The sequence below is a fragment of the Porites lutea genome, chromosome 5 (assembly GCF_958299795.1).
Source record: "Porites lutea chromosome 5, jaPorLute2.1, whole genome shotgun sequence".
In the NCBI taxonomy this organism is placed as follows: domain Eukaryota; kingdom Metazoa; phylum Cnidaria; class Anthozoa; order Scleractinia; family Poritidae; genus Porites; species Porites lutea.
Window position 1 is genome coordinate 22073778 of NC_133205.1, and position 141448 is coordinate 22215225.

The window sequence follows — 141448 nt, forward strand, 5'->3', positions numbered from 1 at the left end:
TGCACAGTACAGCAACTTTCATAGGTTATACTTTTAAGCGCCTTCCACATTTAACGAACTAGCTGAACTGTAAATGTTAAATTGAACCGCTGTTTTGGCATCGCGGCTTCTGATTTTGGTTAAAGTACACCAGCGTCGCATTTCCCGTTGAAACCTTATGAGTTGACGGCTTGACAGTGAATAAATGTATCTTAGACCAGGACACCTCAAATCGACTGAGATTTTGTGGGAAACCTAGGCATGTCCAAAAAATTCGTTGGGACGAAATAAGGGCTAATGCTCGAAATTTTTTTCGGTGGAGTTTAATAATTGTCTTTATCAACCGATTTGATAGGAAAAAAATTGTCTCGCTCCACCACATTGTCTTTTTCAACTGAATTGATAGGTGTTAATTTTAAAATCTGAGTATTCAATTTCTTAAAAGGCTTTCAGTTGATCAGAAAACTCATTAACTGTTTGTAGTCCTCTTTACAAGCATAGTTTAAATTACAGCAATGTAAAACATGATTTTTTTTGTACTACAGAGGTTAATTTTCGCAGCAGGACTACAGCTTGTTCCCCGGCCGGGAAATAATAAAGCCATCGACAGTTATCAAGTAAAAGTTGCGATGAATGAGAAAACCTGCTTATCAACCTGTTTAAGATATTACATGGTGCCAATAACAAGTCTCTCCGCTTGACGTGATTGGTCAATGATCACCGGCGTACGGGTCAACAGGTTTTTACGTAAGATTGCCATATCATTGACTGCACACTGGTGAACTGATCGCCTAAGAACAAAGGATATTTCATTTTTCTTGCTAGCGACGTCTCTAGATTTTAAAATATCTCAGATTTATTGATTTGTTTCACTGGACTACACGTATATATTATAAAGAAGGTAAGATAGGGCTGTAAAGATATATTTGGTTCTAGCTGGCTATTTTAGACTAAAAATCACGGGCTGACTTTAATTGTTTTAATTTCATTGTTCTTGAAACCGAAGCGGCTTAAAAATCTATATAAATTTAAAGAACAATCAGTCTTTGATATAAATCTAAGTTTTGAAATCGTTTCTCACTTTTGATCGTACGGAGCAAAAATTACTTTTATCGAAAAAAAGTAAAAGAACTAATTCGTTTTAGAAGTTTAAGTTTCCAAAGCTTCTAACTTTGCAAAACAATATTCAGTTAATTTCCTCTAAAATACTAGCGAGGAAATTAAACTAAGACGATAATTCTTTTTCCTCGAAACTAGATAAGATGGACTCCCTAGAATAAAGTTAGTATTAAAGTTAGACCATCAGTAAAGAGATCATAAGTCATATCAATCCAAAGAAAAAACATAAATGTAAAATAATCAATAGTCTTTCAATCACCACTTCAGTCAAATCTTTTTTACCGTTCAGTAACCCGTTAGACTGAATTTATGCTATCAGGGATGCTATTGTCATTTTTTTAATGGAACAGCGCCAAGATAAAATATTCTAATAACAGTGTTAATGAAATTTGTAACTGGGTTGCATATGAGTTGATTCAAGAATCAGTATTCATTTTTGGCAGACAGTTATAAAGTTTGGTGCGCATTTTGTTGGCTTTGACACAGAGTCTATATACTTATAAGCAAGAATGACTGCCTTACAAATCGTTTCTTTTCCATATATCCTGTTCTTTTTCTTTCCCAGAGCAGGTAACTTAATCAAATGAATAATAAGTATTGAAAGTTCGAACAAAACAATGTCAAGTCCCTTAATTTAATTGCCAGTCATTTCAGAGTAAAGGAAATAAACAAAGCAGCTGTATGATCTTAGTAGTCAATGGGTTTTTGAATCAATGGTCCTGCTTCAGACGCAGTGTTCCAAGAAATTTGCTTTTCACGATTGGTCAAAGGAATAAGCGTTGCATAGTTTCGTTCCGTTATGCACGGCCAGCGTAAAGAAACACCCTTGAAAAATCATTATACGTTTCGAATGATAAGTTTGTTGTGTGAGAAAATCGCTTTGTGTGGAAAATTGCTTTATCAAACAATGCATTTAATACAACGGATTCAACATGAGTTAATAAACCCTTCTACAGTCGTCTATTCTTCGTAGTACGAAGGCTATAATTACAGATGTGTGTAGGAAATTATCATCCGGCTCGAAGGACCATGTAGAGGGAGCGAGTGTTATCGTTAGGCCTTTTTTTGTCGAGGTAGCTGTTATTTCATTTACTATTTTGGAACTGGTGCCTAAAGATGGAAAGTGATTTTAGCCTTTCCCATAAGAAGAGATTCTGGAACCTCCCAGGTTTCAATGATTCAGTTCCACGGTCATGGCGTGTATACAACTGCCTCCTCCTCTCAAACGGTCGTCCATCTGAGGACTCAAAATTCATGGCTAAATTTAATTTCATGGCTCCATACGTGTTCAACGGAGGCTACAAATTTGTGTGTCGCACCAAGGTTTGTTGAATGAAGTTGCGAATCATTTACAGCTATGCAAATACACTAACTACAGGGTTCAAAGGTTCAAATTTGTATGTTACTGCTCTTTAATTTTCTTAGGTTAAGATTTTTTACTTTCAAGTATCACCGTGCCGTTGTTGTATATAAATGTTACAATTTTCGAAAAACATTTAAAAATTTAAATTTTAGTGTTATATGTTAAGTGGTTTAAGATGATTTAACTTAATAGAAATGTCATAGACGCTCACAGTGGGCATAAGTAGTGCAAGGTCTTATAAAGAGTACATGTTAATAGCACTTTCTACTTATATAACTCGCCATAAGACAGAATAAACTCTGCGTTGGTCTTTTCGGATAGCTATGAGGTCGAATCCTTTCTATGCATATTGCATATATATGAAATTAAACTGCTCAGACACGTTTTTCTGTCAACTGTTTAAGGGAATAAAATTTAATGCCCTGTGATGTCATTCCTTTAAAAGAATCTCTCTAATTTCAACAGGTTTATAAACAGAGCCACCATGGCGTTAGCCATCAAAGTAATCGAGCAGATTAATGAGCAGCTTATGTGCGCCATTTGCCTCGAACGCCTGACGTCGCCGTTGTTTCTGCAATGCCTTCACACTTTTTGCTCTCAGTGTTTGCACAGAATCGTTAATAATGACCCCACGCCCATAATCACCTGCCCGACGTGCCGCGCCGAGACCCAACTCCCAGAAAAAGGCGTTGATTACCTGATGCCCAATTTTTTTGTCAGTCAAATGTTGGACTTGGTGCAACAGAAATCTGAAGAGCTGAAAAAAGAAATTCGGGAGAACAGAAAATGCACAGCCTGTGACAACACAAAAACGGCTGATATCGCAACGTCGAGATGCATAGACTGCAGCAGGGATCTGTGCACTAGCTGCGTTGCAGAACATAAGCGTGCCCACGCCACGGTCGACCACAGAATCATCGCAACCAGCGAAGACGACGATACTCAGGAGTCGCAGGAGCTGGATAAGTACTGCTTGTCGTTTTGCAAGTACCACACAAGAAATGTGATCAAGTATTTTTGTAACACTTGTGACGATGCAATCTGCAGAGTCTGCACCATTCTCGAGCATAGGGAACACCAATTTGTGTACCCTAGAGAGGCACTACCTGCCAGACGAGGAGCTATCGCAGACTTGCTTGAACAAGTTAAGTCACGCATGCCTCAGTTGAGGAAAACGCTGACCGAAGTCCGGGAAATGTCAAAGAGGCTGACAGAATGCAAGGAAGCCATTACCAAAGAAATATGTGAAAATACGCAAGCAAAAATAGAGGCGTTGCGAGAGGGTCAGAAAAACCTGTTACAGAAACTTGATGACATCCACACAGCCAAGCAGAAAGTTCTCTGCTTGCAAAAGGATAGCATCGAGCTTGAGCTAGGGAAACTATCTGGTTGTTGTGAGTTTGCTGATAACGTTATGAAGTTTGGCAACGAGGTTGAAATTCTTCAGATGAAAGGACGTTTAGAGATCCTGAACGATGTAAAGGTCAACTTTGAGCCAGAGGAAGACGACACGATCCAATACGTTCACGATCCAGCAACGGCGACGGATGTTTCCAAGTTACTCGGTAACATTCGATCAAGCAGCACCTTTGCCTCGATTTCATTCGCGAGTGGAGATGGCATTCATACTGCGCGTGTCAAGATGGAGACGACGTTTAAGCTGACCACCAAGGATCGACATGGCCAGAGGCAACAAGGAGGAGATAGAGTTACTGTGGACATAACACAGCCTGATGGAACACATCTTCCAGCCTCAGTCAAGGACGAGGGTATGTTTATGAATCCAGATATTGACTTTCATCAAGGTTATCAAGGGTATCACAACTCCAACATAAGGAGAATTATCGTAATCGTTCTAATTATTAAAAAATAGTAAAAAATACTTCAAGATAAAAGACGAAAAGCAGAAAGGTTATAGGTAACCTGGGTTTTCCAAAGCTAGCAAATAAAATCAGCCTTACTCGCAGTAAAATTTAGGTAGATTCTCTTCGCGATTGAACTGTGGAGGCCAGGAAAACTGGCGGTCATGTTGCTTGCGATCAAAACACAAATTACAACATCGAGTACTTTATCGAGTAAAAAGTACAGCACTAATTTTGCGTTAGATGGATCCCGCTCAGTCGGCATGGGCCAGGATGTGTCGCTCTCCTTCTCTAAGGTCGTGTCCTGTTCTAGTTCAAATGGAAGGTCACGACAGAGCAAGCGGGCTATGACATCATATCACGTGAGTAAGTGAGCAAACCCCAAACATAGAAAAATCAAAATAGAAACACGGGGCAAAATATTTAACTTGAATAACTTGTATGCAATTTCGTAACAAAATTTATGGTTTCCTGCCTTTCTCTATCTAGGGGACGGGACATATATTGTGTCTTACATGCCAGAGGTGAATGGCAAACATGAAGTGGCTGTTGCCATTCAGGATAAGCCAATCATGGGCAGCCCCTTCACTGTGGTCGTTATTAACCGGCGCGAATACTCTGATGTTGGTGCGACGCTTCTTCGGTTTGGCCAGTATGGCAGCAAGAAGCGCGAGTTCAAATCCCCGTTCGGGGTTGCAGTAGACCACGAGAGTTACATCTACGTTGCCGACAGTTACAACCACCGCATTCAGGTCTTTGGTCCTAGGGGAGAGTACGTTACCCAGTTTGGTTCGCACGGAGAGCGCAAAGGCGAGTTCAATTGCCCGACAGATGTTGCCATCGACAGCAAAGGAAGGATTATTGTCTGTGATAATGGGAATAATCGAATTCAAGTCCTTAATCGCAACGGCGGATTCATTGGAAAATTTGGCCGTGAAGGTACTGCCAATGGCTTTTTCAAGTCTCCCTGGGGGGTGGCAACTTCCAAGAAGAATGACATTCTTGTCGCCGACATGGAAAATCATCGAGTTCAGGTTTTCTCACCGGAAGGGAAGTTTGTGTCAAAGTTTGGTTCTTACGGTTGTGGTTCTGAGAACTTCAACTCCCCGTGTTATCTCCTAGTTAATCCTGAAAATGAACACATTTTCGTATCCGACTCAAAAAATCACCGCATTCAAGAGTTCGATAAGAATGGGAAATTTCTGCGACAGATTGGGAGCCAAGGATCAGGGGAGGGGCAATTTTCGCATCCACGTGGGTTGGCTGTCGATATCGTTGGCAATCTTGTGATAGCCGATATGGGAAATCACCGCTTTCAGATCTTGACCGCGAAAGGTAGATTCATTAAGGAAGCTGGGTCCGAGGGAAGTGGAGATGGACAGTTGTCCTTCCCAGAAAGCGTTGCGATTATGCCCAATAGCGGCTATATTGTTGTGTCTGATCTTAGCAATAATCGATTGCAAGTCTTTTAAAAGTTTGAACAATGTAGACTTATATGAGTTCTGCTTTTCGATGACAAGGATGATGTCCCAACGTTGCCTTTATTTGTAAAAACCTGTATCCAGGACTTTCTCAGCGTCCAGTTTTGCACTCACGTTCCAGCTATACTAAGACCTTCTTTAGCTTGGCAGCCCCCCACCCCTCCCCAAATTATACCTGCTGCAGACTACGACAGTGTAGATTAATCACTTTGGACTTCGAGAAATTTGCTCAATAGGCGACGAACAATAAAGCCTTTATCTTTGCCAAGCAAGTCCCAATGTGGATCTTCATGTAACCCTTCCACAGCGTTGGTCTTAGAGTCTCACAAGCCAAAGATTTTTGTTGGATGTTACAAAAGTCTGAGCGAAGCTGCGAAAAGAATATTCCATAATCCCGAAACATTTTAAAATATCATGCAAAAAAGGCCTTTTCCGACTACAACACTATCTTTCGATGTCTTTTTACAGGGGTAGAGCTGAAGCCTTGTTGATCAGGTTGGTCCATGAATAACGTTGTGGAATAACCACCACGGTTGTTAGTGAACATTGCATCAAAGACCATTCAGGCGCATACGAAGTGTGTTAGTGAATATATATCTTAACCGTCAGAACAGTACAACAATTGTACTTTCCCAGCCAAAACACACCATCCTATACATTAAGTATTAGTAATTAAAAAGATACCTATTTCAGTGATTTTGTTTAGGATGGACTGATTAGCTTAAAAGAAATCTTGCTGTAAATGGCTATTCAATTAAAAGTATTGCTGAATCAATTTGTGTATTTGTCTTTTAATTTCTTCTATCCCCCCCCAACCCTGAATTAGACTACTGGACCACCGCACACCTACTCTAGCTTCTTTTGTCCCAACGTTAACAATCAGAACAATCACTTCTCACTTAAGGTAAAATGTCGGTTACGGGGAGGGGTAGTTAGGTGGGCAGTTTTTCTGAATCTTCAGCTGATCCATAAACATTGGTGCCTAAGCCTTTTGGTCGGAACCTCGTTTCCAGGGTTCTCTCCTACCCGTCAGTAAGAGAGTACCCTGGGAACGAGGTTGCTAGCTTTCGCTGGCAGCAAATAGGTACTTCCGACAACTTTGATCTGCACACACTAACAACATGGTGTTGAGCTCGTAAGATTGCAAGTGAGTGCGCTAAATTGCTTGGCAGTTTGATTAGTTAATTAGCTAAGGGGAAGGGCAGATTAGAAGCCTTGAATGGCTCAACCAACAGACCTGGCGCTTATCTAACAGAAGTGGCGGATTCAGGGAAGGAGCCCGGGGGGCCCGCCCCCCTTATTTTTAGACCAAACTGAGGCCCGAAGGGCCGAAAAAATATTTTTTTGGAGACCGCCCCCCCCCCCTTATCTAAGGGTCTGGATGACCACCCCCCCCCCCCCCCCCCCTCTTATCTCAAGGTCTGGATCCGGCACTGAACAGGCAAGATTGCAAATATTTTCAACTGATTTCGCTCTAGACTAAATCAAAGACCGACCGATAGACTAATACATACATCGCAATAGAGCTATCTTACACCCTTGCTTCAGCAGCACCATTGCTTATGCAGCCCACCCGTTCGCGTCGTACGTGCCAGCGATAACCCACCTGTACCTTTTTTTTTTTTTTTAAATACGATATTTTTTCTAAGTCTAGATTACTGGAACTAAATTCATAGTGTTCCAAGTTTAGTTGAAGAACCATAGAGGAAATTTCATTGGAAATTAATACGATTGGTTTTGAGATAAATTTTTTTTGTTGAAAGGCAAGATATTGGAAACCCATCTTATTTCCCATTCTCGTCCCCACAGCCCGTCGTTTCTTGGGTTCCCCAAAGCACCCGCATTCGTACAATGAAAGACAAAGGTTGGCTCCTGGTTCTTTTGCATGAACATTGTCTGCAGGGTGATGAAACCCGTTAAATGGTTCCCTTATTTAATGCTTCTTACCGTCCTAGTCTGTTAAACGTTCCTCATTATAATCTCTTGCAATTGACAATATTTACTTTGGATGTTCCATGTTTGAACTGTTAGGTTACGCGCCACTACAAGATTTCCGTATCACCCCTTTTTTGGTTAAAGTCTCTTCTAAGAGAACCCAAATGATTAAAGAAAAAAAAAAATCAAAATTTCATTATTCAGTGCACTAGAAAATAAAAAAACACATTTGAAACTATTATGCTCCATTTGAATATATAATCTCATCCAAAGTCTAAACCCTTAGAACCACATACGCACATAAAGAAGGTCTGTGTGATTGATTCTTTGGAATAAAGTAAATTAACGATTTACTTAATTAAGAATGACTTCTCCAACTGAGGCAAAACAAATCAGCTGTCGTGCGTTCGGCTCATCCTAATTAGAGATTTGTTTAATTGCGTTCTCAGTTATTTGCTTACACTGGTCTTTCTGGTGGCGGTTGCTAATGAAGGTAAATAAAGTGATATTGTTACAAAAATAATTACGGGTCTTGCGGGCAGGTCCATATCATCTATAAGATATTACACCACGCAAATATCTGCCTACGCAACGGTTTTTGCCACTTCTTATTGCACTAACAAAGGAAATTGTTTTGTTCAACGGGAAAAACATAGCGTAAAAAATGAAGACCTTGTTGGCCTTAGTGGTATTTCTTGCAGCTGTGGCGGAAAGCTTGGAAACCGGCGGTGGACAAAACGTCAACGAACTCACGGATGCTACCTTTAACAGTTTTCTCTCCGTTTCTAAACTGGCCATCGTGGATTTTTATGCTCCATGGTAGGTTATCAGCGTCACGAAAAGTTTATCCTAGAGCACTTTTGAAACAGCTTTTCTAGGTCCTAATGCCAACAGCTCAGTGTTGAGTTATAAGAGGAGATCCTCATTTTGGGCCAGATGCTTGCTCAGTCGGTAGAATTGATTGTCAAATTCAGTACATGTCAATCGAGTTTTCCCGCAAGTCGAACGGTGTCCATCTGATCAGATCTTGTTCGTTTGCCAATACTATACTTTCAACCCCAACCTCTTTCCAAAACTTTGCTTTACTTCTCTAAGTCAACGTCGCTAACTGAGTCTGATCGACTCTTGTCAAGACGAACAGTCTCCGTCGGATCCGATCAAGTCAGTTTGCCATTTTTTTCAATCCCCTCATCTACTTTTTTAAATAACTTCCCTTGGTGCTAATTTCGACGCAGCGGGGAAGGGGGGGGGGGGGGGGTATACTCCTGGGAATTCTTGGTGGGAGTGTGACGCCCGTTCTCAAAATCCTGACCCTTTTTTATTTCAGACCAAAAAATGTCATTTTTCACACCCGTTTTCAGACCTGGTCTTTAGGCAGAAATTATTTCGTCATTACTTAAATTAGAGCGCAAACAAAATAATTCTTTATATGCATTTCCAATTCGCATATTTGGTTCCTATTCATTTGGAATTGAAACGATAATTTCGTTCATATGCTCCCGTAGTTCTCTCGAAAACCATACCCGATTCCAGACCAAAATAGGCAAAGTGTATACCCGTTTTCAGACCAGAAAGGCCCAAAACCCATACCCTTTGGGGCGGCACATACCTATACGGCTTATAAAATGGAGTACCCCCTGGGTGATTCGAGAATTTACGTTATTCCTCCGCTTTAGAGAAATTTTCCTGGTATTTGCAGTTTTGGATAACAATGGCTGACATTAGAGAGTAGAAGTTTTCTTTTAAATTCTTTGCACGCAGGTGTCCACACTGTCAAAAATTTGCTCCCATCTACAAAGGAGTTGCCAAGAAAGCGCAATCATTAAGGCTGGACGTGTTCTTCGCCAAGGTACAGAGCCATAATAAAGAGAATTAAAAATGGATGACAAGTAATGGATGCACCTTTCTCAAAACAAAACTATCATAACATAAATTGTTCCCATCTTTAAGATTCACGAATCATTCTACAGTAACACAGTGTCCTGACATTGCTGATCCCAGAACGGCTAGCTGTTATATGCAGGAGGGCGGGTTAAAAATGAACACCCAGTAAATGCCTTGCACTCCACGGGTCCGGCTCGTGAGCTCAATGGAGAGAGAGTCATTTCAGTTCTGGTCATTTCGTGAGTTAGTGATCCCACTCCCTTCTCTTATTATGTTGTAGCATGCGCATTGGAAGGGGGGAGCCGGGGGGGGGGGGAGGGGGGTGAGGGAGTCTTGCCTGGCAAGGGCACAAATGAGCTAAATGAGGTGGGCGTGTGAAGATAAGCGTGAGCTTCCCAGCTTACTTGCGCTCCCCTTCGTTATTGCTCCTAACAAAACCGTGGGTACCTCTTAGGAGAGCCTCTAATTTTTGTAGTAATGTATTTCATATTTTGTTTCCTTGTTTTGAATCATTACGCTAAAGGATTTGACAATATTGTTTTGCAGTAAGAAAGACTGGAAAGAACATGGATTTTAATTTGAAACGGTTCCCAGCCCACTTATTCCTCGGTCACGTGCGCTTCTGTCTCACACGGTCACCATGACAACAAAGACGTCGCTATAAAGTTGACTTTTTATTTTACAATCGTTTCTTCTTTTTTCTGCCACCGACAGGTGAATTGTGCTGCAACAGGAAAAAGTGTCTGTAAAACGCTGAACGTTAGGTTTTTGCCAACGGTAAGGGTGTTTCATGATGGAAAACCTCTGGGGGATTACAACGGTGAAATGAAAGAAGGTAGTTTTTTCCCTTGTGTTATGTTGACTGTGTTATAGGCGATTTTGGTAGACAATTACCCAGCCGCTATTTATGTGTTTTTGGGGGCGAGAGAAGACTGGGGTTAACTTGAGGAGCGCGGGGACTCATGTCCCTTCCCATGAGTCCCGGCGAACCTCAACCTAACACCAATCTTCTCTCACCCCAAAAACGAATAAATAGCCACTGGGTACTGGTCTGCAATTTCGGTCAGTGTTATGATCTTGATTGTGGAGCTCCAATTGGTTGACTCGATTGGTTTTCTCGGTGTCAAGTTTCAGAGTGGTAGGCCCGCAGGACCAACACTCAAGTTTTAAAAATAACTAAGCAGAAGGTGCGGCTTTTGTTTCACATCTGCACATCATTGGAGCTTTTTCTATTGTTCTTGGCAGGTCTTAAGAGCCCCATTTCACATAAACTTTCACATAGCCTGGAAACAGACTCCTAAGTGGGGGAAAGGGCGAAAGATGGGGCGAGTGCATTGACGGAGGATGCTCTTACCCATTCCATCGCTTCCTCTCGTCCATTTTTACCTCGCCGTCTTCTCGCGATTTTTAACTCCCTTTTCCCAAAACGGAGAGCCTGTTGACAGGCTCCTGAAGAGTGGGCGATTATGCTCTATTAGTTGCAGTAATTAAAAACGTTTAGAATAACGTATAAGATATAGTTTAAAAGGTTGGCATGCGCTGTAGGGGTCAGAGCAGTTCCAAGTATGGGGAGTCGGGACATCTTGCAATAAAACTACCCAACATTTTATGTTACAGGCGCTCTGCTAGAGTTTCTTCAAAAGGCCTCCAGTTCACCAAATGAACTGAAGTTGACGATGTCTGATGCCATCAACAACAAGATTCCATCTGATGTTACACCTTGGAACCCTGAAAAAGCTAAACATAATTAACTGAGCTGGAGTTCCCAAACAGATCTTTATGCTTTAGACGGTTATGCTTACGTACAGGAAACGATTTCAATCGATGCAGTGCAAGGAAAATTTTGCTATACCGTTTCTTATTAATCTGCCTCTACAGAATAATATTTTTGTCAAGTTTTGCCTGAAATAATGGCTTAAATAGTTTCAAAGTGATATGTATAATGAACTGGCTGTGTCAAAACAGCCTTTGAATTCATGTAACACATTACAAGCGTACCATTCTTTAGTTCCCTGAAAAATATGTAAATACTTTCCTTTCAACGGTTACCAAAAGCACATCAGATAGCTTGTACTATGTTTCTGAAATGACGTCTTTGATATATGGATTGCTACAGTAATCTCAATCTAGGATAGTAACCGATATATTTTTTTGAAGTAAGATTTTGTTTTTGTCCAGCGAGAATTGTACCTTCTTACTGACACAAGATATTTTTTTGTTGCAATCTTTAAATAAAGTTGTGTCAAGAATCGTAACTTGTGTAGTCTAGTTTCTAGTCTTAGCTACACCGTCATTGCTATGAGAAAAGGTAAACCGGATGTTTGACGGTTTAGGTAAATCACTGGTAAGCACAAATCAGGACTGATAAATTTCGTCTCGCCACGTTTACCATTTTCACAGATCAGTTCCACTTACCGAAAAACGACCGCGAAAGCCAGAAACTTCTTCAAAGATGGCTTTGAAGAAATGAAACATGAATTTCTATTTGGCATATTCCGTCCGAAAAAAGGGGAAAACCTTTTCAGATGTTCCGTTGCTCCCGGAGATTTTCCATTAAACGACACGAAAAGTCGTGTTTCATTAGTTACTTTCCAACTGGATTTTCCGGAAACTTTTTGTTAATGGTGAACAACCTATTTCTGATATTTAGTGTCTGATTTGCAATGAATAGACCAGAGAAGAAACCTCAATTAAAATATCAACGGTGGGCTCGGACCCGGCTTCAGCTAAGCGGGAGGGTGGGGTGGGCGCTCTCCAGTGTCGTCACTAGACCTTTTGATCATGAATAAAGTGTAATTAAAATAGTTTTAACAGAATCAGTGGTGCTGTGTCGGTGGATGGGTGGGTGTATGGGGTGAAGCCAAAACGAGTTGTTTACGAATCTGGGGCCCGTTTCTCGAAAGTCCCGGTAACTTTACGGGCCCGAAATCAAATATTCAAATCGATATATAAAGAATAAGACCGCGGGTCCTGGCTAGCAAACTACTCCATTTTGTTTCATTAACTGACAGTTTTATCGTGTTAGTAGACTGCAAAACAGTCCGTATTTTTGCGTATTCAAGTACGCGCGAGCAGTCAAACAAAAGGTCTGGAATGAGGCTGAAAACAGAGAGCGAGACTGGGGAGAGACTCTTACGCCACGCTTTACCGATTTCTTTACTGATTTTGAGAAAAAAACCGACTGTTTTGCAGTCTATCGTGTTAGATGCAAAACTATTGAAACCTCGATCTTAATTGTAAACGGAGACAGCTTACCGGGCCCGTTAATTATCGGGACTTTCGAGAAACGGGCCCCAGGACTGTAGTAAATTCCGGGAAGCTACTCGCCTACCCCTCTCCCTAACACAACACTTTACCCAATAACACATACCACTATGGAGTAGTGGAGGGATTTGCAGTTGTGTTATAACTGCCTCCTTGGGTTCGCACTCACCCAACGGCATTCTAGAAGAAAGAAGTATTGACCCTCTATTCATAACTCTTTTTCACTATGAATACCTTTTTCTAACTTAGCAAAGTGGAAGATTTAGTCTACCATGTCTATCTCAAATTTTTATCAGTGATTATACTGAGCTCTTCCCTAATGTTGTATCATGACGGGAAAGTGCATTCTAGCCTGCTTGACGTTTGGGCATTAATAAAAAAAGCAGGACTTTTGAAACGCAGATTAATTATTAGCACTAATATCTATTCATTCACAATTGCTAGACTGAGCCCTGCTTTCAAGGCAAGTGAGAACACCATTGCTATTGCTGTTCCTGTTATGATAGACTTTCACCTCATGTTCATAAAATGTCATAATTTCTTTTTGGAGAAAGAAAAAAATAAATAGTGTTTTTGTTGTTTAGTTTTTTTGGATGTTTTCGTAGCCTGCGTGGCAGTCGTTAAAGCACTGAACTCTGTACGCAATGCAGACCTATCTTTTGCGCGGGGAATGGTAACCAGAAGAGCTGGTCGCACGTAAAATCCAAAATGGCGTCGTCCTTGGTCAAACAAGAGTTGCCACCTAAAGGTGGTTACCCTGCTATAGAATACACCAGAAACCTGCCGAAAAGAGGTCCGTCTGGATTAATGATATTTGTTGGTGGTGCTGCTGTGATGGCGTTTGGTTTTTATCACGTTATCAAGGGAAATAGGCGACGCTGGTGAGTTAGTATAGGTTGCTCGATCAAATATAAGATTCCAAGGCTTGGTAAATATTAGGTGATCTTATATTGGTTTTTGCCTTTACTAGAGCTTTGTATGAGGGTCTAATTGTATTAAGTAAAGTTTTCGTTTCAGAGTTAAGCATTTTGTACTTTTTTAAGTTGAAAGTTGCGTGTTATTGAACTGTTGAATTGAAACAGTTGATATGAACGATCGTGTTACTAAATGCTAAAATGGTACTAGCTGTAGTTAGTTTGGTTGTCTAAATCAGCCAGACAACATGGTGTTTATTTCATAATTCTCACTTTTCAGTGAACTCATGACAGAAAAAATGAATGCAAGAATTGGAATACTTCCACTTCTACAAGCTGAACATGATAGAAAGTATGTATTTTTACTTGTGTATCCTGTAAAGCTCGTCAGATTGACTAAAGTGTTGCTGGACTCAACACCTTTGGAGATACCAGCCACTGGAGATCTAAATCTGGAGATTGTCTCTTTTGCAGTACTTGCTCCCCCAGTACTGCTCTTCTACTTTGTCTACCGGACACAGATGAAGTAAAAAGAAATACCTCTGTGTTTCTGTTTAGGGTTTGATCTGTTTGATGTTGTTTCATGGTCTTTCTTCTTCTTTTTTTTTTACGTCATATGTGTCCAGTACATGAGATAAATGCTCAAATCTGCCCCCTCCCCCCGAAATGGTGAACCTTACGTGACACTGGGAGATTTGAGCCATATCCCGGAGAGTTGGCATATACATGTATGTAACTTAGGACTGGTTCAGATGCCAAATTTTCCATGGGCTGAGGCTTATGCCTTAAATTATTTGGTAATCTGGAATGGCTAACAAATTCTTCCCAGTTGGCTCTGCTGCGATGATCATTTTTGAATGGCTTTGAATCAGATGCTAAACTTTTCATGCAGAGCCTAATGCATAAGTTATTTTTAAAAACATATTTGGTTCATTTAAATTGAAATATTTTTACATAGCCCTAAATTTGATTTGGGTTTGGCTCATGGAAAGTTTGGTTTCTAAACTGTCTTAGGAAAGAATGTGGTACTGTGTAATTATCACCTACCGTATATATGTAAGTAAGTAAGTTTACCCTTAATTTGAAGATTATATATCAACCGGTGAAGTAATCTTGCAAATTCATTTTGTGCATAAACATGCAGGTTGTTTTCTAGTTGTGCTGATTGATTACTTTGTAGCTTGTGAGAACAAAGCATGAATTAAAAGGATTGTGAGTTTAAAGATGTAGCTATAATGTTTTTAAATATAAAATTTTTGTTACCAGATGTTTGCGAGCACTAAAAGAAAATGAAGAACTTGAAGCACAAATTATGAAAGACGTGCCAGGGTGGAAGGTTGGAGAGAGTGTTTACCACACAGACAAGTGGGTTTCACCTATTGCTGTACAAGTTAATAAGCTTTAACCAGAGTAAAGGATCGGAGCTAGCAGATGCAGAATAAACGCTGTGGATGTGCTATTGATGAGTGAGAAATTTATAGTTTTTGCATGTTGTAGACAGTTTAACCCACAACTTATAAAAAGTATTTGTGGGCTGAAGTTTTTTAAGTGTAACAGCAGATGTATGTTTGCATTTGAAGAGCGAGGAAAACAACCTAAGAAATCATGTTTTCATGCTAATTTCTCAAGCATTGTAATTTGTGTTATTAATGTCTTTGTACAATTAATTGAAGCTCTTCGTTGTAATAAAGGGAATAAAGAAAAGAATTGGCACCTGTGTGACAAACATTATTAAACAAAATAATAATCCTTTCCTTCTGAAATGGTGGGAGAAATGGAGGATGAAAATTAAATTAACTTTACTTCAAATGAAGGGTTTCAATTGCATTTTTGGTACATGTACCTCTGTACAGGGTTGAAGTATCAGTTAGTGGTTATCATGAATATTATCTGTGGGATTTTAGCCAATCAGAAATCTAGAAATATTTTGAATGAATGACAAAGCATCTTCTGGGGTAAGGGAGGAGTTTAATAGTACCCAACAAGTGTTTACAAAATAAGGATTTCTTTATTTAAAGTCTAAGAATTCTACCAGCATGCATGGTCTACTTTGCAATATATTATTGGTTTCATTTGTAATTACAGATTCAAGCTTCCTAGATAAAAGATGATAATAATGTCTAAAATGTTTGAGCAATAGAGCTAAGGAAAAGTGTTTAGTCACTGCTGTTTACGGCAATGATTATCACTCATATTCTACAATTTTTCTTTCGGTCATGTTTTCATCAGACTGGTGTCTTTGATTTAGTCTGACAGAGAAAATCCATTTACTGGTATTATATTATGGTACATTATTATTACACATATTACGGTATTTACTTCAAGGGAACTTAAAACTGACAGTGACCTGTATTCACAAAACACTTAAACATATGTTGTCAAAGTTCCCAGAGGAACTGAACTACGCTGCAAGCTTCCAGCATCAATACTTCTTCTTGAGGTTTTCTTTGGTGTGTAAGTTCTTTGATGTGTCGTGCTAAACTCTCTTTCATCAGGGATTGGCGGTTTTATGTGTGACTTTTTGAGCTAAAAAAGACAACAACATCGTGTTAGAAATGCATAAATTATTATGGATAAGTTAAGTTTATTTAATAAAGCAAAAAAACAAACAAACAAACAAACAGAATTAAGGATATGTTCACACGACACTGGACAAATTTTCGACTGCTTGTGTTTAGGTGTTCTTTTCATGTGAACGACCTTAACCGTACAAAAATTTAGATGCCCAGCCATTCAAAGTTCTGTGAGAACAGAGAGAAAATTAATAGTGAAAGGTCCCTTGTGAACGAAAAGCCCAGTTAAATTTTTCAGCTGGTCAAAAATTTGTCCGTTGCCATGTAAATGTAAGGTAGGTTACATGTTGTTTTCGATTTGGATTTCAAGAACTGGACCATATACGTACATTTTCTACTGCTAAGGGGTGTGGAATAAGTTTTGGAACACCGGCATGTGAAGGAAAATCACTCCAGCTTGTTGGCATGTTGACAGGCTGTCCACCTAATGAAATGAGAGAAATTAATCTACAGTTAAAACTGTTAATTTCCAATTCCTAGCACACATATTCAACAACGCTGGATTTTGCTTGAGAACAAACATACCGGCATTATAATATGTTTGAAGAAATGAATAATGACAAATTTTATTCTGCCCTTGATTTACAATTTCATAGAATTTGTTACCTTTTCAAGCTTACCGGACGTTTCGTACCCACGGACGTTTCGTACCCAGACGATTCGTACCCAAAGTTGAGATGATTCGTACCCAACGCTAAGATGATTCGTACCCAAAGCTTAGATGATTTGTACCCATGTAAAAACCAAGTCTTTATTTTGTAAACAGTGTGTTTTCATAGTTTAAGTTAAGGCTTTCACTAAAACAGAACTAACCACAAGACAGGACGTACTGGTGGAGACTCTGGGACGAAACAAATGTGTTTGTTTACGTCCGAATTTGCTACATGTCTGAACGTGGACTAATCAAAGACTATATACAACTTTGTAAAGTTTATGATTCGACAAGTTCAAACATCGACATATAAATTGGACCCAGCCGTGAAAAAAAATTGGACCCAGCCGTGAAAAGTGGGAACAAGCTAATTTTGTGTAAGTATCATGTCCTTTTCACTTGTATGTTAATGAAAGTCTCACCTCCTCTAGTATCAGCGCCGCTCACGCGTCACGAGTCTACGCAAAGAAAGTGAGCGGTGGTTATAATTTGATCTAACTCACGCGTAGGTAACGAGTCCTTCTGATTTATATAAATGTTTTTAATTTAGATTGTTTTAAGAGAGATATGATTAAAAATGTTTTATTATCAGTTGGGTACGAATCATCTCAACTTTGGGTACGAATCGTCTGGGTACGAAACGTCCGGATTCCCCTTTTCAATATTCGTGTACTTACTGTAATAATCCAGTGGAATACTGCTGTGTGTAGTCATACCAGGAGCTTTATTGTAAGGAACTGATACTGCCGTGAAGTCAGACTTCATTGATGTATCATAAAACCTTGCCCCGCTAGCGGCTCCTAGGTCCACATGGGATTCAGTTCTCAGATGGGAGCCATCAACTATTTTGTTTCTAAGTCCTCTTGGAGGCTGTTTGGGATTCAGTAAATTACATTGTAGCATATCAGTATATTTGGATAAAGAGGGACGTTTTTTTCTTTTGTCAGTTTTCCGTGATCCTCTTACCTGTTGTTCTTTGACTAGTTTTTTGTTAAAATCATATTCCTAATATTCCAAAAAAGGTATAAGAAACTGCTAGAGTGCAACTGGCATACAGTGGTATTGTTCAGTTTCTCTCGATCTGTGTCATTATTCAGTTCCTTGCATGAAAACAACTTATGTTTTAGCCTTCTTTGTGCTAAATAATTTTATTGTGGCATTTTGTGACCATATTTCTAAAAAAATAGTTAGATTTAGATTTAATTGTCTTACATTTCCAAAGAAAATATCATTTGTAGTTCTGCTAATTCTCTCAAGGGCTCTTGCAGGATCCATGTCTCCCTCTGGAAAGCTGCTTTTTCCCATATCTAGGTTGGCACTTATATCCTTATCTAAATCAAACACAAGTGGAGAATTGTTGTCAGCTACAAAGATTTCATAAATGGTAAGCAATTCACTCTGATTGGAGGAGGGCACACACTGAAACAGCCAGCTAATGGATTACAATATTGGACAGGTTACTGAGACAACACAAGTAACAAAACCCTTTTTAAAATATTAAAATACCTGTCATAAAGCGTGATGGATAAGACTCAGCTGCAGTGGTCTGAAGATATCCAGGAACCCGTCTGTCACCAAGTTGGAAGGTGGTTCGCCGTAGTCTGTTGACAGCTTCTTCTCGGTCAAAAGCTGTAAAATCTTTAAAGCCAGGTTTGCGGAATGAATCCTGTTGTGTTGATGTGGAATAGTTGCATTTTTCCTGATCTCCTTGGGGAATGCTTGATCCTCTATCCTGTAAAACAAAATTTTAGATAATTTTAATGCACAAAAATATGCCTTGTAGCATTAATTTATTTTACCATTACTTCTACAAAAAAACAACTCCTGTCATAGATAATAATAATTTATTATTATAGTAATTGCCTACCAAAGCAAATAGTGCATACACTGAATGATGAGATCAACAAAGGAAAAAAGTGCAAATCTTAATAATAAAATGAGATCTGCCACTGCATCCACACCAAATACGTAGAGTATAATGTAAACTGCAGCATTCAGCCTACAAAATTCTCTCAGCCATGGATGAAAGGGGGTAAATTTTCTGAGTTGAAAGGACTTTTTTAAACAACAGTGATACACACCCTCAAGGATGGATCCATAAGGTGTTGTCTTTTCAGATATCTTCCGACAAACTCAGACTTGGTTGTTGTTGTAAACTGTCCCAGATGATGTGTTCTTGAATCACCAGTGATAGTAGGTGGCCCAGTGTGTTTGTCAAAAGGAGGTAAAATATCTCTTTTACCTAGCTGTTCTCCCAGGAACTTGCTTCGATAGTCTGAGTGTGGCCAAAGCTCTTTTTCCTTATCTCCTTTGATGTTCAAATAATGGAATGTTGTGATTAGATGTATGTAATTAATTATCGCGGTATACAACAGTTGCCACCCAGAAACTATTGAGGGAAGAGGTACAAGCTTGAGAAAATGACTTCTCTGTTGAAAATTTTCCAAGTGTTTGTGAAAAATTCAAATGAGATGACAAATTTCTAGGATTGTTTGGGGCAGACAATAAAATTATAAGCATTGACTGGTTAATAAAATTGCTGCCTTTGTATGCTATCAACTACTTATAAACTACATGTCCAGCTGTAACAACTTTGTGCCAACAGCTTGTACCCATTAATTCCCTCCTGAAGTTTAAGGAGTGGTGAATTAAATTAGGGGAACTTGCAGTATAATAAACATAATAATAGTATAATATTTGAGTAATGTAAAGTTTGGAAAAGATAACAGCCCTTGTTGGGCTCATTATGTTAACTTGCAGTGTGTAGTTTTACATTGTTTGTACAGTTGAACCTGTTTTTGGGTAGAGAATGTGGACACCTCTGTTTCAGATAGTTCTCGTGGTCTCAAAGACATCAAAATAATATCATGCAACAGAATTGCTATAAGAGCTATAGTTTTTCTTTTGTGGCACAAAGGAGAGCTTGGTGATGAACTTTCTCTGGAGATTACCCATGACCAAAAATAAATATAGGGAAAACAAACCCCCAGCCATCTTGACAATCTCAAGAGATACCCTGTTTACTTTGACGAATTTAGGAGATCAATGGCAAATAAGACTCAGTGGCTAGATAGGGTGGTGTCAATCTTCAGAGCAGTGGGCCAATGATGATGGTGATGATGATGATGATGATGACTAGTAAAAAACAGGGGATGGGGCCACGTAAAAATCTGTTACCCTTTAACCTCATCTACTCTTAGCTGCAACCCCAATGTTAATATTGTTGATTGCACTGCAAAAAGGTCATGGCTTTAGGTATGCAGGGTTGTCACTAAGATTTTGAGTTGCCAGGTAAATACCAAAAAAGTAGGCAGGAAATCAAATAGCTAAAGGTTTCTTTTGGCTCTATTTTTCTTCTATTTTCCTTTGAAAGTAACCAGGGGCCATGTTCGTAGTAGCTGGGGAAATCCCTTATCCCACCTCTTAATACCGGGCCGGGGTATAAATTCTTGAAGGGATACTTAAGGGAAGAGTTGTAAAGTACAGTGTATAGCATACTTGTTGTAGTCATGAGGAGGGGGATGACAGTGTGTTCGGGCATTATTGACCAAGCGTGAAGTTAAGATGGCTGGATATTGGCCAAGTTCTTTTTGTGTACTTATTGACTGAGATGAAAAGGAGCCCAATGTTCAGCCATCTTGACCAAATCAGCTAGGTTCAAATGTCAATAAAGGATTTATTATGAGGCCAAAAAAGAGAACTTTTCTTGTGGGACCAACGCAGGTAATCCCAAGCAGGGTGCCCTCTCTGGTAGCCAATCAGAAAGCAGGATTCACTTGATTCAGCCATATAATTATTATATTTATGAAACTCATGCCAATACACTTATTTGAAACTCAATACTCATTACTATTTCTACCAACCCACCCTGTGGAATGTAACTTCGCATCCAGTCACTTTTTCCTGTTGCAGCAGGGTTCCTGGCCTCCTTAAGAGGTCGAGCAGGATAATATTCCTTGTGTGTTGTCTGGAATGATTTCAACTGGCTGTCAGAATCCATCTTGAAATTTGTCTTTGTCAAGGCATAAGTGGAATTTTCTTGATCCCACTCTCCAAGTGACTTCTCAACAAAGTGTCCCCGAGTCATGGAACACTTGTCATTGTAGCGACCATCTTTGTGCATGATTACTGCTGGAGAAGGAGAAGGAATGCGCTCTCTTTTTGTCAGAGGGAGGGGTGGGTAATCTTTCTTAAATGTACTTTTGTACACATGTGGGTCTTTATGTGGTGCCCAGCGATCTTCGTGGCTGATTGTAAAATGAGAAGCTGCAAGGAACTCAGGACCTGTCTTCTGAGCAGGAATCTTATTTATCAATTCTGCCATGATTTGATGTTTTTGATTGAATCTAGCAACAAAATATGAAAATTATTTTCACACAAATATACAACTCATAACATCTAATCAACAAATTTATCCAGTATTACCACAAAATCTGAACCGAGATAAACTTTAATTTAATAAGCATAATCAAAGCTAATGAACCTTTTAGCTTATATTAATAAAATGGCTGCATTTAATAGCAATTTTCCTCTCCCAAATAAACCAGCTTCACTGCAGAATTCTTGGGCGCAAGAGGTTTTACAACTGCAGAAAAAAGAAATAAGTCTCCCTATGATCTAAGCTTTTAAAACAACTACAGACTAAAACCCGAAATGTCGTCTTGTCTTGCATACTCATGCATGATGCTTATTGACACTTAGAGTCCTCATAACAAGTATGCGAAAAGATAATTTAATTTATCGTTTTAAGTTAAAACTTACCTTTCTAAAGAAAACAACAAAAAAGAAAGCCCTTAAACTCTTGTTCAGAACTTTTAAACTCAATACCCTGATCAAAATTCAAGCTGCAAATGTGTTGCAGTATTTTGTTCGAATTCTTTTATGCAAGTTGCTATAGCAACACTTCTTAGCCTCGAAATGATGTGACGATGGTGGGATAAAAAGGCGCGCGAATATTTGATCGCAGCGAAGCCATTTTAACTCCCTGCGGTTAGATTGGGTCGTTTATGCTCATTGAAGGAAGGAAAATGGTACGAACGAAAGCCGATGGCGCTGCAAGAAAAGGTAGGTGTAATCGTCCAATTCAACAGACTGAAATCTAAGGCAATAGCGGAAATTTTTAATCCCTCACTGCATCTTATCATGTCCACCAGTGCACTTGTTTCTATGCCGAGCCTATTTGAATCATTTACAAACGAAGTAAAGCTCTTGTAAAGCTTTTGATATAGGCTTAAGTATAGCACAAGTATATCTTTAATACAAAGCCTTCCAATTTCTCATGGCGTCCTTTTTAAAGTCGAAAACGCGCTTTAAATACCTAGTATATAAAAACATGCGATCATGCTCAAAAGCTGCAAAATTTATAAGAACTAAGTATTAAATGCTGTGGCAACCATCTAAGCTTATATGCATAAGCTTAACTTTGATAGGAATAATTTTCTTCTGGAAATTATCAAAATAAAAGGTCAAGCTCAAACCCTCATGAATATGCAATGGTATGTGTTGTAGTTCAAAGGATGAAATGTTTATAAGGGACTTTATGTATGGAATCTAGGGTGTAATTTTCAACAGCAGTTAAAGGGTACGGGGTGGGTACGTTATTCTGTGTGATGGCAAAAGGGAGGAATTTTTACTTTTGGGTTTTAATCCCAATGGATATCTTTGATTTAAACACTCAAAAACTACTCCAAAAAACTAAAAATGTCTGCGAGAAATATTTTTCAAATTGTTTTATGAATGGGGTTATAGTGGCAGCTATTTTGAAACTCTATGGGTGCGTTCCTTTGGGATAATCAGATCACTTAGATCATGGTAGATCAAATGAACCGATGAATCCACTATGGACAAGGATTCATCGGTTCATTTGATCAACTATGATCCAAGTGATCTGGGATCACTAATCCAGATCGGGATCATCCCAAAGGAACGCACCCTATAATTCAATTCAGGAATCACAGGGCTGCTAACATTAACCGTGAAGAATTCTCATGCCTGGTCAAACCTTTGTAGTTTCTTCCACGTCTCTTGCTTTGTAACATTACATTACCAGACATTCCTCATAACACTTATACCCCCTTAAAGATAGTTGTTATTGCTCCATATCCTCATGCTTGACACTGTTGTCTGTTATAGCTGTTGGCGCAAAGGCCCCTCGTAAACAAGTAGGTGGATCATCTTCAGCTGTGAATAGCTTTGGCTCACCAACCAGTTCAGGTTCAAGCAGAAACAAGTATGCAGGAGGCAACCCTGTCAAATGGTGGCCTTCTCCTAAGTGGCAGAAAGGTACAAAAGCCAAAGATACCTCAGACGGGGAAAGGCGGCAACCTGTCTGGGGGGGGGGGGGGGAGGGGTGGGGGAAGAGGAAAAATCTCTTTCTCTAAGAGACATAGATTTATAGGGAGAAGGCATAATTTCAGGATAAAGGGAGTGTTTCAGGGTGTTAAAGTTGCAATCTGGAGGTTGTCCTCCAACATGTTCAACACTCCCTTTGAACACTAGCTGGGGCCAGTTGTTCGAGGGCTGATTAGTGCTTAAGGGGTTTCTTTTTTTGGTGTTCAAAAGCATTTTCTCGGATAATTTTCTCTGTTATCTTTAGAGTTTCCAATCATCAACTTGTAGACAAAAAGAATTAAAACTGAAATGCTTTTTAAACTTTCAAATCTGAATTCAAATCTCACACTAACCCTGGGTTATCTTAACCCAGCTTTGAACAACTCGGCCCTGGAGTTTAACTCCCTGGCCACTATTGTGCAGTATCCATGTAAACAGCCAAATGGTTCTGTATTTTTCATAGTTGACCTACACTGTATGCAATGTAGCAATCTGTAAAGATGATTAGGTCATATGTGAGTGGTCACTTAATTTTTTTGATAGTTAGCAGAGTGCAGCAAATGTGTAATTCAGGGAGTACCAAGCAGTCGTCTCAGGCATTCACTAGAATTCTTGTGGCTTTCATGTTGCCTGCTGTGTCACATTTGCTACAATCTCCACTAATTTTGAATTTAAAAAATAACAAAAGAAAATACCATAGATTAACAATAATACATCTATTTTGCATTAGTAGTCAATAAGTGTGATCATGTCTTACTGACTTTGCAGGTATTGGTGAATTCTTTCCCAAGGAAACCACTAGCAGTGAAGTTTCACCTGAAAAACCAGGCCCATCCGTAGCAAGTGCACACCCAGGTGTGTCTTCTGAGGAACAGGAAATTGAAGGGATTGAAAAACTTAGAGAGGACTGAAGAGTATGCACTGTTATGATACTGTAAAATTTCCCTTTCTACCATAGCCATTGATGAATTATTTATTACAACTTAATGTAACTTTTGGTGTCTAGTGTACAGCTCTCAGCACTCCCTGTTGTTGTCCTTAGTTAGGCTTAGCTAAACTATTTCGTCTAGAAGCACTGGTTTAAGTATACTAACCTTTAGTCTCAGATTAATTTAATACCTTATTGTTATTTTTCACCATGTTGCTTAAAGATAATTAACCCAAATTGGGAAGGACAGATGAAGTATACATTGCCTACATACATCTACTTCAATTATTATTAAAAGTTTGGATAATTTTTTAATGCTTACAATTAAAATAAAGTAAGAGTTTAATCAGCACTTTGCTTTATTAGTCTTAATTTGGTAATATATTGTTATTAAGAACAGCATTGCAATGGTTACAAAACAAATTCTACTTTTCACAATAGTGTTTATTTAATAAATAGAACATTACATGACCACTTGGAGATACAAAATTTACCTGCTTGTGCTGAAAAATATCATACATGCACTTGATTACTGCATACTTTCGTCGAAAATATTTTTCAACACACGCGCAGAAATTTTGTATCTCCATGTGGCCATGTAATATCCTCTATCTATGTTAAGAATAATTTATTATTAGACCAACTGACAGAGAACTGAGGAGGATAGTGGTGTTCTTAGACGTATAACCTCTCTCCAAATTTATTTTTATTTTTGAAGCAAATGATGCCTCTGCAGAGAGACAACAAAGGCTGCAAGACTTGGCCATTTTACTTCACCCCGAACCAAAAGCATATTAACTTGAAAAAGTCGCAGTCGACTCCTGATAACTTGAACCCTCACTAACTTGTACCAAACTCAATTTCCGCTGGATTTCCTTCATGCATTTTACACTGCAATTTTACCCTCAGCAACTTGACCCCTCAATAACTCAAAGTAATTTTTGTTTCTCTTCAGATCATTTCTATATAATTCTACCTGCCATAACTTGAACCATGTTTTAATTAAGCATGTGACAAGTCCAAAAAAAGAAAAAAAGCAGTTTACTGAAGTCGCAAACGTTGGAACAACAAAACAAGAAAGATCAATCAACAAGAGAATTCTTCGTGTCAATTCTTTGTTTTAACTTTTGGTCACTCCAGTTCAAATTCAGTGTCCATCTCAGTATATCAATCAAGCTTTGTTGCTTAATTCCTTTTTCAAAAGTTTAATCTATATCTCTTGCTGCCCCCCTGAAGTGAAGTGTGCATTATACTTGCATTCCCTACCCGTCCATTAGTTTATTTTCTTATTCCCGGTTATTTGCTTCGAACTCCCGCTAACTTGCACTTTTTTGATTTCTCTAGAACATTTGAGTTATCCGGAGTAGACTGTATAATGCTTCTGTTCATACATAATGATAAAAGTGCACCTCCACAATAAAAAGGCACTCACACGGCCAAAGATTGACCTAATATATTGCTACTAATTTTGATGGGGCTCAAAAAAGTTTTTTGCAAAAATTAGTGTTCAACCTTGCAGATATCCCTACAAGATAGGAATCTACTTGAAATTATTCACCCCATTCAGTCCAGTCATGGGTGCATTTTGTTATGCAATTCAAGATACCAGGGTGGTTCATTCTGGTGATCTCTTTAGTGTAAGGTTGTATTTTAACAGATCCTGCCTATTTTAAGTTTTGTTTTTTGATACAGCTATGCTTAGTGAACAGAGAGCCCTACTACCAAATCTGAAATGACGTATTTGTCATCATGTGAAAGAAAAAACATTACCGTTGAACCTTGTACGCAAATGTCAACACAGGTGGCTGTTGTGAAGAGAAATGGATGTATATCCACTTTGGTAATCACTTTGGTCAAGTAAACAAAACAAGGATAACAGTATCATAAAAGGCAGATTGCTCATTTGGGGCAATGAATGCGATGATGAGTTCATGAATGACACCATGGTGCAACCATTCAAATCACAGTTCTATGGGTGTAGTAGTTATTTCTTTCTAGCATGGAACTTAAACAACATCCATCCCTTGGGTGACTTGACTTCTTTAAACATCAAAAAAAAATTGCATCATACTGCTTACCGGGAATATGTTGAGGAAAAGCAACATAACGAAACAAAAATAAGTTCACAGACGAATTTTTTAATAATAATTAATCATTCTAAAGAATACAAAGATTTATGGGCTTTCTTTAAACATTTTAACGATAAGGAAAATATTTTTCCCCTAGGCTGTACAAACCAGATTAACTCTACGCAAATTGACACTAACAATAATGGGGGTGAATTTCTGTACATTCAATTTATTACAAATCAGTGGAAATAACAGACTAAAAATGAATGGCTAACTCGTGATGGGCGAGAATTGAAATTACGTTAATTGACTTCAGGAGAAAAATAAATCAATGTGACAGGAATTTCTGACAAAAAGGAATCAACAGCCAAAAGAGGAAAGCTGTATTCTGTTTGTAGTGACCATGAACTGTTTTTAGAATTTAATGTTATGCCAGATAAGACTTAACAAGAAAGAAAAATGAATACTATTGCAAGTGAAAACTTACAATCAAAGATAAACCACAGGACTTCACAGTAAACTCCTAACCTCCAGAATCAAACAGAACAATTATTAAGTTAATGACAAGGAGACAGACAGGAATTTTAGCTGAGGTTTACAAAAAAAAGACTGGTCACACTGCAATGTTATTGTTCTGTCAAGTAACTACCAATTTCAGAAATTACTTGATTACAACTTACATGCACCAGTCTACAGCATCTAGTCTGCCTGCAAAAATAGCCACATCTCCTGGCTCCTCACTCAAGGGATGTTTGCCAGGAGGGACGTTTGTGCCTCAGCAACAGAAATTCCATACTGATGATGTAAATCAATGTCTACATAATAAATCCTATAGTCATGGGGTTCCAAATGTAAATTTGTTCGATTTTCTGTTTCTCCTAGATGATTATGGTAAAGTTTTGAGTTCGGCTGCGAACAAGCTCCAGCCAAACTCAAATGCTTCTGCTAAAGAAGAATATATTCCACGAATATTGACTGTTATAAAGTAAATTTATTGCGTTTACATTTGACCTTTGTGACCGTTTATCTTTTGCACGTCGTTAGTACACAATAGCTAAAACAATACAACTACTCTGCTGACCAATCAGAGCTCATGACCAGATTCTAGACAGATTTAATGTCATCAGTAGGGAATTTCTCTCACTGAGGTACAGACATCCCTCCTCGTGTCCCTAGTGGCGAGGAGCAAGGAGAGATGGCTGTTTTCACAGGCTAACATCTACAAAGCAAAACAGAAACAAGCTTTACATCGCAAATTTATTTTGCAAGCAGTTAAGGGATCTGGGCATGTTAATATTAACAAACATAATTCATGTATTTCAGGGTGTTGCAAAATAATTATTGTCAATAAATATTTCTAGAACCAAGCTTATGGTTAAATCTTTAGAAAGTCTCACTCTAAGTTTGCAAATCTTACATAGCAGTAATTACCTTTTTAACAAATTGGTGACAGGGGTAGAAATGTCAATAATAATGATCTGAAACTTCAAATGCATGTGAAGGAAAGACAAGAAATAATATTCAATCTGTCTCCTCACTACTGCTATCATCTTTGAAATTTCAAATGATCATGCTTCCTTTTAAAATGAAAACATTGACACATTGCTCCCATTCAGTTCTGCCAACAGACAGTTATCATACAACATAAATTTATATTAAAACATGGCAAAAGTTACCCTTTGTCTCAACATCACATTCATGGGAAATATCCATCCGAAAAATAACAGTGAAAATGAAAGACCAGGATCTGGGTTAAAAATAATGGCTTTCAGAGAGCTTGAAGTGTAAATCATTATTTTGAAAACTAAACTTTGTATCAAAAGTTTGAGGTCACTAAACTACTTAAGTCTTCTAGCATTTATCCTATCACAAGGAACCCTTATGAGTTTCTAGTGTCACTAAATAAAATCCACTTTGTTAAAAATTTTCTTCATTATTTTCTGAACTACTGGGAGACATCCTTCATAATTTGTGCAAAGCAAAGACGTCACAGAAAGATTTGAACCAAATGTTTGCTTCTACACTTTTAAACTCCATTTTCTTTCATTATAAAACTGACCCAACTTTCTACAAAAAGGTTCTAATGAGTTAAAGCTTTTCTATGCTACAGAGTTTTCATTGATGGCTATGTTTTAATGAAAAAGTCATTTGTGCCTCACAACCGGCTGCTTCTTCTTCTTTTTCCTTTTGAAAAAACAACAGCATCTGTAAAATAAAAGGAAGTTTAGTGGTTACGAAGATCTTTTAATATTGGCTCTTGTCTCAGGTTTCATGATAAAAAAATTCTAAATTAGTTAAGAGCTACAAAAAAACCCTGCTGTTTCATAGAATGTTACTGAATGTGACATTTATCGTAACAAAAACATTTCAGGGCTGTTTTTAGTGGCTAAAGGAAGGAGCTTTGCCTCGCTCTTGGAAGTGTAGATGTATTGCCCATGTCAGCTAGTCTGGAAGAAACATGATACATCAATAAAAATTAATGTCACACAATCAAAATGATGTACTGATCCATCTTGCACTGTTACCACACTGGCTCATATGTTTATCAATTTGGTAGATAATATTTCCGTGTTTGTCCATAAAATTTTTCCTGTGAATAGACAATGAAGATGTCATCAGACCCACCCCACTAAATAAACTTAAATGGCTACAAAATGTAGTGACACATACTTTGTTTCCTCAACAACTTCCACTTCAGGTTGCTGTTGTGCGTGCACAGGACTACCAGCCTTGCTTTCTAGACGATTCTCTTCAGTTGGGAGAAGGTCACCATTTGTTGAGCTAACAACTTGAACAGAGCCCCCTAATCTGTCTGCAGTTGGTGGAGCCAGCCCAGCCGTCCTGTGAGCCTGCGAGTTATCAGCCCAAGCCCCTTTTCTGTCTTGAGCAGACTAAACAAAGATGAATCAAACTGATCAACACTTGATATATCTTTCAATTGAATTTTGCATATGCTGTAGTCTTTGAAGTAATTACAATATAACAGACAAATGCTAGGGGTGTACACAGTCAGAAACTGTCACATCTTTAGTGCTCTTAGTGCCCTAGGGCTCTAACAGCATGGACAGTCTGATCAGGAAACAAAGTTGACACGATCTATGATCAGATGTCTGATAGGTCAGAACAGTGAAGCTCACTATAGTTTTAGCTGGAGATCAAACATTTATCAAAAAACCTTTCTTTAGGAACAAAAAAAAAATTCATACTTCATAACAATTCCTTCCTATTTTGATATTTGCAAATTTTCCTGTTTTGGTAGTTTTTATTCTGCGAGTCTCCTACGGGTTCAAATTGTCAGTTTTTAAAAAATGTTTGAGTGTATAAGGCAGGTATAGAACATGCAATGAATTATAATGATACACCACAGCAGGGCTGAAAATAACAGCCAGTCAAGAATATCCGGTCTAGTTGTGTTCTTGTCTGGTCAAACTCTTGTCTTGCTGGTCATTTTGAGAGCTAACTTTTGGATATGAACATTTTATTTTCCAAGCACTTTTCCACTTAATGCATCTTGTTCTATACTATTTAATGCTGCAATGATGTTTTTTGACTTATGCTATGCTCTAAATACATTTTGCAATAACTTGCCAAGAACCTGAATGTCAATGCAGTACTATCAATCTATTGCTAGTATAGTTAAATATTACTTGGGCAAAATAAAAAAAAAAGGACATTGTCCGAGCTAAAATTTCGTCAGTCATTTGACTGGCAAGCTCCTGTTCAATATTTTCAGCCCTGCAGGGCTATCACTAAGATTTAATGTTGCCAGGCATATGCAATAAGTAGGTAGTGAATTGAATAGCTGGGAAGTTTTTAATTATTTCCCTTTTGTTTCCTATGAAAGTAGCTGGTGATCATGCTCATAGTGGGTAAGGGAAATCCCAAGCTACTGGCTCTTACTGACAGCCTTCATACACTGAAATATTATCTGTACCTTGTTGGTCGCAGATGAAGAAATTATTCTCTCAGTTGATTTCTGAAATCCTGCAGGAAGCTGAGAGTCTCTTGGATTGTGCTGATCTGAATGACTCAGTGAATTAATAGGACTTGGCTGTGGAAAGATGATGCTAACATTATAACAATTTAATACATACATACTTACTTATTCACTCCTGTTAAAGACAGAATTTTTAATCTAGCTTGCTTTAGCAGAGCAAGACAGTCTTCCCTGAATTGTAGGCCACATGATCCTAGTGGAGACCGTGGAAACTGGGGATAAGTATCGTGACGACCTTCGTTTCCAAAGACGTGCGCATAATACAATATTGTTTAATATGGAGACCGGTAAATGTAAGGCCGCTGCTGCGATTGCCATCACCCTCACCCTGATGATTTGCCCCTTGGTTATTACCTTCCCAACTTGCCTAGTGGCATTTGCAAATTTGGCATAGTTGGCCACGCCTAAATAAGCACCCCCCCTAAATAAGTGCTGCATTGACGAGTTGAAAAACTTAGTGGGCATGGGCAACATTAATATGCTGTACCAGCAGCTGATAAGGTATTGTCTGATAGCTGTCTTTGAGGGGGTACTAACTCTACTTCAAGATTTCTAGAATCTCTCCTGCAAATGTATTTGACACTGCCCCTACAATTGAGACTATGCTTATGACTAAAATTTGGCCAAACAAGTACTGTACCATAGAACCACTTTCCATTCTACAAAAGACCACTCTGTATCAGGGGTTCTTGTATGCATGGTTTTCACTGAATCATATACAATACCGGTAGTTTAAAATTTTATTTTTACTTACTATTTGCTTATGTGTCCAGTCAAATTCACCATCTTCAACAAATCCTTTCCGGTCAAATAAGTCCCTAAACAGTTTTCTTAAATACTCATAGTCTGGGGTTTCAAAGAAATCAAGTCTCCGTACGTAGCGTAGATACGTGGCCAGTTCCTCTGTAGGGAAAGAAGGAAAAATAATTTTTATCACTCAGTTTAAGGTCGACTTTTTTGTAGAACAACAACAACAGGCTGATACTTGGTTGTGGTACCAGTCAAACACAAGTTGTTAAAATAGTATTGTTCTGAATGCACTTCTATAAAAGAAGATTGTATAGATACCAGCAATTATTTTGTTCTCATTTCTCATTCAAATCTAGTAATTTTGATATAGATTACACAACAAAAGCCCAATTTGCACCAGGAAACAAAATTTCAAAGCACTCTTGATGTAGTAACATAACTACAACATGAAAAGGAGCTATTGCAATGATTTCTGATTAATGCAACCCACAGAAACATACCAGGGTGATTCTCACAGAGAACCTCAATAGGCGTCGCACGTTTCGTATCTCCTATCTTTTGATATCTCTCCTTCAGGGTGTCTGCCTACAATAGACAACAGAAAAATTCTTTACATGATGAAGAGATAACAATATTATTATTGTTCTATGTGATCTAGCTATAGAAAAGAAATCATGTGAAGAAATGATCGTGAATTCATAATATGCACATACCACTGGTAAGGTTGCATGTGCACATAGACATGTGATGAAAAATCACTTTCTAATAGGTTAGTGTAATTTCTAATAGACACTATGGACCTTTTAATATTACTTTTTATTACTTAGCATTATGTTTATGTGAAATGTCGCAAAACTTTTAATCACCATTGTTTTAATTACTTAGTATTATTTTATATGAAATGCATCAATTTTTTTAATTAATATTTTTAGGAAGCATATTTTTGTAAATTTTATTCTCTACAAATATTCTTATTTTGAGTACTTAGGTCGAACACTGTCTTGCCTTAAAGAAATTTTCTTTGGAGTTTTATAACTGCACAATTTCATCTTAACATCTAAAAATACTTGCGCTGAATATTATGTTAAACAAACACATCGGGTCAGATGCTTCAAGACGCCACACAGTCCCCTACTTTGCATGAGAACATTATTTTGTACAACACCCTTAAAATTTCAAATGTTAGGCTGCCAAACACCCAATTAGAAAATGAAATTGCTCAACTAGTAGCTTTTATTGCCACCGTTTGGCTTGTAGCATCTTTGTGCGCCATTAGGGTCGCACCCTCTTGGCTTAAACAACCCATTTTGTACTTTTTTAGCTGACCATGCCCTAATAAAAACACTGTTTAAAAGTTTTTCTATGGTCCATGTATAACTCTTTAAAAACTAAACACTTTTTTAAAGGGAAATGATTACAAAGTTATAAAGAAATTAAAATCCATATGAACCCTGGCATATAACAGTGACTTATGGTCACCTCCTTTAATAAAAACAAGGAGTTAAAGATTCAATATAAGTACAAGAGACATACTTTTAGGCCTTGCCATGGAAGGCTTCCCCTTAGAAAGTACATAAACATGTGACCTAATGCTTCTAAGTCATCTCTTCTACTTTGCTCTGAAACAAAAAAAATGACCATCTTTTTACAAAAAAAAATCCCTCATCTGAATGTCAAATACCGTCGTTCTGTGCTTTGAGGAGGCCATGTCCTTGTCTGTCTTCAATGCATCTTTATGTCATGTGTCATCGTTTCATCGTGTTATGTTCTTGTTTTAACCCCATGTCACTTGTTGGAATTTAACCCTAACAGGGCTTCTAAATACTACCGTACTTATTTGGCTATAAGCTGAGACCCTAAACTTGAAACTTGTAGAATCAGCATAACCAAGAATGAAAGATAAATCCAAAACACCTGGTTATAAGCTGAGACCCATTAGTTACAAGACTTTTAACTACTGTAAAACTTGACAATTTCAAAAAGAATGTGACCTTCTCTAAGAAAACATACACTTGTTGTTTGGGTTTTTCGCTGCTATCAATCTTTTTTCATGTCGTCATCATATCATGCTTGAAATGATCACATAAATCATCTTTCAATCAAACAAACCACATCAGTTCATGTTGAGTTGGTCTGTGCTTAGTAACCAGGCCAATGTTTCGAAGCTCAAGTTTGACCAAACACAGCGGATTGTTTACACATTCCTTGACATCTCTCATTTGTTTTTCACCTTCCCTCGTTATAAAAGGTTTACCAACGTGAGATTTTAGTTGTGAGACCTGTTTTTTTTGGTCAGGTATTTTGACAAGTTGGGACTGAATTTCGGTGCTTAGCTAACTCAACATTCAGATTCATAATAGATCAATTCGCTCTTTTGCCACTGCTATTTGTTCGGGTTATAAGTGAATACATCCCCATTTGGTAGAGTTTCAATGCACTAAAAAAAATTTTTTGTCAAAAACTCTTGGCTATGAGCAGAGACCCCCTTTTGGGCTCAAATTTCACTGAAGTTTAGCTTTAATTTGTGTGAAAATCGCTCGGCTTATAGCCGAATAAATAAAGCACCTACCCCCAGGCTGAAAAAAGTATACTTTTGCTATATCATACCTGATTTAACCAGTATTAATTAATTATGGTAACAGAACTGGAAAACAGTATTTACCCATTGTTACAAGTACTTACAGTTACACTGGAACATAACTGCCAGTTAACTGCCATTCATTCAAATCCCTGACAAAGGCCTGAAGGGACCCTGATCTGATACCAAATTCTTCCTTTGATTCACAACCATATGTAAACCAAATCGAGAGAAGAATCTAGCAATCTATCATAAATCACTTGGCGATTTTTTCCAGCCACCCCACCAATAATCTATTTGGAAAAAGGCACAGTCCCGTAAGATAACAGATCAGCCTGTCACCTGTATCTACCTTACTAAAACTTACCCGTGATAAAATTTACTGTGAAAAGAATTCTTGTGCAACTCTTGCCTACATGTGCATCACATGAGGCCTAGAAAAAACCCACTTTTTATTTTGTTTTCTTGGGAATAGGATTTCTTCCAGATCTTTTGAACTTAATTTTGTCTTCTTAAGATTTATTCAGAAATGTAACAACAGATTGTATTGCCACGAGACCAACAGTTACAGCAACACGCAGTTCATACCTTTTCCTAAATGTGTATTTATGCTCATGTATCTTGCAGTCCCTGTTAAACTTTTGTGTTCACGGTATGGGATATGTTTTTTAGTCTCTGGATCTATGTACTCCTTTGCAAGACCAAAGTCTATAATGTGAATTGTTTTCTCTTTGCCTGAAGATTTACGTCCAATAAGGAAGTTTTCTGGCTTTATGTCCCTGTAAATCATATTCTTTGAATGAACACACTCAATTCTTGAAATCTGTGAAGTAAAGAAATAAAAAATTGTACATTTAATTAAGTGAGCCCTGATTTTTGATTTAAGATCTATCTAAGTCGACTCAGTCAAATTAACAAAGCTGGCATGAAAGCTTTACCCTTACAAGGAAAGTTAGGGTTTCACTTTCACACAAAAACTGCCAGTCTGTTTGTTTCTGCTAGCATCCTGTAATTCATCAAGCAGACATTTTCACCTTGTATTTCTAAAGAGGGGTTGTTTTCATAGAGTTGGAAGTCAGAGCTATGATTGGACTTGGACAAGTACTTATGACCAGGTGAAAAAAAAAAATTCAGTGTATTGGAGTCATGTACCTGATGGCATTAGAGTTTCAAGAATCAGAACTTTTCTTCCAGCTGCCACTATGAATGCTACTCACAATCAGGTGCAAACCACTGCATTGTCAGAGGCACAAGCCAAAAACAATAAACCAATCACTAAGCTTGTCCCTCGCACCGCTATTGGCTTGCTACCAACTCTGACAATCCAGTCATGAGCAAAAATAAACCTGGTTTGAAAACCACTGAGTAAAAAAGCATATGTACTCACTAGTTGAATAGCAATCATCAGTACTGTTTTCAAGCTAAATTGCCTGTTGCAGAGGTCAAATAAGTCCTCCAAACTTGGTCCAAGAAGCTCCATGACAAGTGCATTGTACTTGCCACAAGGACCAAAGTAGTGAACCTGAGGTATACCCTCTGCAAAGAATGAACAAAAAGGTTGAGTTAAATTGAATGAAGGAAATTGAGGTCCTGTTTTGGTGGTCACCCAACAAGTTAATTGGTTGAGCTTCTACATGTATCATTAACTTCTTAATTATGTATTTACTTACATTTACAAGTTACTGTGAATATTGGACACTCTCCTAAGTAGACAGCTCTACTTATAGATGCCTTCACAAAACCCTGTTTAAACTTCCAAACAAACTCTGTATTTTTATATCCCACTAAGTAGACATTCCCGTAGTTGCCTGCCTTCAGGGTTTACCAGTTAGATGTTAGCTTTGTTTTAATGAAATCTAATTTGCCTCTGTAGTCTTTCTAGGTCTTTGCTCTATGCCAATTCTTCATGCTCTACCAATAATTGGTAGAGCGCGATGAAAAACTGGGGTTTACCTAGAAGAAAGATTAACGCATGTGATGCACAATAGAATTAGCTCTCTTCTAGCAACACACGATTTCTTAAGCTGAATAATCTTGTTGAAACTTTTCTAACTACACACGCACATTCCACTTTAAATCACTGCAAATATTAAGTTCTGGCTAGTTCCTTGCAACGCTAATCCTCAGCTCTTTGCATTTCATTTCATTAAACTGAAACCTTGGAAGTGGCAAACTCCAATAATTGACACCTTTGTCCCATAAAATTCAAGTGAAACCAGATGTGTATGTGAAAAAAACACACTTTGCAACTGACACTAATTCATTTTTTGTGACAAACAGGAATATGAAAAAAAAAAAAAAGACAGTTTAATGGCAAATGAGATTTCATTTTGGGTTCCCGCTCTTTAAAACAAAGCTAACATCTGACTGGTAAACGCTGAAAGTGGCCGCAGGTACCTATGGGAATGTCCGCTTACTGAAACCCAGTAAGTGGAAAGCTCTAGTAAGGGACACCTTTATCACATATTGAGGTTGTCCTCTTACGAGAGCATCCACTGTAATTGCCAAGCAAAAGAAAAATATATGGCAAAAAAGCAAAAGAAGTGGGAAGGAGGGATCAAACGGCTCTACAAGCCAACTCGTGAACCAATTGAAGGTTTTGTGTTAATCTGTTTAAAAAGTAACGTTACAAGATGTCTATGTTGAGGGGGGCGGTCTCCAGTCAGTTAAGGGTAGCTGTGTCTTGAGAAGGTTTTAAGAAAAAAAAATTTCTGCTCAGTAATTTTTGACTCAGCTACCAGAGTCAGAGAGTTTGCCACCTGAATCTATACTGTTTTGTGACCCACTTTTAAGGTTATATGCCGACATTTAGGATTTAGGAGTAACTAAAGTCAGATATTAGTACCTTCTGTTTTTAGAGTGGAAAAATATTATAACGTTTACTGTTGGGTATCTGAGCTTGCCCTGTCTGGCAACAGGCACAATGTTAACTTCACGTACTCAACAGTAATAAAAAAAACAATAATTATTTCATGTTAAGTGAAAACTTTCAATGATGTCTACGCAATTACGCAGTAATTTCAAGGAATCATCCACAATTGAAGGAAATACAAGGCGGCTTAAATAGACACCTTGCGAAACTACGATACATACCAAGGAAACATCGATGAAAACGTCCACTAAAAAAAATGAAGCCAAATTTCTGAAACTACTTTGAAATCAAATCGACAAGTAGGAAATGAACTGCTGCAATCAAGTGCGTGATGGTTAAGTTCGGTTTAAGTGACACATACATGATCGTTTATTTACTTAACAAGTAAAAAAGTACGTATATTCTTCATATTTTCCACAAAAGTTATTAACAACCTCGACAATCAATCAATTAAATACACATTAGCAAGTTAATCTGCAATAAAACAGCCAATTTATTTTACCGTAGAGTTCCAGGAATTGGTACATCAATTTATTCTGAGAAACATATCGTCTCAATATTCACTTGCTTTCAAATGCTTTCACAAAAACGTGCCTTTTTAATGAAACAGGGTTTCCTCACTATTAGTCTTGCATGTCTCACCATTAGTCTTACACTATTAGTCTTTATTGATGGTCGAATATACTTTTTACTTTCGATGTACGCGTTTAGATGTGTATGAATACACAAAAACCAAGGGCCTCAATTCGAGGGAAGTTACATCATTGCCAAAATGCCAACACGTGATCAAAATGATTGCCGAAAATAAACTGCATGCTGCACAGCGACTCGCTTTTGCTAAAATGAACCAATACTGTTCAGTAATCGGTATAGTTTGTGACTTTGAGTGCTTGATGTTGTCATATAACGTTGGCCAGAAGTAGCAATGATTGAAGCAATGTACATGTATAATTATTATCTCAACCTCTGATTTCTTGTTTTCTGTACACTGTTCATATTTCAAGCTTTTAATTTGGTTTTCAATTACCGTACAGGTGGTCCCGCTCAAGTTTTAACTCTCTTCCTCTGCTTACAAAAACATTAAAACATGCAAGACTGAACACACACTGGTTTGCTCACTGCATTTTCTGTGAAACGTGAAATGCCCAGTTTATTTTCAGTAAAGCTACTAAATTATAATCAATCTTAACCAAATATTGGTAGGAGACTAGGTACAAAAAATTCTTTTTTAAATGCGTATGCCTGGCGTATGATAAGTGCTTCCTCGTTTGCACAGCCACAGAATCAGACGCGCCACCACTCTTTGGCTCTCTTTGGTTACTTGACGTAAAATGGCCGGAAGAGCTAACTCTAATGATCTAGAGATACCAGGTGGAGAGAAAAGTCATATTTATTTTCTAAGATTAAGATTTTCAAAGGAAAAATTCTTGAATGCAACTCCAAGTTGGTGATGTATCAGCGTCAGAGGGAAGCTCGACACTGATACAAAAAATAGAAGATGTCACTGGAAAATTCAGATATGATTGTTTTGGATACCTTTGTATAGTCTATTTATATGTTACTATTTTCAAATAATTTGTCAATTTTCAAATGCGTAATAATGTTTGACAAGGTTTTTCCAGACTAACAGGTTTTAATCGGAAAATTCTAGTGACATGCGCATGGCTGAGCATGTAACGTGACAAAACCAAAAGTGATAAAAAGGGTGCTCCATCGAAGTCACCGCTTGAAATAAACTAGCCTGTGTAGCAAGCATTTGCATTTTGTTACAGAGTAAAGAAAGATCGAGGGACAGGATTTTCAGTTTTGGCCATGCAGGAAATGAAACGAGAGCCAAAAAATGAAAGTGGGGGCAGGGGCGTACATCCATATACGCATGTACGCACGTGTGTACAGCTGAGATCTGAGAAAAAATTTTTTCTCATTAAATTTGCTGGCTAATAATTTCATATTTTCACATTATACTGGTGTTTTTTATTAGAATTCCCCTTATCCAAGCATTAATCATTCAGTGCTGGCCACTAATAATGGCAAAATGTATTTGAGGGGTAAGCAAAAATAAGAAAAACGCCTCATGTACCCCTCCCTCAAGGTCAGCCAGCCCCACCAGTTTCCTCAGCCCCACAGGTATTCTTGTACAGTGCTCGACTTTCAGAAAAAAATCTTGGGGCCAGGTGGCCCCCAAGTTTTCTTTTTTGGTCGCCAGAACAAGTATTCTAGTTGCCAAAAATCATATTTAAGAACTAATTGCGTTCGAGGTACGAGAACGCAACCCCTAATTTGTGTCGGTGTTCTGTGCATTATTGGGTTCCCTGTGCAATAAATAAGGGAGGTTTTTCGAGATTGCATTTGTCGTGGTCGCGACACACATTTTCCTCGCTTTGAGGCGCTTGATTACGTTTTGCCTCACTTTGACGAACTAACTCACGTGGTGATTCGTGGGTCCTCAAGCGTTTGCTGAGGTCTTTTATTCTGTCTTCGTAAAGCATTCATGTTTTAAAAGTTTGCTGGATCTTTGTAAAGTGTACATATTACAAGAGTTTGCTGAAGGTCTACTATCGATCTGTGTTTGCTGAATCTTTTAAAACCTTCATCTTTCAAGCGTTTAGGCGGCCATTGTGCCACAAAGTAAATCTGCCGAGATGTGAAGCTCGGCGGCGCCGTTTTATCATGACTTGTGATATTTTCGGCACCGGACAAACGAACATTTTAGGTCTATGTTATTTAACAGCCCACAGTAGCTCCACTCAAGTCACTGAGATCAACACACTCGACCATACTACTGCACTTATTGAGACGGACCATACGATATCACTAGCCTTCAAGGCTTTTTCGTAATGATACACATTTGAAATAGAGCTTTCCCTGTAAGCAATCCTTTCGTTTATAATATGCCATGATCAAATTAGAGCCCGGTTTCCATATGATCGCTACCATCGCTGAGATCGCTGCGATCGCTGAGATCATAGCGATCATATAAAACCACTCTCCAGCGATCGCATCGACAACAATCGCTGAGATATAAAAAGTTCTATCTCAGCGACCGTTGTCGCTGGGATCGCTGGAGAGTGGTTCCCATACGATCGCTGAACTTTTTTTTCTCAGCGACCGTAGCGATCATATCGAAACCAGGCTTAATCTATCGCAATAACCATCCACCCTTCTTCCTTAACTGTTACCTGTACGCCTTACAAACATATCGCAAGCACTCTTTTAAGCTCCGATTACTCCTGGTGGAATACAATAAACTTATTACAACTTTTACTTAGCCTTGATAGATAAAGAATTCTTTAGACTTCCTTTGAACTTTCTTTCGAACGGTTTTCGCTCGAGGCTTGATTACCAGCTGGTGTTCGGGGACATGAACCCACACTCAAGCGTAAATCTACTCAAACAGGTATTCAAGCAATGCAATACACATTTAGATACACAAACTTTAGGAATCACAGCAAAACTTATTTGGGTTATTAAAGAACAAAATCTGCAAAGTTTGTTTTGCGTGCCATGTATTTTTATGTTCAGAAATGAACATCCGTGAAACTTGATCTATTTCGTGGTTGCCTAGCACGTGATCAAAAGTGTCCAGAAAGAGGAAACGTCGCTAATGCATCGGGCAAAGAAGTTGATTTTGCGAGAAATCTGTTAGACAAACACCATGAGTTCAACGGTACTTCATTAGAAGTCAATAAAATGCGGCAGAGCTTTTATTTGGGTCGTCACGCTCAACAGAAATTCAATAAAGTTGTTTACAAGAAGCTCGAGAAATAAGAGCCGTTCGTTCTCAATTAGCTTAAGCTTTTATCAGACTAATCTGCTATCAAGTCCACAATCGAGATACATGTTCGACATTAAAAAATTGTTCTAAATCGATGCGCTAAAAGTCATTCCCGGAGAAACACCGGACGACCTGTTGAGAATGGCGATCGATCTGCCCGAAAGTCGATAAGACTTCCATCGAATTCATCATTTGTGATTTTCACAATCCTCTTTCAAGTAAAAGTCAAACGTTAGACTGACCAACTGTTAGATCATAAGAACAATCCGTTCGTGTGTTGGAAGAAATCGTTAAAGCGTTTAGACAAATCGTTACAACGTTTAGACAAACCGTTAGAGCGTTTGGGCAAAACGTTAGAGCGTTAGCAAAACCGTTAGCTATCCGTTGGTTTTGAAAAGGATAACAAATTATCATTAGTGTACGTTTTCCCAAAGAAGAAAGTCACCTATCTCGGGGGCCAGGTTGGCGACCAGGCGTGAAAATCTAGTCGCCACTGAGAAAAAGCTGGTCGCATTGGCGACCCCACAGGTCGCAACATCGAGCCCTGTTGTAGGAGAGGTTACTATGCCATGACGTGTGGCTTCAGAACAAAACGTATTTGCCGTCAACGGAGATTAGGAATATACTTGTGAGGTCAAACAGTGAAGCCCCAGTGATTGATTTTCCGAAGAAACTGTTAGAGAATCCTATGAATATTTCTGCGACTTGAGGAGTGTGATCACTGGCTTCTGTAGTGTTTTTGTGTGTTTCGTGACACAGAGTACACACATATGGCTCGAAAATCGATACACGATTACTTCAATATAAAAACTTGCATAAGGTGACAGGCAGCACATCTTCACCGGCATGAAACCTTTTACATTTTGCTCCATCGAGGAGAACTCTTTCAGGGATCTTACAGTTTAAAATTTGAGCCATAATATAGCTTATATATAGCGGACCAAGATACGGCTCGGTACAGTTTATGTTCAGCAAGGGAAAATTGTGTAAGTTGAGCAGAACCTTTAAAAGTACAACAGACAATTTGTTCAGTTTGTGCGTATTCCTGTTGAATTTGTGGCCTGTTTATGAGATTTGTCTACTCAAAAATATAATAATTTTTCCATAGCTACTATTATCTTAGGGTATCTGCTTTTAATATCTCCGCAGACAACGATCGAATAGTATCCCATGATGCACCTCGATTCATGTTATATTATCACTGCGTACATGACACATCATGATCAGTAATCTTCAGCACGAGCGAAGTGAACATCAATCGCGGTGCTTGATGTGGATGGTTTCCAAACATGTTTCGGTTCAGCAGCTTCTGCTTTAAAGATTATCGAGTTGGCTTATATTTACTGTGCTTTAAAGGAGAATTTCAGCGTTGCTTTGACTGAGAAGGGTTTTACATGTATTTCACTGATCTGTCGAGAACTACTTGTGCCGCGCTCGGTCGCACTGTTAACACAAATTATAAGACTCGCGATTGATAAGCTTCGCTAGGTTCACTAGGAGAACCCAGGCCAGAGGAGAACCAAAACTATGACTGATCTATAAAGTGGTTCCAACAAAACATCCGCTACGCTGTGAAGCTAATTACCAAAGGAGAATTTATTACAGCATCGCGCTCAAAGGAGCTGAAGTTTACAATGGCAGTTACAAATAAAATTTAACCTATCGATGCGACAAACAATTCTCTGAAGCACAGTCTACCCGGTACTGACTCAAGCAATCTTCAAGGAAGATACTGATCTGTTCTTTTGAATAAATAAAGTTTCTGCATGATGTTTCTTTTTCAAATTCTGAGAAGGCTTCAGTTTACGTTGTGCCGGCTTGCATGCTGCGTGGTACCTTTCTTTGGGTTCTTTTCACACTGAAACACACCATTATACACCGCTCCTTCTTCGAATTAAAATATTTATCGTCAAATTCCTGTTAAAAATAACCGCTTTGAAAATACAAAGTGATTGCTTCGGCATAAAGCGCTCTCAAAAGCGCCCAACACATTGTAGCCTTCATCAGGCTTTACACATATATTATGACACATGGCGTTGAAATGTGATAAAAGATTCAAAATTTCAGCCATCTTTGGTCGACAAAAAAGTCTTCAAAATGTGGGTACTTCTGGGTACTTCTTGGCCTGTACAATATTCAGGACTTCATTTTGCTGGCGTGAGGTCCACATTTGTAAGATTTCAACATATATTCCAAAAAATCTTGAATATTCATGACCTGGTTGTGGGTCACTGAACACTTTGTGATGGGAAGACTAATTGAAACCGTGAAAATAAATGTTTCTAAGTGGAAACTTCGCTCTTGAGCCATTGCAAATCGGAGAAATCATGTCAAACAACGAAATAATGTAATTTTTTTTACTTTTACTGGAAATCGAGTGAGAAAAAAGCCGACGAGAAAACGACCTTATTTCAAGATGGAATCTGCTATGACTGCGATGTTGCGTGATGCTTCCGGAAAAATGCATCATGGGATACTATTCGATCCTCCTCTGATATCTCCGTAAAGTTTAGGTTTACGCGATCTCAGAGAACAATGTTCAGCTGTACACAGCATGTAGCCTTTAATCCAGATCTAACACTGGTTTTGTGTATTTGTCACGTCTTTAGTAGAAGCATGATTTAAATACATTATGATGCTGTGTCCTTTGAATGTCGTTTTAAAACTCGATCACTTTGTAAATGTATCTTGTAGTTTTAATATCAGAGGAGAGTATTTTAAAGCTCGATATTTTTCAATATTATCAGCATGTTGTTTTTTACCAATCATTTGACTGGCTTCTTTGTGCCACTACATAATAGGGCCATTTATACGACAAAAAATAAGACGCCCCTTACATAAGACGCGTCTGTACCATTTATACGAGCATGTCTTATCTAAGACGAGAGCAGCTCGTATAAATGGTTCGCTTCTTATTTCTGTTCTTGACTCGTTTTCATGTGAATGTTGCCCGTAGCAACTCCAATCCAATGTAGCGCCAAAAATTAATTCATGCGTACTGTGCGTTTACGTCTTATTTAAGACGCAAAGGTCATTTATACGAAGTTTTTCTCGACTTAGCTAAGACGCGTCTTATCTAAGAACAGGTGTTAAGGGCTGTTCTAAAATAAGACACGTCTTATTTTAGATTAAATGTACCGTTTATACGGAAAGTTCGCGTCTTATTTAAGATGCGTCCTATGTAAGACGCGTCTTGTTTTTCCTCATATAATTGGCCATATTGTTTGCAGTTAAATATAAGTTTACAAGCAAGATCAGCAGTTTCGAATCTTGCGATTCTCATCAGTTGCTATGTGGTGGGATGGTTGAGGTGAACTCTGAACCATTCCATATTGCTTGATTTGGTGAGCGTTTATTTTTCCACCCTGGTTTGTTTGGAGGATCGAAAATGGTGCGGTTTGATTGGTTCCTTGCAAAAAACCAATCAGGTTGCTGTAGGTTCGATCCGTGTTTTCTCAAAGCTAGGTTGTGTTTTGTTGTGTCTTGCCTTGCTTATTTGTAAAGTATAAAAACATCTTGTTAAAATGTTTATGATGCAAAGAGTTCCTCCAAATGGCGAGGGACTATGTTGTATATTTTCGTTTCAATTTGAAGCAAGGCTTGCGTTGACTATACAGTTGTGTACTGTACAGAATGTAGACATGATTATTTTTTACTGGCACAGCATGGCACCGTATGGCATGAGTAACTGTAACGAAGTAGGATTACAGATGAAAGATTAAGCTCCCTAGCAATCCTTCATATACATAAACATAAAAATGTGGATATTGACAGGTTGGTAACGGAGTTTGCCCGTCTTAAGGGTCCACCCCTCGCCCTTTGCTTGTGACCTGTCTTCATTGTTTTTGTATTTTTTTTTTTCTTTTCAGAACACTGTAGCTTACAGAAAACACTAGGGAAATCGTTAAAATAAGCAACTTTCTACTGCATTTTTGCCGCATTATTTATTGAAAATGCCCGGCAGAAAAACCAAGGGATGGCATTTCCAAGACCCTAAATTTCAAAATTTTCTGGGGGAGCATGCCCCCAGACCCCCTAGTTGTAAGTGCCTTCAGCGCTTACGAAAAATTTATTCTCGTGTGTACATCTTCAAAATCCCACACTACGCCCCTGGGGAGGGGGGGGAAGGAAATGCTTGCAGACAAACACCTTGATTGTTTGCCAATGAACGCAGAGCCTGATTGGCTCGGCTAGCCAAAGAATATTGACATGTGTTGATCAAAGGTTTGTTTCATACTGAGAGGTCATGTATGGTACGTGACACACACATTAAATTTCTGTGGTTGTTGTTCATTCTGGACACAACATTTGCCTTCCAATGCAAGAGCATTTTCTTTGACTTCTTTTGAAACGCAAAGCTCTTCTTGTGACTTAACAGGTCGTTCAATTTACTCCCCAAAGTGCCTCCTGGATCTGAATAACTAAAAGCGATTCTCTATTGTCAGCGAATGCGATGTAATGTTTCTACAATGTTTTGTCATGCTGGACCCAGCTTGTTAGGGTTTTTTTGGGGCGGCGGGATGTTAAAATTTCGGATAGTCATTTACAGAATAAGATCCACATTTCAAAGAATGGATTGCACCTTAAACTGAAGCTACATCAACCATGGAGAACTGCATTGTGACTCCGTCAAGATTGTTGATTAAGCAATGATTACGTTACTTGGTAATGACTTTTGAATTGCGGCTGTTCTGTTATTGCCACTTTCTGATCAGGCATTGATTATTCAGATTTCACCATCAACGTCGTCCACGCATTCCAAAATACAAAAAAAAATTATTTTGATTTCACACATGCATTCTCCAAAGTCAATTTCCGCTCCACGGAAAGCCAAACATTCTTTTGGTCAATTATGACAGCTGATGACTGTATCAAATGTCGATGGGTGAACTCAGGCATGACAGGCCAAGTGGGCGGTTTTCAAAATCCTAGGGTCTGTCTACAAGCATTTCCTTCCTAACTCTAACACCACCCCTCCATGCTCTTTCACTTGCGCCATTTTTTGCGTGGTCTTTGAATCTCATTCCTCATTCTTTGCTCCTCAGCTGTAAGGAAATGCTTGCTACACAGGCTAGAAACAAACTGCCTCCTCATCACGAGGCTCATTTGCATACAATGAAAGTTTACACCACTCGACCAAGCAACCAACAAACTGACTGACCAACCATGAGTGCTTCCTATAACCTCGTGAATAGACTCACAAGTTAAAAATGAAAGTTAAAAGTCAAGGCAGTAGTGTTGCTTTTAATCCAGAGCTATCTCAAGTCTTTCGTTTGTAAAACAATGTAAGTTCCACCTTTGTGGACGTTGAATGGTTTTGTGATTGTTGGTGTTCAGGGACCTTTATATTAAAAATGGCAAGGGGCTTCTTCCAATATTATTAGTAACTGTATTGTGGGTTCTTAAAACAGATTACTTTGGGGAACAACAACCATGGGACTAGCCTCATCACAAAAAACAATGACAGTAAACTTGCTAAACATCTTATCACATTGAAATCATCTGAAAACTCCATTGCCAGATTTTTTAATAATATTGTCTCAATCATTCTCTGTGGATATGAAATAAAAACAGAGTGGCTAGTTGTATGCCTTTGTCAATTTAGAACTTTATCATCAAGTGACATAAAAAACAATGATTTATTTCAAAAACCTTATACTATATTGTTGATACTGTATAAATTTTTAGCTTGCAAATTAGTGTTGTAATCAAAACACTGTGTTTTTACCAACATGAACCATTTGAAAAAGGTTAACTTTGAGCTTTGGGAAATAGTATTCCATAAGGCAATGGAAATTGACATGTATATTCTCATTTTGATACAAGACTAGAGAAATTCACCTTTAAAATTAGTATCAGTGAATAAAATCTGAAAATGAAAGTGTAAATCCTCTTCCAGGCTAGGGTAAAATGCATTTGAACAGAGCAAGAGAAAATCAAGGCAAAAAAGGGAAAACAGACATCCATTAGCCTCATGTGACGTCAGGTCCAAACATATATTTAGGTTCTACAGTCAAACATTTAACCATTTCACAAAACTGTCAGCCAGGGACTGCGGATTTTGCCTGGCCATTGGAAATACAAGCATTGGTTGACAATACATTAAAATGTCAAATTCCAATTTCCCCACCTCTTCAAAAATTAGTGACACCCCTTTTGTTACACCATGTTTAGTTGAAAGTTACACTAACATTGAGGGTGTGACTAATACTAAAAGTTTGAATGTTAATAAATAAGATTTTTTTTTCAAGGGAGGTACTTAACATGTCCCAGAATGTTAAAATTTAATGTTCTATACTATAACCATACAAAATGGGTCTTGACAACCTTGATAATTGAATGTTTTCTGAAATATTGGACATCATTGGCACTTTGACTACAGATCACAAAGTTATCACTAAAAGGACAGACTTATTTACCCACAGTTTATGAAGCGACAAGAAACCAAAGCAATGAACCAATGAAATGGCAAATCTCAGTTGACCCAAAAATTAGAATACAAAAAAGTCACTAATTGTCGATTTTAATGACACTTTCAAGCTCAAATATCATAAAGAAATATTTTAAAAAGAAATCAACGTTTTACAGCTCAATCATGTTCGAAATACGAGGCTTAAATGAGTAATCCCGCATGCATTGGTTCTTGGTACATCTTTTAATTCAATGAGGACCATATGAAAATCACCAATTTTGTATTTAACATTTCTGCTAATTCTGAAGGTTTAACTGGACGATTAACATCGAAAGTAGAATAAAAAAGTATATTTTCTATCTTTTCAAATTTCTTTCGCTAGAATTTAAGCTTATTGAATAATAGTGTTTCTAATATTTTTAGACCGAGGAATTGATCTTTTCAAATTCAATAGCAAAAAAACTAAATCTCATTCTGAAAATTTCCAAAAATTACCACATACGTGAAGAGAAAGAAGGCCAAAATTTCAGCGTTGAATAGTATTTACAGAGTTTTTCATTGCCTTATCGCTTCTATCGAAAAATGTACGAGGATTAGGAATATTACCCACTGGAAATACAGGTCAAGTAACATGGGGAATACCACAAATAAACATACGATACGCTACGTCAGAAAGAGAAAATGAAAATGTCGAAATCTTCGGGAAGAGATTAAATTTAAGCAAAGGATGCTTAGGGTAACCACAGCTATCTACGCTTGGCTGTGTCTTACGATCAACAGCCCGTTAAAAGAAATACAAAGGGTCGCTATATATGTTGTCACTTCCTGCACGCCGCATATCAACTTTTTGCGGCAAAACTAAAAGTTTTTATGATGTGTATTCATGAATTACTTACTACCACTTACCAGCATTTCCAAGCACTTTATAAAATCGGTATTCCAGATGAAGTTGTGGTGCCCTAGATTTCATGGGTTCCTGCCAAGAAAGAATATGATATTTGCCTTTAGTTGGCGGTAATATATCTTGTATTTCGTCATGAAAGAACCGAACAAAAGCGACAGACAAATGTAAAGTGGTTACGACTCACCAGTTTGATGGCGACATGCTCGTTGTTGTACAAATTTTTCCCTACAAATGTCAGATAGACGGAGAAAAAAAAAGATAGCGTAAGCTTGACATGATAAGGCGCTAAAAGGGTATGGTGTATACATCATAAATCCGCAAAATATGGTAACGACAAATTCATTATTCGTACCAAGTCGTAGTTCACCGAAGTTTCCACATCCAATCTTCTTACCAACACGAAAATTCGGTCCAACCATCATTACCCCAGACCCAGAACTAGAACTACTTCTCGGCGAGTGTAAACTACCTCGACTAGGTCGAGAAGCTTTCCTATCTCGCTCGCGGTCGCCCTCCCTCTCTCGTTTGGACTGCATATCGAGGACAGCCGCGATGCACCAGGTCTCACTATCTTGTCGTTTCGATGCCTAAAATCTCTTTCCAGCTCGACTGGAAAGCCATAAAGAATGAATCATTCTGTTCTTGATACGTCTCTTCAAGCTACATTCCACAGCTGGGCGCTTGGAACCAACGAAAACAATGAATAAGACGATGATCTTTCCCCAGCCTTACACAACGCTCTGGTAAACTCAAGTCTGTTAGCTGAAGAAAGTTGTTGAACACGCAAGATCAAGGAGCATGCATTGCGAACCGTGAATCTGGTCGCCTGACCTTCAAGTGGGCGTTGTCCCCTAGCAACGTGGTGTAAAAAACAATACAATTATGTAATTGTTTACTTCTGCTGTAAGACTGTACCATTTAATTTTTGCTCGTATAGACAGAACAAGGAAAAACTTTTTTAGCCAAGTCGGCAAGTGCCCTTCAGTGGAACCTCGATATAACGAAGGGGACTTGCAAAATTCGTTCGCATTACCGAGGTTTCGTCATATTTCTTTTTCATATATTTTACCATGACTTGGGTAAAGAAAATCGTCGGTTACACCGAGGACTTCGCTATATAGAGGCTCGTTATATCAAGGTTCCACTGTATTTACATTCTCACAGATGTACAGCCAGTCTGTTTCTCAAGTATTTGCATATTCACAAGCAATGTTTCAAGTACTTACACTTACTTAACATGTGCCTTGTTCAAAGTTGATAGAAATAAAAAAAAAAGAAAAATATTTCTACAGCTATATTGTGTGAAATATATTGAATCAATTTTGGATGTCTTTGCACCAGAGGACGTGATACGTCAGCGATGATTTAAACGCCTGGCTGTGAAGTGCAACGTCAAGAGCGACGTCAATTTCGAGTCATCGCGAGGCAACTGCTCAAAGGCGCAGAGGCGTTTAGTCACGTTAAGTGCGTCGATTAGACACACTTAGCTTTAGACTTTTCACTCGTCTGACATTTAATATGCGTGGCCATTTTCAAGTTCTCATATTAACACTAGACAGACGTCCACTATTGCAAAGGCCAATATTCCGAGCGCCTGCCAGTCGCGCTCTTAAATTCGCGAATATGAATTCATTATCACTTCAACTTCATTACTCTGTTTACAGTGCATCGATATTCATGAACAACTGGATAAAACATATTTACAAACTTGTACTACGTAAAAGAAGAGACAATCCAAGGAGGTCACGTGCTTTTCGAGTTGGCTCATAAGCGTTAGTAGAATTTTTTTAGAGCCCAAGATTTCGGCTAAATATGGCATGTTTATGGGCATTGACATGGACAAAATTTATTTCTATTTTTTTAAGTGTGTGTACTGTTTAAGAGTTTAGAAAACCATTGGGAAATTGTAACACCCGTTTACTAACGTACTTTCATGGTGTTAGACTACCAACTCAATTCTGTAAAACTCAAAGCTCGCGCTTTCTCCACTTTTTTTTCAGGACAATTCACTTTTGATCACTGAAGAAAAAACAGATTAAAATACCCACGTTTATTCATAGCCGACTCAGAGAATGACGAAAATCACTGACGGCTGAATAATAAGTTCCGTGATGAAAAAAGTTCCTTTTTTGACCGAAAAACGTTTATTACCTGACAAGGACATTTAAGGGCATTTAATCAATGACGATGTCATTCGGTTCCTTAATTGACATTTTGAACACTTTTTAAGTGTCCTTAGTTATTATCTGCTTTTCTTCAAGATTTTTGTACTGCACATCTTTAGATCGACGAAAAGAAATGTTTTGCCATGACTCAGGGTTAAAACTGCCATCAACGTAGTTATCACCATATACAAAAGCATCCTCAGGAAATTTTTTTCTACTTGTACGTGCTTCAACGGAAAATTTGTTTACAAGGGTCACGACTTAATGAAAAGCATCAAGCACGTTCCTGCTTATAGATACGAATTCTTAATTCTTTGAGCAAAGGTTTGATAGTAATTATATTTTGAAGGCCACAGTTTAAATTCTTTTTTGGGTATCCGCAATTTTCTCTGTTTTGTTGGTGTGATTTTTTTGTTTTAATTTGTTTTGATTGTAACACGAGCCTTCTATTCAACGGTTAACCCCTGTCCTGCCCCCACAAAATCCCCGGTGGACGCCCCTGCCCCTCCTCCGTATACAAGTTTATATCAAATTTTCTCCTTTCCTCATTGGAGATTAAATTTTTATTAAAGTCCGTTCAGGTAATTGTGGACCGAAACCGAATGAGTTCGTTTCGACTCATTAAAGAATTAAATCTCGTATAAGTTGTTATTTTTCTCGTCACGCTTTCCTCCGATAAAGGAACGTGACACATTCAATTAGTATAAGTAATAGCATGATTTGTAGTAATATTTGGCATAAAATCCGCGAGAGATATTTCGAAATTGTATGACAATATGCCAAATAGCACGTACAAATCATGCCATTATTTGTTTATGCTACTATCCACTAAAGGTTTGTAATTTTCACATGTATTTATTTCAGATTAAGCTGATATACCACTGCTCTATGCCAGTCAAAGTTATCATGTAGTAGTATAACCTTATTTGCTGTATTTCCTTCACTCTCTTTGTTTATTGTATTTCGATCGGTAACACCATGAATTAGATATTAGCTTGTTGGCTACTCTAAAATTCGAGTATAAATAAGTTTTATGTTATGTTAGAAATGGTCATACTGAATAAACTAGTTTTTGTTGTTGTCGTTGTTCTTGTTGACACCCCTATTGAGGTCTGACTAGTTTACACTTTGTAATGCATCAAAAGACTCAAAATAGATCAAGAGTGATCAATAAACAAAAAGGGAAGAAGGATCGCTTAGTGGCAGGTTAGAGCCCGAAGGGACATAAATGACCTTGAATGGCCGGCAATTAGGGAAAAGCCCTGGGGACGAGGTTATTTAGCCTGTGTCGCAGACGAAACTTAACCTCGGTTAGACTTATCGTCTGTGGCACAGGCTATGCCGGAAACGTGAAAGGTATAGCATAGTTGGCTGGTGAAAGGGCAAGGCATGATCCCCGAGAAAATTTGGCATTGAATTGGGTGGAAATAGCTGAAATGCGTCTAGCCGTCAATATTTATCTGCTCTCTCGCTAGCTGCACGGGCACTAATCTCACCGTCACTCTCGTGGGGAAGGACTGCTAACATTCAAATGTGTACTAAATATCCTATTGCTTTCTGTCTACAATAGCACTCCACTAATTTTCAGAGATCATTAAATTATCGCAACTTATCTATCTTCAAAATTCTTTTTGATATAATCTGGGGAGGCCTACCTTCGAAATGCTTTATACAAAGGTATGATAAAGATAATAAAAATACACGGATAACAATAAATAATAATAACGTAACATATAAGTGAAATTTCTATAAACAGCGAGGAGAGACGGATGTATTCGCAGTAGTCTGGGAACAAGTTAAAAATTGAGCGGGAAACTATGGTCAGCGGTCATTAACAACAACCCAAATCGCGCTTTCTCAAGATCCGTTGAAGCTTCTACATTTCAAGATTTTCAGCTTTTTGTTGTAGAAACAAAAGACAAAGAAATATCATTCTAATGGATGTTACATGAACTATTGGCCATAAACTCACTACTGGTCTTAAAATTGTCTAAATCATGCGAAATGGCGACAAGTGATTGGAGTTCAACGTACACGGACCGCGGATCTCTCGGTCGCCCAGGAAGTGCGTCCATTTCTCCTATTCCTGTATCAACGGGTTCGCCTCCGGATAGTGGAAATAGTTCTCCAAATTCTCCAACGATTGCTCAGGATGTAAGTGTCTTTTAAATTGCTGTTTCTCCCTATAAAAGGAGTGAGCTCCTGGACTCCACATGTCTGCGATCGGAGCTCAGCGATTCGTTTATTGTCTAATTTTTGGGCACTGTGAGCTTACTGTTTACCATTAGATTAGCTTTAATGCGCTTTTTTATCTTTTCACTCTGACACTATGATTGTGCCCGTTGATTAACTTGAGACCAAGAAAACAATAGCATTATATTCTCTTCGATCGGTTAAATCATAATGCATTGCTTTTTGGTATCTTTTCATGATTATTGCTGAGTTCTTGTGTTAAAAACACGATTATGTTTGATCGGTGAGTGCTTTGTGATCTGGAGTGAGCATGTCTTCGGCCATTTAATAAATTCCAAAACCTCCTTGTAGCAAAGAATTTTATCACAGGAGGTGAATAAATATTTTTCAAAGAATCTGAAAAAGTTCTATAATCCGTAGAATGGGAAGGCGATACACATTTTGTTTGGTTTATTTATCATCAGCTGTTAACAATGCAAAAAGTCACATAGATGAGGTAAAAATAATAAACAGGCTTAGATGAAATATTTACCATTTGCACATCCTGTTTCAAATATTAATTTTGGCCTTAGATTTAATGAAAGTTTGTAATTGATTTTTTTCTGGAAGAGGTTTTGTCCTTACAATGATTTACTCCATACAGCTGTATCATTAACATTTCTATGCAATAATTATTTAATTAATTTTGTACAAAGGGGTCAAGCATCAAAGGAAATGAATTTGTGTTTGCGTTGCTAACACCATAGTGTGAAGTGTTCAGGAACAATAAAAGATTTTTAAACCAATTCAGACATTTTTGACAACTGAAATACTTTTGAACAAATTTTTGTAAAGGTAATAGCATGATTTGTAGTGATATTTGGCATAAATACCACGAGTGATATTTCGAGATTGTTATACATAATTTCACGAGCCGTTAGGCGGGTGAAATTTGAGACAATTTGGAAATATCACAAGAGGTATGTATACCTAATATCACGTACAAATCATGCTATTATTTGTTTATACTACTACCCGCAAAGGTTTTGTAATTTTCATATGTAGGTATTTCAAATTAAGCTGAAATACCACTGCTCTAAGCCAATCAAATTGCAGAAATTTCTCATGTAGTAGTATAAGCATCTTAATACCCATTGCATGAGTATAATATTACTCCATACTCTCATCATTATTAAGGTGTCCATATTGTACCAGTCAATTTCAAAACTGCCCATGTAGCCTAGCCCCTCCCCCCACATTTAACAGGCTTTCTCAAATGTTCCAACATAACAGTGAATATAGGAGCAATGACCCATGAATGTGGTGCACAGCAGAATGCGGAATGAATTACAAAATCCTTTTGCTGGCAACACTGCAGACCACCATTTTGACACAAAAGTCAAATGCCGGACTGGGCGGGCCTCATTTTGGGTCAAATTCCCCACTGTGTGGAGCAAAACTCCAGTCAAATGCCTGTTTGGGGGTGGGGGGGGGGGAGGACGGTTTTCGAACTGACTGGTACAAAAGATCATTCTTTTACTAGTAACACCCTTCTGCTCTAAAACCAAAATTATGAAAGTCCAAAATTTCATTAAGTTGAAGAATGAGATACAAATAATGAAGACAAGACTACAGCTGATATATTTTGCATAAGACCAGCTAACTTACACTGTACAGCTGTAGTCACTTACATAGGCCCATGGTTCCTAGTGGAGTATTAGGGCCATGGACAACACTCCTCTATCGAACTTGGATCCTGGCTGTTGTTACCACCTCAGCCCACTGACTCCCAGCCTTTTGAGTTCTGCCTTTAGCACTGTCTTGTCTCTAGCTGTTCTTAGGCAGCCCCCCTCTTCCTTCTACCCTGGGGCTTCCAGGTGTCATGCTTGATGTCAGTTTTATTATCCCCTGTCTACCCCCACTAATACCTTAGGATTTGTTTTTCCTTTGGTTCCTGGGCTTGACTCCCAAAGCTCCTCATTTTGACTTTTTCTGGCCATCTGATCTTGAAAATGTGCTGTCTCAGACAACTGTTGATAAACAGCTGGATCTTTTGCAATGTCTCTGTCTTTTGCCAAGGTGGTTTCATAAAATGTCCATATCACAGGCTTTTATCCATGGACTCAAATTTGTGATTTTTTGTGTTTCCATGATCAGGTTTGAAAGTGAATGGGTTCCCTTATGATAGGAAATTAATGCTCCATGAAATTAAGGTACCAGTATTGGAAATTAACATGACTTAAATTAACCCAAATTAAAATGGACTTTCAAATAAACAAAATTAACCCAAAAGAGATGGTCACATTTCAAAATGAAGGAAATTAATTTGATGTTCACTAAGATGCAAAACCTGTTGAGACTATACAAGAACAATGTTAAATGGATGATCCAAAAAGAAAATTTGTGCATGGTTTTCTTAATTTCCATGAACATACGTGTACAAAGAGGGTCAAGTAAAGAAATTTGGCCACTTTGAGGGTTCTTCACAGTTTCACTGTTACTGCAGATCTTCACCCTGATAAAATACTCCTCTTCCTTATGTGTAAAGAATGTCAGAAGTGTATCGAGAATTTGGGGCAACGCTCCTCTTAATGACGCGAAAAATGATGTTTATTAAATTAATTGTGAGTTTTTGAAATTTGCATTAATTTCATGTAGCATTAATTTCCTATAATAAGGTATAATACTAAAAGTAATGAATAAAAACCATATTCCTGGACCATTTTAGAGCATTGAGCAAGCAGATGACATGGGAGAAGTTGCAGGAAATAATGATGAAGTTGCAGATTACCAGAAAGAAATTCATGATCTCAGGCTGCAAATACAACAGTTACAGGATGCTGGAAATGTCAAGGATTACCCTGGTAAGAGAATTGCTTTGGGATTTGTTTTAAAGTGAACATGCATTGACTTAGATGTAAGCAAGAACTTCAGCCTTTCTTTGGCCACATTTTGAAATCAAACAGCTTTATCACTTCTAAATACTAGTACAAGGTCTTCTACCAGAGTCCATTTAAGGATTTTTTTTTTTAATATAAAAAATTTAAACTGTTAGAATCATCTTTTACAGCAAAGTGAACAGTACCTTAGGAAAGCATCACGCAGAAGCGTCAAGCTAAATTAATAGATGTTCATCTTCATACTGAAATCAAAATTAAGGGTGTCACAAAAGTGGCTGCTGGCTAATTTCACTGGCTGAAAAAGAGCTTACCACTGGCTCAAAATGCAAAGAAAAAAAATGAGTAAAAAACCCGGCTTGACTATATAATTTAAAAGCCTGCTTAAGCGTTTTTATAGCTACATGATTCTACATCCCTACACCTGGTTTAGATTGCACTACACCTCCTTTTAGGTTTCATTTGAATTTGACTTTCCTTGCTTAGAGATCCGTCATTCCAAAATCAATAAAAAAAGAGCCATAGATCAGACAGTATAATTTTTTGAATGTGTTTTTAATCGGTAGAATGTTTTTTCTTATTTTTCTGAAAAATTTGTGTAATTGTTTGAGTGTTTCTGTCTAGATGCCAATGAACTGAGACGAAAACTTGCTCGTGGTGATGAGGAACAGGCAGAGAAAACCAGACAATTTAATGAAGAGGTAGTACAGTTTAAAGACCTGCAAGTTACTCAACTATAGCATTTATCTCATTTACTTTATAGTTAATTTGTTGGAATTTGTCTGTAATTGTTTTTGGACTCTAGGATAAACAAAAAGTTATATTCTGAGTCTCAGGAAGAAAAAAAATTCCTGTGCGTGATCACTCCCCTCATATAAGATAAGATTCATGTCTCTATGATAGTGCCTGTATTATTGCCTCTCGCGTCATTTTTCAGATCATGGGATTACAAAGCCAAATAGCCAAGTTACGCTCCACTGTAGAGAAGGGAGAGGCTAACAGACAAAAGTTAGAGTATGATTTGACCATTGCGAGCCGAACAGCTAATCAAGAAAAAAGAGCAGCGGCAGAGAGGGAGGGAGCACTGCAGAAAACTAATGCACGTCTCAAAGGTATTGCCATATTTTCTTTCATCAAGACTACAACATGCCCTGGTCATTCAAATGCTGGATAGCACTATTGAGTGAATAAATCACCATGGAGTGGATACAATGTATGTACTTGGGAAACCTCAGCCTCAGTTGTTCAAAAAGTGGATAACACTATCCACCGGATAAATCTTCATCCGGTGGATAGCTTCATAGGCTCTTTGCATGACTTGATCATGTGATCAACTTTCGGTAAACATGATAAAAATGTACTTTTGAAAAATTTTATTAGCACAAGCTTAAAGAGCAAATAAAAATTAGATAACCTGAGTATTTTCAGCCCTATATGATTGCGACGGCCACTGAAAGTGACTGGAAGCATTTGTATGAGAAAAACAACTTTTGCCATCCAGTCACACCTGTATGGTTTTCCATACAAATCCTTGTAATTTCGAAATTTTCAAAACTTTCAGGAAATATTTTATTAAGCATTACAGGGCTCAAATCTCCTTTTAATTCATAACAGGCAATTTGAGCCCTTACATGCGTAAGGGAAAGATTTAACAACAGTTTAAAAATTTTAGAATTTACAAGGATTTGTATGGAAAACCATGCAAGCATGACTGGGTGGCAAAAGTTGTTTTTCTCATACGAATGCTTCAAACTTTCGACTGACGTTTCAATCGCTACTTTTGAGATACACGGCTGAAAATTCTCATGTTACTTAATTTTAATATGCTCTTTCAGCTTGTGCTGACAAAATTTTTCAAAAGTGAACTGGTTTTCTGTTTACTGAAAGTTAATCACATGATCAAGTTATGCAAAGAGCCTATTGGTTTCCCTAATACTTGTCCACTGGATAGTGATTTATTTGGTGGATAGTGTACCGTTGAACAGTTGGGGCCAGATGGCTAGATTGGCTAAAGTAAAAAATGCTAGATTTGCTTGGTATCATTATTTTATGGACTGATTTATTGTTGTAGCAGAGGTAGTCTAATGTTTTGTAGCAGGAGTAGTCTATGCCCTTCCCCATTTTCCACTGCAACATGTAAACTGTAGAGGTGGAAGAAGGTGCCAGGCTATTTACCAGTTTTTTTAAATCTTGTTATTGTTGTTTTTTTTAAATTTAATAAAAGAAAACAACAGTCAGCTAAAGAAGCAGTTACAAAATTTAGAGGAAGCCTTGGAATCAACAAGACAATCTGCAAAAAATGAAGAACACAAGTCAAATCTATTGATTGCAGAGAAGGTAAAAAAAAAATCAGCCATTTTCTGTTGTTCATTTTTATAAGGAAGTAAGTAACCTTTATTTCGACAAGGGAACAAGTCAGTTGCAAAAGTAAACAATAAACACTGTTTGCATATTAGGAGACTAGCTTCAGTGGCTGTAGCCACTCCTAGCAAGTTAATTCAGTTAGTTTTTGAATAAGCTGGGCAAAAATTGCTCAAAACGTGACTGGTTTAGTTTTCATGAGCAGTTAAGTGACTAATGCAACTGATAGCTTCTTAAACTTGAAGTGTTGGAATTCTCAAAAATTCAAGATTATCTACAGTTTCTGATTGTTTTTTTAATTTGTGATCTCTGAAAATTACCAGTAATGTACAAATGCCTTGTATGTTTGTAGGAAAACATGATACTTCAACTAACAAATCAACTCCAGATTGAGGGTGAAGAAAAAAGAAAGCTCCATATTGTGATTGAGGAACAAGAGAGGTAATTAGTTATTATCAGATACAGCTAATATACATTTTCAGGGCTGTCATTAAAATTTTATGGCCTACTGATCACTTGGACTTGAAACCAAGATTGCTGTCTGTTAAACCTTTAGACCAAGTAAATACTTGGATGGGATATATATTCTCCACACACTGTTATCCATCCATTTCATATTGTGTTGATGAGCAGAATTTGTTTGATGCAGTCAAAACCTTTTCCATCTCCTTTTTTTCTCACAACCTTATGATTAATTGAGCTTTGACCAGTGTTACAATAAGGATACATTAGATGTTGGTCATTCTTAAGAGTTAATGGCTTAACGTACATGTTAGTGATCAATGTCTTATGGGAAAATGCACATAGTACATAATGCTGTTAAAATGGTCTGTAGTGAAATACCCTGCAAGCACTAGAGGTGTTTCTATTTCCTTACTTTCTCTATTTGACTTTTCTGCTGAGGAAGATTGAAGGGTCTCTGCATGCCGGGTAGCAGTGGAAGTGACTCTCAGAGTACCTCATTTATAACTTAGAGATGCATAAAGAAACATACATGTGATTTGCCTGTCTCTTCATTTATAATCCCATTTAATGGGATCATAAAGTAGAAAAGAGACATTGCATCAATTACTGGAATGAGTGAAATCTTTGAAGTAAGCAAGTACTCAGGTGCTGTACTATGTGCATTTTGTTGAAGTGACATAAAGAACTTCTCTTGACTGACCATAGTACCTGTCCTTTGGTTGCTGAGTATTACATTTTGGAAGTAAATGTTTAGAAGTTCTTACCCGAGCGAAACTGTTGACGTCAACAAGATTTGAATTGAGCATGTAATCATTTTGTCAACAGTTTATATTCAGAGCTGAAAGAAAAGTGTTCCTCCCTTGAAAGTAAGTTTTTTTCTTTGTGAAATTTACCTGCTAATTGTTTTACAGTCATTTCTTGATTTATCTATTAATTATTTTTTTAATACTACAAAACAGCCCAACGGTCAAGTCAGGGAGAGACACTGCAAAAACAACAGAGAGACTTGGAATTTTGTTCTGAGAAAGAAGAACGATTAAAGAAAGAGATCGAGGTATCTTAATTTGCATTGTATTTTAGACTGTAGGACTGAGGATTTCTGGTAAATGCTTAGTGTGTCAGCAACCAATCTAGGGATGGAGCGTGATCCCATGCAAGGCCCACACGGTTGAAATAATATTTTCCGGAGTGGGTCTCCCCTTACATTGTTTCTCAAGATCTGGATAGATGGTCCTTCCCCCCACATACGTGTCATAATTATGACTGCTTACCACTCCTCCTAAAGGATAATGGATGGTCCTCTTCTGTATTTGGATTTGATTTTGAAGCAGCATTTCTTTTTGGTCATGACGTGCATTGTGTGAAGGTCTTATATATAGACATAGTGCACTTAATAAATTTTGTCAGAACTAGCATGTCAGACCAGTTTATTCCTAAAGAAAATTCCACTACTGCTCAGGACTGTGGAGACACATAAGTGTTTTCCTAATAACACAAGAGTGCTGGGTTTTTGAGAAAAGACTAACTTTGCATTTTTTTAAACTGACTGCAGTTCAAGCCAACCAGTTAGTTTGGTAAGCACCCTTAGTTTTCTGTACTGTAAAATCCAAAGTTTGGGTATAGGCGGTAATTTTAAAAACCAGTTGTTGTAGTCTTGGGGTAACATTGTGTTAGAGGTTGACTAGAGGGAGCCAAGCACTGCGCAAGTATTATAGAGTAAACATTTCTGTTCAATCAATCCAAAATCAAGCAATATCAAGAACGTATCAAGTCACTGGAAGAAAGCATTGAGGCTGAGAGAGCTGCTCATTTAGAGACGAAGTTCAATTCTGAAATAATCCAGGTTAGTGTGGAAGAAGTTCAATAACAAATAAATTGTTCATTTAAAAACTGTACTTCATGTCAAACTTGTTATAATATTCTCCTACAATTCTTTCTTGATAGATCTAGAACTTATTTATAAAATAAGAAAAAACTTAAAAGTGTTTACATCAAGTTTCAAGTTTTCTTTGTTTCCACATACTAATTAAACGTTTATCGAAATGCAGGAATTAGAAAAAATGTGGAGCTGTGCGAACGAAAACCTATGGGGTGGAATTCATACCTAGTAAAAGATATCATGCATTTAAATCAATTATCTGGCATGGAATGGAGAGGATGGTTTTGGTTTAGCAGTGCTGTCATTTTCTCTTATCGGTCTCACGTTTCTTCACCTTTCTCACGTGAAGAGTGAAGGGGTTACTAAAAAAGAAGTAAGCCTAATTACTAGTTAAAATAAATCAAAGAAACTGATCCAGCTAAGATATTATTTCACTTTTTTTGTTCAGCTCAGGGTAAGAGATCTTGAAGGTGCTTTGGAGGTTGAAAAATCAGAGGTTAAAGAAGTTAAATACAACCTGGAGGCACTGACAAAACAGCACAGGTTTGTTTCTGTAGAGACCACCCCCCCCCCCTCCCGCCCCTAGAATTACAGTAATCATGGGGTTCATACAGAGTCTTGAATTCTTGAAAAAGTCTTGAAATTTGCAAAGCAATTTTCTAGGCATGGAAAAAGTCTGGAAATTGGATATTAAGTCTGGAAAATTGTAAAAAGTGTGGGTTTGTTTTTAAGCTACAACAAGTGCTCGTAGCCAAGACGTATAATCAGAGAATGAGAAGTTTCAAAACTCTCATTTGTCCGCATTGTATCGTGGTTACTGACATTTTCAGAGCATTTTGAAAAAAAAAAAGGTTTTTCAAGGTCTCTATTGACCACCTATTTGGTAACCTTAAGTCTGGAAAAACTGTTTTGGAAAAATGTCTGGAAAAGTCTTGAATGTACGAACCCTGTAATAATAAATATCAAATTAAATCAAGTTAAATGCCCCCCCCCCCCCCCCCAACAAAGCGATGGCTCCCAGAAGAAGCCAGGTAATTCGATCATCCCACGGCGACGGATCACTGTGAAGTAAACTATCTTTAGACCTTAATAGGAATGGTCACCATCCACCAAACTTACCCATACAATGACAACTCTAAAAAAACACAATGTTAGCTGAATCTGGGATGCTGCTAGCTTACAGGGTTGAATTCTTTTGTGTAGGGAACTTGAGGCGGCTTTTGATGAGGAAAGAGATGCTTGTAAAGCTGAGAAATCGAAAGTTGCACGTCTGGAAGACAGCCTTGGTTCAGAGAAAAAGAAGCTTCAAGAGGAAATAGACGAAAAACTTCAAATCATCACAGATTTGTCCAAGCAGCTTGAAGTGCACCAGAAGAACTTTGATGCCTTGAAAATGGAGCTCAGTCAGGTGAAACGTTAGGGTCGATTCACTGAGCTTCTTAGTGTGTTACATGTACAATGTTTTTCGCCTGGTCTTCCTGTGGATTGTTGCCCAAGTCTAAATCTGCCGAGCCGCGTTTTTGCCATTTGGTCTCAAAGATGCAGTCTTTCCACTTACCCTTGAGTCACCACTGGCTCAACTTTCCGAAGAATAGTCAAGCACTGAATACCGAACGCTATGCGTACATATTCTCGCTGAACTAAATGAACGAAAGTTCAGAGGACTTATAGCGAAGCCCAAGGAAAAGTAAGAACAGCGTCTTGTTGGTGTTTTCTTTTTACTCATGCTATCCCAAACGAAAACATCATTTGATCATCGATGTCTTTTAAACTAACTCTAACCCCTTACTTTCATTACCTCTTGACAATTCTTGTGCAATTCTTAGGCTTACTGGAATTATTTTTAAGTTCATTTGACCCCCTTGACTCTTTTGGGCCTAAGACATTTTTTCCATCGACATTAACAAACAAGGTTATTAAATTCTCAAAGGACGTTTCTTTTTTTAGGCCAAAAAACGCCAGATTCAGCTGGATACAACCTATGGAAGTAGCATGAGAGAACTGGAATTGCTTTTGGATAATTTTCAAATTGAAAAACCCGAGGAACATAAGCGACAAGGTGACTTGTAAACTCTGTAAAGACCTAACTCGTTATTTTGTGTTAGAATAATAATATTACGTTTTCTTAACCAAGAAGGGGATTGGACTGAGTAGCCAGTAACGAAGTAAGGAAGTACAATACTTAAGATATCCAGCTACACCCAACAAACAAGTAATATGTAGCAAAAGCAGCCAGGACTGCTGATTGCAGACACTGTTTGAATGTCCCTGGAGATTTTTAAAGTGGTTATGCGAGCCATGCGAAAGGTCTAGCCGTTTGCAGGATATGCTGAAGTGTTTGTCAGTCAACCAAGAGTATGTAAGAGTTTTCTCTCCTCTTTTCTTTACAGGTCAGAGGAAAGAGAAAAAGAAGGCTCTATCACCAGCTGCTGTGTTGGAGAATCTTCGTCATACGCTGGTAGATTATCAGAATAGATGCTCTAATGCTTCAGCTGAGGTAATCATTCTTATTGATCGCGGGGAGCAAAGCTCCTCCGTGTGTACCGACGATTTCATGGGTATACTACATCCTCGGGAGCAGAATTTCCACCCCGCAAAATGCTCCTCGATATTTAACCGGTTAAATATTTGGAAGCAAGTTCCCGGGGCAACTGAAATTGAGCGAACTTGAAAACGCTCCCTCGTGTGTACTGACACGTGTAAAATGAGACTGGAGCATGCTCCGGGAGCAAAACCCCTCGTGTGTATCGGCCTTAAGGGCCCTAAGTTATGCCCTCTACTGTAGCTATGCTTGTGATTCGTTGTATCTTCATGCCACCCTCCACAAACAATTACATATATGTACATATCTCAGTTTTACTATAACTGGTGATCACGTGATTATATGGGCTGGATTTAACTGAATTGCTATGTATTCATCGTGGGATTCCTATGGGCAATTGTTTCCCTTCCGGTGTAAAATGTGTTACAGATGTGGCTTGCTTCTTTCTTTTTCCAATCTGTGTAGCTAAGCGCTTAACATAATGCTATGCGGAGAAACCAAACTAAATATTCCCCTCGATCGTACCTAGTTCTTAGGTCTCTCCTCTCACTGAGGCAAAAAGGATTATGGGACGGGAAAGATGGTTCTATGCTCACAGCTCTTCTCCTTCCCATGATACCCCGCTCAATGCTCATTATCAGTCGCTCGTTTTGTTTTGGGTGGTCTCTCAAAGAGCCTGCAGCAGAAGCTGTACAGTCTATTTGTAGTTGTTGGCGGGTCAGTCGTTGGTCATCAGAAATAACTGTAGTGAATTTTTGTCTTAGCTCAAACGGTTGAGAGATGTCGTGGAAAAGTTATCAGCAGACTGTGAGCATTACAGGGAAATGGTGACCAGCAGAGAGAAGGCCATGAAAGTAAGTTAATCGTAAGTGACATTCAAAATCAGTTCCCTCTCAGTTCCTTGGTCTTGTGTTTGTTAAAGCACCGACGTCGAATAAAACAAAAAACTGCGAAATGTCTGCAACATGCTTCAGCCAATCACAACCGGAAGAAAAACTGAACCTGTTCAGACACATTCTCTACCAGCCCTCGTATCCTAGGCTCATCATAAACATTTTTTTCTGGGAGAGCCTTTAGGTAGCGCAATTCTCTTGTTTTTTAATCCGGAAAACATTTTTGGTTCAACTATGTTAAGAGCAGAATTTTTTCAAACAATGAGTCAAGTCGTGTTGGCTTCAAAAGCTAAGATCTCTGTGTTTCCTGTTGGAGAACTTTAAACTTCGTCGCCTTTCGAAAGAAAATGATTAAAAAGAAGCTAGCTCTGTGGCCCAGGGTAGAGTGTCTTCAGCTGCCTGTTAAGCTTGTCTAAAGCTCCTCCCCTCTCCTCCCCGTAAGAAAAAATCGGGGAGAGGGTGGTCTCTCTTCCCGATTATTATTTCTTTTTTTGAGGGTCGATAGAGGGGGCGGCCGTACAAATGCTACGTGGCCTTTTTCGCATGCGTCACTTTGCAAACAACAGGCGCCAAAGTTAGAGATAGAGCAAAAGCAGTCGCCAACCCCTCCTCACGTTTTTTGCTGTCGCCACATCTTCGCATCTTTCGTCGCCCGGAATTACTTGTCTCGTTGCTATGTTATATCTTTGGTAGTTTTTAAAAGCACTTATCATCACTGTTTATCCGACCAGTAACACCAATTGCTTTGCGGAGACATGACTTGTTCTTTTCTCTTTAGGAGGCAGAAAGCGCCATGTCTTCTAAAGCGAAGGAGCTGGCCAAGTCACGTGCTGAATGTGCGGAAAAGGAGACCACGATAGCGGCCATGAAGATTGAGATGCAGTCGTTGAATAAAGCGGTAGAGGAAGCAAAAAACAAGGTTCAAAACTCAGAGGAGGAGGTAAAACTTGCTTAATTGACGACATTGAGTTAACCGCAAAGGTTGCTATAAACCGCATGGGTTGGTTACTTGCTGTAACTGTAACGCTTCCTCTCTGCCTTGGTGTTTTTCTAGGCCTTAATCAAGGAAAATCAAATTTCTTCGCGAGGCTCTCTTCTCTTAGGTATCCTTTGTTTTAAAGCAGGTATTTTCAGCAAAGCGCGCTAACGAAGTATGCGATCTTTATGATAGTCGTCACAAAAAATGTTCTTGTATGGTCGAATCAGTGATAACATGGATCGTACACCAAAGGGATAACACCATTTGCTGTTGTCAAGAGTTTCTCTGGTAGCAACAGATCGCACTTAAATCGGTTATGCTCAATGTCTTTTTAGTTCGTTCCAACCTTAGGAACTCATTGTTAATGCAAGTGAGACTTGGCAAGCCATTGTTGTGGAAAGTTGAAGGGGAGAGGTTAAGTTCAATAATTGTTCGTAAAACCAGTTCACAGTCATCGTTAACAGAAATTATAATAAAGCAACCTAACATTTCTTTATCGATTGCAGAATACCAAAGTGAAGAGCGTCCTAAGTCGTGAAGATGAGGCAAGTCTTCTCCAAAACTATTTCTCATTTCTTGATCTTTCATAACGCTTACTTGCAAAAACAAAGCAGAAAGTAGTCCTTTATAGATACTATCATTTGCTAAAACAAAGTTACGATGGGATCAATTTAACATTTTAAACTGCTCACTAAATAGGTAGTACACCTGGGCGGTTTCCGCCGGTTAAACTGGGCAACCACAGTAAAACGCTCTACAATAGACACCAAAGAGGCAGTCCCAAGCATCCGTTTTATAACTGTAGTTGGGATTGTATGATTTTCATTAAGGAAAGGTTTGACTCCCTGAATCTAAACTGGTCTGGCCGTCCACGAAGACTAGAGAAAGCAACAAAAAGGTCTACATAGCAAGCTAGTGTTTCAAGTTCGTCAGACAGGCGAAGGTTAAATTGTGTCTTCAAATTTCTGTCTTTTGATTGTTTTCTTGTTGGTGTGTTTCAGACCCATCGCATGTTCCTGCACTCACTCTATCAGCGGATGCTCACCGGACAAGTGTATGTCTCATCACCAGACTCCGCGCTGTCCAGATATTCCTGGACAGACATGTGTAATCTGGTCTCGGAACAAGTGTCAGCTCAACTCAGTGAATTAAAAAGGGCCAACGAGAGGGTTAGTACATTAGAACCTTCTGACTTAATTGTTAGTCGCTAAGCTCCATACCTTATCTTCACGACACGAAACATGAAAGTTTCAATTAAACTCACGTCTAGAACGTCCGCGGATTGTGCAATGAATGGAAGTTATGCAGAAAGCCGGTGAGTTAGTGCCTGTTTGTATGGAGGTGGGGGACCCCGGATAGGTGAGGTAGCATGAGGCGGGTCACCCCATCTATCATGTAACAAATTGAAATGAAAGATTATATGGACAGGCGGGTTACCACACCTACCTGGGGTCCCCCACCTCCATGTAAACAGGCCCTTACTCTCTTGCTCTACCCTCCCCAGGGCTACCATCTTGCTTTTAGAGTCCCTGAGCACCCTCTTTGACCCTCTTAACCCCAAGAGTGACCAACATCAGTTTTCTCCCAACAATATACACAATTAAGAGAAATGGTTATGAGAATAAATAAACGAAATGATCACCAATAAATTCTTTAAGGGAATGTATGGAGATCAATGTGGAGAATTTTTGTGTGGATACTAGGGCTAAAAGGGTTGACCAGGATAACCAACTGCAGAGCCAATAATTTGTAACCATTCTTTATTTCCGGTTGTCAAAAACTTGAGGGAGGCAGCTACCCAGTGTAGAGTGCTTCCGGTGATGTGCCATTTCCTAATCACCTTTTGTAAATAAAGGTCTGCCTTCAATTAAAATTGGAATTTGTTTCTAGATTCAACACCTTGAAAGTGTTTTGCTGAGCAAAGAAGAGTCCCTTCGACACGCTCAAGAGGCGCATGAACAAACAGTCTCCAAGGTAAGATATGTATTCTGATTTCGTTAAAACTTAAGAGACAACAAAACGGAAAAAAAACTGAAAAGTTAACTTAAACCAAACTGCAGTTTTGACTTCTCAATAGCGAGCCATGAAGTTCCTGAAATAAGTGATAAACTGTGACGTGTTTCATCATTGCTTGAATTCCTCAGTAAGTTTATACGAAATCTAGTTGTTTGAGTTTGGAATTTTGAAATAATACTTTGAAGTCAGAAACGCGTAATTTACGTATTTTAGCCAACAACTTTCATTATTATAAAATGTTTCATTTTGTTTAAATTGCCAGCTTTCTTCTGCCATTAAAGACCGCGAAAACTCGTGGAGAAAACAAAAGAGTGAAATAGAAGAACACTACAGTAACTTAATAAAAGATCTGCATACAAGAACCCAGGTACAGTATACTTTGCTTTTTTTATGTTTGACTTCGAGACAAGAACTCGTGTGTTCGTGCGAAAGAGGCTGCCGACGGTCAAATAAAAATCATGCGCCTAAACCAATCACGATCTCCTCAAATTTCAAATTTTTCTCAGATTGTTTTCTCAGTTTTCTCGTATTTCCCGCTGTGCTTCTTACTGGATTTTGTGTTTCTTGTGATTTGTTAGAGTACTGAGTTAGTTTGAGTTGAGTTTCACTGGTTGAGAGGAAACCTTTCTATGTTAAATACTTTGTTTCCTTTTTCGTTTGCCACAGAAAACCCAGTCAATGGCCGACCAAGCCTGGGAAAGAGCACAGGAAACAGGGCAAGCTAAGGATTCACTAGAAATGGAAAACGCACGACTCCAACAGTCTCTGGAACAAAGTCAAAGAAGTGAATCCTCGTTATTAACTGTCTGCGCGCTTCTCGCAGGCGCCTTGTGGCCCGCATTTGGTCGAATACGGGCATTAGCGTCACAGCGAAAAATTTTATCCGACTATTTGAGAACTTTAGAATCCCTCAGAGATCAGTCTAACACGTTAGGTGAAATGCTAAGCAATGAAATGGAAGGCGAGAAGGGAAAAAAGGAGGAGACATCCGTGAAGGGGCGTGTCTTAAGAGATGGACGGAGCCCTATTTTGGTGTTTAGAGTCGGCGTGATCACTGTAATTGCAGCGAACAGGCTGCGATATTTTGGTGCTTGTAGTTTGAAGTTGTTCGTCTCGTCTGAATCCCCGGGAGAGTTTGGCGGGATGTCGACTGTCTGTACTGGAAAATTGTCGAGGAAAGCACCGGAATTTAAAGGTAGATGATACGTTTTGAATGCGTGATGTCTCTCTAAAAAGTCTTTGTTTATGGAAGCATTTTATGGCAATTTTAGCTTGTCAAACATCTTCTCTCCCTCCTGTCCCTCCCAGCCCCACTGAAGGGCCAGTTGCTGTGGACATTTCCCAGTAGTAAACAATAAAAGCAGATCTCTAAGTCCTGTTTAGTTTGCCTGGCTCTTGAAAGCATTTTTTAGAGGAAACAGAACTTCCAATGGCGTCATCTAAAACTCAACCTGAATATCCGAACGCAAGTATTCGTTATATTTGTTTCTGTCTCCCAGATCTAGTCCCTGCGCCGTAAGCATGGCTAGTTCCACGGCTAGTTTGGAATTAACACTGATATCAAATTCCAAAAACTTTCGAGGCTTCAAAAAGAAAATCTTTGTGCAAATCCTTGAAACTCAAAAAGAAAAACAGCTGAAATCCTCCTATTTTACAGGAATCGCAGGTTACCACAGGAGAGAATCACTTTCAGGGGACACATCACATGCCTGCTTAAAAGTGACGTCAGCACAGGCCTGGCTTAGTAGCCCTCAATTGCAAAGTCACGTGACCAGTGCAGTAAGTGAGCTACAGTCAGCACTGGGGAGGATGAGAGAAGCTCGGGATGGAGAACCTGAACGTGACTCAAGAGGTTAGTAAGATATTGAAGAGAATTGAACACGCCATAACATTTCGTCACCTATCTTGATATTTTTATCTGAGAGAAAGCGATATGGAATCTTTACACTCGAACCTCTGGGTTGTAGGAAATTAACGGTGCTCAGATTGTCCTTGGATTTTGCTTATCTAAGTGCCTTTTTTCTTTACAGATAACACAGGTAGAGTGGCCAGTCCCGCTTCTGGAAGCAATGTTATCGCGGCGGCCAGAATTGCTTATAACAAAATCATCTCCGGGCTTCAAACAGAATTTAGTGGCCGGGCAATAGGAGAAGAGTCCTGGCACGAGCGGTACTCTGGTTTCAGAGGGGAGCTTATGGGGCTGTTAGGCCTGGGGCTACAGAAATGGTTAGCGCGGGGTCCTGCCCCTGGACTGTCTTACATCTCTTCTCAGGTTTGTTATACATGGTGTTACATATGCTGAAGTTTTAAATAATCATACTAGAAATTAACCCTTTAAATATGTCAAAATACCCCATACATTTCTTATAAAAGGAATGGGGAGAAGTAAATTAAGTATCAAAGTACAGGAGGGGACTGGATGAAAAATTGTCGACGCCTCCCACCTAGGATGTTTCCTTAATTAAAGACATTAGACGAGTTTATTACTCACTCATTGGTTATATACATATTTTTTTCACACAGCGGACAATAGGCGCACTTCAGAGTCACATCCTGGGCTTTACTCAGCGGCTTCACTCAGCAGAAGTGGACCGGCGTGCACTGCGCCTTGAACTGTCCAAACATAAACAGGAAACCGCGGAGGTCAAGGGTGCCCAGGCCTCCGCGGAGTCTCAGTACCGTAAGACAAAAGATGAAGCACGCGCTATGGAGGAGAGACTCCAGGAGATAAAAGAAGAGGTATGTTCAAAATATTCTTTTAAAGAAGGAGTGGGGGAAGGATGGAAACCGATCGTTTTGATACAAACCTGTTTCGATACGAACTCAAGCAGTGAAACTGCACAGCGATTTCGATCACTTCAAGTATAGTTTGCGCGTTAACAAGAAAAAAAAGGTGAATATTTCTCGTTCTTTAAGCCAAGTACACCTCGACTGAATCGAAACGACTTAATATCAAAACGACCGGTGTCCAGGACTGGATTGAACGTAGTACAAATCTTAAAGTGTTTGTTGTTAGAGGTGAACTCAACACTGAACCCTGTTCGTTTGCAGCTCGAGTATGTCATATTTTAAGTTTCTTTGTTTTTCTGATAGATGCTATCCATGGTTCCCATGGCCCGGTTCGATAGTGTTTGCGAGGAACTCAATAACGCATTAAAAAGAGAACAACAGGCCCAGGCCCTGCTCCACGAACAGACAGCTCAGATGCAGGAGATGGGTGAGCGCTTGGAACTTCATGCAAATCAGGGCGAGGAAAAGGACGTTACATTGGCTGAAGCTGTCAAGGTACTGTGCATACATAGTGTAATTGTCGCCTCTTGCTATAGAAGTGACCTTACAAGGCAGTGGCCTTGCGGAATTCTCGCCAAAAAATGAAACGGCGCATTTATGCTGAAAGAATGCGCCTCTAATGGCGCGCAAAGATGCTATGAGCCAAGCGAAGGCTTTGAAGTAAATAGCTCATCACTTTTTTAACAAACAAGGAAAGACTCCAGCTATTTACCTGAAATATGTTGCAGCTGCTTCGTTTGCCCACCTCAACCCCACGTGCGTCTTTCTAATTGCTGAGTAGCAACAGGAGAGTGAGAGATCCGGGGATGTGAAGTTCGAAAGCTGTACCCGTATTCAGCTTTGTATTTATGCTCAAATGAAATGTGAAAGTCGCTAATGGAACTACCGTGAACACTAACAAAAATTTGTCCCTCAACTAATCAATTTACAATTTCCAACTTGTTTCCTCGTTCATTGAATATCATTTGTGTTGTCGAATAGGGCCTCAGTGAAGCCAAAATGGAACTTCGTCGTAAAGAACACGCTATTCGCCAGGTATCAAAACAGATGAGCTATATGGAAAGCGAAAAGAACACTTTGATGGACAGGCTCAGTGATGCAGAGAAAACCATGACAGCTGCAGCTAGGTTGTTAACTTTTGTTACGTTTCTTTGAGGAATTTGCGTTAGAATTTTAGATTTTATCTAGGTTTTGGCACACGGGAATGCGCTGTTAAATGTTACACTTTTTCAGCGTGAGATAACTTTTCTTAATACATAGTAGGACTAAACGTTAGTTTAAGTTTAACAGAATTTCCAAAAATTTGGTTTGAAAGAATAAATGTTTCAGTTCAACAAGTCAGTAACCTATATTTACTTGTGAAATTGTAAGTGGGCTGGACTGCAACTGCTCATTCATAAGGCTAAACCACTCAGGTCTGTAGATCGGTGCATCTGTAGATCAATGGATCAGTAGATCTGTAAATCGATAGATTGGTGGATCGCTAGATCGGTGGATCTGTAGATCAACGGATCATCAGTAGATCGCTAAATCGGTGGATTTGTGGTAGATCGTTGGATCTTTGGTAGATCGCTAGAATGGTGGATCTGTGGTAGATCGGTGGATCTTTAGATCAATGGATCAGTAGAGCTAAAGATCAATGGATCCCTAGATCGGTAGATCTGTGGTAGATCGGTGGATCTGTAGGTCTATGGATCAGTAGAGCTGTAGATCGATGGATCGCTAGATTGGTGGATTTGTGGTAGATCGGTGGATCTGTAGATCAATGGATCAGTAGAGCTAAAGATCAATGGATCCCTAGATCGGTAGATCTGTGGTAGATCGGTGGATCTGTAGGTCTATGGATCAGTAGAGCTGTAGATCGATGGATCGCTAGATTGGTGGATTTGTGGATAGTCGGTGGATCTGTAGATCAATAAATCACTAGATCTGAAGATCGATGGATCGGTGGAAATGTGGTAGGTCGCTAACGCGTTGAATCTGTAGATCAATGGATCAGTAGATCTGTAGATTGATGGATCTGTGGTAGATTTCTAGAACGGTGGATCTGTAGATCAGTAGATCTGTACATCGATGGATCGCTAGATCGGTGGATCTGTAGATCGGTGGATCTGTAGATCAGTGGATCGATAGATCGCTAGATCGGTGGATCTGTGGTAGATCGCCAGATCGGTGGATCTGTAAATCAATAAATCAATAGTTTTTGTAAATCGATGGATCTGTGGTAGATCGCTCAAGTGGTGGATCTCTAGATCCATGGATCAGTAGATCTGTAGATCGATGGATCGCCAGATCGGTGGATCTGTAGATCGGTGGATCGATAGATCGCTAGATCGGTGGATCTGTGGTAGATCGCTAGAACGGTTGATCTGTAGTAGATCGCTAGATCAGTGGGTCGGTAGATCAATAAATGAGTAGATCGCTAGAACGGTTGATCTGTAGTAGATCGCTAGATCGGTGGATATGTAGATCAATAAATCAGTAGATCTGTAGATCGATGGATCGGTGGATCTGTAGATCAATAGATCAGTAGATCTGTAGGTGGATGGATCGGTAGATCAGCGGATCTGTAGATCCATGGATCAGTAGATCTGTAGATCGATGGATCGCCAGATCGGTGGATCTGTAGATCAGTGGATCGATAGATCGCTAGATCGGTTGATCTGTAGTAGATCGCTAGATCAGTAGATCTGTAGATCGATGGATCGGTGGATCTGTAGATCAATAGATCAGTAGATCTGTAGGTGGATGGATCGGTAGATCAGTGGATCTGTAGATCCATGGATCAGTAGATCTGTAGATCGATGGATCGCCATATCGGTGGATCTGTAGATCAGTAGATCGATAGATCGCTAGATTGGTGGATCTGTGGTAGATCGCTAGAACGGTTGATCTGTAGTAGATCGGTAGATCAGTGGGTCGGTAGATTAGTAAATCAGTAGATCGCTAGATCGATGGATCTGTGGTAGATCGCTAAAGCGGTGGATCTGTAGATCAATGGATCAGTAGATCTGTAGATCGGTGGATCGGTACATCCATGGATCAGTAGATCTGTAGATCGATGGATCGCTTGATCGGTGGATCTGTAGATCTGTAGATCGATGGATCGCCAGATCGGTGGATCTGTAGATCTGTGGATCAGTAGATCGATAGATCGCTAGATCGATGGATCTGTGGTAGATCGCAAGAACGGTCCATCTGTGGTAGATCGGTGGATCTCTGGATCAATAAATCAGTAGATCTGTAGATCGATGGATCGGTGGTTCTGTAGATGAATGGATCAGTAGATCTGTAGATCGATAGATCGCTAGATCGGTGGATTTGTAGATCCATGGATCAGTAGACCTGCAGATCGATGGATCACCAGATGGGTGGATCTTTAGATCAGTGGATCAGTAGATCGATAGATCGCGAGACCGGTGGATCTGTGGTACATCGGTGGATCTGTAGATCAATAAATCAGTAGATCGGTAGATTGATGGATCGATGGATCTGTAGATCAATGGATTAGTAGATCTGTAGCTCGATGGAATCAGTGGATCGATAGATCGCTAGATCGGTGGATCTGTGGTAGATCGCTAGAACGGTTGATCTAGATCAGTGGGTTAGTAGATCAGTAGATCTGTAGATCGATGGATCTCTGGTAGATCGCTAAAGCGGTGGATCTGTAGATGAATGGATCAGTACATCTGTAGATCGATGGATCGCTAGATCGGTGGATCTGTAGATCCCTGGATCGCCAGATCGGTGGATCTGTAGATCAGTGGATCAGTAGATCGCTAGATCGGTGGATCTGTGGTAGATTGCTAGAACGGTGTAACTGTGGTAGATCGGTGGATCTGTGGTAGATTGCTAGAATGGTTGATCTGTGGTAGATCGGTGGATCTGTAGATGAATAAATCTGTAGATCGATGGATCTGCGGTAGGTCGCTAGAGCGGTGGATCTGTAGATGAATGGATCAGTAGATCTGTAGATCGATGGATCTGTGGTAGATCACTAGAACGGTGGATCTGTGGATCAAATTAATGGATCAGTGGGTCTGTCAGGGTTGGCCAAGGCTTTCGGGTATACAATATATTGGGGTATTTAATATGAGGCATACAGTATTTTTATGTTTAAAATTGGGTATAAACTATTTACTTACAAGTAATTTTGGGTTTAAAGTATACCATGGTTTTCTTAATTTTGGTATTTCACACGAGTTTTAGTGGTATGTTGGAAGGTTTATTGCGGGTATTTTGGTATTCAACTACCCCCTGGCCGACCCTGACCACTCAGAAACTTTAATTTGAATTTTTATTTTTTGGGATTTTATCCACAGATGAAACTCAAAAATAAACAATTTGAATAGGTATCGTAGATGGATTATAATGGGCATCGCACAGTTAAGGTTGTACCTAATAAGATGTCTCTGTTGTTTTTGTTTTAGGGAGAAGGAAGCCTTAATGGGTTATTTGAAGTCAGTCGAGCGAGTCCTGGAACAGAGTAAAGATCAAGTGCGACTATCCAAGGGTGCACTGGGGCCCTACGAACACTCCCTTCCCCAGCTTATTCTTCCGACCGAACGGTTGGCAATGGATGGGTTAAGCCTGGGCCCCGAGTTACTGTCCTGCCAGGTACCTAAGGCTATCAGTTGAAATGTGATGTGAGAACCGAACAGTAAAACCCCAAACGTCTTTTTATTTGTTAATTTGGTCTGTTTTCTATCAGCACGTAGTGACGTCATTTATGGAGTGTCAACAGCAGGCACTAGACCGCATCTCCGAACTTGAAATGGACAAGCAACAGGCATTGTCACGCGTCACGCACTTGGAAGAGGAAATTGAGTCACACAAGGCACACATAGCTACTCTAAAGAAAGAGCTAGCAGCCGCGTGCAGGAGACCCATGAGTGATGACGGCCTCAGTGACCATGGGCAGTTTATTCCTGGCGTGGTAACGTTTTTATTTGACTTTCCTTAATTACTCCTATTGATTTTCATTAGCCTGCGTCGCTGGCGGGATTACGCGGGCTAGATTTTCATTTGCCTTCTTTTCCTTAAGCGAACTACAAGTGGATACCACTAAACACCTGCTTTAGAATGTTTCCATTTAAATTACCTCTACACTGCACTTCTCGATGTCTTTATTACGTGTATATGGCACGTCTCGACGACTCGTAGCTCGAGTAATTTTTTTTTGAGGGGAGGGAAAGGCTGTACACAGGCTAGACGACTTGTGATTCTTGCGGTCATGAAGATTGACTACCACAGCCCTTTGTATTTCACTGACACGAGTTATTTCGCTTTCTGTTACAGGATGGTTTTGGTGCTAAAAAAGCATCGCTACATAACTTCACAGATTACAGAGATGAGGATAACTCCAAGATCTTTGTTCCTTTGTCGTAAGTGTAGCGTAGGATTTAATGTTAAGTCAACTGAGAATTAACAGTTTATACGGGGTGTCCTTATTCAGCAAGCTTAACAAGTGTAGTACACAATTCAACTGTCGCGCCAACAATAACAGTTTTCTATCCTTGTCTTAGTGCCCTGAGTTTTTTTCTAAACGAAACGCTCAAACTTAAATGCGTATTTTCCATTTGGAAATTGCCACCAGCCAGCTTCCCTCGCCACAACCCCTCCCCCCCCCCCCCCCCCACGTTTTTTCACACTTACGCACCGCTAATACGCGTTCCATGATTCGCACAATCTTGAAAAGGTTTTGAATTTTAGTGACTGTCTTGAAAAGTCCTTGAATTCGGTTAAGGTCCTTGAAAGTACTTGATTTCTATATTAGATCTTCAAAAATCCTTGAAATTCACTACTTTGTCTAAAAACATTTTTGTGCATGAGCAATATCTTACTTCTGTTACTTTATTTTAAATGCTGTTTCTGTACCTCGGATGCAATTGCAGGTCATACCCAGTCATTTTACAGAGCGTTGTTGCGGAAAGTAGTATAAAATAATGTGATCAACCATGGCTAAGAAGTAAAAATCGTAAATGACTCCATGACGTGTTTTAGCCAATAATGTGTTCAAAAGGGGGTTAAAGAATGCCGAATTATTGAATAGATCTTAGTCCTTAAACAGTGAATTGTCCTTGAAAAATCCTTGAAAAGTCCTTGAAGTTTGTTTGTCTGAAGTTGTACGAACCATAGCGTTCACTTGTCGCTTAGCCTAGCAGAAAGAAGAAACAAAAATGGAAGACTATATATGAAGTCTTACTTAGGTCATCTCTCTTTCACCTGCAGGGCTCACCGTGATTCATCTTTTAGGCCGTCTTTAGCTTCCACCAGCAGTCACACAGACGGAAGTAAAGGCAGTTACAGGAGGTAAGTTTCCTTCATATGAAAGACTGTTTTGTTTGAAGGCCAATCCTGGATACAAGGTTTCCTTGAGTGAGGATGGATGATCATTAACGCTTTGTGCTTTATAACAAATCCGGAAACTTTGCCCCACGGTGAGGTAGGTGTATAAATGGGCATGTTGGTGTTGCGATCCATTAATGGACAAGTAACTTCAAAGCACTTCAGTTGTCTTTCTCTCTCCTCTCAGGTGTACAAGTGGGCGATACATTGTCACTGAGTTGTTTCCATAGACAGGAAACTTTGTTTCACCTTGTCCCCTCCCAGATGTGTAGTTGGGTTCAATAGCAGTGTGTTGTTTTACAGGCGAACAACTTTGATCCACGTTCTCCCTTGCACCAGTTCCATTCCACTATCTTTGTTTTGCAACTTGAGGGGCCAGGACTGGTCTAGTATATCTCTACACTCCGGTGTTAAAACGGATACCGGCAGCCTAATGCTAGAGCTAACACTCCGGTACACTTACATCCGGTGATCCATTGTGAAGAAGAAGTGCCTTAAATAAAGAATCTGCTACCCTGTGGCTCGTTTATGGTCTTAACTAAGTCAAGCATTTTTTTCCGTTTCAGCCCTAAAAGACGCTCGACATCAAGCTACCGAAAACAAGGCAAGCTTTTGGGTCAGGACTTTTCACGGCTGCTTGATCAAGGACTTTGACGCCGAAAATCGATACGAGGAAAGAGATGGATCATCAAGAAACGTCCCATCATATGTTTTCTCGTTTGTACACTTTGCAGCTAAATATCAGGTTTCCTACCCTCTACAGCAACCTACCACCACTACAACTACTGCTACTACTGTTGAGTTCTCCAAGACTTTCAACATTTGACTAAGGTTGAGACCTCAAACTGTTTTTGCTGTTCAACGATGTCGCGACAGATTAAAGAGAACAGGGCCAGTGTTGGAGCAAAATTGGGCAAAATCAAAGCCAAAGAATACGAAACGTTATCTTACGGTTGACCTGCGTCGCTAAAAAACTCCCGGTTGTTAGCGTTACACGGATAGTTTTGAAACATCACGATATACTCATGTAACTTGCCGCTTTTCAACTTTTTGTTTCCATATACCTTTTCTTCTTAGGGTTATTTTTTCATACATTTTAGCCATGTAATTTATTTAGTATTTATTTTTATAAATAAAGGATCTTACTGAACGCGTGAAAAGGGCAATTCCTTTAATATTTTGCAAACATTTCCAGTTATCGAATTGCAGCCTTAGGATATTCTGGATTGCTAAGAATAACTCGATCGATGTGGGCGATCTTCGACTATCGTAGTTACTAATGTGACGTGACTATTTGAAAGATCATGCGACCGCACGTTTTTTTTTCTAGGCCAGGGGTTAAACTTGTTGATACTATAATAAGAGCTACTGATGGCATTTTCACTCATTACTGGCGGCGTGCCTCATTGTGCCTTTTATACCGCCCCCCTATTTTCCTAGAAGAGAAAAATGTACATCGGAATCAATGTTCCTAAAGGAATTAAAATCAGATAGAGCTTGAAATTTTACCTAAAGTAAAACACTAATGGCAGATGGTATATAACAATACGCAGACACCCGGAGGGTAACATGGATGAAACAAGATCGATTGGTCACTTGAGATATGCTGTTTTGCCACCATTTTGAGCAAATATTTTTCTGTATGTTTCTTTACTTGTTCTGTTCAATTCGAACACAAGGGAAAACATGAGCGTGAATAGCTAGAAAATGGCTATTAAGATACCGTATTATCGTATAAGAAGCCAATTTGCATACACTTTTGTTTTTCATTTATTAATAATCATATCACTTACAGCAGTGTAAGCAGTGTTTGGTTGCATCATCTTTGGAATTTAGACCATCTGTCTCCTCTATACGTCTACTACTCCTCCACCAACAATTAATGTTCGTCCCAGGACGGTTTTCGTTGTTTCAAAGGACTTAGATCTGAGACCTGTACCTTGTCCGAGAACACTAAGCCCTCCAACTTAAGTAGGCCGTCTCACGTCTGTGAAAACGTATTTTAACCATGAAGCAAAGCGAAAAAGAAGAGAAGAAGAGGGAAAGAAGAAAAGCACTCGACATATTGTGCTTCAGGTCGGCTTTGTTGTTGTCTGTAGTGAGTTGCATCGCACTGATTCACGTTGAACTCCGGATACAGGAACATCACCGACTGATATCATACTCAGTAACAAGCTGTGATCTGATGGAGACAAAAATACTGAAGAAATTACAACCGCAGAGCTATGGACACTGGCAAGCCAACAAGGAAAGCCATTCAGAAGGCCATTGGAAAGAAATACGAGGTCAGGTTTTGCGCAGCGTAAGTTGTTACTCATGTTTTGACGACCGCAACAGTTTTCGGTCATTATTTTCAAGGCATTCTTCATCCCTAAAGATATTCCCTCAGAGAATGGGTTTTTACAAGCATGAAATAGTCCCTAGTAATAGTGAAAGGTAGCTTCTTAGCCACTATCAAATGCAAGGTTGTAAATGGGGGTTGGTTGCTCAATATAGGTTTGTCATAAATAAGCGGAAACATCACATTATCTTGAAACAAACTTGCGACGGTAGAAGCATTACTGCTCTACAATCGGTCATCAACTTCTATCTCGGACTATTGTTTCCTTGATCATATTCTTGAAATGAAGCCAAACTGAGAGCTTGATGGCCGCTTAATGAGGTGACAACAATGGGAGAACTCTCGTTGAGACGGTCAAAAGATCTCAAAAGGTGCCGCGGCCGATTAATAGAGGTGGCCGCTTAAAAGAAGTTTAATTTCCCATTCTTTTCTACAATTATTTCAGAATTATTATTATTATTATTATTAACTGCTTTACTTTATCAATAGATGGGAAAGACGATTTCTTAAGAATAAAGCGAGCGTCGCCACATAATTCACAACAGCAGTTGGTCCAAACAGTTTCTGAAGTAAAACTGCTAATCAAAGAAGAGCTTCGTTTGCTGCAAAACCAAATCTGTGCTAAAGATGAAACAGTTTGCCGATCAGGACCAAAAGGTAACACTGGACGACGGGGAAAACCAGGATACCGAGGGAGACCAGGCCCCTCAGGGAGACCCGGGCCAGAGGGACCTCCTGGTAAACACGGACCAACAGGACCTCAAGGACCGATGGGTGAAAAAGGGGATCTCGGAGTACCGGGTGACCCTGGTCCCGCGGGACCTAGAGGCCTGCCGGGCCAGAAAGGCGTCAAAGGTGAACCGGGAAAGTCCATTGCGGCTCCTTCTCTGCTGCAGTGACCTGTTGGAACAACAGTTAATGAAAGTCAAACAGCCATCTTGAAATGTGTAGCGGACGGTAATCCAACTCCACAGGTCTCGTGGTCCAAAGTAAATTCATCGCTTCCCATTGGACGTCACGTGATTACCAGTGGCGCTCTGATTATGAGGGACGTTAGACCAGAAGACGATGGAGTTTACAGATGTAGAGCTGAAAACTTGCTGGGCAGCATCAACGCCACAGCAAAGCTAACTGTTCAATGTAAGATTGACTACTTACTTAAATAAATTATTGAGCGACAGGAGCTGATGAAACAAGGAAAAAATATTTTCTCTTTAGTAGGTCTTCAATTACAAGTTTTGTTTTTCAATCTTTCATTAGCTGATCCTCAACTTTTCTTATCATCCAATCGACTGATGGCTGAAGAGAAACAAAATGTCACTATCGCCTGCAATGCTACTGGTCAGCCCAGCCCAAACATCACGTGGTCAAAAGCCTTTGGTTCTTTGCCTAAAGAGAAAGCTAAAGTTAAGAATGGAGCCCTTACAATCTATCACGTTGCAAAAAACGATGGTGGGATATACATATGCAAAGCAGAAAATATTATTGGACGGGCCAGCAGCACAGTCCTAGTCGTGGTGTTTTCTCCTCTGCGGTTCAAAGTCCGTCCTCCTGAAGAAATAACTCCTTTAATTGGTTCAACTCTTCGCCTGCCATGTGTAGCGGCGAGTGAATTGAGAACAACAATTTCTTGGGGAAAAGATCGCAAATCATCACTTCCTGCTGCTTCGTATTTTCTCCCGAATGGAACGCTGCTTTTTAGAAACGTCAAACAATCACACCAAGGAACTTACATCTGTAGAGCAACTAATGCTCTGACGACAATTGAAGCTAAAGTCAAAATCAACTCTCCAGTTGTTGCTACTTCCTGTTCTGTTATAAAAAAATACGGCAGCAGTGTAAGGGGAAATTACGTCATTGATCCAGATGGCGAAGGAGGCCAGGCACCATTTACAGTCTTCTGTGACATGACTGATAAGAGTGGAGTTGGCGTGACAGTGATAAGTCACGACAGTGAAAGCAGAACACGTGTGAATAAATATAGAAGTCGAGGTAGTTACTCACGTGACATTCATTACACAGGAGCGAGTCTGTCTCAGCTGGCCAGTCTCACCAGAGTTTCTTCACACTGTGAACAGTTCATCAAATATGAGTGTTTCGGGTCAGTTTTGCTTTACAATAGAAATCCATACGGATGGTGGGTGTCACGTGATTCTGCTAAAATGACGTACTGGGGCGGAGCATCTATCAATGGTAAGTGTGCATGCGGGATGACCAACTCATGCACAGACTCCAGGTATGGTTGTAACTGTGACAATAATGACCGTGTATGGCGTGAAGACAGCGGTCTGCTGACTGATAAGACAAAGCTTCCTGTCAAACAGCTCAGGTTTGGAGATACTGGTATCGACGACCATGGCTACCATACACTGGGAAAATTAAAGTGTTACGGCACTACATGAGCACTTTAGCGTCAGGATTGCGCTCCGGCACGAACCACGAAAGGTAGATGTGGCTATGGGGTAAAGTTCCCGCCCCCCCTCATTTTTGAGATGGTCGGAAAAAGCACAGTTGTTTTCCCTGGTTTTTTTTCGATCGTTAGATTCATAACTTACAAAAAAGGCTTAGTTCCAATTTTTTTCATTTCTATACTGTCCCCTTTGTAAGTTTCCCAACACTTTTCTTCGTTTGTTTACTTTTCATTTTCTCTATTTGAGACTTTTTAAGCCACTTTGTGTCGGTTTGATTTCAAAGTCTGTTGCTGAAAAGATGGTTAGGTTTTGATCGTTAAATGTTGCCGTTAACAATTTCCGCGTTTCTATCCAGAATAATGTACCTTTGGATACACGTTTCTCTGAATGAACAGTTATATTACCCTCGGAGATACAGTTTTGATAGCGAACAATTTGTGTCGTTTCAAGTTTGTAATCTGTGTTTAGAAATGAAACTCTTCCAATAAACCATCAGTACCCAGGGCCCTACTACGTTGAAATGTTTTCATAGTAGATAGAAATTCTTCCTCACTGAGTAATCGGACCTTTACCGAGGCTTTGCTTTACCCTCCGCTAAAAAAGTGTTTGCTCTTTTTTTTGGTGTCTAATCTTGCAACGTTTCGGAATTGCGGAAAGTTCGAAAGGCGAGCGGGGACGTGACCAGGAGAACTATATAGTTATTTGTAAAGCGTCGATCTCTTTTTACTCAAAGTAAGTGTAGAGTTCTCCGTAACAGAACCTTCAGCACGTTTCAGTTTTGTTGTATTCTTTTTGTTACAGCTTCTTTTGGTAAGGTTGAAAAAATATTTGTACATTTTTCGACCGATTCATAAAATCGAGCTCTACTTCGAACAATGAGGGTAGCTCATTTGAACGAAGTCTATAACTTAGACGCGGTTTAATAAATCTTTGATCATGAACCTCTAGATCTCTCCCTTAGTGGGCTATTTCAAGAAGACAAATGCTTTTCAAGTCTACGCTATATGCTTCAATGAAACTGTTCACGAAAAATGGTGTTTACATAAAAGCGTTCGGCAAAGTGAAAATGACTTAGAACGCAGTTTTGTTAAACACGGACTAAACTCCGTTGAAATAACTGGCCCTGAAACTTTAAGTTCTCAGCACGGCAATTTGGTCTAGTTAAGTTTTTCCTTAGCTTTTCCAAGAGATAATAATCTCTCTTGGCTTTTGTTAAAAGCGAAGCGGATGGAGAAGATCCTGATCTCCATTTCCACCGTTTCCCAAGAGAGCCTTATATTCGGTAAAATCCTTGTGGTTTTCCACGGCGTTTTTAATGGTGGCTGAAACATTCCCTTGATTAAACATGGGAAGCTTTTTACACAACAAGTGTAAATGATGGGCTGAAGAGATGCTCTTTCAATACAATGTTTATAGCTGACTTGCAACAAATGCAACATTTTTAATAGGTTACTGTAGCAACAGTATCGCCGGTTGAACCGCCTTCAAGGGGTCCACCGAGCTCAGTGTTTAGTGTTGTCAGACATTGCAAAACCTGCCTCACGGTAATGCTCCTTGAAAAATTTGGTCAAAGTTTTCAGTTCGACGTAATCCAACGCCTTACAACCTTTTGTCCGCTTTATATATTCTTACCTCGTACGGGCATTTTTACCCACTAAATTAATGATTTGAGGTTTTCTTATTCGTGACAGAGTTTCTTAAATGGTTTCATCGATATTGGTTATACTGGTTATACACCGCACTATAATTTCTATGGTACCTTTTTTAGACAAGAAAATTACCATGAATAATTCCTCACCTACTGGACATTTGTGTCACCATTTTTACAACTTAAAATGGAAAAAAGCGGTGATCTTGATCCTTTAAATTAGGACGTTTGATGGAAAATACTTCAGAAAACTTTTGTCAACTTGAAATCCTTTAGCTAAGGTATTAAGGTGCTGTTACATGAGTAACTTTTTGTGCAGTGCAGTCCACGCCCGTAAAATTAAAATTCGGGCGACTTTGCATCTTACGTCAGCACAGTCAACTTTGAACTGGAAGTAACTTTCTTTCGTAGAGGATGACCGTCTACTAGTCAAAGAGAGTTAAACAGCAAGACTGAAATCGACGAAGAGCAGGAACCAACTCAAGTGTCCCTTTTAGGGAGGTATCCGTCTTACATCTGTCGTATTTTGGAGTAAAAAAGTCGGCAGTATTTACAAAATTAGACAGCAAAGTCTCTTTTCTTAAACTTTCAAACCAAATTCATAAGCACCAATGAAGGTTTTTCATTCCTGGCGAGCTCTCCATAAAGGGTGTGGTTACACTAGACCTTTTTCCCAAAGCTCCCCTGGGGAGCTTGGTTTAGGTTTGCTCTGGCTTTTGGTCACTTTCATGTTTGCGGTTAAAAAGCCATAAACCGCCCAAGGGAAAGAAAAAACTTAAACCCAGTCTCGCGGTAAACGTCGTTGTAAACATTGAAGGTTGACATAGTAAACTTTTTCGACCATGTCTACCCTTCGAAACAACCTCTGCATCAATTAATCCCGAGCAAGAGTGATTCAGCCCTAAACTGTGGAACTAAAACCGAACACGTCGACTTCATTCGGGCTGAAAGGAGAGGCGAATTCTCTATTAAATCTTAAAAGTACACGTTTACAAATTGAGGTGCAACGACTTCATGAGGAAAGAATTCTTGAGCACTGATGTAAAGAAAACTTGCAAGTTTTTCAAGGTGCTTTAGAATTTACTAAATGTAAAATCATTCACAGCCATATGCCCATGGGTAAAATGGCTGGTGTAACCGCACCCATTGTGTCTTTTACGTTATCCTTTTCTTCGATCCCTTCACTATAAATATTAGGTAGAATGCAAGATACAAATTTATATCAGATGGAGCTGAGCTAGAAATGCGTTCCCTTGGTACGATCAGGATCAATGATCCGAGATCCCTCGCATCATGTTGCAATAAATCGGAAGCGATTTTAAGGATTTAGAATTGAGACGCCTTGTCCGATAGCTGTAACCTAAGCTCAGTCGCTAAAGTAAGTAGCGTCCCACGTCTGTGAAAACGATTTTAAATAAGAAGCCAGGAGAAAGGAAAGAGAAGCAGAAGGAGAGAAGGAAAACACTCGATAAGTTGTGTTCCAAGTCAACGTTGTTGTTGTCTGTAGTGAGTTGCATAGCACTGATTCACGTTGAACTCAGAATACAGGAACATCACCCCGGAGTGATATCACTCTAAATTACAAGCTGTGATCAGATAGAGACAAAAATGCTTCAATTACAGCCGCAGAGCTATGGACACAGGAAAGCTAACAAGGAAAGAAAGGAAAGCCTTTCAGAAGGTCATTGGCAGGAGTTACGAGGTCAGATTTAAATGGCGTCAGTTCTTATCCATGTTTGTCATTTTAGGTCATTTTGCAAGGCAACAATCGATTTTCTTCAGAAATTGGGTTTCCCAAACATGAAATTCGCCCGGCCTTTTGGCCATTATCGTTTGGCCATTATCGAACATAAGATTTCTTCCTCCTCAGGTTCACAGAAAATTTTTGTGAAATTATGCACGTATTTTCGCTTGATGGTATTCCTTTTTTTTCTATCAACATGAACCCCGACAGCCCTAGCTGTTATTTTACGTGCAATCTTAATATTATAGCTTAGTTCCTAAGTCGTTCTCATTACATTTTTTTTTCAACTGGCCTTTCCTCTGCTTCCTTTAAAGTGCCCAATAACCTAATTTTATTTCCTTTTTTAGTGAAGGTACGCATTGCTACGAGAACCTCTGCTGAGAAAAAATCATTTGCGGGGAACAAACAAACTCACCGTTCCCTGCGTTAAGACAACAACTCACCGTTTACGTTCCTTAGGTACGTATCTACCACCATGTGGAATGGACTCCCTGAGGACCTGAGGCCTACGGCATTCTTTAGGAAGTTCCAATTCAAAGTGGGGCAAATTTCGTCTGAACAAATATAATAATACAAGCAACAGGTAGATAAATTCTTTTCTTATAGTTCTGAATTTCCTCTTATGTTTCTTGTTTTCTTTTATCTCCTATTTCTTTTCATTTAGGATTACTATTTATTTTCTTTTATCTCGGAGATATTAGCTTCAAGAGCTACACTGTAAATCCGAGGTTAAATAAACTTGATGTGATGTGAACACAACGTGATTTTTTTTACAATTTTTTTAAACGTTCAAATTTTCCGCCCTTTTGGCACACCATTTGTCTTCGTCTTGTCTCGGAAGCCTCGCGGAAAGAACGAAGCTGTGACGTAGATTAAGAAAATATGACGTACATTGAGGAACAAGAAAACAAGAAAAGAAAACATGTGTGAGAGAAAACATGTGCGGACTTCTAGAAATATTTCTTTCTATTCACAAACTAAAACAGCTGTTAAAAGGTAAACCATTCCAGTTAGATGTGTTGCAGTTAGCTTCAACAACACTGGCGACTCTAAGAAAGAAATAAGCATGCATAAAATCCCGTTTTTCAGTCTCTGAATTTGTCTAATGACGTCTCATTTAAGCCTGTCGATTTTGTGATCAGCAGAACGGGCATGTCTACGAATGTAAGAAAATTCCAAAACATCAGACACGTTGTGTTCAAATCGAAATTTTTTCGCAAAGGTTCTCATAGTATCGTGTACTTTCAATTAGACAAATAAATTGTTTTGGGTTATGGGTACTTCAATACCGTTTTGTTTTCACGGAAAAATGATACTAGAGTAACAAGAAAAGGAAAGCAAACTTTCAGGTTTGACAGCAATAACACGTTGAAAACACATAGAAAAAACCAGGGGACCCCCTGGAAAAAACCTAATTGGTATCTTTATGCGTCTCCTAACGCTAATACATGGTTCATGTCTTTCAGCTCTTCTTGGACGAAAATACCTTAGATTTTCAATATGAGTTTTCAAAATGTTTTTCGGTCAGTCTTGAGTTGAGTTATCACATGTATTATACTACTTTTAATAGTATGTACTTGTGTCCCAATTACTGTGTAGCTATATTGTAAGTACTCTTTGACGCTTAAATAAAGTTCATATATGTATGTGTTCCAATGGGCATTTTTTGTTACTTTTATTAACCGACCATTGAGTCTTTTTATCATCCTTCATTTGTTTTACAAAAATCAATGCCAGTAAATGAGTATACTTACTGAGATTCAGGAGGTATTCCAAACAGGAAGCTCCGGCTAAGATGTTTAATGTTTTAATAAAACTGAGGGGCCAAGTGATTCCAGAAAAACCGACCATTTTCAAACAAAAACGAGACAAGTAATAATCCCGTTTGAGTTCATGTGTATGAATGTTAGTAACATTGTTGCAGGATTACACGAGTTTAGTAAAACATACTAAAGGTTCAGTACTTTTACGCGCCGACACAAACTGTTAAGACATAAGATAGTAGTGAGCTCAAGCGACCACGACGGCGAATTCTAAGAAAAAAATGGTTGTATTAAGTTCCATTCCGCTGTAAAACGTTAAGTTGCGTTTGAATACTTTTAAATTACTTCTACGGGCTCTTGAAGCAACAAATGGTCACAAATGCTCTAACTGAGTGTGTTCTTCATTGAAGAAAGCTGAAAATTAAGATGTAAAAATCATTCATACAGAAAAATTTTATTGAACGGCAGATGATAAGCTGAAATGGTTACCTTCCATTCAGGATATTTGGAAAGACAAGATCTACAGGTCACTTATCTTGTTTTGATAGCATGATCCACTGGTTTTTTTGCTTTTTCAAGTTTTGTTGTGCTCGAAATAACACAGATGTAGCATGAACTTGAATAGAAAGAAAACAAAAACAAATGCGATCAAAATTGTAAGGAAAGCTGATTGCCATTGTTATGTCGACTCAAACTTCTGAGGGCTTTCGTTTGAGTCATAGATTAGTGGTCATTAGTTACAGTATACCACACGCAGAATTAGGTTACATCATGCTTTAGGGTGAACTATTTCTCCCGCACGGCTGCGTTTGAAGAGCTTAAAATTGTCGTCTCGGGAACTTTCTCGTTGTTTAACGGGAAGAGACCCTTGTCTGAGAGCTGGAAGCTGTTGATTTGAAGGGTTCATAACGTCCCACGTGTATGAAAAAGACTTTGACCATGAAAAAGGTTGAAAAAAGATCTAAGGAGACCGAGAGAAGAAAAGCACTCGACGTGTTGTGTTCCTGGTCAGCTTTGTTGTTGTCTGTAGTGTGTTGCATTGCACTGATTCACTTGGAACTCAGAATACAGGAACACCATCGGCTGATATCACACTCAGTAACAAGCTGTGATCAGATGGAGACAGAAATAATCCGAAAATTACAACTGCACAATTACGAAAACTGGCAAGTTACGAAGGGAAGCCATTTAGGAGGTCATTTGCAAAAGACACGAGGTATTAAATGGCGTCTGTTACTATTTTTGTCATTTTGCACGGCAATAATCGTGTTCCTTGGTGGTGAGAGCTACCAAACCAGCTTCCAAATCCTGAAATAGATCTTGGTAAAAGAAAACGGTAGCTTTTCGTTGTTATCCTACCCAAGATAAACTTTTTCCTTCACTCGGGTTTATAGACAATTCGTATTCTGGCTATTTTCACTCCTACTTCCTTTGATTTTTTTTATTGCACCATGAACCATCATACAATCCACCCATGCAATAATACAGAACTGAATTAAAACTTTCGCTATATGTTTGTAATCAGCAGATCAGAAAGAAGCCTTTTCAAGAAAAAAGCGGGCTTCACCACAAAATTCGCAACAGAATTGTATAACGGTTTCTGGAGTAAAACGGATCATCAAAGAAGAGCTTCGTTTGCTGCAAAACCAAATCTGTGCTAAAGATGAAACAATTTGCCGATCAGGACCAAAAGGTAACACTGGACGACGGGGAAAACCAGGAAACCGTGGGAGACCAGGCCCCCCGGGGAGACCAGGGCCAGAAGGACCGCCTGGTAAACACGGACCAATAGGATCTCAAGGACAGATGGGTTTGAAAGGGGATCTCGGAGTGCCAGGTGACCCTGGTCACGCGGGACCTCCAGGCCTGCCGGGCCAGAAAGGCGTCAAAGGAGAACCGGGGAAGTCCATTTCGGCTCCTTCTCTGCTGCAGCGACCTGTTGAAACGGCTGTTAATGAAAGTCAGACAGCCCTCTTAAAATGTGTAGCGGACGGTAATCCAACTCCACAGGTAACGTGGTACAAGCTAAATTCATCGCTTCCCCCTGGACGTTATGTAGTGTCCAGTGGCGCTCTGATTGTAAAGGACGTCAGGCCTGAAGATGACGGAGTTTACAGATGTAGAGCTGAAAACTTGTTGGGCAGCATCAACGCTACAGCAAAACTTATTGTTCAATGTAAGACTGACTTCTTACCTTAAGGTATTTGTAAAAAGACCTTTTTGAGCAACTGTACAACATTTCACGGGAACGGGTTTGGCTAGTGAAATTTAAGTTTGACTATTGATAGCTTTTTTAAATAGTTTTTGTTGTAAACATGAAGCAATATTGGACAAGTTAAGTTCACCATAAGAACTAGATTACTTTCTGTAAGCCGAAGGAGACTTGACTGAAAACTTCAACACAGGGACTTAACACCACGAGCTAAAAGACTAGTTGAATGAGTTAAGTATTAAAAGTTCAGATGTAAGGAACGTGCTACCTCGATCCGCAACGTACAGCTAAATTAAATTAAAAATAACTATAATTCAACGGCAAAGTGAAACCAAAAACTAGTAGATGAGACAATTCAAGTCATTTCGTCAAAGAAGCAGCTGAAATTTCAGAGTTCTGAATTCCAATTTGTAATCTTGTAAACCCTAGAATCTATGAAACAAGGCAATTTGCCTTAAAGATTGTTGTGTCTAGTGGTAATTTTTTTATCACATGATTTTTTTCAATTTTTCTTTAGTTGGTCCTCAACTTTTCTTATCATCCAATCGACTGATGGCTGAAGAGAAACAAAATGTCACTATCGCCTGCAATGCTACTGGTCAGCCGCAACCAAGTATCACGTGGTCTAAAGCCTTAGGTTCTTTGCCTAAAGACAAAGCTGCAGTTAAGAATGGAGCCCTTACAATCTATCACGTTGCAAAAAACGACGGTGGGATATACATGTGCAAAGCAGAAAACATTCTGGGAAGGGCCACAAGCACAGTTCTAGTGGTAGTGTTTTCTTCTCTGCGGTTCAAAGTCCGCCCTCCTCATGAAATGACTCCCTTGAGTGGCTTCAATGTCCGTCTGCCGTGTTTGGCCGAAAGCGATCTGAAACCAGCAGTATCTTGGAAAAAAGAGGGCAAACTTTTACTTCCCGCTGACACCTATGTTCTTACAAATGGAACACTGCTTTTCCGAGACATCAAACAATCACACCAAGGAACTTACATCTGTAGAGCAACTAATGCTCTGACGACAATTGAAGCAAAAGTTAAAATCAACTCTCCCATTATTGCTACCTCCTGTTCTGTGATAAGAAAGTACTTCAGCAGTGTAAGCGGAAATTACGTCATTGATCCAGATAGCAAAGGAGGCCAGGCACCATTCACAGTTTTCTGTAACATGACTGATAAGAGTGGAGTTGGCGTGACAGTAATAGGTCACGACAGCGAAAGAAGAACACATGTGAATGGATATGGCAGTCAAGGTAGTTACTCACGTGACATTCATTACACAGGAGCGAGTCTGTCTCAGCTGGCGAGTCTTACCAGACTCTCCTCACACTGTGAACAGTTTATTAAGTACGAGTGTTATTACTCGGTTTTGCTCACTAGTCGTTATGGCGGTCCATACGGATGGTGGGTGTTGCGTGATTCTACTAAGATGACGTACTGGGGTGGAGCATCTATCAACGGTAAGTGCGCATGCGGGATGACCAACTCATGCGCAGACTCCAGGTTTGGTTGTAACTGTGATAAGAATGACAATGTATGGCGTGAAGACAGCGGTCTGCTGACTGACAAGACAAAGCTTCCTGTCAAACAGCTCAGGTTTGGGGATACTGGTGGCGGTGCTTACGGTTATCACACCCTGGGAAAATTTAATTGTTACGGCACAGCATAACACCGATTTTCAGGACTGCGCTTCGACTGAGTGCAGAGTTCTGCAGCTGATTTAAAGAACTGTTATGATATTAATTAGAATTTAATGGGCGAAACTCTATTAGGGGACAAGGTCATCAAGGATTATAGAATTTTAAGTCAATCATGTTCTTAGTGTCCCCTAGTTAGATTATATTCGGGGGCGTAGTTGGCCTTATTTTCCTTTTAAGTTGTAAAATGGCTGAAGGGGCCGGAGGAGTTGGGGGCGGGAGGGGGGGGGGGGGGGGCGGTTAGGACATAGTACCAAGCTAAGTAAACGCTGTCTCATAAACAATACGTAATGGTAACAGGACTGAGTGGAGCCAAATTCAGGGAGTATCGGGCGAATAATTTCTTTTCGTTTTGGATTATTTTTATTACGGTGAGTGCAAAATTCTTACATTACATCTGCTTACAGCTTCCAGAGCAAAAACATCGTGGACTTCAGGATCGTTTTCTTTACCAATTCAAGGCTTTCTAATAGTGTTTAACTGGTTTTCAAAGTGTGAGAAAAAAATATCTAAATAAAAGTGATTGCACCAGTTTCTTTTGTCCATTTTTCTTTCATCTGATCGGTAAATAGCCTGCTTACTAATTATGTCTCATTGATTGGGTCATGTAGTTAAATTTCATCGGTTAGTTGCATTTGCAGCTATTTGCTTCTTGATTTCCATTGGCTGTCTAACTCTACGATTAGAAGCCCCTAGTAATCGGACGGTTTTAGAGTTGCAATAGAAAAATTAAGCAATAAATATGGCCTGTTAAGAGCCAATCAGATTAGAGCATTTTACTATTGTCACAATCACTGAAAAATGCGTTAAATGAGTTATTAGCAGTGAATTATCCACGAGCAGGCTCAGTCTTTCAGCTTTATAAAGAGTATACTGTCATAATCAGCATCTGCTGGGGGGAACATCTGACCTTGATGGCGTTGTTAACTCTTTATAAAAAAACTCTATTAACACTCACGTATATCTCTCAAGGTCAGTAGTTGAGACGACTGAGCATCTCCTTGCATGTGTAGCTCATGTTGTGTGCTCTAGAGCTACAGATGTAGGGATCACCAGTTTTCTCGGTATCAAAGATCGTACGTATGCCTTCACCTTTCTCATAGTGTAAAATCATGTCTCTGACGGAGTGGCAGTGGACACTGACATCGCGACAAGTTGTCAAAGACGAAAAAGGCGGGGCAGCCTTTCTAGTTTAATTGATTGTCAAATATGACCCTATAGTGACTCTGAAATGAGTTATGGCGGTAACATAAAATTGCAGAGAGAGGCTAGCTTTTAGACCAGTTTTCAAGTAAAGTTATAAGTAAAGAAAAGAAAAGAAGCAAAGATGGATTGGTTTGTTTAAAGTTGCGTTTTAACTTCGATCGATTCAACAGGGGTATGAAAATATAACATTTTTTGTAAAAGTCAGTTGGCTGCTATGATTTTTAAAATGGTGTCCAATTCCATCAAGTTAATCCCTGGCTTTAAAAAACACACACACACACGCAAAAAAGCAAAAACAAACAAGGAGAGAATGTTTTACTAGATGTCATTTATTACGGCTGAGAGCCTCCAAAATTACGCGTTTTTAACCCATATGATTCTAGTAGGTAATCAAAGTGAACAAAGTAAACAGGATGGCGTTCAGCGACAGATTTTCCTTGCAAATTATGCTCTAATTTTACACGCCTATCACCGCAACAGAAATTGGTGCATGCCTGTATATAGTGTGATGTCACGCCCTGCGACCATTTCAACCAGTCTTTGTTAAGCCCGGGCTTAACAGCTTAACGGGCAGCTACGCGTCAGGTATTTATCTCTTATTATAAGATTATTGTAGTTTTATTTTGAATAGTCATTTTTTTTTTTTAAATTCTATGCGTTGTTGTCCCAAGTACTCTGTTGCTATATACGCTAAGTACTCGGCTTTGCCGCTTAAACAAAGTTCCTTTTTCCACTGTATCGTTAACCTGCGATCAGGCGTTTATTTTTTTCGCGGAAGGAAGAAGGTGCGCCTGATCACAGGTTACTGTTTCGTATGTTGCTTTCTAGATTTTTATTACGATGAGCAATTTCTTTTTCAACTGTTTGTTTGCTTTTGCATGTTTTGTTGTGATTCGAAACAACACAAGTATATCATAAATTAACAACTTTACAACTTACGACATGATGTTATTCAGGAAAGCTGATTGCCTTTCTTCTGACGATAGAAAACTCTGAGGGCTTTTGTTTGTGTAGTCTGCTACACAGCCGTTTTTAGTGTCGTCACGCAACGTTCCTCCCCTGTTAGTGGGGAGGAGCGTTGCGTGACGACACTAAAAACGGCTGTGTAGCAGACTATTGTTTGTGCCACAAGATGACAATCATGTCGTATCACTTACAGTATATCGTAGGCAGTGTTATGTTACATCACGTTTTAGCGTGAAATTTAGACCCAATTCATCTCTTCCGCATCCTTTCTCGCTGTTTCAAAGGATTTAGACGAAGCCTTAATTGTCTGATAACTGTAAGCCCGTAATTTAAGGCCGGGGTTCATAACGTTCCACGTCTATTAAAAAGATTTTAACCATGAAAGAAGTTGAAAAAAGAGCCAAAGAGACAGAGAGAAGAAAAGCACTCGACATACTGTGCTCCAGGTCGGCTTTGTTGTTGTCTGTAGTGAGTTGTATTGCACTGATCCACGTTGAACTCAGAATACAGGAACATCACCGACTGATATCACACTCAGTAACACGCTGTGATCAGATGGAGACAGAAATACTCCGAAAATTACAACCACACAATTACAACAACTGGCAAGCTACGAAGGAAAGCCATTTAGGATTTGATTGGCAAGAGACACGAGGTATTAAATGGCGTCAGTTATTATTTTTGTCATTTTGCACGGCAATAATCCTGTCCCTTGGTGGTGAGAGCTACCGAACCAGCTTCAAAATCCTCAAATAGAGATCTTAGTAAACGAAAAAGGTATCTTTTCGTTGTTATCTATCGCAAGGTAAAGTTTTTTCTTCACTCGGGTTTATAGACCATTGATACTCTGGCTATTTTCACCCCTACTTCCGTAATCTTTGCTTATGATGTTTTTTCTTGCACTATGAACCATCATGCAATTTGCACATGCCATAATACAGATGTTATGTGTCTGCCCAACTGATCTGTAACTTTCGCTATGTTTATAATCAGCAGATCGGAAAGAAGCCTTGTCGAGAAAAAAGCGGGCGTCACCACAAAATTCGCAACAGAATCGCATCCAAACGGTTTCTGAAGTAAAACGGATCGTCAAAGAAGAGCTTCGTTTGCTGCAAAACCAAATCTGCGCTAAAGATGAAACAGTTTGCCGATCAGGACCAAAAGGGAACACTGGAAGACGGGGAAAACCAGGAAAACGAGGGAGACCAGGCCTCCCGGGGAGACCAGGGCCAGAAGGACCGCCCGGTAAACACGGACCAATAGGATCTCAAGGACAGATGGGTTTGAAAGGGGATCTCGGAGTGCCGGGTGACCCTGGTCCCGCGGGACCTAGAGGCCTGCCGGGTCAGAAAGGCGTCAAAGGAGAACCGGGAAAGTCCATTGCGGCTCCTTCTCTGCTGCAGCGACCTGTTGAAACGATTGTTAATGAAAGTCAGACAGCCATCTTAAAATGTGTAGCGGACGGTAATCCAACTCCACAGGTCACGTGGTCCAAGCTAAATTCATCGCTTCCCGCTGGACGTCACATGATTACCAGTAGCGCTCTGATTGTGAAGGACGTTAGATCAGAAGACGATGGAGTTTACAGATGTAGAGCTGAAAACTTGCTGGGCAGCATCAATGCCACAGCAAAGCTAACGTTTCAGTGTAAGTATGACTAATTACTTTTCCTCGTATAAGCAGATCGTTTCTACAAGAGTTAGAGACTAGCAGAGTTGTACGTATTATGTAAAAATAATTTTTGAATGATGTATTATTTAAACGTTTTTAGTTAGTTCTGTTAATTTGAGATTATAATCGTTCAATGCCGAACCTAGTTTTTTGATTATCTATGTTGTTCTGTGAGAGGGGGGATGGTAAAATTGTCAAAAGCAGTTGAAAATAGGGGGGTGCATTTATCTATGACGTAAAAAAGGCGGGTACAGTTTCTACTTTTGTGCTTCTATCCCGGTTGGAGATCTTTAATTTAACAAGTTGATAGCCCTCAAATACCACTCTGACAAACTAAAAATATCGAACTGTGTGGTAACAATAAAGCTATTTCGACAGGTATTTTTGAAACCCATCGTTAATTCAATATCACAGGACAGCCAATTTTAATCGTGGAGAATTGTCGTACCCAGACTGCACTTGAATTCCCTCCATGATCCTTAATCCGTAAAATAAAACTACCACGCCCGTGTTCCACACAACACCATGAGCCGTACAAACAAATGTTACTACAAGATCTTAAGAAAAATGAGGGAGGGGTGGCAAGGTGCGAAAGAAAGAAGGAAGAGGAAGCGAGGAGATCAATTTGTTGGCAAGAAATATAATTTAGTTGGGGGTATATTTTTTGTTCCGCTTATTTATAATCTCACCATTGCCACTCCACACCACGCCTCCGTAGCTACATTTCACGAACAGATCCTAATTCAGCAATATTTTCTTTAAAGTTAGTCCTGAACTTTTCTTGTCGTCTCATCGAGTGATGGCTGAAGAGAAACAAACTGTCTCTGTCACCTGTACTGCTACTGGTCAGCCGCACCCAAGTATCACGTGGTCAAAAGCCTTTGATTCTTTGCCTAAAGACAAAGCTGTAGTTAAGAATGGAGTCCTTACGATCCATCACGTAACAAAAAACGACCATGGAACCTTTTTGTGCAAAGCAGAAAATATTCTAGGATGGGCTACTGGCACAATTCAGCTCATGGTGTTTTCTCCTCTGCGGTTCAAAGTCCGTCCTCCTCAAGAAATAACTCCTTTCGTTGGTTCAGTTCTTCATCTGCCATGTATGGCCGCGAGTGATCTGAGAACAACAATTACTTAGGAAAGAGATCAGAAATCATCACTTCCTGCTGCTGCGTATTTTCTCCCGAATGGAACTCTGCTTTTTCGAAACATCAAACAATCCCACCAAGGATCTTATATCTGTAAAGCGACTAATGCGCTGACCACAATTGAAGCCAGAGTCAAAATCAATCCTCCAGTTGTTGCTACTTCCTGTTCTGTGATAAAAAAATACGTCAGCAGTGTAAGCGGAAATTACGTCATTGATCCAGATAGCAAAGGAGGCCAGGCACCATTCACAGTTTTCTGTAACATGACTGATAAGAGTGGAGTTGGCGTGACAGTAATAGGTCACGACAGCGAAAGAAGAACACATGTGAATGGATATGGCAGTCAAGGTAGTTACTCACGTGACATTCATTACACAGGAGCGAGTCTGTCTCAGCTGGCGGGTCTTACCAGAGTATCTTCACATTGTCAACAGTTTATCAAGTATGAGTGTTATTACTCGGTTTTGCTTTACAGTTATTATGGCAGTCCATACGGATGGTGGGTGTCACGTGATTCTACTAAGATGACGTACTGGGGTGGAGCATCTATCAATGGTAAGTGCGCATGCGGGATGACCAACTCATGCGCAGACTCCAGATTTGGTTGTAACTGTGATAAGAATGACAATGTATGGCGTGAAGACAGCGGTCTGCTGACTGACAAGACAAAGCTTCCTGTCAAACAGCTCAGGTTTGGGGATACTGGTGGCAGTGCTTACGGTTATCACACCCTGGGAAAATTTAATTGTTACGGCACAGCATAACACCAATTTTCAGAACTGCGCTTCGACTGAGTGCAGAGTTCTGCAGCTGATTTAAAGAACTGTTATGATATTAATTAGAATTTAATGGGCGAAACTCTATTAGGGGACAAGGCCATCAAGGATTATAGAATTTTAAGTCAATCATGTTCATAGTGTCCCCCAGTTAGATTATATTCGGGGGCGTAGTTGGCCTTTTTTTCCTTTTAAGTTGTAAAAGGGCTGAAGGGGCCGGAGGAGTTGGGGGCGGGAGGGGGGACGGTAAGGACATAGTACCAAGCTAAGTAAACGCTGTCTTATAAACAATACGTAATGGTAACAGGACTGAGTGGAGCCAAATTCAGGGAGTATCGGGCGAATAATTTCTTTTCGTTTTGGATTATTTTTATTACGGTGAGTGCAAAATTCTTACATTACATCTGCTTCCAGCTTCCAGAGCAAAAACATCGTGGACTTCAGGATCGTTTTCTTTACCAATTCAAGGCTTTCTAATAGTGTTTAACTGGTTTTCAAAGTGTGAGAAAAAAATATCTAAGTAAAAATCATTGCACCAGTTTCTTTTGTCCATTTTTCTTTCATCTGATCGGTAAATAGCCTGCTTACTAATGATTTCTCATTGATTGGGTCATGTAGTTAAATTTCATCGGTTAGTTGCATTTGCAGCTATTTGCTTCTTGATTTCCATTGGCTGTCTAACTCTACGATTAGAAGCCCCTAGTAATCGGACGGTTTTAGAGTTGCAATAGAAAAATTAAGCAATAAATATGGCCTGTTAAGAGCCAATCAGATTAGAGCATTTTGCTATTGTCACAATCACTGAAAAATGCGTTAAATGAGTTATTAGCAGTGAATTATCAACGAGCAGGCTCAGTCTTTCAGTTTTATAAAGAGTATACTGTCATAATCAGCATCTGCTGGGGGGAACATCTGACCTTGATGGCGTTGTTAACTCTTTATAAAAAAACTCTATTAACACTCACGTATATCTCTCAAGGTCAGTAGTTGAGACGACTGAGCATCTCCTTGCATGTGTAGCTCATGTTGTGTGCTCTAGAGCTACAGATGCAGGGATCACCAGTTTTCTCGGTATCAAAGATCGCACGTATGCCTTCAGATTTCTCATAGTGTAAAATCATGTCTCTGACGGAGTGGCAGTGGACACTGACATCGCGACAAGTTGTAAAAGACGAAAAAGGCGGGGCAGCCTTTCTAGTTTAATTGATTGTCAAATATGACCCTATAGTGACTCTGAAATGAGTTATGGCGGTAACATAAAATTGCAGAGAGAGGCTAGCTCTTAGATCAGTTTTCAAGTAAAGTTGTAAGTAAAGAAAAGAAAAGAAGCATAGATGGATTGGTTTGTTTAAAGTTGCGTTTTAACTTCGATCAATTCAGAATAACATAGCTAACAGGGGTATGAAAATATAACATTTTTTGTAAAAGTCAGTTGGCTGCTATGATTTTAAAATGGTGTCCAATTCCATCAAGTTAATCCCTAGCTTTAAAAAACACACACACACGCAAAAAAGCAAAAACAAACAAGGAGAGAATGTTTTACTAGATGTTATTTATTACGGCTGAGAGCCTCCAAAATTACGCGTTTTTAACCCACATGATTCTAGTAGGTAATCAAAGTGAACAAAGTAAACAGGATGGCGTTCAGCGACAGATTTTCCTTGCAAATTATGCTCTAATTTTACACACCTATCACCGCAACAGAAATTGGTGCATGCCTGTATATAGTGTAATGTCACGCCCTGCGACCATTTCAACCAGTCTTTGTTAAGCCCGGGCTTAACAGCTTAACGGGCAGCTACGCGTCAGGTATTTATCTCTTATTATAAGATTATTGTAGTTTTATTTTGAATAGTCATTTTTTTTTTTTAAATTCTATGCGTTGTTGTCCCAAGTACTCTGTTGCTATATACGCTAAGTACTCGGCTTTGCCGCTTAAACAAAGTTCCTTTTTCCACTGTTTTGTTAACCTGCGATCAGGCGTTTATTTTTTTCGCGGAGGGAAGAAGGTCCGCCTGATCACAGGTTACTGTTTCGTATGTTGTTTTCTAGATTTTTATTACGATGAGCAATTTCTTTTTCAACTGTTTGTTTGCTTTTGCATGTTTTGTTGTGATTCGAAACAACACAAGTATATCATAAACTAGGGTATCTAAAAGATAGTAATGCTGCGGCACATTCTGTTGATACTGGCCTTAGTTCGGCTGTGAGACTTAAAAGAATCGAAAATGACATTGAATGTCCTATTTACATGTTGGAAAGTACTAGAATAATTACTATCAGTCTATAGAAAGAACTCGTGGGAGCGTTGTTTAGAAAATGATCAAGTGGTTATCAACTCTGATTTTCCCACAGTAAATTGTAGGAAATAATAGAAATTCAGATTGTTTATCCATATATTTAATATACGGTGCACGATATTTTCTCTCGAAACACAATACTTTTCTTGCTGTTTGTTACAATTTATTAAGTGACAGTTATTTAGCTATATATTTATAGAAAACAACAACACAAAGAAACGGAAAAAAAAAGAAAGTGGGAATAAATAATTCGGTAGGACTCGAACCCGACACCTTCGACTCGACGCGGCTACACCTAACCACTACACCGCAGTGGCTGATTACGTATCCTGTAGTGAAAGTCTTTCATTTTATTCCTTTTCCATGAAACTTCCGCCGGCAAGATGATCGCCGGCCGCATTAACCGAGCTATTAACAGTGAAAAAACAATGTAAACGCATCTTCCATGGCAATGAATGAATGAAAGAACATAATTATGCTTTTCAAAACGTCCTCGTCTGCAAAGTAGGACACAAAACATATGTTTTGTTATCTCGATTTCCACTGTTATTTTGAAGCGAATGTCAAAATCACATCCATTTTCGGCTCATACAGTTTCTTAAGAATAGCATTGCATGACATTTTCTCACTTTCACATCACCTTCTAGCAAGCTGGAATTTGTATATCCCATCGTACTCATCTGAAAGACCCCGGCGTGTCTTAAAATTCGGTTAGACCTCTAACGTGCTCTAGAAAATTTGCCACAAAGAAAACTGTAAGTCTAAGCAGCGAACGATGCACTCTCACCCACCGAACTTCCCCGTGTTTTTATTTGAGTTGTTCGTGGCGCAATGCATTCTGGTTAAATGCAATGCATTGTGGTAAAAAGTGTGGTTAAATGCAATGCATTGTGGTAAAAAGTGATGAATTCGAGAATTCGTCGCCCCTTATATATTTCCTTTAAATCCTGATTATGTTGCTGCTCGCTCCCTTCGGTCGCTCCGCAGCAATTAACAACTTTACAACTTACGACATGATGTTATTCAGGAAAGCTGATTGCCTTTCTTATGACGATCGAAAACTCTGAGGGCTTTTGTTTGTGCCTTGAGATGACAATCATGTCGTATCACTTACAGTATACCGTAGGCAGTGTTATGTTACATCACGTTTTAGCGTGAAATTTAGACCCAATTCATCTCTTCCGCATCCTTTCTCGCTGTTTCAAAGGATTTAGACGAAGCCTTAATTGTCTGATAACTGTAAGCCCGTAATTTAAGGCCAGGGTTCATAACGTTCCACGTCTATTAAAAAGATTTTAACCATGAAAGAAGTTGAAAAAAGAGCCAAAGAGACAGAGAGAAGAAAAGCACTCGACATACTGTGCTCCAGGTCGGCTTTGTTGTTGTCTGTAGTGAGTTGTATTGCACTGATCCACGTTGAACTCAGAATACAGGAAAATCACCGACTGATATCACACTCAGTAACAAGCTGTGATCAAATGGAGACAGATATACTCCGAAAATTACAACTACACAATTACAACAACTGGCAAGCTACGAAGGAAAGCCATTTAGGAAGTGATTGGCAAGAGACACGAGGTATTAAATGGCGTCAGTTATTATTTTTGTCATTTTGCACGGCAATAATCCTGCCCTTGGTGGTGAGAGCTACCGAACCAGCTTGCGAATCCTCAAATAGATCTTAATGAAAGAAAAAGGTACCTTTTCGTTGTTATCTATCGCAAGGTACAGTTTTTTCTTCTCTCGGGTTTATAGACAAGCTATTTTCACCCCTACTTCCATAATCTTTGTTTACGATGTTTTTTCTTGCACTATGAACCATCATGCAATCTGCACGTGCCATAATACAGATGTTACAATGTATGTGTCTGCCCAACTGAACTATAACTTTCGCTATGTTTGTAATCAGCAGATCGGAAAGAAGCCTTGTCAAGAAAAAAGCGAGCTTTACTACAAAATTCGCAACAGAATCGCATCCAAACGGTTTCCGAAGTAAAACAGATCATCAAAGAAGAGCTTCGTTTACTGCAAAACCAAATCTGTGCTAAAGATGAAACAGTTTGCCGATCAGGACCAAAAGGTAACACTGGACGACGGGGAAAACCAGGAAACCGAGGGAGACCAGGGCCCCCGGGGAGACCCGGGCCAGAAGGACCACCTGGTAAACATGGCCCAATAGGATCTCAAGGACAGATGGGTTTGAAAGGGGATCTCGGAGTGCCGGGTGACCCTGGTCCCGCGGGACCTAGAGGCCTGCCGGGCCAGAAAGGTGTCAAAGGTGAACCGGGGAAGTCCATTGCGGCTCCTTCTCTGCTGCAGCGACCTGTTGAGACGACTGTTAATGAAAGCCAGACAGCCATCTTAAAATGTGTAGTGGACGGTAATCCACCTCCACTGATCACGTGGGCCAAACTTAATTCATCGCTTCCCATAGGACGTCACGTGACCACCAGTAGTGCTTTGATTGTGAAGGACGTTAAACCAGAAGACGATGGAGTTTACAGATGCAGAGCTGAAAACTTGCTGGGCAGCATTAACGCAACAGCAACACTGATTGTACAATGTAAGTTTGACTACTATTACAATATTGGACAATTTATGTTCAGTTTAAGTACTAGATTATTTTTTGTAAGCCGCAAGAGACTGGACTGAACTTGAGCACAAGCAACCAATACCACGAGCTAAAAGGCTAGTTAACGCAGCGCAAATGTAAGGAACGTGCTACCTCGATCTGCAACATGATGCTAAATCGAATTAAAGATAACTATTATTCAAGGGTCCAGTGCGGAAATTAATAACTACAGTAAAAGAAAAATCAAGTAATTTCTTCAAAGTTGCCTGCGTTGCAGACGCTGTAAACCTTCTGTATACAGCGTCTGCGGAAACCCACCTATCAGAGACGCTGACATGTCCTTACGACTCTGCAGGATATTAGAACTAGTTTTTGTGCACTAACTCGCAAACGGATTATACAAATGGTTTAGCGAGGTGTGGGCCGGCTGTAACGCAGGTTACTCCAAAGAGGCAGTTGAAATTTCAGTGCTGAATTCACATTTTCAATCTTGTAGATCCTAGACTTTTTGAAACGAGGCAATCAATCCATGAATCAATCAAAGATAATTTAAAGAGGGTGACACGTAATAGTGAATAAACGCTAATAAATTTGTGGCCCTCATCTATCAAATTGATCACAAATATAAATAATGTATGAGAAATATAACATTAATTATTACATAGTATAATATAAAAATTTACAATCAAACTATAAACATAGCAATTTGTTTAAAAGATTGATGTTTCTAGCGGCAATTTTCACGTTACATGGGAATTTTTTAAAAAAATTTCTTCTTAGTTGGTCCTCGACTTTTCTTATCATCCAATCGACTGATGGCTGAAGAGAAACAAAATGTCACTATCACCTGCAATGCTGTTGGTCAGCCGCAATCAAGCATCACGTGGTCAAGAGCCTTTGGTTCTTTGCCTAAAGAAAAAGCTATAATTAACAATGGAGCCCTTACGATCTATGACGTTGGAAAAAACGACGGTGGGATATACATGTGTAAGGCAGAAAATATTCTGGGGCGGGCCACCGGCACAGTTCAACTTATGCTATTTTCTCTTCTGAGGTTCAAAGTCCGTCCTCCTCAAGAAATAACTCCTGTAATTGGTTCAAATGTCCGCGTGACGTGTTTAGCTGAGAGTGATCTGAGACCAACGATAACTTGGGAGAAAGAGGGCAAATTGTCACTTCCCGTTGACACGTATTTTCTCCCAAATGGAACACTGATTTTTCGAAACATCAAAAAATTACAGGAAGGATCTTACATTTGTAGAGCAATTAACGCCCTTAAAACAATTGAAGCTAAAGTGAAAATCAACGCCCCAGTTGTTACTTCCTGTTCTGTGATAAGAAAATACGTCAGCAGTGTAAGCGGCAATTACGTCATTGATCCTGATCGCGGCGGAGGCCTGGGATCATTCACAGTTTTTTGTGACATGACTGATAAGAGTGGAGTTGGCGTGACAGTAGTAGGTCACAACAGTGAAAGCAGAACACATGTAAAGGGATATAGCGCTCGTGGTACTTACTCACGTGACATTCATTACACAGGAGCGAGTCTGTCTCAACTGGCGAGTCTCGCTAGTGTCTCTTTACACTGTGAACAGTTTATTAAGTATGAGTGCTCTGCTTCCGTTTTGCTTTCCCGTTATTGGGGCGATCCCTACGGATGGTGGGTGTCACGCGATTCTACTAAGATGACCTACTGGGGTGGAGCATCAATCAGTCGTAAGTGCGCATGTGGGATGACCAACTCATGCGCAGACTCCAGGTATGGTTGTAACTGTGATAAGAATGACCAAGTATGGCGTGAAGACAGCGGCCTGCTGACTGACAAGACAAAGCTTCCTGTCAAACAACTCAGGTTTGGGGATGCTGGTGGCAACGGACAGGAAGGTTACCACACACTGGGCAAATTGAAGTGTTACGACACGGCATAAACACCAACCTCAGGACTGTGCTTCGAAGTACATAGTGCGGAATGCAATACTCTGTAATCTAGTTCTTGGTATTTAGCATCACTTTTTTAATCAAGGGAACTGTTTTAGGAAACAAGACTACTAACGTTTGTTGTAATTTTCCACATACAAAAGTCAGTTATGCTTCTTTCTGATGGGCGGTTTTTCACGTTTGTCATCACTTCTCATGTTCAGATCATCCCGTGGTTGTGACCAGTGTGTTTAAATATAATCTTTCCTTTATTGTTAAAACTCAACGCCGGTAAATGTACTTACTGAAATAAAAAGGGTATTGCAAACAGGAAGGTCTAAGATGTTTGGAAATAAACGACAGTTAACAAAATGAAACACACATAGGTTAAATACATATATATAAAAGCTGCTACAGCAGGGTCTTGAAGCGATAAATAATAAATATTTTCACCTTGCTAACATTTTCACTGTGGCCGCCTGACCGTTCTCGTTGAGCCTTTTCGTGAAACATTTTGCGACTGTCAGCGGAACTGTATTTATTTCCTTTTCTTTGACTTCCCAGTCTTTTAGGATCGTTCTTTCACATTAACAGTCAACAAACAACGAGGCAACCAGACACAATCGGTTTTCCCAATTTCTTGACTTTTTATGAACTCGAACAAGTCGTGTTTACAATACAAAGTGTTCAAACACTGCTCCTCTAACTAAGGTGTCAATTCTTTATAAATAAGGAAGATTCTGTATGCATAAAAATATATAATAAACAGTTATTTGCTTTGTTCTAGTTGCAACTCGCCACATAAGCAACGAGAAGGGAATTGAAGCCGAAATGCGTCTCGCAGTGGTTTCTGGGATCGGCACTGGGACGCACCGGTCAGCTATTGGCTAATTTTTTTTACTTGTCCCTAATAACAATCCCAGACATCTTTGCGAAAGTTGACTCGGTCCACTTTCCTTATCATGTCTCAAATGGAGAACTACCACCAGGCGCGAAATTTTATACACACCCAGACAACCGAGTCAAAGCCCTTTAATTAGAGAGGTTAAGCATCACGTTTACGTCCTACGGCAAACGCGAATTTGTACCTCGTGACCAAGTTTCCTCTTTACTTGTCGTTTACTGTTCATTATTTCTACACCTAAATTAGTAGTTTCACGCAATTTTTTATAAGAATTGCTTTGAGCTGTTTTTATCTGCTCATTTTCTATTTTGAGAAATTCTCAACTTGAATCTGACGTTTGCCGTATACATGAAGCTTAAACTCTAGTGACGCTCAAAGTCAGCGGCCAAGTCAGATATTTCTTGTCATGGAACAGAAACAAATAATCAAGGAGTCTTAAGGCCTGGCAAAACTAGGAGACGCCGCTCCAAAGTTTCTAAATTTAGTAGAGCGAGAAACAAATGCTGAAGATACAAATTTTGCTTCCTGGACGCAAGTTTTTTTTTTCAGAGTTTAGTCAGATTAGAAGAAACACTATTTCTGCAACAACATTTTGCAGTTTAGCCAGGCATTAAGTAAAGAAATTTCCCTGTCTCTTGGACGAATTCAATTGGGCGTTTCTGTTCTTTACGAACTGGCGCCTGTCTGTAGCTTACATCTAAGTCCTCATAAGCGTCTAATTTCTTCTTGTAATATCACTTCTTTGATAATTCAAAAGGTTATAAGAATTAAGAAAATGAACTTGCAAGACTCTTGATATTCGAATAATTTCTTCTTAAGTCTAAGCTTAAGGGATAGGAAAGGAGAAGTCAATATATTCTGATAAAGAGAATAAACGGTCCACAAGCAAGGTACGAAAATTCCATAAATGTGGTTTTAGTGTCATTGCTGGGAAAGTGCACCATTCACTAATTGTTGTTTTCCTTGTTTTTAACTGTTGTAATAAATATATACATTGTTCAGCTAAGCTAACCACTTCACGGCTGCGGAGTAACTGTCTCTATAATCTAACGTACATCGTTTTCTCGTCACTCCACCCTTTTCCCCCTCGGAATTTAACTTAATTCAAAGAAAGTTCGGGTGGAAGGGGTGTAAGAGGGGCGTTAATACTTGAAGGGGAGGAGAGGAAGGCCAATCAGACTACTGTTTCTACAACTAGAGAAAAGCACTCAATTTTCTAGTACCCAATTACACTAGATCTGATGCCTCAAAGGAATGAACAGTAAAACAGGATTCTCGGGTCTCAACATAAGCGACTGTACATCATAAGTTACTGCTTGTAAACACCACCAATTGTCCCATCTAGTGGCGTGTCCAACACAGCCAAACGAAGTACAGAATCAACCCTAGAAATTAAATACTTTCAAATCTGCGTGATTGTCACCTTGAAGTAGAACGTGGTGTGATAATTTATTCTGGATTAATTCTACGATGGCGTCTTTCAGTCTCCTTTGCAAGTATGCTGGACCCATTCCTTTTTGCACCAATCACATTTTACATGACAGCACCAAATAAACTGACAGTTACATTTGACGTCATCCAATCTATTGACAGTGTTGTATCCCCGACCACAACACATTTGACTACAACCTGCAGTACCACTCGATGTTTTGTTGCAGCTCCGCCCATGCGTTCCAAGAATTCCATATCTAGAGTCCGGTTTGCAAAAGTCCGGAGAGTCCTCGGCGTATACAAGACTTGACGATGAAGGTCGTCGGTTCGAGTTTCGTTTATTCGACTTTCGCCCTCTTCGCCCGCGAGAGAGCCTCGTGAGCTTGGTTTTGTTCCTGTTAAGCTTGACTTTTATGGCGTGTTCGTATTTCCGTCGAAGTTCGGTGGCAATTGCTTTCATCTTGGGCATAGTTCTCCAGCAAACTTTAACAGTGCAGGAGCCAGATACGCCATGGCACTTACAAGTCTTATCCATTTTGCTTATAATAACCTGAAAAATGAAAAGAAATAAACTTTAAGCACATCTACAAGAACAAATAAACATAATAACTAACTTGCAACCCTTCAGCGTCGACTTCTAACATGTTCTTAATTATTCAAATTTACTGATTTTTACGGAGTCTTTTTTTAAGACAAAAACTTGGTAGTACGTTTTCCCTGTTGCCACAGGAATCCCATTGATCCCAACTTTGGCGCGAATCCACTAGAGGACATGAGAAGTTTGCACCTCCTTCCTACTCCCGGCCCAACCCCACATCATCTACTACTAACATGCGGCTGTTACTTGCTAAATCTTCGCTGACAGAAAAGGATTAATAGCACTTTTGAAAGTAAATTTCGTTTAATTTTTTCCATTTGTGTTGACGACCTATAAAATATGTTAGTAGAGAGATTAAGATTCATTTTTACTGCAAACGGCAAACGTCAGACTCAAGTTGAGAATTTCTCAGAATAGAAAATAAGCAGATAAAAACAGTGCCGAACGATTCCTATGGTTAAAACTGGCATAAAACTACTTATTTTTGCGTGGAAGCGATAAAGAGTAAAAGGAAAATGAGGGGAAAACTTGGTCACGTGGTACAAATTCACGTCTGCCGTTTGGTGTAAACGTGAATCTTAATCTCTCTATTTCCTGCAGTTCAGCTGCTTCTTTTTGGCCTTTTACAGATCTCAGGCTCCCAACCCTATATTGTTTTTTTTCCCCCAGCTATATCTTACCAATGAAACCATTTTGTTTAACACAGTTTAATGTCTCAAGATACCCTGTGATTTCGACAATATAGTACAAAGTATTTTGTTTCAATATTTGTTTAGTGCAGTTGACTGTCGTCAATAGCCTTGGGCGCTTCTCTGCGTGATACACCAGAGCGTAAAAAGAAAACGAAATGAACTGAACCAAGCATTGTATGGTTCAAACGTTTTTCTGGTGGACAGAAAGGGAAAGGTCTCTTCGCAAGGAAAGATAAACAAACTAATTATGCAATGAATAGAACACACAAATGATTTCTAGTTTTCTTCTTCTTTTGCAGTTAAAGCTTAATCACTGAGCAAAGTGGTTTCATTGTTCCGAGTCTAAATTTAATCATGAAAAGAACTATAAATTAAATGAAAGCTATTGAGCTACTGCTCTAATAGACGGTTCTTCACACGCACACGATCCCATTGGACATAATTTCCTTACGTCAAAGAAAGTTTTATTGAGCGTCACGGGGTTGAAAAGGCCAGTTATATTTTAAATAACCTCAACTGACCATAGAAAAACTAGACACATTTAGGCTGGACATGCAAGACCTACCCACCATGACACAGCAATTCATTCGTTCTCTGCAGGCGGCTAAAAAGCTATTTTGTGTAATTGTTTTACAGCTCATTCGTTCTTAATTAAATTTCCAAACATTGAATCTCTTTATATCAAAGAAACCACAACAGCCATGGGGAACTAAAAACTGTACCTTGCTTCCAGAATTAGTAAATGGCAGAGTGAAAACGTACATCTCGTGTTTTATGAGAAAATAAGAGGAAATGCCTTCCTCGGATACACCGATACTTTTAAAACTGACTCAACAAAAAAAATTGAACACTGAACTAACAGACGTGGGCGCAAAAGTTAATAAAGTACGACAAAGACCCACAACAATTGTGAAGCCCTGATGAGATTCATATAAAAACAAACAATTCAATAAAAAAGAAAAAGAGATCGATACGCAAGAGGAACCAGGCGATATAAATGGGCGTACCCTAACATGACATAGCGATATGATAAATGACAAATACAGATTCAAAATCTCATTTTGTAAAACGCCGAATAAAACTTAAGGAAGGACAGGCATCATAGATACAATGCCTCACAAGTTAGAATGGTCTCCCTTTAAATCAATGTTACAGCGTTAGAACTTCCTTGGAAAATGATAGATGCGCCACAATTAAGCACTTGCATTACTAACAACTTTATTTTCTTCTTTGATTTATTTAACTGAGTGTTCGGCCAGCTGTTTTTTTTTAACAAGATTTCTCTAAAAACGAATCAAGACGGAATCCGTTAAAACCGGCAGAAAGTGTTCTTCGTATGGCGAATGAAAGAAAAAGACTGAAGACAAGGACCTAGCCTGGAAACAAATTCTTAATATGGGGATATCGTGAGCTTTGCCGTTCACTAGCGCGTTTTCTCGCGAATCTCTTGGAAATGGAGAAATTTCTCGCAGGCTAACATGGAACAACTCAAGGCGTCCTTTCTGTGGAAAATGTCCGTCTTAAAAAAGAACGTTTCTTGGTGTGTTTGGCACCCTGTGATTTCCTTTCCGACATATTCACGGCCACAGATTAAAAATGCTAATCTTATTCTCACCTACAAAAGTGCGCATCTCAACCATAAGGCAGATTAGCTTACTCATTAAAATTACTCAATAATTTTTACAATCTGAAAATTTCACACAAGTTCGGTTTACTGAAAAACATTCAAAGGAGTGGCAAAGTAAAAGAGGTTAAAAACTCGTTATTTCATTTCATCACAATTTAAAACAAGATATGATCTCCGTGACACAATCAAATGAATTTATCTATGTACTTTTCCCAAAAAGTGTAACACAACTGCAGCTTCAAATCTATTAGCATTACTAACAATAATAATGTTTAGAGGTAAAAAAGGAAAAAGTTTGGAAAAAATGTTGATTAAAAGTCAAGCAGAAAATAGGGAAAACTGAAGCTCTAGAACATTCCTGTTACATTTTTTAAGTTAAACATCCATACTAATTGCGGTTAATATAAATTGCTTTAAGAGTCAACCATTGATTTAACATTTCTTCTATGGGTGGTAAACCATTCTGAAAGGTTCTGACTTTTTTGCTAGAGAAAAATTTTAAACTCGTCTAAATATCAATAATCAAACGTTATCTTTCGTGAGGAAAACTCCCTGCTGTAAGAATAAATGATACAACATCCGGAATTAAACACTTGTCATTAATATAAAAGCGCTTTTCCTTTGAAGCTGCGAGAGAAAAATTATCGTTTCCGTTTGTTATTCTGGGGCCGGAAAGTTGAGGAATTTTTAGATCAGGCTACTGAAGAGAGAAAACCCATAAAACCAGTTAAAAAGACACAAACAATCAGTCCGCAGCGCACGGTGAAGCAATCATTTCTAAAAGGAAGGGTGAGTTAATAAGTCCAGATCACGTCTCAGCCGGGCGTCTCAATAACGTGAAGAGCAGGGAACCACGCAATGACGCGTTTCCGCGCGGATGGCGTGTTCCCGCGCGAGAAAGTCGCGAACGGATTTTGTGGTTAAGGTCGCTTTTTGTTCCAATTTGTTTCGAATTTTGTCGTCGGAAGCCGCACAATTCGCAGTTTAAAGCCCACGCAAAGGGCTGGTCAGGCGTCTGAAAGCAAGAAGGTGAAAATTCGTGTACATGGGAGCGCCAGTTAATCAATCACAGCTTTCAAAATAATATTATCAGAATATAAAATTTGTCAATGGCGAGATGGTTGTCTGTTATCCGCTGCTTCCACATTGCCCATCAGGATAATAAACTACCCACCAAAAGTTTGCAAAAGTAATATTTTCAGTTTCGCCTGGGTATTACGGTCATCCCAAGACAAAGCGAAAACAATGCTTATGTCAGCAGAATTGTTTTTTGGGGGGGCCGGGGCGGGGGGGGGGGGAAGGGGTTACGCTAAACATCTTATATTACGCAATGGAAAGTGGCGTATTTTCCCTTTTCCCTAGGAAACGAGAATCAGTTAGGAACACACTTTCATGCGCCCGAATCAACACGTGATTACAAATCAATATGTTAACCTACGATATTTCTACAAATGTTGCCTTCAGCTAACTTCAAAAATCTTTCGGGGAATTTAAAAAGGGTATTGCAGAGTACACTTTCAGAAGTCCTTCACGCCGGTTTCCTGAAATAATAACATTCATTGAAAATTATCGTATTACGACATTTTAACACCAATGAATGATAATAGGAACGTTTTTATCGTTAATATGGAGTACTTAAGATCAAAATCAGCCAGGATTATGAGCAAGAACTAACAACTTTTGTTACAGGATAGATCTCAACACCTTGTTGAAAAACTTTATCTCAAGTTTATATTACTGTTTTGCAATTTCTTTTGTTCAATTCATTGATTCCAATCGCTAAAAGCCTTCCTGAAATATTCCTGAAACGGTTACAATTGTGTTTATTGGAGGGTTTCGTTACCGCTGTACGCCCTGTACGAAATCTTCTTGTATGAATGTGTTGTGGTGTTTTTACTAGCCTGCAAAAACATCCGTTTCTCCACGCTCTCCGCCGCTGAGGACGTTTGGCGTTTCTCCTCGCAAACCGTCCCCAGCGGCGAGGAGAGAGCAGAAACCGATGTTTTCGCAGGCTATGTTTTTACTTTCCTTGACTGAAAATAAAAGACTTACCAGTGGTTTAAGATTAACAGCTCGTAATCAAAGAAAACCGCCACTTAGCCCCTCTATATCATCGTCATCACACATAACCATATAAAGGGTCCCCAATAAATTTTTCGAGATGCCTGAGATTTTCCTGATTAGAAGGCCGGGATTTGGAATTTTTAAGGAAAATGGGAGAGAGATTTGGAATTGAAAGTACGCACGGGATGCGAGATGCCGAATATGACAATCGGGGTTACGGGATTCGGTGCGACATTTTAAGTCAGGATAACGGGATTGAAAAAGCCTATTGGGGACCCTACACAAAAAAGGGAAAATATAAACTGACCCGCGAACAAAAATGAACCACAACACGTTATTTTGTCAAGCCTAGTCATCGCAGTTTCATCATGATGGACTTTTTCAGGCTTTTTATATCAAGCCGAATTACCCAAGATGGTTTGTCATCTTTTTTCTATTATAGCTGTAAGAAGATTATTTGAGATTAATTGACAGACATGGTACGGTTTTAATTAAAAGATTTATAAAGGAAGGCTTTATGGGACAGAATGCGATTAAATGTCCAGAAGGCTAAGCAAACAATTTGTATGCCAAAAACTAATTTTGTTTAAAGAGGTTTTGTGGAAGCTTATTTGTCAGGAAATCAAAGCATTTCTCGTACTCAAAACCAATTCAAGTTTGGTTTAAAATACAAATACACAGTCCTGAGTCCAATCCAGGTTTTAGACTATGCCCTAAAAAAGGGAATGAATTAGGCAGAGGAAGTAAATGACAAATGTGGATTTAGCGAGCACGTTCGCGAAACTTAATGAATAGATTGGGGAAGATTTTCTCGTGAAATCTGTCCAGTATTCGATCAGCATCGGGCTTCAAGATGATAGGCCAAAATTTCTAGCCATGAAAAACAAAAAGCGAAGCAGTTCGTGAGGGATAATGATGCCAGAGGCAAGCAAGACGTCAACTCAATATCAACAGCAGTAAAAAGCGACAAACCGCAAACTGGACACTTTCGGCAAGTACAAAGGCATTGTTTCTATTTTTCGCTAAATACTTCGTGGTAGATCGGAACCTCAGCCAGATTCGCGAGTGGTCACGAGTCGACTCAGGCTTTTACTGAACAAAAGCGGCAATAACTTAACACTAGATGAGAAAAACACGGAAATACTTTGCGCAGGAAATAGAACTGGAAGACGTGGCCTCATAGAAAAATCCACATGTCCTGTTTAAAGAAAACGCCCAGGAATGGCGAGCAAGAAACACGTTTTAAAGCACTTAACACTTGAGGAGTAACCTCAAATGCCTTAAAATCCGGATTTTAACGCCTGTGGTGATTCCCTCGCATATACTCAAGAGGTCACAGATGTGTCACAATAAGCCGGTAGAAAATATTTGCTCGCTAAATCACAGTTTACCGCTCTAAGTATTGTAGTGGAGTCTTGTGGTGATTTCCCTACGTTTTCAACACTCCTTACCCCATATTTAAGAGTGGTTAACTCTTAACTCCCACTCCATAATGAGGAGTCTTGTAAGGCGGTTCTGACTTTTGAGTATGTGGACGAAGTCCTACGGTGTGACCATTCAAATGAGACCTATTAAGCTGTAGGCTCACATGGGACTTTTTATTTAGTTTGTAGTTCTAACTTTTAAGTCTACGGACGATTTCCTAAGGTGTGACCATTTAAATGAGACCTCTTCAGCAGTACTTTCACACGGCACTATTTATTTAGTATGTAGTTTTAACTTTTGAGTCTGTGGACGAAATCCTATGGTGTAACCATCCAAATGAGACCTCTTCGGCAGTACTTTCACATGGTACTATTTATTTAGTATGTATTTCTAACTTTTGAGTCTGGACGAAATCCTACGGCGTTACCATTCAAATGAAACCTCTTCAGCAGTATTTCTAACTTTTGAGTCTGTGGACGAAATCCTACGGTGTTACCATTCAAATGAGACCTCTTTGGCAGTAGTTTCATATGGTTCTATTTGTTTTTGAGCTTTTCACAAAATGAAATTGGCAGATTTTGACTTTGGCCACTTCCGGGAGCAAAGGGTTCATATACAAAAAGCAAGGGTATTGTTTGATAGAACTAATCGAATCAACACTGATTTTCGCCCAAAATCTTCCATGTCTCCGATATATCTCATGTTAGTAAAATCCAACTTGTGGTCTATTATCAATGCTACGTTCTGATTGGTTGAGCTACTACTAGGCTATACGTTATAGCCCACTAGTAGCGAAAGCGCCGGCTTCGAAAACCAAAACAATATGGCGGCTGAATCGCGTTTTGCTAGCTAAAGTTGTTTTGTCTCGATATTTTTGACCAACTAGTTGGATTTTACTAACACAATTATTCCTCTCGCCCTCGTGGCCTCTGAGTCAATAGCTAATTCGGCCTTCGGCCTCATGGGCTATTGACTCAGAGAATATTTGGGCTCGAGGAATAATTGTTAAATATATCCAGTCTGCTGTGATGGGCTATGCCTTTTGCAGATTACATGATTAGAATATTAGAATCTTGGTAGGTAATAATGTTTTTACCTGTAAAAGCGCTTAAAGTCGAAAAAAAAATACTTTATTCTGAGAAATAAGTTCTCTGTCGAGATATCGCAGTCTCAAAACCTTGACCTACAAGAACCGCCATAATGTATCTTCGAATTTCGGATCCAGGGACTTGAAATCCATAGGCCTGATCAACCAAAATATTAGCCTCTTAACAGCTTTACTAGTTAAACCCAGATTCATAACTGTCCGTGAGTTCTAACACTAAGGAATTAGTGAGAGCGGGAAACAGTTAACGTTAGTGGGCATCGTCTGTTACCGCAAAGGTCAAACGGGCCGATTTCGTGGGCGTTTATCTTTGCCGCCGAAGGGGAAATGCTCAGCAATAAAATTTAAAAACATCCTCATGACATGCTAGCGTATGTGATAAAATTCGTATCGGCTTTAAATATTGGCAGCTTTGGCTGACACTAGAAAGTATTCAAGACTGGAATTTTGCTATTTCCTGAGTGAAAGTTTTCAGTTGCTCGAGGCCTAGACGAAAACTAAAACTCTCTGAATATCCCGATTCAATGGTGGTAAATCCTTCAAGTACCAACTTTGCATTTAGTCATGTCTACTAAGAAAAACTATTTGACGTTATATATTTGAGAGAACCTGAGTGATTAATACCTTTCCTATCTGCGTTTGTCACCTGAAATTCCGAGCAAGTGTAGAAACCGAAACGCACACGCTGTTTTCATTCGAGGGCAGGAGCTTTATGCATGCAGGTAAAGGTTGCTAAAGGGGAGAACACATGCTCCGATTTAGTAGAATTTCCGAGATGACTCACACAGCTGCAACGGAGCTTAAAGAGGCTATTTCACGCTGCTTTTCTATCTTTTCAAAAAGCTAAAACGTGTCTGTGCACCAATTTAATTCCAAAAAATGGTCCAGTTTTGTTATTCAAGGCTACAATATTATCAAGCATTGACACTGTTTCCTATCGTCTGTTGCAATAGATGGCAAGGATGGACATGGATGGAAACTTGCGCCAACCTTTTCAATTTTTAATGCGTTGCAAAAATCACCAAATAAAGTACTATAGTTAGTATTCTCCGATGAAATCTGTTTAATATCTCCTTCACTAGTCTTCAGTAGTAGTTAACGTATGTGTAAAGGCAATGAGGAACGACTTTAGAACATAATTGACCTAAAACAGCAATGTCCTCGTGTCCTCATAGCCCCTTTAGATTCAAACTAAAAAAGCCTATTACAAAACGTACCCTCCTTCCGGCATCGTTATTATGGCGTCTCACGTAATATGATAAACTTTTCTCCGAACTCCTGCTCGGGTCCATGAAATTTTGGGAGAACTGAATGCCATAACGGAAGTCATCAGAGCAGCCTCCCCACTCCCAGCTTAATTCTCCCGGGGCTGTCCCCCTTCCCTGGGGACGATTGTCGCAGCCGCACTCGTCTCTGGTTCCTTTACTACAGTCCCTTGTTATTTGATGAGCCACCCCAGCTGAAGAAACGGCTTGTAGGTATGAGCTCTCCCTGTTATCTGAAGGAGAGAAAGAAGAGGCAAATGTACAGTATATGTATATGCCGTGGCTCAATTTTGTCCTCGGTTTAAAGTTTATTTTCCTCTGTTTTAACCTCATTATCATACATTACCATACCCCAGAACAAGGGAAAATGAAATTCAAACCAAGGATAAAATTGAACTACTGTACAACATATACGCTCCGTTCGCTGGAAATTGTTTCGTTTTTTTTTTTCGGTCTTTCACCTCGCTTCTATCTAGCCACCAGTGGGACAAAATGGTTTGAAAATCAACACAAATTGTTGCCTCAAAGTAATGGCGGGAACGTGGCAGCTTGAGCGCGCAAAGATCAAGCCAAATGGCGGGAAATTGGTAATCAGAGCGGCATAGCATGGCATAGTGACACACTACCTCGAGACCATGATCAGAATCGTGAAATATTGACCCCTTCTTTAAGCACTTCATAATTTCAGAATGGGGAGGAACACGTCTAGCAGCCTATCAGGTTGATGCGATGGCCATTTTTAAATACCTCGTACGCCTTTTGCGTGGTAACCTATTTAAGGAACGCAAATTTCAACTCTTTTTCTTTCACGTCTTCTCTCGTCCCTTACAAGCAGGATTAACATCGTAAACGACACAGAAGATAAGATGCAATCAATTTCAACTTAATGAAAACAATCTGTTATCATGCTCATGATGCTATTGTTTGTCTCCGTCTTGTCTGCTTAAATTAATCACGTTCACATCTTTTTTTATGTGAACGCCATTCACTGTAACATTACAGGTAATACAGGCGTCTTTACATTAGGCGAGAGACAGTTCTGGCGATTTCGCCTGACCTTGTCTAAGAAAAATAATGAGCGTAATATCTTTAAGAAATTTTTTACCTCCGAAAAAAATCAGTGCAACAATCTCAATAAATATTCGGCTTGCTCAAAACGTGGAAAGTGCTATCCAATGGAAAACGTTCATTCACTCCATTGACTAATTTTAGACAGCTTTGCCAACTGAACGAATATCAGGATGTAGCACGAGCTGATGATAATTATGCATTTCCACTAGAGCATTTACCTTCACATGAAATGAAGGAATAAGTTGAGGATGTTTGGGTCATTTCCCGATTCTGGGTTGAATTCACCCCCTTTCACTAAGGAATGAAAATAGTCCGCAGATTTTTGCCCTTTCAGACAATGAGCTAAGAAAACTTCGCTTTTAAGCCACAACATATTTTTCAGATGTAACCTCTTCAGAATTTTTTGCACTACTCGTTTCAAAATAAATGATCAAAAATTTTGCCCGACGACCAACATTCTTATTATATTTCTATGTAGGCCAGTCGGAAAATGATTGTGGTAAACTCTTAAATTTTACTTTCCTGATTCCACACACCTAGAAAAGTTTAAAAAACAATCAATTATCTTGGAACACTATGTTAAACCAATGATGCCTTTTTTATTCCTGCATGTCTAGACCGTAAATAGTGAAAATTCTGGCACCTTTCCTCTTCCAGAATTTCCTTATCTTCACAATAAAGGAAAAACGTCAATGATACACCTCGATAAACCAGCACAGGATGTTCCGCATTCTTAAAAACGTTTTGTTATTAAAAAGTGAGGTTCTAATTTTGTGATGTGCGATAAAGTCTTTGTAATGTCGATGTTCCATTGCTGCGGTGTTCGAATGGCGTCTTAAGTGTGACGTAAACATACTCATAGGCGAGGTGATCAACTAAGCCTTAAATTTTCAGTGATCATTCAAATGAAAGTGGCTGTGTGGTGGTATTTTTCTATGGTTTTGTTAATTATGTTGTAGAAGGAGGTTCAAGTTTGGAAATGGAAAACATAAAAGCTACTTGGGAGCCGTACTTTCCTGTCGCACTGCCCTTATGTTGGAAAATGTGTTTCCACTTTAGTGGTAAATCAAATCCTTACTGATTGAAGGTGCTGGGCGGTTCTTTGCTGCGGAGTAACTTTATCATTAAAATAAAAATAAATATGGTTCTTAATTGTCAGGCCCTTTCCAATAAGGCTATTTACATCGTTTGATGTCGTAGTTAGAAAATATTTTTGCGGCTACGTAAAGGTCTTTGCATCTGCTTATATTTGTCGTCTTTAAAGAGAAAAAAATGGGCGGCGTCTACAAGTCGCAAGAGTAAAACGCGGGCCTCTTTGTTTCGTACTCACGCGTGCAAAAAAACAGGCGAACAATGAACAAATTAAGCCAGAATTAATGGTCTTTATATCAGTTTACAATCCTCGGCTTTCAAGTGCTAAAACATGTCACATTTGATCAGGAACGAACTTAATCACAACTTTAGAAAATGGCTAGAAATTAACCTGTTACTGTGAGACATAATCGTCGTTAATGAATTAAAATAACGTAAGCACTGACGTCAAAGTACGTTGAATACCAGACCGGAAATCATAAAAGATACAACAGACAAATTTAGCTATGATGCAACAATCTTAATCCTCTGCTCAGTAAAATAAAAGAAATTAATTTTGTTAAAGAATGGAGGACAGATAACGTACAAAGGGGAGCCCGCATAGCTGGAGGGCAAAATCTTATGAATTCTAGTGGTTATCTTGGGTCTTGAAGCCATGCATCAGTAATGAAGAAAAAACAACAGGTATATTAACTTTAAATTTGTTCGTGCTCAATTTCGTGAAATAGTGAAGAATCACAAGTCATTTTAGCATACTATCCGTAACTTCACAATTGTTAAAGAACATGATAAATAGCACAACAGGAGAGAACAATTCAGTAGGTTTCATGTTGGGAACGATCACACTTTAGGATTTTATCCACAGATTCAACAGTGAGAACCTCCTTGTGCAGCTTAATACAGCTGTTAATAAGCCAAAGGACACAAGGAAATACAGCTAATGATAAGTTTCATAGTAGTTTTCATTTGAATAGTTGCACCCTATAGACTCTCTCATTGCTACTGTGCCTTGAAGTGGCTGGAAGCCTGGCGTATCTTTATACCCTCGAACTTCATCGGCGGGAGCTCGTTACATTCCTGGTACATTCAACAAGGGCGGCGGCCGGGGTGGTCCACTGGATAGGGCCAGATTAGCTAGAGCAGGGTTATAACAGCCCTGTTTTGTAAAAAGCCATGTGCTGCTTAAATCTTTGGCAAAGAAAAACAGGACACTAGCAGAGGCCTCATGACTCAATGGAAATGAAGAGGAGGCGCGTGTGAGTGAGTGACTCCACAGACTCAACGGTTCCAGCTACTGTCTGTACTACAAGAAGGTATTGCTGATAAAGTTTTCACTTGCATGCACGCTCCGGGATTCAATCCACAGTCTAAAAACCATTAAAACCATCTAGCAGAAAGTCAAAGATAAACAACCAAGGGAAAGTACCGCTCATGAGCTTTCGTTCAAGGGATCACAACGTAGGGTTTAACCACACACCCAAATGTTAGAACCATCTGTACGGCTAGCCTAACAGCACCATGTAAAACTACAAAAACAAGCATTCTCCGTTGGTTCTCCTCACTCTACAGAGTCGAAGGTCAATGAAAGATTTCATGACTTCACGTTCATCAAGGAAGCGAAAGGTTAAACGCCCCAACGTGATGATGAGCTCGTTTACATCTTTTTCGTGGCTATTGTTAAACCCAAGGAACGTCATTTGCTATTTCCTTTGATTCCATTGCATTTGTATCTAAATGTATCGTATTATCACTACCCTTATACACAGTAGGATCTAATCTGAAAATGACGTTTTGATTTACCATAAAGAGGCAAGCGACCAATACGTAGTTTGAAACATAAACCGCGCATGTAATGGACTTTCTTTATCGAATGGCATATTTATTTTCACATTTAAGTTTTGAGAAATTTCTCTCTGACTAGAGTGACATCTGACCATTAACTGAATTGTTTTCGCTCTTGATATTTGCTTGAAATTGCATTGATTTTGAAGGGAGAGGAGAAAGATGTTTACTTCTAGAGGGAACGAATTTCTCTATGGAAAAGAACACATGTAGGCACGAAAACTGATAGATGGAATAACTGTATACTTCCCATCCAGTGGTTTACCTCAGTACCAAGTACATTGAACAAACAAAATAACCATTTTCCGATTTTTGAACAAACACACGGTGCAATCAGCACCTTAAAGATTTAAAATGTTTAGATAAGTACAAAAATGCTTCCCTCAGGTTGTTTTGGTAGAGATCACGTCAAGGCTTTTATTGCAGGAAGACTAAAGAATTCAAATCTTATACTTCCAAAACAACGAAAGGCAAACGCCAAATGTCCCGTTCTGACAAAGCATTGTTTAAAGGAAAATTACAAAACGTTGTTTGAAGTTGTGATAGCTTTAACGACCTTCAATTACGCTCTTTCTTTATAATTGCCGCCTGTAGTTTTGTCTTGTTTTTTATTTCCCATTTTCTCGTTGGGTAATTTTCGAGAACGACAATTTCATACAGGGACAAAGACAATGAAAAGAGCCGAGCTAATTGCCTGGAGGGTTATAAAGACTATAATAGCGAAAGGAAAGCAATTATTTGTCAATAGATTAATGATAAGTTTGCGGGAATAAATCTCTTTCAGGATTATGGTGCTCCTTTTAGAAAAGGCTGTCAGAAGTATGTTGACCCAAGAGGTAAAAAGGTTGATCGATCATTTTTGGGGTGGCAAAAGATTAAGTGTTCTAGTTGTATTGACGGAGCGAAACATCATGTCCAAAATCTTGCTGCGATTCACGATAACAACGCTCCAATCTGATGAAAACAATAGACATGCTGGCTCCTAATTTCTTCATGAAAAGCTCAAAAGGAAACGAATTTCGTGTTAGGATGTTTACAAAGGCAAAAGCCAGTCAGACTAATTTGTATGGTGTCAATTAAGTTTTTGTTGTGGTGAATTCCACACTGCACAGGAAACGAGGAACAAAGTGACGCACATGCTGACTAACTTTTTGGGTCATTCCGCTATCTAATCCTTTCCTACGAAAAGAATGCCTACGTTCGTGTGGGTATTCGCTTTAAACACGACTCAAGGACCTCTCATAATGACCGATTATAGTAAAACGGAAATTAATTTTCTTCCACTCGCGCGAATGTCGCGAAGGCGCGTCCACGAATGGGTGCAAGTGAAAGAGAGTGTACTTCGACTATTGTGTTTTTCACTTCTAATATGTTTGTTTTGAAAATTTCTTCGCCTTTTTCATTGCTAATTGTTGAAAGGACCGGAAAATTAAAAAGCTAGAGTTACGCTGATATTCGATTACTCTAATGAAAGAAAGCCATTATGATAGGGAGCTTGAAACGATCCCAAGGATTAGCGATACAACGAACGCTGCAAACATACTGACACTTCTTGTCACAGCAAACCACGAGTAGCATTAAGTTATCTACACTGTGTTCACATTCAAATACATATTTCAACGTCTGTGCCAGCCAAGATAAGGTGGTTAACAGGGAAACGATGGCGCACGAGTCTTCTATACGAGACTTACTCAGCGCTTACAATTCCAACAGCCGTTTATCATATAGGAAGTCATCAAAAACGCGTTTTCTCGTGGTGGCCTTGTAAAAACCTTGGTGTAACTTTCAAAGAAAACAGTGGTCATGTCTTAAGTCATATTTATCTAGCAAAGACCGCCAAATCCAGGAATGAACTTCGTTTATGCTGACAACAAAGAGAGCCAAATCTATCCTAGGTATGCGTTGTGAAGAAGCAATTTTCTGCGCGAAATTGCGCGAAAACTATACCCAAGACAACGGGTTGAAACGAAAGCTAGTGTCAAAAATGTACGTGTTTGACTATCGGATAAACCTTTGGCATGATGCAAATTTTCGAGACATTTCTAAGCCCGTTAGACTCGTTTTAAGCTTGTAACAACGTTGTGACTAGGCAAGGGTGAGCACCGACGGCTAAAAAAAATACCCTGAGACACGATCTTTCAGCAGTAAGCAAAAGATCTGCGTCAACAAGTCGCCGGCACAAAATTTGTTGTTGAAAGGTTAGCTTGCAACTCAGAGGTCTCGAAGCGCGTGCTGGGCTTTCTGAAAACTGAATAAAGCCGACAAAACTGCTCAAAGGGCTACCTACGGTTCAAAAATGTTCACACTGAGAGATCTGCGTCAAGGAACGCAAGTCCCAGTTGAGCGCCTGAGGGTAAGATGGCAATGCCACGCAACGTAACTTTAGTTTCTGTTATAGCTATTCCAGACTAGAATTTGACATGAAAGACACGGCCAGTTACAATTCTCTGAAGGGGAATTAAAGCGGATTTCTGAAACAAAATATTTCCTTACATTGTTCTCCGCGTAAAGGGAAAAACACATGTGCCTTCCAGTTGGTGCCGCTGCGATAGAATCACGTACTACCCGAAGCAAATAACTTTCAAAGCCTCCTTGAAGGAAAGCCGCGTGAATAATTTCTGTCATAGGCTTAAATTAAGGGTAAAAGGAAAATCTGAGCTCACAAAATTCATGATAACCTTATACAACAGCGGTAGGTCGCAGAGCGGAAAACGAAGGAAGGAGGGAGGGTTTGTCTCGAGATGTGTGTTGAATGAAGAAAAGGAAATTAACCTTACATCATGTGTAGGTGAATTCGCTACTCACCTGCCTTGAGCATTCTTTCGTTTTGAAAAACATCAGCGATGGTGACCCCCGAGCAATTCCATCGACGATCAGTAAAATGACTTCTACACTCCTTTAGGGCTTCCTCGACACCTTCCCGAGCGCTCAGCCCTAACAACGGGTGAGATAGACAGTTTCTCAGTTTGTTACCCTTGAGCCACGAGCAAAACCTATTGGCGTCCTCGTTTGTTTGCCTGCAGAGATAAAGATACAACTTTTAACTCCAGGTGCCGAATGTTTAGACTGTGTGTAGTGAATTATGTTCGTTGCACGCGCAGGTCGACTGAAAGCGCATATATGCAAGCTCTTGGACGACACGCGCCATCGAAGCATCAATTTTCAACGACCACTTCTCGCTTCATGGTGAAAGTTTCACACATTGAAACAAACGACAAACAATACTCATACCCACCTCGTTCTTCTTTGCCCGTCGATCGCAGCGAGAACGATTAAGGAGACAAAAGACAGAAGGCAGACACGTGCAATCATCGTTTTTTTGTTTGCCGCTTGTCCAAACGCGTCTCCAAAAAAAACGTCTCGGTGAAAAGCTGTGAGATGTACAGACTCGTGTGATTGCTTAATGGCTTGTATCTGTCAATCTAAGGAGGGCGCTTGAAGATTGTACCTGAACACGTCGAACAAGCGGGTCCACCTCTCCGCCCGCCGACTTGTTAGCACTTTTCAAGTAGCTTTGATTGTAGATACTCGGACAAACACTTCTAGTATACTTGTGTCGCGCTTGAGGTCAAGATGGTACTTATAACAACTAACAACAGCTCTCATCGCATGATCGCCTTCACAAGCCACTAATCTTACCAATTTCGCGATTAAAATGAAGCGAAACAAGGCAATCGTCTGGAAGAATGGGTCTTGTGAGAAGGAGCTCTCTGATTGGCTCGTTCGCCTTTTGTGCTTATATCCACTGTATTTTTCTAATAAATCAAGTAATAACATCGGGACAAAACACTTGTCAAAACAAAACCCGACTTAGGAACGAATTCAAATGTATGATAGGCCGGAAACCACGGAATTGAACGAGGCAATGCGTTCGAGAAACAGACAGGGTCGGCTAATGCGTCCTATAAACCCGGACTGCACCCGCGAACGTGGGTTGCTAATTTAGGTAATTCCGGTTCGATTACAAGAAATTACTCAGCCCAAAATGATCATTCCAGCACAATTACCCACTCAAAACTTCACTAATTAAACGTTTCTTTGTTGTTTATTAAAGTTAAAACGCGCGCCCCGTTATTGTATTCTACACTCTAAACACAATCTTCCTGTTTGTCGTGTAAAATAAAGTCGTTAATTCCCTTTTGTATGTCAGATCACTTGTTGTAACTGATATGGTATCAGTTTTTGCAGCGATAGATGGATGTAAATGGAATAAATGCGACCATTGAAGAGTAAGATATAACTATGAGCAGTCAAGCTGAAAATAACTTTGGTGTCAATGCAAAGTCGTGTTTTGTTCTTCGGTTCCTTTTGAAATGGTTTGAGGCATGAGACAGGGAAGAATATTGGACTAGTCTTGTGGTCGAAAGTAACGTGCTCTGTAAAGACGTTAGCTCATAAAATGCGCAGTATGAAACTGAACACAAATGACTTTATCGCATCTAGCTTTCCTGCAAGTATTTTTTCATCGCTGTTCAGTTTATGACATATGGGTCAGCTTTTAGCGATTATTCACGTATAATTAAGGTAGGCTCTAAGCGATAAAATTAATCAAATCGCGAGACAACTTTTTGTATTGAGGGCTGAGAACGTTTATTGCCGAAACTTGATTATTTCGAAAACACGGAGCGGCGATTAGTAATTGCCGGTTTTCTTTGCGTATCGCTGCGTTGTCAATCAAGCATTTACGGAATTTTCATCAAAACTAAATCAAGGCGACAAATCAGAGATTCATGTGTATTTAAAACGCCTGTAGATAGAGCAAAGAGATTGCGGACAAACCACAATCAAGTTAACGACCGCATTGTCGATAAAAATTTGCGAAATAAGACAATGCACGTGAATGTTCGGGAAACAGTACTGCAAAACAAATTTAGTAACACAGAAACGCTTCAAGAGAACCATTAGAAGTGAGTTCCAATATCCGGAAAATGATGAGTAATAATGAATCTTTTTGTTTTTCGCTGCAACTTGTTAAAAACGGATAAATTGCCGAAACGCCTCCGATTACCGCAGAAATAAGACGAAAGATATTAAAAATTTTGCACTTCATGCGTGCGGCCTTGTCTTTTAATGTCTCGTTTAGGAAAGAGCAGTTAAAAAGCAATTTACTGTGCATTAAAATTGACAAAGCCCAATATTACCAGGCCTTATACAGATAACACTATTGAATGTGTAAAATGAAGTAGCTGCCCTCGTTAAATAAACTTTATATGTATATTGTGTGTGTTATGTTGACAAAGAGATCGATAATAAGGAAATTCGAAAGACGAAATAAAAAATTCAATGTGGAAATCACTGTATGACAAATTGCCAAAAATGGAATTGGGATGCGTAGGTAATGTTTAAGAAGTTGTGTCTGATCTCTTGTCTTACTAATTTCTATGACGGGACGAAAACCTGAGCCTTATATAGTCTATACGATATTCTAAAAATAATCGGGCAAAAGAAAATAAATACTCAGTATAAGGGCTGTTTGCGAGCAATGCTGTTTTGGTTTCCTTAGGTCAATAGAAACTCAACAAAAATCTTACTAATCTCATTGGGTAAAACATTTAATTATTGGCCTTTCCGAAAAGCTCAGTAGCGAATGAAAAAAGAACGAAATTAAGAAAACTGGGAAAATAAAAAGGGGAAAAATAATAGTACTTCTGAACTATCAACTGCATCCTCTCGCATTGAAAAAATTCTTTTTATCTAGAGCGATATTTTGACTTAAATCTATTTGAAATGACTTTCTGAATGACTTCCGCCTGTGTTTTTGGACTTTCACATATGTCTCCCATCGCTTCTTGTATCCTAATAACTACTGAACTCTGCTCCTGTAACTTAGTAGTTCAAAACTGGCATTTAACTGAAAATCTAGTTATCATTATTTCCGCTGCAGTTGTGCGTTATCCAACTTGCAGAGAAAAGCGTTCAAAATCAGCGATAAGAGATTTCAGCTCATTTAGCCTCTATGCAATAAGACATTATCGTAGGAAGGCATCACAAGCCCGTCTGAGAGGATAAGAACAGGATTAACACAAACTACTGAATAAACACAAAGCCACAACGCAGAAAATATGTTGTTAGTTAACCCTCGACGAGGGGTATGGGCCATTTCGTAACAGGTGTTATTCCCATTTGAAAACCAGATCCTGCAAGCTCCAATTAATTTCTACCTAAAATATCATTACAACTATTTATCCTAACACAAGTAGAGGAAATTTGGTTTGCCAATCCCATGTTTGCCAAGACTATAATGACTATTAAGTAACAAGGGCGTCAATGGAAGCTTTTATAATCCTGATAAGCTGAACATGGTATGAAGAGGTGGGTTTTCTGGACAATGCTCAGTTTACATAGTAGCGTCCAAATTTTTGCACGTTTACGGCCAAGCATTCACTAATAAATGACCGTGCATAAATGGGAAAAAGGCGCGCATGAAGTCTCCTGTTATCATTATTTGTTTTATCTTGCGTGCTAACAGCCACATTTTTTTGCAATAGCGATTTAAAAACTCAAAAGAAGTTTGTTTCTCTGCGGCAGGGTGCCTTCAAGTTATTGACCTTGCTATAGAACCAATTTTATGCACTGCTGGCGTGAATGAGATCGTGATTCCTGTTAGTCAGTGACCTATTCTACATCTGCTGTGAATTTAAATGCACTTAAGGGAACGTACAACCAAAACATTGATAAAAGATTACGTGGAGAATGTCATGAAAACAGTTGCTTTCCATTAAAGTTTTATTACATTAAACTTGAGCTTGATGTCATGTATTCTGATGAGTTTTCAACTAGAATAATAGTTCCTCGACAGGAAATCAATAGAACAACAAAAGAGGGCTGCCTCAATGTTGGTTTGTTAAACAAAACTATTATTCATACAAACGTGTGTTAAGACTAATTTTGTCTTAACGGTTTTCAGCACTACTAGTGGTCTGCATTTCCCTTTGTACAATCCTAAGAAGCAAATGGCGCTATTTCTTCCGAAAGGCAGCGCCAAGAGGCCTCATTTAAAAGATCTCAAGATGGGACCAAGTGGAAGGAATATTCACTCCAAGCTTTCATTTAAATGGTCGCAGTTAAGAAGTTTATCCACAGTCTCAAAAGTTCAACAGCCTTGTACAACAAATAAAAACAAGACAATAGGAATCTAGGAGTCAGTAACGTTTATTTGAATGGCCACACCTTAAGATTTCATCTACAGACTTATTTTGTACCCTTTTATTGATCTGAGAAGCTAAAGAGTTTAGAAATGCGTGCACAAGAGTCGTGGGAATACACTAAACTGACCAAGAAGAATGCAATGTCGCCGGCCAAGAAATTTCAATATGGGCGCCATTGTTATAGATGAGAAAAATTATTGGCATTTTATTGCTTTTCAAGGTAACGATAGACGGGGTCACTCGAACTTTCTTCTATTGACCTTTCCCCTATATCCAGCTGTACTCTTTCAGCAAAGATGGCCTAAAATGGCCTTGAAATTTGTCAGGAATTCACGAACAGAGCAAATACTGAGCAATTCGTCCATATCGTGGTGTTTCAAGCATTCATCACTAAACACATGTTCTTTTTTTATCAATTAAAACTTCAAATATAACTATACAACTACTCCGGCTAATGGGCGAATATCTTAAGTTGTAAATTTGATCAACTCTACAGAGAATTCTGAGACAAAAGGGAAACGGGATCAATTTAGGTTTTCTGGGAAACTGCCCTCCTACCCCTCCTCTAACTCAACGTTAACATTTGTGTCTCACTTGTGGAAAAATGTTGGGTCAGGGGAGGGGTAGGTGGGCAGTTTCCCAAAAATCTAAATTGATCAGGGAAACGTTGCATGTCCACGTTCAAAACATTTGCAAAAATTCGCAAATTAGGCAACTCGATAAATTAATCTCTTTGTTAACCCTCACGTTCCCTCGGATTTAGAAATTAGATTAATGCTAACGTTAATGTTTTTCAGCTCTATTTTTAACCAAAGAGCCAAAAAAAGCAGAACTCGATAAACCCATGAAGAGAGAAATTTGAGAAATTCTTGACTGCTGACCCATTAGAGTCACAATCATTTTTCCCGTACATCCCGTGTTTGGGGGCTGAAAGTTAAGAAAGATTTATTTTTTGGCAACGCTTAGCTGGAAACGTGAAAAGGTTTTAAACTCGCCACACAGCGAAGTTAACTCACAGGCTTACGCCACATGCATTACGTAATCACTGGTATGAGAAAAACGTCTTACAACAAGAAAAAGATGTCGCTTGTTGTTAAGAACAAGATATTTTTAGTCTGCAATTCGAAATACCTGTTAGGGCAAGAACAAGAACTGTGCCATCACAGACGGGGCAAAAGATTTAAAACAAGTGTTTTCATTTAACCACTGGACCAGTTTCAAAAGTTTCATGCTGAGAAAGTTTGTTTACGTTATCTATTCATGATTATAAGAGTTACAGTAAACAGCAAAAATCACGCTACCGAGTGAAGAGTGCAACATCTGGGACAATGACAAATCATCAAACTTATTGGAAATGATTGAGAGAGAAAACAAGAAAATTTGTACTTCGACGGTTTGGATAAGCAATCTCTAGATAATACTCCACGTTGTACTGATCTTCATGCAATGAACTTCACGAGCTAAAGAGTTTAGGAGAGCAGCAAAAAAGTGCCAACTAAACAGTGGTTCTCCTAAAAATAATTCGAGAACATAAGAATAGAAATGAATAAGAAAACCAATTTATGGTTAGAAAAGGAAATGTGGAAAATTTAACAGTTCCTGGTCTTTATTAAATAGTCCTTCAAACAACAAGTCACGCCTACGTCAAAACTTACTCCTTCTCCCTGACTTAACCGAGAGGCAATTTACGCTGCAGAAATTCTATCATGAGGTATAAATCATCCCTCTCGAGTCCAAAACTCCCTACTTCTTATACCACATTAGCAACAACAACCTATAATTTTACATCCATTCTTGCGGAGAAATTGTACATTTTGTGATAGCTAAGATGAGCAAAAAAATGAGGCTGCAGAGCAAAGATACATTATGATTACGTAAGGAACTGTATTCGTGCTACCTCCTAGGTTGAAGTGAATGAATGACAATCTCTTTACAGCAGCCTACGATGCAGGCGTTTTCTTGGGTCACGTGAGTACCAGAATTCCCTCGGGTTGTGGTGCACGTGTCAAAAGGGGCAGCCTTTTCCAAGTTCCAAAAATTCTCACTTTCAAAACGAGGCTAAGTGAAGAATCTTTCTTGTGAAAATGAGTTTATTTTCATGACAATAAAAAGTCATTTTTATATCAATGGTTTTGCACTTAGCCTCGCTTTCAAAGAGAGGCTTGGGGCAACACAGAAATGGCCCATTTACTACTCCCCCCCCCCGGGGGGGACTCCCTTCTTGGGTATGTGCCGCTGAAAAGTCTTAAACATGGTATATAATTTCACTATTTAGCGTCTTGAACAAGGTGTCTTTTTAGACTGGAAGCCTTTCAAAGAGTGCGAATACTTAAGATGAGCGGTCTACATTTGCAATACCAGTAATTTTTTCCTTAATATCTATTTCCTCGATTTTAGTGTGAAAAATGACTTAACTCCTGTCTTAAACAGGGTCAGGGTTTGAAGGCTTAGGCGGCACAGATTTACCCAGACTTCCCTTGACTGCTTCTCGGGTTTGGACTGGACTTTTTTATTTAGGGGGGTAATTTTTGGGGGGGGCGGGGGGAGGAAATCCAGAGTCTAGTGCAGTCCAGCCCAGACTCCAGTCTAGGTTTTCCAATCGGCCTCTCTATTGTCCCTAATGATTGAGGTTGAAATCGATCTGATAAAAGCAAGCTATCGGCAGGTATAAACAGGTGATAAAAACAGAATAAGGATTATAAGATAATTCCACTGCAGGAAGCCTATAGAAGATGCATCATCGCAGGATTAAAATATTTTCTTTTCATTAGCACCACGTAAAATATTTCCTGCTGTTTTAAGTTTCAAGTCTGTTTGAAAGGAGGAAAGGATTTTCACCGTTGGTCTGTTTTTCTCCGGTTTTAATTTTTAATTTTTTTGGTAGTTGGGGGGGGGGGGGGGGGAAGGTTGTGGGTCGATTTGTGTCGCTAGCTTGCTGAAACAGACCAAAATGTCATTTGTCCACCTTGAGACCAAAGTATGAGATTTTTTGCGCATTTCAAACTAGACTTTGCAGAACTCAAAACGGACTAATAATTAAATTGGTCGCATGAAACAGGCCTTTAACCTGCTAGACCATTTTCGGTATGTCTTTCGGATGATTTCCGGATTACAGGGCGAGTGCGCGCAAATAATTTACCGAATTCACTCTTTTTTTCCGCAAAGTGTCTTCAGTTCCATTGATTAACCACTGAAATCACCACAGAACGACATTCGAGAGCGAATAGAAAAACTAGCAAAAAAATCTTACTTTCGACGCGAGAGATACGCGATACTGTGAAAGCTATCAGCAATTCTAATTGTTTTGATGACTGGGAACCACATAAAAAATTCCTATCGTCAAAATGCAGAATGTAGTGGGACAATTTCGCATCTGAAGCCCTTAACTGATCCAGCGCCTATTTCTCGAATGTCACTTTTCAGGAACATGCATTAGTTTTTAAGACCTTTAGGAGCTGCGAGGAATGTACGTTCGCTGGATATAGTTATTTACTATAATTAAAAAAAATTCTTGCTGTGTTTGATTATATCCAAAGTGCAGTGACACAATTTCACCGTTTTGGAGCTCTTATAGTTTAGCCTAGAGGTAGTGACCACGACTCGACACAGCAAAATCACATAGTAAGGAAAAGCGTAGTTTCCGAGTTACCGTGGTTTTTTTTCAGCTGATGCGGCCTGCTTTATTGTTGTTAGCCCGAATTTCTTGGTTCTCTTGCGCGGTTTTTAAATTTCCCTCTCAAACAGCCGTGACGACAAATCTTTCAACAAACTGGTAAAGTATATTCATTGTCCCTATACATAGCTAAAAGCGAGCGGTGTGAGGCATAGATTCTTTTACCATGACAGAGAATACAACACACATGACATTGAGTATGTTCATCCCCCATAAGTTTCAGTGGTCGAACAACTTGAGGACAATTTAAACACTGTTTCCACGGCTAAAGTAGAACCCCGGTAACTCAAACTCTGAAGAGAAACGAAAGTCAGTTCGAGTTAGCGAGGGTTCGATTTATCGAGGTCGATTGAAAAATTCAATTTGCCATGTTACAAATTGAGAGTAGTTAGTGATTTTTCAGCCCTTCAGTGTATAGTGTAGTAAAAATTTAACTTATTTCGTAAGGCATTTTTTATGATAAGAGGTGATCCGTTTTTTGCACCAATTAAAATCAGATTGCTGTAGTGTTGACGAGTGTTGGCAGCTAATGGATGGCATTCGAGTGGAGTTGCACAAAATTCGAGTTGTTGACGTAAATTTCAGTGAATTTTTGATGTGAAAGGGAATTTAGTTCGAGTTAGCGGAGTAAAACTGACTGAAAAGTGGGGTGAAATCCAAGGGAAATGGGACTTAGTTCGAGTTAGCGGGGAATTCTAGTTATCGAGGCTCCACTTTAGTGTTTGATGTACAGTCTATTACGTCACAAAGTCCCAGATCCCACTTTAAACAGTTTGGTAAAGACAGTCCACGTCTCTCAGCTTAGGCTCAGGCTAGGTATGTGTATCATAAATGATCCACTCTCCTACTTGTGGTAGATGGCAGTTGAGCTCTCCTCCTGAATTGGCGCATGCGTTACGCAGCGAATTCCAAAACCTCTCCAAGACTGAGAACAAGTCGCTTCATGTCGTCGTCAGACGCCCAGTCAAGACCACTACCGACGATGACCCCCTGAAAAACAAACATCAAGTAAATGACGCCGCTCCCTACATAGGAGAATCATAATTTTAAAGGACATGAACCCCTTAACAGAACCTGCTGTCGGCGACATCATTGTTGAGAAATTGTCCTCAAATGGGGTAACTTCGGAGAACAAAACAATCCACACCCCACGTCTCCTCCATTCAAAGTTGGGGTATTTGTTGTTTTCTACAGGAAGCTCGAACAGCGGCATAACATTGCGTGGAGGGAGTGGTGGAGAGAAAGCTTCATTTTCCCCTCTGTAGGTTGGAAGAGGTCAGAGAGGCTTTTTAGGGCAAAGTGTCGACAAGTGTAGTTGAGGCCGGTACTGCCATTTTTTTTTTTTTGTACGACCAGGTCACCATTTTATCGGGAGAAATCAAAAATCAGGTCTAAGTGTGTCAGCCATTCATTACTGTGACTTTTAACTCCTCATTTTAAGCAGATGTACTCTGCAGATCTTCAGCTTGGAATTTAATCTCTATCTAACTACAGTAAGGATATTTCCGGATACTGGGAATAGTTTAGTCGAATATTGTCCGATGACCGACGGTTATCTGCTGCTCTCTCAGAGGGGGTCATTCGAGTATAGGAGAGTTTATCACTGATGACTATTTCCGTCCTGTTAAAGAACTCTATCCTTACCAGACGGTAGTTCAATCTTCTCCAGATAAAACCTTTTAGACTAATCTCTTTTGAAGAGAGGCAACTCGGTTGCCTCTATGTATAAAAATTATCTGATTACCGTTATAACTTTTCAAATTGTATGCTTATTGCAATGCATAACCGTGTGCGGGGGACAAGAGGAGCCTGCAACTCTAACTAACCTCCAGGTTGCTATTACGCATGCCCGGCATGTATAAAGCCAGCTTCGTTGGACTTCCACCAAGAATAAATGGAACGCACAGGACGCAATCTGCACGCGATCACGCCTGCTTTGACCATCTATCACGTAAACCTTACACAAAGCAAAGCGTTGGTGTAAGGAGGGGTACAAGAGCGTTTTAAAGGGGCTGTGTCACGGCAGTCCAGTTCATTTTGTTTAATTTTGCCAATTACTCGCTCTCAATCGCTATGAAACTTAAAGTTTTCAAAGAAATTAAATGTAAATGACAAAATCAGAGATCCGAGACAAACAAATATGTCTCCTGAGCATTATTTTTGAAGTTGCAAGTAGCAGGGATCAACTTTGCAAAACTGTTAGGCTGAACAGTTTTCAAAAACCCTAATTTCAATCCGTTTCAATCGTCTTCAGTTTTGCCCATCCGTGGCATCTGTTGTTTCTGTTATGTTATTTTAACCTTCCTTTAAAGTTTTAAGCAGTTATTTTTTATGTTTCTCTTAATTTAGTATATCCCATCTGGGACTCGGAATTTTTTTTTCCGGGTCCTCCTCAAAATTAATATCATGTTCTCTTAATTTAACAGGCATTTTGTAATTTCCTAATTTGGCTGAATTTCGTGACACAGCCCCTTTAACCTTCGATCGTTGTCGCCCTCACTCCGTAACCTTTGGTTATTACCACTTAAAATATGTTGCTGTTTTTAGAGCCGAACCTTTCAGGGTTCGCACAGATCTTTGGATGCAAAATTGAAGACTTTTTCCCGACTTTTTTAAAACGATAATTTCATTTTCCGGAAACAAAATGCGGGAACAGGGCTTTTCACAGGATGATACCAGTTTCAGCACTGAAGCACACGTACCACCTCCGCGGTATGGCACAACCATATCACCCCGTCAGTGGCAGTCATGGACAACTGCTTCGTCCTCATCAGGACTCATCGGCATGGCATAGCCCCAGGCGAGAGGTCTCACTTGCGATAATCGACTCCGCTGTTTACTGCCGAGGCGACTACAAAACCACTCCGTTACGCGCCCGCTCCACCGTAGACAAGTGGTAGCTGTTGGTTGGGAACCGCTAAACAGTTCTCCTATGGCATGCGTATGGAGATGGGATACACTAGAAATGTACAATAACCATCGTGCAATGCGAAGATGAGACAGTTCTGAACAATAGTCCATTTCCAAATTGCTTTAAGCCTCTGTTGCAAAGTTCTTACGCAAATAAAAGTCGTTTTAACAACAAAAAATTTTCACTTAGTTTCGTTTTTCAAACTCGGAAATGGTCTATTGAATTATTTGGCTGTGGAGGAGCAACTAAGCACTTGCTGCAGTTTTGAAAAAAAAAAAACTTCTTTCATTTTAATTTTCCACACTTTTTCCCGGTTTGAAAACTGCAAGTTTTAAGACTTTTTCCAGAATTCAAGACTCGGTCCAAACCCTGACCTTCGGAAAGCAACTTACAGGAAACCTCTTACTGTTCTTACCTGGAAAACATTTCTTACGATATCTATCTTTTCTACTTTCGTGGCTATTTGCTGTTTCAACCTGGAAAAGAGAGAGGTCTAAGTTACAAAATTACTGCAGAGTTAAGACGAGAATGCTGTATTCCACTAAATTTTTCAAAGACTCAATAATATGGAATAGTCTGCCCTCTTTAAGAACGTCTGAATTTGGGTAAAGAAGTAGGCCTGCAGTGGAGGATCCAGACCTTGAGATAATTAGGTGGGGGGGGAGGGGGGGGGGGAGCCGGTCTTAAAAATAATTTTTTGGGCCCTTCGGGCCTCAGATTGGTCTGACAAGAAGGGGGGGCGGGCCCCCCGGGCCCCTCCCCTGGATCCGACACTGGCCTGAACGGAGAACTTTTGTTCGTGCACTGGGAGTGTGACACGGGACACCGAAAGGACTGGTGAAGATGATAATGATGACGACGAGTATTTGCACCCTATTATTACGGACACTTAAGGTACAGAACCTACATGTCCGCTTAACAAATGTACCCGTATTTATACCACTGAATTTGTGAAAGGAAACTATTCGTATTGTAAAGGTATCCATGAAACGGATTAATTGGAAGTTCAAAGGCATCAGCCGAACCAATCGAATTTATTTCATTACCCTTTCAGAGCTTTGAGATAGAGATAGCAGGGTTCTTGAACACATCATTGCCTTAAACTCCTTGCCACTCGACCAATTTTTACATTTAAAAAACATCTCCGAGGTGGCCATTATAAAGATCAAGGCTGCACCATTGCTTTCCTCCGTTCCTTCTCGCAACCCTCTACTTTAACCTGTAGCCTGATTTTCGGACTTATCGGAACCCAAAGAAAGTTGTGTTTTGACTTAAACCGACCAAATGGCTGCAATTCTCGGCAGCGCAGTTTTCAAACGAATCCAAGCTAAACTGCAAATTTATGGCAAGAGTGAAAAAAGTTCTGCTTACTACTTACTAGGGAGCTTAAGCAAAGACGATGGCGAGGGCAACGAGAACGGCAAAAACAATGGGTCAGTTATTTAAATGAAGTCTATTTTAGGCCACCGTTCAGCAAATCTTTGGACCTCCAGATCTCTTCCATAGTAGGATATTATTTTTAAGAAAATAAGTGCTTTTCCAGTCTACACCTTATGCTTTCATGAAATTTTTCACGATAAATAGTGTTAAGATAAAAGCGTTGGGCAAACTGAAAATGGCTTAGAACCCGATTTTGTTAAACACTGGCTAAACTCCGTTTAAATAACTGGCCCAGTAGGTTTCAATTAGCAAAACAACAACTTCGCACGTGCATCCCTCTTTTTGTGCATTTCATTGCTTTGCCGTCATTGTACGACTACGACGTAAAAGTGCCTTATTTCACGTTTTTAGGAGGATGTGAACAAAAAATATTTTCCTATTTTTTTCCTGAACTTCCAATACAGTCGTTTAGAATTCAACTTCAGGAAAAAGTAGCCAATATTTGACGAATTGAACGAGATGGAATAAGCGGGATAAAGTTTGAAGCAGCGCGAGTTCACTTATTGAGTGACGTTTTCGAAAAACGTCGTCTCTTTCAGAGCTTAACTTTAATTTTTGGACCAACATGTCAATGTTTTTTTGTTATTATCTCTATCCAACTCCTACTTACTTTTGAATTTGTGCGTTGTCCGTGCTACAGGAAGAGGCCTTTTCTTGATCTTCCTTTAAACTCTGCGAAACAAGAAAGGGATAGCATTGTACCTCTTATCATACGTTCAACTGACAAAAACATATTCAATTATACCAGGTTTAACAGAAAACCCAGTGAAAGACTGGCTTTTAAGCAGCTATCTCCAGACCAAGTGCTTTCATTTGTGCGTAGTCAAAATAATTGTAATAACTATAATAACAAAGAGTAGCTTTTTATGGGAAAGGGTTTTAAAGCATGCTTCACTTTAAAACAGGTTTTAGAAAGTCTTGTGCGTCTTTTCAGAGCAGCTTCTTAACTCACGTTCAGTGGGGAAGGATTCCTTCACATTAAGTAGCCAAAACACTTCGAAACTAGCCTAACAGAGCGAGTTTCGTTTGATCTTGAAATCATTAAGCACGATCAAAACAAAACAACAAACGAACAAGAGTAAAAGAATTTGATTGGTTTAACGATGAAACACAAACGGGCGCGAGTCAGAGATCCAACGGGGGAATAAAGACAATGGAAACATCACTAGGCTCCTAAAAGTGGGTGTGGTCGTTTACGAAAAGTTCCCACTAAGAGGCCCTTAGACCAATAGGGAAATTTTTTTGCTTATGGGAGGTAGCCGTACATGAACGTTAGACTACGATTTAGTTACAGTTTTTTCCTCTAAAAGTTGTTTTTATGACACACTCACCTGCAAAGATTTCATAAGCCCTCTGTTCTCTTTCTTTTTCTCTGAAAACAAAAGGATGATGAAATCAGTTACTGGAACTATCACCGATTTATTTCAACGGCAGTAAATAGCTTTAGCACTGAACCCACTCCAGCGACAGCAACCGGGAGAACGACAAAAAGCAATAGAGTTAGATCCTATGCACAATACGCCGGATAAATATGAAAATGTAACGCGATTCTCTCGTTTAGACCCAGAGTTCATGCCACTAAATCCAGATAAACTGTCCACCGAAAACGGACCTTTTCTAAAAGTAAAACGCTCTTCAAAGAGGATACATTTCAAAACTTTACAGTACTGCTTTATAATGTGGACGTGAAGTTTTGACAATGCTGACGCGTGTCAGAGAGTTTTGCTGTTTAGCCAGTGATCAACAAAACCGTGTTCATCAGTTTTAATTTGCCCAACGATTATATCTAAACATCATTTATTGTGAACAGTTTTATGAAAGCATATAGAGAAGACTAGAAAAGCATTTATCTGTTTAAAACAATCCAGAAGTGATCTGGAGGTTCAAAGATTCGTTAAACCGCGGCTTAAGTTAGACTTCGTTTAAATATTTGGCCCTTAGTACCTAAAGTTACTCACTATAACTTCTTAAGTTACTCACCATAACTTTGTTGCCTAACTTTGTCTAACACAGTTTGAGCTTCTAACAAAGCCTAAGGGAAAATTGTAATATGATCAATAAGATGCTGCCGATCATGCATGTTTTTAGTATATCTAATTTAAGCCGAATTATCACCAGCACGACTGTGTACAAAGAAACCTTTGTACAAGGTAAGATGAAAATTCGCTGTTGCCCCCTTTTCTCTCACTCAATGACATTTACTTTAGCGAAGCCTGTGCCAAGCTCTCGGATAGTGGAAACACTGACGAGAAAATAAAACAGCAAAGCGAAAACAAGACATGCACAGGGACGGGGGCAGAGGTGGGAAAAGAAGATCCCCATACAGCTGGACTGCATCAGGATATGACGTTTTTATCTCTTGTTAATAGCGAAGTAGAGGGTACTGAGCAAAAGAACTTCTGTATGGGAGCCTATTATCCAGTCCCTGCTCCATATTTGGTGGTAGTAGTTAACCTCGAGATACAAAGGGTGCATGTACATTCATGCAGCATGACTGTTCTGAACGTTCTCAATCAACTTTATCTAAGAAATAAAGCTTACCTCATGTTCTATCAGAATGTCTGTGCTGAGTTTATTTTGTTTTTCACACAGCCTGGCAAAAGCACTGAAAAAAGGTGACATTCACTCAATAACATAAGAGCAGACCAGTCATCTTAGTCTGGACTCAGTTTTGTTCTGTCCAACCAAAAACAATGCACTGATTTTGCATTGCATTTCATTTCTTTGCATGCAAGCTCAAGGTGCCAGTTATGCGATGCACGTATGATGCATGCAGTATTAAGGGAAAAGGCGTGTATAACAAGTACAGTAACTAGTACAATGCGAATTAATGACTGATTTTCACACAGTTCATGTTTCATTCGTCATACTAATAAAAAGCTCCTCTAAGCCTTACTTCATTTCTTCAATATGTTCTTCTGTTGGAGATTCTGTTACGACATCTGGAAACAGTTTTTTGATCAGCTGATCACCACACAAAAGCCTGCAGGAAAAAAATACATGCATAGGTATATTCATATTGGATGTGCTACACTCTTAACTGCATGCAATAACTTACTTGAATACAAGCTGGATTTTTCCTAACTGCTTTTATGTACATGTCAAATATGTAAATCAGTACCTGGATAATTAGGTTTAAGTAAAGAATGAACACTGGTAATGGTATTTGTTTGTATGAGAATGAGGGGGGGGGGGGGGGGTGGAGAGCAAGAGAGGAGTGGGTTAGGACTCTGACTATTTACCACTTGATGTTATAGAGAGGTGTGAAGTTGTACTTCAGGCATCATTGTCCTAAGTACATGAAGCACACAGTAATACTGCAACTCTTTTTTGCAAGCTTTCCTTTATGGTATGGCAAAGTTCATTGGTTAATAATTAACCAATGATACGTAGTTGAGCATGACATAATCAACATTTCATTGTTTATTTATGTGGCTTCCTTGAATTAAGGATTGACAAAACAGTTTTAAATAGCATGTTCTTTTTCAGCTGTAAGTCAAGCCTGCCACACAAGAATATGCACAGGTACAAAACTTGGACTGGATCAAGTCATTTATATATAGTAAAAACAATAATTATTCATTGCTCTCTAGTAAGTGGGTCACTTAGGTAATATGAGTCCTAGTTCTGTATCTGCCAAAAGAAAATGCAGATTACAAAGGGTGTACTTCTTACATGTAGGAGATGCTACATTGACAATTTATGCATGAAATTTAACCAAATGATTTTCATTTATTATTATAACATAACAATAAGTTACTGAAGACAAGAGGCAACACGTATTTACAACATTTAGTAAAGGCAGAGTTAAGCAATACTGTAGCAGCAGGGTAAAGGCAGGAAAAAAATTGCTATAAGATTTCATTTTTAACTTGTTAAGACAATCACAGATTCATAAAACCAACCTGTCCAGAACAAGCTTCTTATAGGACCGTGCTGTGGACAGAGAATAGAGCTGATCTTGTAGCTTGGATATCCTAATTCAGCAAAAAATACAGTGATGTGATTAAAAAAAATAGTCAGTCAACAAGAGAAAAGTGACAGTAGAGAATTCAATAAAATTCAACTAAAATACTGGTATATATCAAAAAAATTACTCATGATCATTGATCATGTTAATTGCGGGCAACAAGAGAAGCCCGCAATCATAATCTCCAGGTTGTTATTACACATGTGTCGCATGTATGTAGTCAGCATTTGTTTGGGCTTCCACTAAGAATGAATGGAATGCACAGAATGCAGTTTGATCACGTGCATTTTGACCTTCTACCACTTGTAATCTGATCACACGCATTTTGCCATCTGTCACAAGACACCTACACAAAGCACTCACTGATTGGAGCAAAAGCATTTGACCTTACATGTAGATTGTTGTCGCCTGCACTCTGTAACCATTGGTTATTACTAGTAATACATGTATTCTTTCCTCAAGGACAAGTGAATACAAGAATAATTTCCTGAGTGCAAATGATGATTGACCTTGGAACAGACAGTTTTGCCTATAGATCCTCATACAGACTTCAGGAGCCGTAATAGCTGCCTGAAGTATGACATTGACCAAGTGTCGGTGACTTGTCGGTGATCTGTTGACAAAGTAACGACTGACTATTAAAAAACTGACTGTCAACCGATAGACTGTGGTGACTAACTACCGGTGACACTCAACCGAGACTCATCCAAGACTCAACTAATACTTGACCGATATAGGAACCAACATGTTGACTGAGATTTGGGCTAGCACATTGGTTGACATCCCCTATAATGCAGCACATGATCTCAATAAGGTACACTGTGAATCCACAAAGGAGGCCCACAATGGCAGCACATATAAAATGGATAATAGTCAGCCTCTTCAATAAAGGTTGCTATGAGCATTGGTAATTGTGCACCAGGAATCTGTTGTTTGGTGGTCACTCAAGCAAATCATTGCATTGTTTTATTGTTTGGTGGTCAGTCAAAGAAATCATGACATCGTTTTGTATGCCCAAATGCCCAATGACAAATTGCCAAAGCAACCTTTATTGAATAATGTATATACTAACCTTTCATAAAGATCTGATTGAGTAGATTCATTAGAAGATGGCTGCAGGTCCTCTCGCTGTTGAAGGCGCCCTACAAATCACATAATATGACATGTTAACCTGAAGCCTGTAAGATTCCTTTCAGCTTGTAACATGTGTTTGGGATTTACATACAGGAAGTTCACCAAGTCACATAAAAAAAAGACACACCCACTAGTGTACTGTGCAATGCAGAGTGTTTGAGGCAGTTTGATTGGACAACATGGTTCTGCTAATGTATGCTTAATAAGAAATTGCCACCAGTTTGTTTAAGTGATGGGCAGTTTGGTTGGCCCTTTAAAATGTAGGAAGTTTAACCTGAGACCAGGCGCCTCAGTGGGAAACAGAGTGAATAACAAGGCAAGTGGTAATAAAAAAGTGAACTGAGTAGGGGATTTGCTTGCTGATTTTTTTGCACTGTTCAGCTGTTTTTCCTCAAGGTCCTGGTTTCAAACCATACCGATGCATCACTGTAACTAGGCTGCTGCCTAACAGGCGCCTGGTTGCTAGAGGCTCCTATGATTTGCTCACGGGCAACTAAGATTTTAAACAAGGAGCCCACACGGACGCCTAAAGCCACGGTACTTATGGCAATAGCCTCTGTGCCTACTTCCAATGAAGGAAAACAGAATTCCTTGCTCATTTTGACCTTTTGAAACGAAAACATAAAATGTGTGTTTGTCAACAGTAGGGTAAAAATTTCCGCTGATAAAAGTCAACAAACAAGCACTTTTCTGGAAATTCTAAACTAGAACGAATCGGGTTTCAAGCATCTGCTTCCTTATTTAAGTTTATCGATCAATGGGCTCCTAGAACTTACGAACAAGCAACTCTGACTGTTGGTTTATCTTCTGTTGAAGAAGCCATTCTTTGCACTTCTTGAGTTCCAAAAGCGAGTCTATTTCTGCATCTTCCACCTCATCCACAATTTCATTTGTAATTTCGGCTTGTTCGGCTACATTTGTGTCACTTAAAGTTAATCTCCCTGAAGCTATGGGACTTGTTGTTTCGAGTATTTCGTCTTGCATGTTTGGTTCGATAACCTCCACAGCCGAATTTGCCGCCATTTTGTTCGAGTATGTTTCGCTCCCAGGTTCCGTGCTCGTTTTTTTCCTTGGGTGCAGGGGCTGTGTAGGGGAGGGGTAGGGAAAAATCAAAAACTCGCAAATATTATCATGGCTTTGTTTGCATCACTAAGGTTAAAGATGACATATTGTTAATGAAATTTTTCAAAGCTTTTTCATTAAAAATCTTTTAAAAAAATTGAGAACAATTCAAATGTAAACATAATTTGCGTTTTCACCCCACTCCACAACGGAGGGATTGTCCACATTGAAGGCTGTCGCCCATGGATTCAAAATGGCGTCCTTGAGTGAGCAAAGTCGAGTAAGGGAATTGTTCGATAATATGACTTTAGGAGTCGTTCGATCTCTTGGTAAGTTTGAAACTAATATGTTTAAATGTATAATAATCAGAACAAGAATGGTAATACTCGTTTTGACAGCAAACACAAAAGCAACAACCGTCGAGTCATCTGCAACATCGAGAGATTTGGAAACACAAAGTAGCGGGCAGAAAATAGCAAGTGATAAAGAGTTTTAGGCAGCGTTTTTTAGTGAAAGTAAATTTTGTTGTAGAAAAGAAGCCTGGTGTGACAGATGTGCGTCTACTGGATAGGCAGCCTGCAGAAAAACACATCATCTTCACATGGGAGCAGGTCAGACATTTTACGGTATTTGATAATCAGTAGATGGTTGAGGATTTTCGTTACTATCATTGCTGGGTCAGTTGCTCACCTGCAGTGATCAGCAAACCGTTAACTTTATTTCTAATCAACGACATCAGTAAGTAAATCAATGAGCCAATGAATAAAGGGTTAAATTTCTATAGAGTGGTGTTGTATTGTTGGGGGAGAGAAAAACAAATATTTAGTTCTATCAACTGACAGGGCTGAGAGAGAGAGAGAGAGCTGAGAGTCCAGGAGCCAGGAATTTCCCCTGGGTTTTACTTCCACAGAAAACAAAAGAAAAATATAGAACGAAAAGAACTTTCTAGCTTTTAGATCCTCACCTACTTATGCAACCTTGTTCCCATTGTCCTCTCCTACTTGGCCCCAGTGGCGTCTCTCTCGCCATGGGGCCGAGAAGGAGAGGACCCTGGGAACGAGGTCGCTACTAAGGCTGCTACTAATATTTTGCCGCATTGCAACATAGCAATTAGCTAATAAATAATTAATGATTAACTAGAAAAAATCTAACCAAAAAAGGCATCTGTTAAGAGTATCAGTTTTTTACACATATTACACCAAAATAGAAGTAGAAAAACTAATTAATTGCTCAAATAATGATGTTATTTCATTTGTTTATTGTGTTTGACAGAAGAACATGTGTATCCTTCCAGATGACTTGAAAAGCTTTTTCCTGACAACAAATGGCCTTTTGATACAGTGGAGCATCAAGTTTGATGGTGACAATAAAAACACTGCTAAACCGTTTTGAAATTGAAACTTTTCTGTACATAGAATTGCAGAAGATGGTCATTGATTAATAATTCTTATAGAGCGATTTTCATATCACCTTGAAAAATGGTTTCAGTAAGTGTTTGTTATTTGTTTTATCAGCTAATGGATGAAAAGATCAAAACATGGACTCTTTGTTTTCCTGGCAAAGAAAACCCTAATATGGAGAAGGCATTGTTTAATTGGCCAATCGTGTTGCAGTATGATGTCAAAGCAAAGTATCGATTGATTTCAAGAAAGTTCTCAGGCATGAAGTATTTTCAGTCGAGCGTTCACTTAACCAACCAAAATTAAGCCACGCACATTTGTATCTGTTTGATAAACCAATCAAATCACTCTATTTGCATTCGTTTGTTGTTTCTGTTTTGTTCATGCGTTTTCATTTCAAGGTCATAAAAAATTGCTCTATTGTCCTTTGTTTTCAGGGAGTGTCTTACCACTTGGGAAGATGGAACTTAATCCTGTAGCAGGTTTAGTGTTGCTATCACGAGCAACAGCTGTTTGTGATGATAAACCATCTTTGGCTGATTTAGACTCCGAGGAAGATGACGATGATGAACATGGTAACTTTCTTTCAACTACTGAGATCAATTGTCTTATCCCTATTATTTTTTGTACTGTCTTATTACATGAAGAGGTTATTAATTTCCCCTCCCTAAAGATAGCTTTTTTAATAGATTAATTTTTAAGTATCATAAACTAGCTTTATGAATATTAGATCTTAGAAATTTAATAATTGAGTTCACTTAATGTATTCATATTATTATTCATTGATAAATTCTTTGAGTAACCCTCCCGGGATTTTTTCCTGAGACAATAATAATTGTTTTAAATCAAATAATTTCCTTTACATTAATCACTGCAGGTCATGTAAAGCCACACTTTGACAACCGCTGTAAGGTTTTTGAACTTGATCCATGTGATGGACATGGTAAAGTCTGCTTGGTTTACAAAGATGTGAAAGCTGGTAGGTGAAATTCTGCTAACATGTAATCAGGTTAGACTTTACAATATGCAGAGGGCTTTAAAATAATTCATCATTCATGGCATTCAATATGTTGAAGAGTTTGAAAGAAAGTCATGTCCGATAGCCCAAGGCTAGTGGATTTTGCTATCGGGCTAGTGAATTCTCTTTTTAGTACAAGCTAGCTACAGCTTGCCCGACTGGCAGGCTGTAAAACTGCTTTTCCTTGCACCCTGGGGGGAGGGGGGGCTTTAATAGAGGATTTACATTATAGATACTTAATTATTATTATAATATCTTGTTTGCCTTAGGAGTAACTACCAGTCAGCCAGAAATTTGGTTTCTGGATCGTTCCCTGGAGTGGTCGTATCTTGCATCTTGCTTCACAGATTACTTTAGAATGATGATAGTGCACCTTGGTCTTCCTGTCTGGCAATACCTTTTTACCTCAACAGGACTCAGTCCAGAAACAAAGGTTAGTTTTGCAGTTCCCATGCTAAATGCTTTCACTCAAAATAATACAGTGGCCAAGGTAAAAATCTCCCTTAAAAATTAAAAACTCTAAAAACTATTAAGCAAAATTTGGTCAAATAGGTTTTTCCTGAATGGTTTTTAAAACCTGTAGGATTTTTCAACAGATTTAATAGTAAGAGAGACAAGTAATTTCACCATAACTTAGCATAGGAGTGAAATTAATGAGGGTGAAAAGGAAGGGTAGTGGCTAGGAAGTGGAGAGCAATTAAAGGGGAGCATAATGCGCAATAGTTAATTTTCATGGGATTGGAAACATGATGGCCAGTTTCTAAGACTGTAAAGCTGTCATATCTTGAAGGTCAGGTTTTTGTCTAATAAGAAATGGCAATGTTATAAACAGCTCCCTCGCTATCCTGAAAATATAAAAACAAAATTGTCAATGGGATCTATACCCCTCCCCTGTGCCTAAATGTGCTGCAATTGCAGCTTACAGGAAGGAATTTACGGTAGGTCATCTTAACTGTTGAAATAATCATTCTTTTTCTCACCAGCAATGGTTTAATCTTTATGCACCAACAAGATTAGCAATTGACACAGCTAACATGGATCAACAAAGCAAACAGAAAGC

The 141448-nt window shown here is 39.3% G+C and overlaps 11 protein-coding genes and 2 pseudogenes across 11 annotated transcripts in view; 9 read left to right on the forward strand and 4 right to left on the reverse strand.

Annotated features, from left to right (window-relative positions):
* Positions 1-762: 762 nt before the first annotated feature.
* LOC140939042 (E3 ubiquitin-protein ligase TRIM71-like) lies at positions 763-6360 on the forward strand. The gene is made up of 3 exons (XM_073388599.1): positions 763-880; positions 2927-4230; positions 4813-6360. Exons 2-3 carry the CDS (start codon positions 2946-2948, stop codon positions 5793-5795), a joined length of 2268 nt encoding a protein of 755 aa, XP_073244700.1. The 5' UTR covers positions 763-880; positions 2927-2945; the 3' UTR covers positions 5796-6360.
* Positions 6361-8285: 1925 nt separating this feature from the next.
* Positions 8286-11878, forward strand: LOC140937392 (probable protein disulfide-isomerase ER-60). The gene is made up of 4 exons (XM_073386950.1): positions 8286-8558; positions 9501-9588; positions 10338-10458; positions 11241-11878. Exons 1-4 carry the CDS (start codon positions 8404-8406, stop codon positions 11372-11374), a joined length of 498 nt encoding a protein of 165 aa, XP_073243051.1. The 5' UTR covers positions 8286-8403; the 3' UTR covers positions 11375-11878.
* A 1682-nt stretch (positions 11879-13560) lies between these two features.
* On the forward strand, positions 13561-15514 carry LOC140937120 (NADH dehydrogenase [ubiquinone] 1 alpha subcomplex subunit 13-like). The gene is made up of 3 exons (XM_073386651.1): positions 13561-13768; positions 14082-14153; positions 15068-15514. The coding sequence occupies exons 1-3, from the start codon at positions 13596-13598 to the stop codon at positions 15204-15206; spliced, it is 384 nt and encodes a 127-aa protein (XP_073242752.1). The 5' UTR covers positions 13561-13595; the 3' UTR covers positions 15207-15514.
* A 275-nt stretch (positions 15515-15789) lies between these two features.
* LOC140937788 (uncharacterized) lies at positions 15790-21906 on the reverse strand. Its single transcript, XM_073387360.1, has 8 exons — positions 21788-21906; positions 20894-21372; positions 19108-19334; positions 18533-18758; positions 18239-18357; positions 17704-17896; positions 16704-16798; positions 15790-16327 (listed from the first exon to the last, which is right to left on the reverse strand). The coding sequence occupies exons 2-8, from the start codon at positions 21348-21350 to the stop codon at positions 16166-16168; spliced, it is 1479 nt and encodes a 492-aa protein (XP_073243461.1). The 5' UTR covers positions 21351-21372; positions 21788-21906; the 3' UTR covers positions 15790-16165.
* Positions 21907-21946: 40 nt separating this feature from the next.
* On the forward strand, positions 21947-24630 carry LOC140937789 (PCNA-associated factor-like). The gene is made up of 3 exons (XM_073387361.1): positions 21947-22090; positions 23159-23308; positions 24125-24630. Exons 1-3 carry the CDS (start codon positions 22033-22035, stop codon positions 24265-24267), a joined length of 351 nt encoding a protein of 116 aa, XP_073243462.1. The 5' UTR covers positions 21947-22032; the 3' UTR covers positions 24268-24630.
* Positions 24631-26402: 1772 nt separating this feature from the next.
* LOC140936279 (casein kinase I-like) lies at positions 26403-48418 on the reverse strand. Its single transcript, XM_073385722.1, has 11 exons — positions 47994-48418; positions 47826-47866; positions 47644-47713; positions 35066-35214; positions 34267-34501; positions 32634-32719; positions 31601-31685; positions 31105-31253; positions 30288-30404; positions 29024-29244; positions 26403-28558 (listed from the first exon to the last, which is right to left on the reverse strand). The coding sequence occupies exons 1-11, from the start codon at positions 48175-48177 to the stop codon at positions 28498-28500; spliced, it is 1398 nt and encodes a 465-aa protein (XP_073241823.1). The 5' UTR covers positions 48178-48418; the 3' UTR covers positions 26403-28497.
* Positions 48419-51661: 3243 nt separating this feature from the next.
* On the forward strand, positions 51662-76296 carry LOC140937071 (coiled-coil domain-containing protein 171-like). Its single transcript, XM_073386602.1, has 30 exons — positions 51662-51960; positions 54707-54842; positions 55500-55576; positions 55813-55987; positions 57100-57212; positions 57589-57677; positions 58527-58567; positions 58661-58755; positions 59452-59544; positions 60029-60123; positions 60784-60988; positions 61528-61639; positions 61971-62077; positions 62887-62976; positions 63794-63955; positions 64501-64539; positions 64996-65163; positions 65885-65968; positions 66273-66377; positions 66677-67205; positions 67668-67862; positions 68041-68282; positions 68534-68749; positions 69104-69295; positions 69782-69927; positions 73231-73417; positions 73512-73736; positions 74099-74184; positions 75032-75112; positions 75715-76296. Exons 1-30 carry the CDS (start codon positions 51748-51750, stop codon positions 75800-75802), a joined length of 4386 nt encoding a protein of 1461 aa, XP_073242703.1. The 5' UTR covers positions 51662-51747; the 3' UTR covers positions 75803-76296.
* Positions 76297-77037: 741 nt separating this feature from the next.
* On the forward strand, positions 77038-79906 carry LOC140936377 (uncharacterized; annotated as a pseudogene).
* Positions 79907-86726: 6820 nt separating this feature from the next.
* LOC140938085 (basement membrane-specific heparan sulfate proteoglycan core protein-like) lies at positions 86727-101909 on the forward strand. Its single transcript, XM_073387622.1, has 5 exons — positions 86727-87231; positions 87785-88921; positions 98315-98605; positions 98937-99590; positions 100380-101909. The coding sequence occupies exons 1-5, from the start codon at positions 86862-86864 to the stop codon at positions 101525-101527; spliced, it is 3600 nt and encodes a 1199-aa protein (XP_073243723.1). The 5' UTR covers positions 86727-86861; the 3' UTR covers positions 101528-101909.
* Positions 91385-94859, forward strand: LOC140936378 (uncharacterized; annotated as a pseudogene).
* Positions 101910-102143: 234 nt separating the features above from the next.
* Positions 102144-120955, reverse strand: LOC140936376 (protein Wnt-7b-like). Its single transcript, XM_073385841.1, has 4 exons — positions 119868-120955; positions 119438-119649; positions 112580-112860; positions 102144-104401 (listed from the first exon to the last, which is right to left on the reverse strand). The coding sequence occupies exons 1-4, from the start codon at positions 119942-119944 to the stop codon at positions 103901-103903; spliced, it is 1071 nt and encodes a 356-aa protein (XP_073241942.1). The 5' UTR covers positions 119945-120955; the 3' UTR covers positions 102144-103900.
* Positions 120956-127709: 6754 nt separating this feature from the next.
* Positions 127710-137996, reverse strand: LOC140937465 (centromere protein H-like). The gene is made up of 10 exons (XM_073387033.1): positions 137685-137996; positions 136847-136916; positions 135710-135781; positions 134701-134787; positions 134346-134409; positions 133785-133836; positions 133136-133176; positions 132415-132476; positions 130780-130840; positions 127710-128443 (listed from the first exon to the last, which is right to left on the reverse strand). Exons 1-10 carry the CDS (start codon positions 137929-137931, stop codon positions 128348-128350), a joined length of 852 nt encoding a protein of 283 aa, XP_073243134.1. The 5' UTR covers positions 137932-137996; the 3' UTR covers positions 127710-128347.
* A 213-nt stretch (positions 137997-138209) lies between these two features.
* Positions 138210-141448, forward strand: part of LOC140937035 (tubulin polyglutamylase complex subunit 2-like) — a 4028-nt gene continuing 789 nt past the window's right edge. The window contains exons 1-7 of the mRNA XM_073386559.1: positions 138210-138299; positions 138502-138581; positions 139243-139330; positions 139808-139945; positions 140248-140349; positions 140658-140821; positions 141372-141448. The exon at positions 141372-141448 is cut by the window's right edge and continues 789 nt beyond it. Of these exons, the coding sequence (XP_073242660.1) occupies positions 138224-138299; positions 138502-138581; positions 139243-139330; positions 139808-139945; positions 140248-140349; positions 140658-140821; positions 141372-141448 (725 nt within the window). The 5' untranslated portion in view covers positions 138210-138223. The remainder of the gene's footprint in view (positions 138300-138501; positions 138582-139242; positions 139331-139807; positions 139946-140247; positions 140350-140657; positions 140822-141371) is intronic.

Excerpts from the sequence above, each read along its gene's own strand:
- LOC140939042 (XM_073388599.1), top strand. The coding sequence starts at position 2,946 with ATGGCGTTAGCCATCAAAGTAATCGAGCAGATTAATGAGCAGCTTATG. Across the intron at positions 4,231-4,812 it reads AGCCTCAGTCAAGGACGAGG|GGGACGGGACATATATTGTG; the intron begins GTATGTTTATGA and ends TTCTCTATCTAG.
- LOC140937392 (XM_073386950.1), top strand. The coding sequence starts at position 8,404 with ATGAAGACCTTGTTGGCCTTAGTGGTATTTCTTGCAGCTGTGGCGGAA. Across the intron at positions 9,589-10,337 it reads TGGACGTGTTCTTCGCCAAG|GTGAATTGTGCTGCAACAGG; the intron begins GTACAGAGCCAT and ends TGCCACCGACAG. Across the intron at positions 10,459-11,240 it reads CAACGGTGAAATGAAAGAAG|GCGCTCTGCTAGAGTTTCTT; the intron begins GTAGTTTTTTCC and ends TTTATGTTACAG.
- LOC140937120 (XM_073386651.1), top strand. The coding sequence starts at position 13,596 with ATGGCGTCGTCCTTGGTCAAACAAGAGTTGCCACCTAAAGGTGGTTAC. Across the intron at positions 13,769-14,081 it reads AAGGGAAATAGGCGACGCTG|TGAACTCATGACAGAAAAAA; the intron begins GTGAGTTAGTAT and ends CTCACTTTTCAG. Across the intron at positions 14,154-15,067 it reads CAAGCTGAACATGATAGAAA|ATGTTTGCGAGCACTAAAAG; the intron begins GTATGTATTTTT and ends TTTTGTTACCAG.
- LOC140937788 (XM_073387360.1), bottom strand. The coding sequence starts at position 21,350 with ATGGCAGAATTGATAAATAAGATTCCTGCTCAGAAGACAGGTCCTGAG. Across the intron at positions 18,759-19,107 it reads TTATGGATCCATCCTTGAGG|GATAGAGGATCAAGCATTCC; the intron begins GTGTGTATCACT and ends TTTGTTTTACAG. Across the intron at positions 16,328-16,703 it reads ACCCCTTAGCAGTAGAAAAT|CTCAAAAAGTCACACATAAA; the intron begins GTACGTATATGG and ends TGTCTTTTTTAG.
- LOC140937789 (XM_073387361.1), top strand. The coding sequence starts at position 22,033 with ATGCTCATTGAAGGAAGGAAAATGGTACGAACGAAAGCCGATGGCGCT. Across the intron at positions 22,091-23,158 it reads CGATGGCGCTGCAAGAAAAG|CTGTTGGCGCAAAGGCCCCT; the intron begins GTAGGTGTAATC and ends TGTCTGTTATAG. Across the intron at positions 23,309-24,124 it reads TTCTCCTAAGTGGCAGAAAG|GTATTGGTGAATTCTTTCCC; the intron begins GTACAAAAGCCA and ends CTGACTTTGCAG.
- LOC140936279 (XM_073385722.1), bottom strand. The coding sequence starts at position 48,177 with ATGCAGTCCAAACGAGAGAGGGAGGGCGACCGCGAGCGAGATAGGAAA. Across the intron at positions 47,714-47,825 it reads AGCATGTCGCCATCAAACTG|GAACCCATGAAATCTAGGGC; the intron begins GTGAGTCGTAAC and ends CTTTCTTGGCAG. Across the intron at positions 35,215-47,643 it reads TAAAGTGCTTGGAAATGCTG|AGGGTATACCTCAGGTTCAC; the intron begins GTAAGTGGTAGT and ends CATTCTTTGCAG.
- LOC140937071 (XM_073386602.1), top strand. The coding sequence starts at position 51,748 with ATGTTACATGAACTATTGGCCATAAACTCACTACTGGTCTTAAAATTG. Across the intron at positions 58,756-59,451 it reads GATTAAAGAAAGAGATCGAG|CAATATCAAGAACGTATCAA; the intron begins GTATCTTAATTT and ends TCCAAAATCAAG. Across the intron at positions 69,296-69,781 it reads CATTGGCTGAAGCTGTCAAG|GGCCTCAGTGAAGCCAAAAT; the intron begins GTACTGTGCATA and ends GTTGTCGAATAG.
- LOC140938085 (XM_073387622.1), top strand. The coding sequence starts at position 86,862 with ATGGGTTTGAAAGGGGATCTCGGAGTGCCAGGTGACCCTGGTCACGCG. Across the intron at positions 87,232-87,784 it reads AGCAAAACTTATTGTTCAAT|TTGGTCCTCAACTTTTCTTA; the intron begins GTAAGACTGACT and ends ATTTTTCTTTAG. Across the intron at positions 99,591-100,379 it reads AGCAACACTGATTGTACAAT|TTGGTCCTCGACTTTTCTTA; the intron begins GTAAGTTTGACT and ends ATTTCTTCTTAG.
- LOC140936376 (XM_073385841.1), bottom strand. The coding sequence starts at position 119,944 with ATGATTGCACGTGTCTGCCTTCTGTCTTTTGTCTCCTTAATCGTTCTC. Across the intron at positions 119,650-119,867 it reads GACGGGCAAAGAAGAACGAG|GCAAACAAACGAGGACGCCA; the intron begins GTGGGTATGAGT and ends TTATCTCTGCAG. Across the intron at positions 104,402-112,579 it reads ATAACGATGCCGGAAGGAGG|GTTATTATAAGCAAAATGGA; the intron begins GTACGTTTTGTA and ends TTCATTTTTCAG.
- LOC140937465 (XM_073387033.1), bottom strand. The coding sequence starts at position 137,931 with ATGGCGGCAAATTCGGCTGTGGAGGTTATCGAACCAAACATGCAAGAC. Across the intron at positions 136,917-137,684 it reads ACAGTCAGAGTTGCTTGTTC|GGCGCCTTCAACAGCGAGAG; the intron begins GTAAGTTCTAGG and ends TGTGATTTGTAG. Across the intron at positions 133,837-134,345 it reads ACATTCTGATAGAACATGAG|GCTTTGTTAGAAGCTCAAAC; the intron begins GTAAGCTTTATT and ends ATTTTCCCTTAG.